Genomic DNA, 130,000 nt, shown 5'->3' with positions numbered 1-130,000 from the left:
GGGCATTATTTACAAGCACACATAATTTACCTATGCTATTTGGCAAAGCAACTTCGAAAAAGAAAGTGAATGAATAAATACTTCATAACTGCTGGTAGAACAGACTGGCTCCTGTAATGAAGAAAAGATTTATGTCACCTTATTTCAGCCCAAATAGCAGCAGCCTCTGCTTGTCTCAGCCCAGTGCTTCTATTTAAATGTTACTTTCATATATTATGTGGCATTAATTTAACTATAGCTCATTAAGGCAGAATGAAATGGTTAAATTAACTTATCAACCCATAATGATGATGAATGAGGTATTAATTCAGATACAAGCTGGGCAATTTGCAAGTTTACGCATTCTGATGGTTCTCAAATAACATTTTGAATAGCGGGTCAGCGCCTCAATCAATTACATAAGCATGTAAAGTCGGTCTCTCGGAAAAAAATCCTTTTTCATGCATATGCATTAAAACATGTTCGCAATTATCCTCGGAAATTGCCTTCATTGGATTAAGCAGCAGCCTTGGACGCGGGTTCTGATCTTTCCTGCGCTTTTATTAAAGCTCTGAGCAGCTCTGGCAATAATAGAGCAGATAGGATGTTTGTTTAAAGAGTGTTTACCAAAGAAAGAGGCAGGCCGTGAGCACGGGCGTTTGATAAACAGAGACCCACCTCCTCGAGAGAGGCTCCCATTAATCGTTCGCCAGCGACTGGAGAGCCGTCTCCATCTAGCCACAACTCCACTTGTGCTTCCCCTAGACGTAATTAATTACGGTTCTTAAAGAGAGTCTTCGGATAAGCATCCTCTGACGGACCGTGAGATGTGATTACGGCCAAGATCTTACCGATTGGCCTCACCCCTTCTCCACACCTCCCTTTTGCCCCCCAAAACACACACCTCCAATCAGGGCAAGTGGATGGAAGGTGTCTCCTGGGCGAGAACGTGTGGGAAGCGCTTCCCACTGGATAGGAGGAGACGGGTTGAGATCTTCAGGGTGGGAATGTGGTCAGGGAATGTGAATGTGCCTGTTTATTGTTGTATTAAACTCTCCCAAACGCTTCTACAGTGCTCTGCACACAGTAAGCGCTCCATAAATAGCTCCATAAATAAATACATATCTGTAATTTAATTCATCTGTATTGATGTCCGTCTCTCCCCCTGTAGAATGTAAGAATGTAAGCTCGTTACAGATATGTACATATCTGTAATTTAATTCATCTGTATTGATGTCCGCCTCCCCCCCCCCCCCCGTAGAATGTAAGCTCGTTATGAGCAGGGAGTGTCACTGTTTATTGTTGTATCGCACTTTTCCAAATGCTTAGTACAGAGAGCAGGGCACACAGTAAGCGCTCAATAAATACGATTGAATGAATGAATAAATGAATGAACTGGCCCTGGTGATCAAAGGAAGGAGCCCGACCCAGCTGTCCGGCCGGGGAAGGTGATCGAAGGAGCTGGCCTCCAAATCCCATGTAAGAGAGGAGATAAAAGAGTCCCCAACTTCACCCGAGCTATGAGTGTCTAACGGGATACTGAATGTGGATAATTTAGGGCGGACAGACCCAACAATAAACAAAAAATAAACAAAAACAAAAGCCTAAACACTCTGCAATGGACGGAACATAGGGGAAGGGACCGAGGCGCTTTCATTTTTTTGGCCTGAATTTTCCAAGCTGTTCACTTTGATTGGCGCCCTATGCATAAGCGCACAACTCTTCACTCTGTGATGCAAACACAGGCCCTGAGGCTTTGGCCGGTCGGGGATCTCGGCATGGATTGTATCTGATCTGGGGGCGACCTACTCCTCTAATAACCCCCAACTCCGTCATCTTGTTCATCCTCCTCACTCTCTGTGCCCTTCTGCGAGCTCTACGGAGATTTTTGTAGGATGCCCGACCCTGAGGATCCACTCACCTTCGAAAAATTTGAAAGATCGTTTCTATCATAGCTGTTCCTTTCCCCAAGGAGAATTGGGGGCCACAATTCCTCCCTTTTCTGGCAATCCACTGCTCTCTCATTCCCTTCGTTAGGGTGAATAACCTGAACAAAAATCCCCTTTCCCTCAGGACAGAGTTGCTTGCTGGGACGAGTTGGGGGTGAGAGGGATAAATTGGGTGGATAGTGGGGTCCGAACCCCATGTAAACCCTCAGGGAGGAGATGGTTGCCAGCTGAAGGCAAGGTCAGAGATTGCGACAGGGAGAGTTTAAATTGCCCCGAGGGAGCGTTCCGCCCTGAAAGACTTCCTGAATTTTGTCCAGATCGAAATCAGCACTTGAACTTTGAATGTTTCCAACGAAGATGAAGCCCTTCAAAGTCACTCAGGGAACGAGCTAGAAATAAACAGGGAATGATCCTTTTAACAGGCCCAAAACGAGCGAAGGCTTCTGCGGGAGAGCGTTTTCAGCAAATGGCAAAGGCAAGCGTTCTAGGGAGTGGGAAGTCTTCACAGAGAGAGAAGAGTCCAGATTAGGTAACCTGGACCTGGCCTCTCTCTTCAAAGACCAGCCAGAGGGGGTGTGGGAGAGAAAGGAAAAGGGGTGTGAAAAGGAGGGGAAAGGGGTAAAATCTGGCGATGGAAAGGGATTAAGGGGGCGGGTCGGGCGGGGAGATAGAGAGGGAGGCGGGAATTAGGAGAAGATTCTATAGGAGGCGGAAGCCCTGATCCAGATAACCTCCCCTCACTCGCCCTAATGAAGTGATCTGAGCCGGGGATCGTAGGCGATTATTTTTAGAAGCCCTTGGAAAGCTCCAAAGGGCTGTGGTGAACATAACGCCTCGGCTTAAAGGAAATCCGCGAGAAACAGCGAGCAGTCACTGGCTGGCGAGAAGCAAGGAGGGGGGAGAGGGAGGAGAAGAAGTAGGGTTGATGGGGAGAAGGAGGAAGAGGAGAGAAGTGGGGAGGTGGAGGGAAAGCGGGGGGTACGGAAGGGCAGATTTGTCACGGCTCAGCTGGGAAGGAGCCAGCTAACCGAGTTTGGATTGGCTTCTGCCCCTCTGAGCCTCCTGGTGGGTCTAAGAGAAGAAGGCGAGGGGAGAATGAAACAAACGAGTTAAAAGATATGTGGTTTTCCAGCGCGTTTGTCAAGGGGTCCTGGGCCCGTTACAAAATTTTGTGGTTTAGCGGACTTGGGGATGAATTTCCAAATTTGAGGGGGCAGTGCGGAAGGAAGTAAACCACAAAGGAAAGCACCGGGACTTTGGCTCCAATAGGAAAATGGCAATGGACCAGTAGGAGAGGGAGGAGAGGAGAGAGAAATAGAAAGAGAGAGTGGGGGGAGAGGGAGAGAAAAAGAAGGAGAGAATGAGGGAGAGAGAGAGAGAAGGAAGGAGAGAGAGACAGAAAAAGAGAGAGTGAGGGAGAGAGGGAGAGAAAAAGAGGGAGAGAAGGGGAAAAGGAGCTACTGCCCAAGGGTAGCAAGGGTAGGGAGGTGAGGGGAGGGCAGGGCCAAGAGCAAATCCTGCTCAGGGTCTCGCTACTCCTGTTACCAGATGTGGAGTTACACTGCCAGAGGGGTGGGTTGCCCTCGGACCCTTGACATGGAGAAGCAGCAAGGGCCTGGAAGTCAGAAGGACCCGGGTTCTGATCCCGACTCTGCCACTCGTCCGCTGTGTGACCTTGGACAAGACATTTAACTTCCCTGTGCCTCAGTTACCTCATCTGTAAAATAGGGAATAAAGACTGTGAGCCCCACTTGGACAGGGAATGTATCCGATCGGATAAACTTGTATCTGCCCCAGCTTTTAGTACAGGGCCTGGCACATAGTTAAGAGCTCTGATGTATACCATTTAAAAAAGGAGGGACAAAAAGTCACCAAGCCCCAAATACCCCAGTAGGGAATCAATGTGTGCTTGTGGCAAGAGTACAGACCTAGGAGTAAGAAGTTCTAATCCCGATCCGCCACTTACCTGCTACGTGACCTTGGTCAAGTCACTTCTACTAAGACTGTGAACCCCATGTAAGACCTGTTTTTTTGATGTCTACCTCAGTGCTTGATAATTAGCAAGCTCTTAACAAGTATTATTATTATTATTTCTGTCCTATTGAATCTCTCTCTTCTCGGCCCCCATTCATTCATTCAATAGTATGCATTGAGGTTCTGCTGTGTGCTGAGTACCGAACTAGACGCTTGGGAGAGTACAATACAGATGGAAGACACTATCCCTGACCTCAAAGAGCTTACAGTGTAGTGGCGGAGACAAATATTAAAATATATTATAGGTAGGAGAAGCAACCTAATATATGGATTAATGAAAGACTCGGTCTCTGAACTCAGTAAGCTTTCAAAGCAATGGGGAGACGGACACGGATTGTAGATACACGCAGTAGGAGAAGGAAGAAAGTGCGTATAGTAACAATTAGCAGCAAGAGAAGGAAAAATGAATAAATAATGGAGTACAGAATGTAAATAGATATACTGAATATACAAGGACATAAGTACATAAAGTGATCCGACCAGCCACAGTAGAAATGAGTTGAGGAATGTTCCTTTGCGGTATTGCGTTTTCAAATAGCCGTTAGGGATGGAGAGAGTTGTGACATGTCGGATTTGAAGGGAAAGGGAACTCCGGGCAGGGAGAAGGGCGGGACAATAGATCGGGGAAGAGAGAACCATGAATGAGCTACACTGCTTAGGTTAGCTTGGGAGGTAGCTCGTGATGAAAGCTAATAAAGAAGGAGAGAATTTGTGGAGAACCTAGAAACTAGTGGTTAGAGTCTTTCATTTGGCGAGGAGGGAAAAGTGTAGTAGCATCAGACGTTTTTGAGGAGAGCAGTGATTAGCTCTGATCGACATTTTAGGAAGGTGATCCTAGCAGCAGAGTGTGGGATAGACTGAAGACGGGAGAGGCTGGAGACTGGCAGTTGAGAGGAAGCAAGGGAGAGGAGGGACCGCAGGACCACTTCGGTGAAGTACGGCGTTTTGGACAAGTTTCCAAGCCCCAAAGAGATGCTGAGGAGAGAACATTGGTCTCCCCGCCTCGCGCCCTTCTCCTACACACTCATGTACACATATATAGACGTAGACACACACACACATTCATATTTACACCTGCGCCCTTCCAGGGCCTCCTACAGGTTGGGAGAGATCCGGGCTACTTCGGGGAAACAAGATAAACTGTTGAGGGACTACAGATGTCCTATCCAATTTCAAATCAAAACAAAACAAAAATCATTATTTCTCTAAAGCAAAACTCTATACCTTGGGACAGGGGTGCCGGCCATTAGATTAGCCCTGCTCGTCCCTGCACCACACTTCCGGACTGCACGCATGCGAAAGGGTTCCCGCAGGTCATTGTCGGATTCCGCGTAATTCTTCTGACAGCTTGAGGTAACTGTGGCAAAGAGAAGTGAAGTGACTTGTCCAAGGTCACACAGCAGACAAGTGGCAGAGGCAGGATTAGGACGCAGGACGCAGACCTGTACTCTAACCATTAGACCATGCCGCTTTACGCTGACTCCCTTGAGCATAAGTACTACTACTAATATTTATTCACTACTAATTCATCCCCTCCTTCCTCCTTTCTTTTTCTCCTCTCCTCTCTCCCTGGGATCCAGGGCAAATGCATTACAAACCTTTAAGGGGCGGGGAGGCTGAAGGGCTCAGTTTTGAGGATCCAGGAGGGAGGGGCGTTCTGGACTCTGTGAGTGTGTGTGTGTGAGCATGTATGTGCGTGTATTGGGGGTGGGAGAGGAGGCTGTGAAAGGATCCAGAGTGAGCATCCTGGGGAGTATCTGAGAGCGTGTTTGCGTGTGAATGAGTGTGCATGTGAGCTTGCTTGTATGTGTTCGTGGTGTGTGTGTGTGTGTGTGTGTCTGTACACGCGCACACGTGTACCAAGAGGCCAACTCTAGGACTATAATGCAGAGGGGGAGGCCGAGGCCTCGAGTGGTGCTTTCCAGAGCAGCGCTGTAAGAGGGCCGGGGAGAGCTGTGGAACGGGCCCGTCCCTCGGAGCCCACCTCGTCCAGCAGGACGGCCACTTGTCCAGCGGTGACAGTGAAGGATCCGGGGCAGCCCCCATCCCACTCGGATTCCGGCCTTAGAGGAAGACAGACAGGCGGGGTTCGGGGTGCAGCTGGATCCCTGGAAAGGCTGAACGGGAAAAGGGAGTGGGACGAGTCCCTACTGTGCCCAAGGAGTAAGGATCAGGAGTCCTGGTTCTGGCGTTCGTTGGGGACCTCGGGCGCCTAAGGGCTAGGAAGGATGGGGACGCGTTATCAGAGGCGTCGGCGTTAGTGCTCCGAGACCAGCATTGAGAGGCGGGGCCAGACTTGGGAGGCGAGGAGGCGTCTGGCTTAATAATAATAATGATGATGATGATGTTATTTGTTACGCGCTTACGATGTGCCAAGCACTGTACTAAGCGCTGGGGTGCATACAAGTAAATTAGGTTGGACACAGTCCTTGTCCTAAGTAGGGCTCCCAATCTCAATCCCCATTTTACAGATGAGGTACTGAGGCACCGAAAAGTGAAGTGACTTGCCCAAGGCTGCACAGCAGACAAATGCAGAGAAGGGATTAGAAGCCATTACCTTCTAACTCCCAGGGCCGTGCTCTACCCATTAAGCCACGCTGCCTGGGTTCCTGGGGAATGATCGTGGGCAAGGTTGGGCAGAACTATTGCCCCATGGGAACCCCACCCCCCACCCCAAGGAAGGTGACAACCTTCGGGACTCCGGAAGAGGCGGCCCTTTTTTTTTCCTGTATTCTTTAACTACCATCCCTGTCCCACATGGGGCTCACAGTCTAAGTAGGATGGAGAATAGGTACTGAATCCTCATTTTATTGTTGAGGAAACTGAGGCCCAGAGAAGCGAAAAGACTTGCCCAAAGTCACATAGCAGGCAAGGAACAGTGAAGGGATTAGAACCCAGGTCCTCTGGCTCCGAGGATCGTGCTCTTACCACTAAACCACGCAGGCAGGGCCGGGCCAAGGGTTTGGTGGGAAGCTGATTATAGTGGGAGGTGGGACGCCCACTCCCGTTGGGATCTCGGGAGATCCCAAGGGTCTCCTGAGTTTCCCATGAGGATTTCTGGGCTGTAGCACACTCCTTGTCCCCGCTTCAAGCTTCTGGGCCTTGACTTGCTCCTCCTGTTTGTCAGCCCAGCTCCATCACAGCCTCTTTCATTAGTGTTCAGTTGAGTTCCGCAGGCACAGATGTCTAAGAGAGGACATGGCACCTCAGTGGTCGAGGAGTGCCTCACCACACTGCCCGTCAGGAGGCTTCGCTGATCACCCAGAAACCTCTCCCAAACCAGCAGTGAACCTAAGTAGATGAAGCACGAACCTGGGAGTCAGAAGGACCTGGGTTCTAATCCCAGTTCTGCCACTTGTCTGTTGTGTGACCTTAGGTAAGTCACTTTACTTCTCTGTCCTTCAGTTACCTTTTCTGTAAAATGGGGATTATGACCATGAGCATCATGTGGGACTAGGACCATGTCCAACCTGATTAGCTTTTAACTATCCCAGAGCTAGTGCCTGGCACATAGAAAAATGGTCTGCACATAAAAAGTATTTATTCATTCAAATACTACTGAATGAATAATAAGCCCTTAACTAATACCGTAAAAACAAAAACCAAACAAAAACCAACCAAAAACTCAACAACTCGGGATAATCAATGGTCTTGGCCTGGATTCTCCCAGCTCTTGAAACATCAGCTCCGCGGCGATTAAGACACATTCGTTCCAGAAAAGCAGCGTGGCTTAGTGGAAAGAGCACGGGCTTGGGAGTCAGATGACGTGGGTTCTAATACCGACTCTGCCACTTGCTTGCTGTGTGACCTTGGGTAAGTCACTTAACTTCTCTGGGTCTCAGTTCCCTCATCTGTAAAATGGGCATTAAGACTGTGAGCCCCCCGTGGGACAACCTGTTTAGCTTGTATCTACCTCTGTGTTTTAGAAAAGTGCTTGGCACATAGTAAGCGCTTAACAAATACCATAATTATCATGGAAGCTTAAGGCAAGTCTTCCGCAGGTTCTGTGTGGATTCCTGACAAGAACACGGGCCTGGCCAGTGAGGAAGCTCGGCTTGTGCTTTGGCCCGTTTCGACGGGATTTCCCTCTCGTGGCTTGGGTGGGAAAGGGGGCGGTGTAAGGAGATGCTATTAGGAGGACGAAAAGAAAACAGTCCCTGTCCTGACTCTTCCCTCCCCCTTTTCTCTGCCTCCCCCTTCTTGTCTCCCCTCTCTTTCATGGGCAAACAAACCAACAGGAAAGTCGCCCTCCGCCCGGGGCTGGAAGGCTGGGGGCGGGGAGGGGGCGTTGCAGGAGTTTCCCTGCGGTTTATATACAGTAGTTTAGGCCCGTTAGGTCCGGTTTCCCGTCTGGCTTTCAATGTACAGTGACAGGAGACAATAAAAAACCACTCCAGGCATCCCGCAAAGCTGCCAGCAGACCAGGACAGGCCCGGAAGAAGGCTAAACCCTGGCGTCCCCCCTCCCCTACCAATTCCCCCCCCCGACACACACACACACACACACACACGCATACTGCAACCCGCGTTAAAGGAAGATTTCAATGATTCAACGCTGCCTGACTAAGATGTGGGGGACGTATTGGAGGATTGGGGGCACTTTCCAGCGGAAAAAAAAAAGCTTTATCAAGAGTTCCCACCCCCGAGCTCCCCCCGCACACTCCCCCACCAGTCGGCATTGCTTGGGGAAAAAGAAAAGCTTCTCAGTCTTTTCCCCCAGGGCCTCTTAAGCGTCCAGAGACGCTGGGAGAATGAGATTCCCCTCGCCCCAGCTCTATTTCAGTGCCCGGGAAGATTGATTGCTCGCCGCGCCCAACAGGACGTTAAAGGCCCCGAGTGGGCTGAGCTCCCGGGGAACGAGTGGGATCTCTATCCCGATCCTGATGCATCCCAAGTTCCCCACCATGCCAAGACGGAGCTTTCCAGCGTTTTGTCCGTTACCCCTTTCCCCACTCTTTTCCGTAAAAGGGTGGGAGGTAGACACCCGGTGTGAGGAATAGACTCCTGTGGGTAACCGGAGAGTGACCGCAGAATCCGAACTGGGAGGGACTGGGGATGTTGACATCATCATCATTATCATTGTCACTAACATCATCATCATCGTCATCATCATCATCCTACTTGTTGAGTGTTCATTTTGTGACAAACATTCTAGTAGGCGCTGGAGAGGATACCAGATAAGCAGAGAGGACAGAATCCCTTTGGGCTCACAGGGAGGGAGAACAGGTATTGAACCCCCATTTTACAGATGAGGAAGCTGAGACACAGAGGGGCACAGGGGAGGGAGTGGGATGGGAAACCTTCCAACAGAAGGGCCTTAGAAGAGACTCCAAGCTCCAGGCTGGAGGAGAAATAGGCCCTTTAGAGATCGATTCCTTCTCCAGTGAGCCCAATCTACTTCAAATGATCATATGAAACGTACAGGTTGAAGACTCCCACCTAGATGAACACTGTTTTTCCCGAGGACCATGATTTGGAAGATAATGTTTTCTGAGCTTTCCTAGGACTAGTCGAGGGGCAATGAGGAGGTCACTAACTTATAGCTAAAGTGGGCTAGAAACACAAAGGAAGCTCCTACTTAACTGTAGTTTTTCTTGACTTTGAAAAGAATACCAAATGACTCCCCTACAATTATTTCCATTCTAATTTCACTTTGTCCTGTTTATTTTGTTCACATGGGAACGCTGCTTTGACTTTCTCCCTAAGTGCTATCCGCCTTCGGGCGATGTTGTAGAGGAGGGTATTTCCTCCCAGACAAATAATTCAACGAGAGGAAGCTGTGCACACATCTGCCTTCTCTTTCTCCCTCCTTCTCCCCATTTCACTCCCCACTCTTTTCTCCTTCTCCTCCATGCTGGAAAGTGCTCGGAGGAACAAAAATTTAGCTTTTCTTTTTTGTCTATTTTGCTCAAGAAACTCAAAAAGGTGGTAAATCAGGAATAAAGGGCCAAAATTAAGAAAGAAAAAACAAATGAAAGAGCAACTCAGAGTGCAGATAGACACTTCAAATGTGCAGGGCAGATTTATGCGGCCTTGTGTTGCTGAGAGAATAGAAAAGAAATCTATTAAGCTTGTCAGAGAAGTTGCCTTAAAATTCACCAGGATGAGTTGGGGTTCACAAGGCTAGAATCAGAGGAACATCAAAGATGAACTTTTTCATTATGTTTCAGATGGTTCCATTCAAACAGATTTCTATTTCTTATATACATTCTTTGCTCTTTGAAAAATATCAGGTCTCAGAGATAAATTGGTGGGATAAAATCTATTGTTATACTATATTGGAAGAATATCAACTTTAAAAATGGTGCTTAAAACACATTGAAGTTTGTTTCAAAAATATGAAAAATAAAATCATATTAAATGATAAAATGGAATCCCCTTGATGGATAATATTCACTCAAAAATCACATTCTGGTTAACATTCTTGAATTTTCTAAAAAACAACTAATTAAATCAAATTATCTCTCTATTTTCCAAGCAATTTTTTATTTAAAAGCAAAGTTAACTCAGAACATTTAATCTCCTTTATTCATATTTCCTTTAAACACAAAGGAAACATGACTTACTGTTTAATTCAATAGGCCACCTCACCTCTAGTTAATTTTATAAGTTCTATTATATTACTCTTAATAGGCTGGGTTCTCCATCTATTTTAAAATATGAACAAATAAATTATATTAGCCATCTGGCATGATCATATCAGCTAATTTCCATTTCATAATGCAATTGTTGTTGAAACACTGACAATCTATCAGCTAAGGTGTTTAGTAAAGAGCTCTCTTTTTCTTGTCTTCTTTAAATGATGATTGAAATGACCAGAAATCCTCAAAGTGAAGCTATAAAAAGCAGTAGTTCTCTGGGCTCTAGCTTCTGTAGCGGCTTTGAATTGAAAGCAGGCTTGGGAATCTCCAGTTTGATTTACTGTGCGGGAATTGAAGCCTTTGAGGTATATAATACATTCGTAAGAGTATAGTTCTGTTTGGTAGCATTTAGTTAAAAGAGGTCAGAATTCAATAAGTAGTAGGAAGCCACTGATTCAGCTTGATTCTTTTAGGAATTAGTAATAGTTGTGAAGTGTGTGTGGTTATCCTCTGGCTGGCCTTTATGTGTTGCAAATATAAAATGTCATCCTTCAGTGATCTTAATCCTTCGTCCATTAAATATACTTACTCATTTGAATGGGAGTATATTTAACTGGTAAACAGATGTTCTCTGCTACACACACAGAATCAGAAAGTGGTGGTTTAAACTGTTAATTAACTTTAGAGTTCTTCCTTCCCCGATCGATAACTTTCTGCAGTCCTGACTCTATTTCTACAAAGTGAGATGGTCTGAGTTCAGAGGGCATACTGTCAACATCAGATTTTGGGTGGCACATTAGGCACCCTTCTTTACTTTTTGGTTGTAGCCTTTATTAAGGTTTTCAAAGGCGCACTGTGATCTTAATCACCTCATGCATTTTCATACCTGATACCTGCATATAAATGCAGTCATATGGAGTGGTTCATCTAAAAGCACATCTCATTTAAGACAATCTGGCTTTAATGGACCTTACAACTTTAATTTCACATTAGGTTTAGTGCACTGTCACTTTTACTGGGCTATGGTTTAAATAGGGCCACCCTCTATATTATTTACTTATGTAGAAAAAGCCATGTTAGAAAGTCCGCAAGTGGACTGAATTCTAACTACCAGATGCATAGTTGGAGTCCAGTTTCTCTTCCTGTATTCACATTGATAAACCAAGGAGCTTGGCTCCAAAGTGGTTTGAAGCAGTGACCTGGATTCCCTGTAAAATCTGTAGCTGTACCTCATTACAGTGAAATGCAAACTATTCTTGATTTTTCCTTTTGTTTCCTATCTCTGGAAACAAAGACATTTTTCATGGTCACCTGTGACATGCATGGATGTATTATCTACATCAGGGTGAACCACATGAATTGTATTTGTTGAGGAACAGAAAACAAGGCATTCTAGCACCTGGGGAAGCTTATCAATTTTGACTTATCCCTCTTATTCCCTTTACTGATGCTACTCTATGTCTATTTCATTAAAGGGCATGTGCCAAAAATGGGCTACCCACTTTGCCGATTTGTACATTCCAAACGCTTAGTACAGTGCTCTGCACATAGTAAGCACTCAATAAATACTATTGAATGAATGAATGAATAGGGAAAAAGTCTTGCTGTTTCCTAAGGGTCCTGATGGGAAGAAGCTCATCAAGTAGGTATTCATGGACAGTGGATGACGAAGATATCTGGTTGATGTGGGTGTTTTCCAAGCACCTTCTCTGTCCAGTCAAAGTCCTTTGGTGGCTGGGGAAATCCTGAATGTGCTGCTTTGGGGAACCTCAAAGGGGTGGTTGTGAATGCAATCCTGCTTTACATTGTCATGTGGATGCTAGGGAAAAGCTGCAGAAAGCTCTGATTTGGCTTGGCAGTTCTGAGATGGGGGAGATCTAGCTGCAGAAGGGGCAAATGGAGAGAGACTGGTCCTAGACCAAAGGCAGAACACCAATGATTTCCCCAGTGCAATTGAGTCCAGGGCCACATCTTTTGGAGGTTCATCTCCAATCTGGGGAGCAGAACAGGGCTAGGTAGTTTTGTGCCTATTGCACAGCCCTGTTTCTAGGCTTAGGAGGCTCTTGAAATTGGAGGGTCCTTGGAGTGATCTCTGTTTTCTTTGGCCCAGAGAACACCTTTGCTTACCCCTGGAGCCCAGCACCTGTCACCTCCACCAGCTCAGCACTGCCTGCTAGCTCTGAATCCCAACAGCTTCAGGAACTACTGCCTTACCCATCCCACATCAGCAGAGAAAGCACACCTTTTGTCCTAGAGGTCACTGCCCATTGCTTGTATAATGGATACAGTACTCTTGAGTTGCCTATTTGGGCACTTGGCTCCAGGATGCCAGGACCACAGGGCAGAGCTCTGTACTGGTTAACACACTCAAGTATCGCCCCTCTACCAACCCTCCCCCCTGAACCAAGGTCTTGGTAATGATATATGGCCAGTTTCTGGGCAGCAGCATCAACCCTCTAGACTGTAAACTCCTTGTTGGCAGGGGAAAGTGTCTGTTAAATGTTCCAAGCACTTAGTAGAGTGATCTACACACAGTAAATGCTCAATAATTACAATTGATTAATTGATTGATAGCATGGTGAGGGAGTCCCTATGTGTGTGTAGAGGAGGAGCAGTTGTTTAGTGAAGATTCTGCAGTCCTTTGCATCTATGAGGTCCCCAATTTTCTAAACAAAATAATCCTTTAACGCTTACTGTCCTCTGGACCTAGGTTAGAGACAAATATAAAATAGGACATTTCATTCATCTTGGACAAGCCCTAGATTGGATTAGTTACTTTTGCTTGGGACCACTGCTCCACTTGCCTGGGCACTAACCAGGGAAAGACTCTCAATAAATACATAGTGAGTATTTCTCCTTCTTGCAGTGAAAGGACACTGTGCTCGATTTGCCTTTATTTGCAATAGGGCATGAATTCACATCTAAGGGAGTGTCATCACCATTATCATCATCAGTGGTATTTATTGAGCACTTACTATGTGCAGAGCACTGTACTAAGCAATTGGGAGAGTTGGTAGACCCATTATCTGCCCACAGTGATCTTACAGTCTAGCCGGGGAGACCAATACTAATATAGATAATATTATGTATTTATGTTAAATAATTTTTATTTATTAAGGGGGTGTCAAACATATATGGTGATTTCTGTGTATTTAAAGCCCCCCTATTTGATGAGCTTCTAGAGAAGAGTTTACACTCATTGTTCTACTTATCTGCCAGTAATTCTTGGAGGGAGGCAGGGGTAAGTTCTATAATAAGCAATTTTTTTTGTTGTTATTTAACATGTGGTTAAATACAATACATACACTATATCAAAGAGAACTATCCCTGCCTTAGAATCTGGTTTACAATCTCAATATGACAGACAAGACACAAATATGGAGGGGTGATGGGAATATCCCTAGAAATTTATCAGTTTCAACATAGGGCAGAGGTCACAGTTATCTGCAGAAATCAGTGGAGGGGAAGGGTAGGATTTTAAAAGACATGATCTCTTCTGTAACTATGACTATAAGGCAGAGGTTTGGTTCAGACCAACCCCGCCACCCCAAAAACCCCCAAAACAAAACAAATACAAAACAATAAACCAAAACTAGTTAAGGAAAAACAGAGACTTGAATCTCAATTCTGTAGATTGTTCTATCCTGACTGAATTATTTGGATAAATGCCCAACTCTCCATCTCACTTTACTTGAGTACACACGGTCTTATCAGATCTACACATAGCAAGCATTTCTTCTAATTTCATATCTCAGAAGCCACATCTAACTATTGCCGCAATTATACCTGAGGGAAGAGGGTGAGTACTGGGTAGCAAGAGGGCTGGACAAGTTTTACAAAGGAAAAAATGCATCTGGGATGGGTTTATGGTTTCAGGGCCCTGATGCAGGATGGAAGGGAAATAGACCCAGGTTTAAAGGAGGAGAGTAAAGAAAAAACATTTTAAATATGCTTCCTGGAGGACTCCAGGCAGTTACAAGAAGACTGACATTGCTGGCCAACTATATAGCAAGGAAAAGGGTGACATTAACCCGATACAAAGATTCTGGAATCAATCTGTTTCCTCAGAACATCTGGGCTTCTCCAGACAGGATTTTTCTGCTTGGAGGCAATGTAGGGACCAGTGGAGGGTTTATTCTATACTTTCTGGAGCAAGCTTTTTCCCTTTACATGCTAAATGGTCAAAAGACAATAAATTCTCATTACAAAGTCAGTTATACCATGGTTTATGTGTGTCCCTTAAATAATAGAGGAATTTCCCACTCCTGAGTGAAGTTGATGGCTGGTAGCTTTCAGGAACAAACATCTCTTTCCACACGGTCCATTTCTAGACTAAAATGAGCCCCTTAGAGGGTCCAGAAAGGTGTTGGAGTGTCAGAAGAGGTGCCTGGAGCTTGTCAGAAGGGGTGCCTGGGGCTTGTTTTCTGACTATGGCAGACCCCTCTCTCCCCAGCTCCACCCACAGCCATCAAACAGGGACTGACTGTCCCTCCACTCCTACAGCTCTGGAGCAGATAGGGCTAAGAATGGCTGAAAGATCAGGGATGCAGGTGGTGATGGGATTTAAAGAAGCAGCGTGGTTCAGTGGAAAGAGCAGGGGCTTGGGAGTCAGAGGTCATGGGTTCTTATCCCGGCTCTGCTGCTTGTCAGCTGTGTGACTTTGGGCAAGTCACTTAATTTCTCTGTGCCTCAGTTACCTCATCTGTAAAATGGCGATTAAGACTGTGAGCCTCATGTGGGACAACCTGATTACCCTGTATACCCCAGCACTTAGAACAGTGTTCTGCACATAGTAAGCGCTTAACAAATACCAACATTATTATTACTATTATTGCACAAGTGGGCTTTATGCTCTGTCTTCCTTTAATGTCATATCTTCCTTATGAGTGGGGAGGTGAACTCTGTCTCCACAAGGGCCATGGGGTTGGGGAATGGGAGAATGCTCACTTTTTTTATAGTAGTTGTGAAGTGCTTATTAAGTGCTGGGGTAGGTACAAATCAATTAGATCGGACACAGTCCCTGTCCCTCATGAGGATCATAGTCTTAAGTGGGAAGGAGAACAGGTATTGAATCCCCATTTTACTGTTGAGGAAACTGAAGCACAGAGAAGTTAAGTGATTTACCCAAGACCACACAGCAAGCAACTGGAAGAGCAATTGTTTGAGCTGGGATTAGAACTCAGGTCCTCTGACTACTAGGCCTGTGCTCTTTCCATTATGCCACACTGCTTCCTTATTGCATCATTATTCTTGGTATTCAAAGTTAATTTACTGATTATGATTACTCTTTCGTGTGCACACACCCTCCTGCCTCTACAGACACCTTCCTTTTCCAACTCTGCTAGGGAGGCAGGGAAGGGTGTTGGGCTACAGTGAGACCCCCCACCAAAAGCTGTAGGAAACAGCTGTTCCCTTTGCTCAGTGACTAAAGAGACCCCTGGAAAATGAATGAAATCATCTATGTGAATGTACTTCAAGCTCCCTGGAGGAAAAGTGTTAGTAATATTAACCATAAATCATTTGTAAATTATTATTTATCTCCCTACTGCCAAGTGCTTTTCTTTGAACTAAATAACCAAAAGCCTGTCATACTGGCTATGTTGTCTGAAGATAAGAGGAACATGCTGAACTTTTCCCTCCAGGATAGTGTTTCCTTTGGCACAGAAAAGCGTGTGAATTACTGCAGCCTGACATAATTCTTAATTCACAAAGTTGTGAGACTAAGGGTGTTATATCAGTACGAATAAGACAATCCACGACATTTATCTAGTGTCTACTGTGGACCCCAGCATTGTCCTGGCAACTGGGCGACTCAGAAGTTCAAAATGTGATTCATTCCCACCCTTGAAGAGCTTACAGGACAGTGGAGAAAATAAGCAGATACAAAAGTAAAATAATATGAGACCAGACATAAATAATAAAGCCTACGGCTCAAAAAAACCCAATGACAAATAAACAGGCATATGCAGTTCATTCATTCAGTCGTATTTATTGAGTGCTGAGCATTGTACTAAGCCCTTGGAAGAGTACAATACGACAGTGAACAGACATTCTCTGCCTACAACGAGCTTACTGAAGAGGAAACTGTGAAGAAAGGACAACGAAAGGCTGGGGCACCAGACTGTGTCCTCTAGACTGTAAGCTTGATGTGGGCAGGGAATGTGCCTGTTTAGTCTTACACTGTACTCTCCCAAGCACTTAGTACAGTGCTTTTCACATAGTAAGCACTCAGTAAATATGATTGATGGCGTGAATGAACGAATGAACGAAAAGAGAAAACTCGGGTGCCCCCTAGTAGTCTGATCCAATTATAGCAGTAGCTGTGGGATCCTGGGGAGAAATGAAGAGCCTGAGCTGTGAGAGGGAGAGGGAGTCAGCTGATAGAGAGCCTTGAAATCAAGGCTCAGTAGCTGCTGTTATAGGATAAGCACTGGGAAACCACTGAAGTGTTTGGAGAGGTTGAATTAACTTTGGTGATATGTGCCTGGAAGCAAGGAGATCAGTAAAGAAGTTGTTTCAGCAACCCAACTGGGAGATGAGAGTTGTGGTAGTAAGAGTGGCGGGGAAAGGAAAAATACCCCTTAAATACTTAGAGGAAGAACTGGCAGCACCCAGAGACAGACTGAATGTATGAAGTAAATGAGACAGAAGAGTCAAAGATAACAGCCAGGTGTGAGTTTGGATAGGGAGCATGGTGGTGTTGTTGACAAGATAGGAAAAGTTAGGAGCAGAGAGACTTAACTGGGAAGATGAGTTCAGTTTTGACCCCCCACTGTCAAAGAGCTGCAGACCACAAACCCATTCACATATGTTTGGATTGCCACTGCTGCAGAAAGGGACATGAATGCACTTCAAGCAGTTGACTGACTTAGTTATAGCATGCTATTCTAGGTTTTGTTTTTGTTTTGTTTTCTGGTACTTGTGTCAAACACTGTTCTAAGCACTTGGAGTAGGTACAAGTCAAATAGGTCAGACACAGTCGTGTCCTGCATGGGGCTCACAGTCTCAAGTAGGAGACAGAATAGGTATTGAATCCCCATTTTACAGTTGAGGTAACTGAAGCAAGGAGCAGTTAAATGACTTGCCCAAGGTCACACAGCAAGCAATTGGCAGAGCTAAACATCTGATTCACTGAGCTCCTTGCAATGTGATGGAAATCTTTGCTTAACTTAGAATAAACATTTTATTGAAATTCACAGCTAAGGTGGCTAACTATTATAAATAATTGCTGCTTTGACTAGCTTTGCTTTTCTTATAGGCTTTGTTGGCTAGTGTGTTCAAGCATACTCTTCCTGCTACTGCCCACTTGCTGTGTTTGAAACCAACTTTCTAGCTGTACCTCACTCTTGAGTCTCCCACCTCCATCCCTTCACTCACAGTCTTCCCCTGGAACTCCCACCCTTCCCACATTTGACAGACCATATATCTTCTTAAGTCCTACCTCCTCTCACAAGCTTTCCCTGATTAATTTTCCAGCATCCTGATCTATATTATCCCTCCAGGAATTCTAACACTACTGAACATATTTTCACCCTCCTTAGCACTCATGTATATATGTGGACTCATTTATTTTGGCACTCGAGTTGAAAATACTTTTATGTTCTTCTTTCCCATTAAAGTGTAAGCTTTTTGAAGGGAGGGAACAGATCCCTTCTTTATTCTGCAGTTCGCGAGCTCCTAATTCAGTGCATTGCACCAAGGTGAGACTTAATACATGCTATTATTACTACTGCTCCTGCTGCTTTTACTACTAATATTACTTCTTCTTCTTTTACTACTAAATCCAGAGTTCTAAATCCAGAGTCAACCGCTAAGACAGTTAAAGGGTAAATACACATTGAAATGTGCTTCTTTTCTCCTAGCTTTATTTAATATATTGAAATGTGCATTTAACCTCTGTCCTCCCTCTTTCTACACCTAGTCTGTAGGGGACTAAGTTAGGTTTGGAGCTAGTCCAACCCAGCCCAAGCAGGTTGGGCCCTATGAAAATTTGTAAGTCATTCTTCTTGTCCCATACTTTTTAGAACATGCCATCCTTTTAAAAAAAACAACAAAAACAAAACAAAAAAAACCCTTAGGGTCTTGTTCTCGGTGGATTTCAGAGGGATGGCCATTGCACAGAGTAGTTTAGTGATCTTGAGGTGTCCTGTACCCTTTCATAGTGTTTTATCAAATACCGATATGTACTCAGGGTCCTTAAAAGAGGAACCAGCTATCTGCTTTTCACTAGCTGGAGAGGGGAGTGGAGTCTTAACAGGGCTTACCCATCAGAGTCTGTATGACCTAAAGGAGTACAATGAAGTGGGTGTGCATCCAATTAGGGTGTGAGTCCAATTATTTAACTGAAATAATTTTTCAGTTAAATTGGCGAAAAGGTGTACGCTCTTTCAGTAGGACATTTTATTGAAGGAAGCAGACATTGGCCTTTTATCCTTTAAAGTCTGGTATTTACAACTGAAGCTGCTGGCTCTCTAATTGCAGCTTACTGAAACAACATACAATCTCATTTAATCTGAATAGTTGCCATATTTACTTTCCTAAGGAGTGCTCAACATTACCTGCCCTGAATTCTAACTCAGGTTGGAAATTAAGGGGTCAGAATGGATGTGATCTGTATACTAACATAACTAAAACAGCAGGAACAACCTCTTATACACCCGTGCTCAAGAGCAGTAACATGAGAGGTGCTCTCCTGCCAGGGATAAGACTGTCGGTCTCTCTGAGCAGGAAAGGGGAATCCTATCCAGTGCTGTAGCCTTGTCTCCCATAAACAATCAAATCCCGTGGTTCAGTTTCTTTACCTTAAAAGCAACAACTCCCCAGTAGAACTACTGCAGTGCCTTGGTGTTCACCACCCAGGAAAAATTTCTGATTTCTATTATCTCCCTCTATATCCTTCGGTATCAGTGGCTTCAGTGACTGAAGTCACAACTACAAAAAAGTGCATCTTCTTTTTGCATCAAAGATTCCACATGGCATTTCCTAATAAGTTCATTATAGAGAGCTCTTTCTCAAACCTCTTCTACTTCTCACCCTTCTAGTTCCCTGCTCCTATAAAACTAATTTTGCATATAAGTCTAATGACTGTGGCTAAATCCTGTTATCTTGACTTCTCTTCACCAATGGCGAATTGACTTTAGATTAGTTTTGAAATGATCATGGTGAGAAAGTTATGAGGCAAAAATGAGCTCATAACTACTTCATGATGACTGGAAATTGATTAGAGCTATGCTTTAGTTCAGTGTTTTGTATACAGTAAGCATTCAATAAATACCTTTGATTGACTGATTGATTGGGGTAGATAGAAGTAAGAGAGAACAAAAATGACATAGATTACAACCAATCATTGGTACTGTAAATGACATTGTTGGGTACCAGTTATACATTTTTAAAAATTCTGTCATTTGTAATACTACTTCACACTCTCCTTCAATTTGAAGGTCTTCTTTCATTTTAGATCTAATTTCATCCGTTTTAAAAAGATCAAGTGATTTCTCATTTTCTTACAATAAATTATCTAAATCAGAAATACACAATCATGGAACCAGTCATGAAGCCTCACCAATCATGAGGCCTCATCTAGTCTAAATAAATTATTCCCACCTCATTATATGCTCATAGGACCACAGTATTCAAGCCCCAGTATTCAATTTATTGGTTACTTGAAATTTTTTCCAATTAATTTTCTATTATTTTTATTTGCTGAATACACTCTCCATTCAAACAAAAAGTTACAGCTTTTCACCAAACATTTCAACTCCCCATATTATATTTTTCCACTTTATCTCAAATATGTAGTCATTAAAAAAACAATTTCCTTTAATAGCATCCTATCTAGTCTGTTATATTTCCTGTGGGCTGGTTGAGACTGAAATTCCTCATTCATTTCTGTTGACTTGAGGAATTAAACATTTGAAAGATGTGATATTTGCCTATAGAAACTATTTATCAGCACTTTTAATGTGAGAAAGGCAGCTAATCTAATTAATTTATCAATTTAATTTCCTTAGGTAAAATACGGCCTAGATCTCTGGAAAAGCAATCTATTGAGAAAATGACTCATTCCCTCTTTTGTGCTTTCTACTACATGAAGAAATAGCATAAACCACTTTTTGCATTTGAAGTAAATGACATTAAAATTTAGGCATTCTTTTAACTTGTCCTGTTGTCACATAGTTGTAAACTTAAATACTTATAAATCTGATTGGCACACAAAATACTTAAAAATCAATAAGATCTCTGCCAGGCATCTTTTAAATTTTAATACAATTGTAATTATCCTTGTTCAACATTGTACCTTTGACTGAGAATCTCTAGGCTGTAATTGATATCCAAGCTGTCTTTCTAATATCTACAGAAGGGAGGTAGCATAGCTTATTGGGAAGATAATGAATGAATAGACTTGGGAGTCAGGATACCTAAATTCCAGATCTGGGTCTACTGCTAACTTCGGCCAGGGATAACTCATTTAACCTTTCTGGGCCTCAGTTTCCCAAGCTGTAAAGTGATGGTAATAAATAGGACTAACTTCATGAAGGTGATGGGTGCTATTACTCCCAAGGGTTCCAGCTGTTGGAATGAAGCCAATATTTCATTGATTAATTGATTGATTTGACTTTTATCCTTATTTATCCCCTATTATCCAGTTATACCTCATACTGTCTAAGCTGTTTCCAGGTGAAACTGGAAAAAGCCCTAAAACCATACCTTTTTGAAGCCAGTCACCCCCAACTCCATCCTACTTGTTCTCTTCTAAAAGCCCAACCTTTTTTTGTCTCTACAATCAAAGCAGAAACATGGCAGCACCCCTGGAATAATTGATATATCTGAAGATGAATGAGATAAATCCAATCCATACTGTGGCAAATTGAGTGCATTAACCTGTAAAATCAATTAATCAATCAGTAGCCTTTGCTGGGCACTTACTGTGTGCAGAGCACTGTACTAAGTGCTTGGGAGACTACAAGGTAATAGAGTTGCTAGACACTGTGCCTGCCCTCAAGGAACTTAAAGTCTAGTGGGGAGCATTAGAGTTTGAAGAGAAGGGATGGTGGGTTCTTAGGCGTGGTACTGATTTAGTAGATGTTATACTGATTAGTCCTTCAAGCTAACCAGACAAAAAAAGCGATGAGACTCAGGATGATGTTGGGGAGGAGATCCTAGCCCCTCTAGACTGTAAACTCATTGTGGGCAGGGAATAAGTCTGTTATATCGTTATATTGTACTCTCCCAAGTGATTAGTACAGTGCTCTGCACACAGGAAGTGCTCAATAAATTCACTTGCCTGATTGAAGCTAAGTGATTTTGTAGAGGCTTATCTAGTTCTGTTCACTTTAGGTTAGCTGAGCTAGCCTGTTGCAGTTGCATCTGTGGGCATCCTTTGGGGCCAGAATCCTGACTAACTCACATAATCATGAGGTTTGAAGGGAAAACCTGGGTTCAGTGTGCATGAAAGCCCTTGGATTATTTATTATTGTGTCTTAGATTTATATTTACCCCTTTTGGCTGAAAACACACAACACTAGAAAGGGAGACTGATGCTGATGACTGAAAATTACCTGGAATTTTTGCTCTGGTTGTCAGGGCAGTTGATGAGAATTTTCCTAGTAAACTTTGGTTTCCAGGTCCCAAAACAGGAGTTTACAGTTTAGAAACAGCTTTTAAGCATGCAAAAAGGGCTGAAAACCTTTATACCACTTTAAAATCAATCAGAAGACCTCAGAGTCATCTGGATGAGAAAAGATTTGGATGAGATTAATCCATACTTTTTAGAAATACTTGCCATCTTTTGCATTACACTGAGGTCTGATTTTCACAGTGATATTTTTTGAAGTATAAAACTTACTATTTTAAAGGAAAGTAATCCAATTACTCTCCTTTTCTTTCAAAACCTTATTGAAGGCACACCTCTTTCAAGAGGTCTTTCCTGACTAAACCCTTTTTTCTTTTCTTCCAACCACTTCTGAATTGCCCTGACTTGCCCACTTTATTCATCGCTCCTCTCAGCCCCACAGCACTTATGTACATATATGTAATTTTATTAATTTTTTTAATGTCTGTCTTCCTCTCTAGACAGTAAGCTTGTTGTGGAGAGGGACTGTGTTATATTGTTATATTGTACTCTCTCAGGTGCTTAATACAGTGCCCTGCACACAGTAAGTGCTCAATAAATATGATTGACTGACTGGCTAATAAAATGGAAGGGCCATACTACATTGTAGTTTTAAGGGCCAACTGGCAAAGTACCAAGTTACAAAAGTTGATTTCAAGTTTCTTTCTGCCCTTTGAGTTGCATCCAAGGAGTAATAATAACAATTATTATGGTATTTGTTGAGTGCTTATGTTATGTGCCAGGAACTGTACTAAGCACTGGAAGGATATCGTTAGGCAGTGTGGCTTAGTAGAAGGAATCCATGTCTGGAAGATGAGAGACCTGAATTCTAGTGTGTGATATTAGGAAAGTCCCATAACTTCTCTTGGGCTCAGTTTTGTCATCTGTAAAATGGGAATGAGATACCTTATTCTCTCTAACTCTTGCATTGTGATCTCCATGGAGAACAGAGTGTGCTAATCTAATTATCTTGTGTCAACCTCAACATTTAGAATAGTGACCAAAGTAAGTAATTAATAATTGCAATTATTACTATTTTTGGTAATCAATCAATCAAGCCATCATATCTATTGAGGGCTTACTGTGTGCAGAGCACTGTACTAAGCACTGGGGTAGACACAAGATAATCTAGTTGGAAAGTTCCTGTCCCACATGGGACTCACTATCTAAGAAGGAGGGAGTAAGATTTAATACCCATTTTACCAATGAGGCACCTGAGGCACAGAGAAGTTAGTGGCTTGTCCAAAGTCACACAGCAGACAATTGGCAGAGCTGGAATTAGAATGCAGGTCCTCTGTCTCCTGGGGTTGTACTCTTTCCCGGAAGCCACTCTGCTTCCTTGTTCTAGCCTCTTTCCAACGCTGTTGGGAATCAGTCAATGAATGGTATTTATTGAGTGCCTACTGTTCGCAGAGCACTGTGTGAAATGCTCAGAAGACTACACTGTGACAGAGTTGGCGGACACATTCCCTGCCACACAAGTTTACAGTCTAGAGACAATGAATTTATAGTCTAGAGGCAAGCTTACAGTCTGGAGGTTGGAAGTTCTCAGGTCTCAAGTTGGAGACTCAGGATGAACAAGTTGCGATTCCTGTACAAAAAGGTGTGGTAGAAAATAATAGCTTTGGTTCCATTACACAAAACCAAGAAGTCAGTTGCCTTTACTGCTCCTTTGGAGTTGACACCCATGCTTATTTGGTAGAGATAAGGGTTACTCCTACCTATATTCTTTTAAAGCCTTATGGGGAGAGGAAGTGAAATGGCAGTTGTTAACATCAAGGAAGAAGTTGAGTTTAGGAAAATACATCTCTGGGCATTTAGGTTCAGACTAGTTAATGCTCAAAGGATGAAAGGTCTACTGTTTGGGTGAACATAATTTGAGCCTATTTACCTCAGCAAAGCCAACTCTGGAAAGGAGAAAATCTATTTAATAACAGTGATAAAACACTTTAAAATAGAAGTAAGAAAACGCTAACCCTAAAATAAGTTCACATTTTGATACAAACAAAAGAAAGCAGGGAATGTGTTATGAATTTTGGAAGCCTACCATATGTCATCTTAACACAACAGGATGCTTTTTTTAATGGCTCTCTTTACATATCCTGTGGTGCTTGGGTTTTGGATGACATGGTATCTTTCTGGTTTAATTGTGCATTTCCTTGCTTCTCTTGGATTCTGTCAGTCACAACTGAAATGTTCTAATGTTTATGCATGTGAATATTCAAAACTATTTGACATTTCATAGTTGTCAGCCTGTACAATATATTAAAATGCATTATCAAACCTGAAAAGAAACCATTCGTATCTAACACAACATTAAATAAGGTTCCTCCAAAAAAAGTACATTAGTTTATAACAGTTTTAAGTTTTAATAATTTGTTTTTCATAGAAAACTTGAAACAAACCATCTTTTAAAATTTAAATGTTCACTAAAATCCAGTGCATTGGGAATCACCTATTACAATTTAAATATCAGATATACTCAAGGCACATTATGTTAGATTTAAAGAAAAAATATGAGTAACATTAAATCCCATAATTTATAATATGAAAAACATATTATATTTACAAAAATATACATTACATTTTAAACATAATATATAAGATTTACAAAAACAAATAAACCTTTAATGGTACAAAATTATTTGGAAAGCTATACTTTAATCTTGAGGAATACAGTTGAGCAGTTTTAAAACATTTGTGATTTTGGAAATGTAAATATTTGAAAATTGAAAAAACCAATGAATGGATCATATCTCACCATCTTGGCAGCAATAATAAATAAGCATATTAAAAAAACCTGTTTGCCATAGACCCATTTTGAATGTGCCATAAGTTTAAAAGTTTTCAGCACTTCCCTGGTGACCACATGATAAGTTGCTATCTGGTTCAACATATTTTCTTCAAAAATGAAAACTGAAAAAGGATTTTACTGGAATAGAGATTTTATTTCCTACTTTCTTAAAAGAAAAAATTATATAACATAATAAAAAAACCCACATGTCTTGCTGCAGGGCAAAAACAGTTATATTCATGTTAATATCCTTCCCTCAAATACCCAAACTACTTTCAAAATCAAATGGATCAAGCTTTCATAAATCCAGTTTCTACTTTAAATGCCTAGTTAAATAAGGATAGTTGGTCTTCCTCTCCTTACTATTCCTCCCTAAAAAAGAGAACATCTGGCACTTCATATTCTTGTCAAAAATAAGGGAAGGCCAATCTAGAGGCACAGGAAGATTAACAACCCAATTCTGTGTGTCATTTCCCCCCTTTTTTTAATGATATTTGTTAAGTGCTTACTATGTGTCAAACAATGTTCTAAGTGCTGGGAAGATACAAGTTAATCAGGTGAGACACGGTCCCTGTCCCAAATGGGGCTCACAGATTAAGTAGGAGGGAGAACAGCTATGGAATCCCCATTTTGCAGTTGAGAAAACTGAGGCAGAGCAGTGAAATTAGTTGCCTAAGGTCACACAGCAGGCAAATGGTGGAGCTTGGATTATAACCCAGGTCCTCTGGTTTCCAGGCCTATGCTTTATTCACTAGGCTGCAGAGCTTCCCAGGACAAGTCATCCTTTCTTTGTCCCGACATTTTCACTTGGCTTTCCACATCTGCCACATCTACCCATCTATAGGAATGGGAGACAGAAATGGTGCAATTAACCCTTCCTACCCCAAATACTGTAGCACTCTGGCTAAAAAAGTTTTCTTTCGATTATGAAGATTCAAGGATGGTGAGATTCAAGTGATCAGGTGTGGCTGCAAAGACAAATGTGCAATTGATCCTCTATTTCTCACTCTGAGCAAGTTTCTAGTGCAGTTTCCAGGCATCAGGGATTCAGGAAAGTTTTGTGGGACCTTCTTGTTGTGGGGAAGAAGGAGGATCTAAATCAGACTCCTGATATGAATGATCCTTAATAATATCAACAATAATAATAATAGTAATAGCAATAACAATGGTATTAGTTAAGTGCAAAGTTATGTGCAAAACAGTGTACTGAACACTTGGTTAGATACAAAATAATTGAGTTTGATATAGTCCCTGTCTCTCAATGGGCTCACAGTCTAAGGGGAATGTGCCAGTTTTTTACTTTTCCATAATTTCAATTCATTTGTGTGGGAGTTCCAAAATCAGTGGAATACTGCCAAGCGAAAAAAGGAGCCTGGGACAACCCAACCCTTTTTAGTTTTCCCAAACCAGGAGTCATCCTGATCTTGACTGGCTCCCTGGAAACTTGTAGTCCTGGCAAGATCTCTCAAGGCCATGGAGATCTAAGCAGCCTTGGAAATAGCATCTCCTCCAAGAGGCCTTCCCTGACTAAACCCTCATTTTCCCTATTTGCCCTCCTTTCTATATTGCCTATGCACTTGAACCTCAAGAGTTTGATATTCACCCCACCCCCAACCCCACAGCACTTGAGTATGCATTCTAATCCTAATTTTCCCTATCTGTAATTTCTTTTAATGTTTGTCTCCCTCTCTAGACTCTAAGTTCCTCTTGGACAGGGATTGGGTCTTCCATCTCTGTTGTATTGTACTCTTCTAAGTGTTTAGTATGTTACCCTTACCACAGTAAGCAACTCATAACTACCACTGGTAGAGAATTGATTGAAATCAGAAATTCCCCAGAGCTGGCCCCTTGCAATAGGGTTTGCTGGAATTGGGGTGTTAGGCAAATTGGAGGGCACCTATAGGCATTATTTATTATTTCAGAATGAATCACCGATTAATACAGTGGGAAAGCATCAAAATAGCGAAGTCATCTTAATTTCAGAATCATGACCAAACCTAACAACTGCTGTGACTTTACCTCTCTCTTGCCTCTTCAACACTTTAGTTCTGACATCAGGAAATTACAAACTGTGATCATTCTCAAGGTAAGTCTTCCCTGGCAGAAAGAAATCCAGATTGCCTGAAGGCAAGACAACAAAAAAAAAGAATTTCACAAACGATAAGTTTCATGAATGTAGTGGGAGAAGAAAGGAAGAGGAAGGGAAAGGCCATACTTTCTTAGCTTTGACAACCACGCTCTCAAGAAAGAAACCTGTAGAATGATGCTTTTCCTTGGTCAAACAGGCCATATGCAATTCTCCAACAGAAGATAGAAAATTATTTCAGGGTTCTCATATTATTTTCTTTGATTGGCTGACTAATGATGTTTTCCATCTATTACTTGCAGAATTATTTAATGTACTGCTAGTATCACATTTTCATCAACTTATTATAGAAGCAGTGAGGCCTTTTGGAAAGTGTATTATGAGAGTGAGAGTCAGAATATCCAGGTTCTAGTTCCAGATTGGCTAATGATCTTGGGCAAGTCATTTACTTTTCTGTGCCTCAATTTTTCTGTAAAATGAAATTTAAAACCTGTTCTCCCTTCCTCTTGGAGTGCGTGCTCCTTGGGGGACAGGGATAATGACTGGTCAGACAAGAATACCTTGTATTTAGCACTAGGCTTGGCATGTAGGAAGAACTTAATAACTACAATTGTTAACAATAGTTTTTCAATCCTTCTTGGCACCCTAGATGCTTGCTACATGTCATTTGACTTCTTAGAGTGAGAATACTATTTTAATTTGTCTTCTTCACATAATTTGGGAAAACCAGTGTTTGAGAAGAAAGCTGTCTATTTTATTTTTTGATCCTCTAGTATCATTTGATTATTAGGATGATCAGAGACAGAGGGAAAACTTTGGAAAGAATAATTTTACTTTATTTCAGTAAAAAAACATTTCTTTTTAAGGTTGTTACTGAAGACTTGTACTATTATTTCGTTTCGTGCTAACTCTTATATAAGGACCTGCTTTTCACACTGCATTTTTTTCTCAGTATTTGTTTTAAGCAATCAGTCTCAAAACCATTTCAAGGAAGAATCTGGTGAAATTCTGCTCTTTGTGATTTTTTTTGGCAGAGAAAAGTAATTTCACATAGTGGTTTTAGTGTTTATTTCTTTTGCAATTCCCTTGTTCTGAGGTCTTAATAAACATTCTTCATACTCCTCTGATAAAGTTTCAGTTTCTTTCAGTGTAGCCTTTTCAGGATAATTTCAGAGTAGCAGTCCCACCCTAATCTTCCTTTTCTGGAGTTCCTTCTATATGACTAGGATATGCCTTTTTAAGACATCAGCTGATTTTTGGAATTTGGGTTGAATCCTAAAAAAAACCCAAAACCCAAATTAGTAAACCAAAACTTTTAAAATATTTTTCATAACATTTTCACTGCCAAAATGGATTTAAGGAGATTATGAATCCACCCAAATTCTACCAGGTCACTTAACTTGTACTTTTACATTATCAGAATAAACAAATCCATGTCAACAGAATTGTTAAATTTTGAAACATGGTAAATGGGAGATTTAGTCATTTCTAAAGCCTCAATTTTTTTTTCTGGGGGATTTTCCTTCTTCCTAGACTAGACTGAGTTTGGAATTTCCTTGGTTATGATTTGCTCATCTTATGCCTCAATACACAGTCATTACCTAAAAATAAAGATTATGATAGTGTTAAATGTGGGATTGTTGCTGGAGTATGAGACCCCCAAATTAAACAGAATTGCTTTCATATTCCCAACAGGTAGTTGTAATGGTTAGTGTTCCTCTATCCATTTACACAGTTTGCAAACACTGAAAGAATGAATACATAGTAACCTTCCCACCACACAGTCTTTTTTTGCAAATCATAAAAATCAAAGCTAAAATGAACCTCAATTCTTTGGAATTTAAGCATGATTTTTTTTTGCAAATTTCAAATAATAGTGAATCCCCAATTACATACCTTTTTAAATCCCTAAAATCCATACTATATACTCCTATTTTTCAATGTATATTATCAATTTGTTCAATTACATTATTAGCCACAATCTATTTAAGAATATTTATGTGGCTTTCATATTCCATTTTTTTTAATAGAGAAAATTCTCCAGGTAGGAGAGCATCACATTTTGTAAAGCCTCTTGAGATTAACCTCTCTTCCTTCCAGTGCTTTCACAGAAGGGAGAACAAGAGGCTGGTATTGAGTTTTCAACTTTTATTCTCCACTGTAGTGACCCTCCTTTATAACATTAAGAAAATAATGCTAGAGGCCAGAGTTCAGTAGAAGATCTAGAGCCGTAACACCATCTAAAACATTTCTACTGTTAGATCAATATTTGAAAATGGAAAACAGGATATTGGAATGTATGTAGAGAGTAATTTACAAATGATGATCCAGTTTGAAAAATTATCTGACACCTGTTTTAGAGGGCAGCGTAATTTGTAAATCTTTCCTGAAAATTTGATTAGTTTACACATACTTATTATTATTTCTATTGGATAAGCAAGTCCCAATCTGATTTTTTGCTCTTCTTTGAGATATACATATGTACACACACATTACACACACACACACACAGTTAGTTAAAACAAAATGTGATGGGTTAAAAGGAATCTGGGAACAGGAAAAGGAACAGACTGCTTAACTGAGGCGTTCCATTATGCAGTGGGGAGACACAAGACTTAATGCAAGCTACAGCACATAAAATTGACTGCTCCTTTACAGAAATACAGCTATACAAGCAGCTTGTGTGACATCTGAGCGCTGGCAATTGAAATATACATTCATAACATTTCTTGCATTTCTGCATGGACCATTTTCGTTTCTAGGAGAATACTATAATAGATATTCACTGAATCAAATGCCCCTGGCATTTATGATTAAGGGCAATTTTGGTACAGGAGAGCTAAAGGGAATAATGTATTCCTATGAGAGGGTAAAAAAGAGAAACTATTTGCCTCTATTACGATCAACCCATCTCCTAAATGACTCTGATTTTTCCTAGATATCTCACAATGGAATTCACAGTCCAGCCTTGATCTTGTAAAGCTATTTTTTTTTAAAAAAGGACTCAACTTAATTTGAGTTTGGGCATTTCAAAGCTGGTATTTGCAAACTCAGAAAAAAGGGCTTTTCATTAATCCATGATTTTGGAAACAGTCACCTCAACCCACAACCACATTCAAATACAAAAATCCTAATGGGACTATTTTCTTACTAAGCCTGTAACAGTTTACATTCACCTAATGGCCTGGGGTTATGAGCAAACTACTCAATTAGAGAATTTAGGCTGGTTGCCCACATATTTTAGAGCAAATTATCCCTTCACAAATGCAGAACCCCCTATATAAAATGCCTAACCAGTATTTCCTGTAAAAAAAAATACTATTCCCTAAATTCCCACCTTAAACCTACTAAGTATTTCTGTTATGCTAGGGCAGAGGTTTTATGGAGAAATATTTGTTTTTGTATCACATACCTTACTGTTGATTCTTTTGCTGGCATGTGCTTTGACCTTTCAGGCAGTTAAGAAATGGTAACATAAAATGCTTCTAAATAATATGATTCTTTGGAAAGGAACTTCCATTTTCCCTCCCGCTACCAATATGTGGAGGACTAAGTTTTGAAGGTGTGGTATCCTGCCAATTCTTTGATAACAGATCTTCTGCTTGTGGGGGCTAACTGAATTTCATGGTTATCCTTAACACTTACTATTTCTTCTTCTGCTCCTTTCATTTAAAAGGGGGTCGGTGCTTCCAATCTATAAACACCCATTAAAAGTTCTCCACCCTTTTATACTAGACTGCTGGTCTTAATTGTCTGCAGATGGGTGGATCATTTCATTCTTATTTCAAAGGTAGAGATTTGCAAAATGTAAACTATACCATTAAGAGTTCCAGATCATGAATCTCAACTTTCATAAAAGAAGCTTGGGCATACTTCTATGAATGGAAGGGGAAAAAAACCTCTTTATAATGGAAGCTTTCTTTCCTTAAAAGAAATCATCTACATCTAAGCATAAAATATGCATCATTAAAAATGCATTAAAAGCAACACTTTATTTCAAGAGAAGAAACACTGTATTGTTTAGAATCCTATAAAGGTATATTCATAATTCATGCAAATATAAACTTGGAGTGAATTAAAATATACATCTGTGGTAGCAAAACAGATTTTTTCCCCATCGAGCCAAAGAAATGACAAATGATCACTTTTGCCTATCATAAACAAAATGATTTCTTTTTGATGGGAAGTAACAATATCCTATTCACATCTTTGCACAAATGCAAAATGGAAAAACATATATTGCTCTTTAGTGGTAGAGAGAACTAGCTAAAGTGCATATCTTGATTGAAATCATAAAATGCTACAATTCAAAATTCTTCTTTTTTTTAAATCAGTGTTCCTCTCATTATTCTTGTTGAGATGTGGCTTATTGTATTCTTTGGCTGGGGTGAAGAAGTTTAAACTTGCTGTTCTTTGGCACTGTGGTGCTCTGGTTTATCTTGCCTAAGGGATTGACATTTTATATCACACTGTACTATTTTCCCCATCCTTCATTCACTAACACCTTCTTCTTTGGTCTTACTTTTCATTAGCCCACCCTCTTCGCAGACCACTCCTAATCCATAAATTAAACAGAAGGGCAACCCAACCGTGTGCTACTTTTATCTCTGGAAATCTAACTAAATTTATTCTGACTTCTGCCTGTCGGAACTCACTATTTCAGACTGCAGCACAACCAACGGGCTGGTTGAATTCCTGAGCTACACACGTTTTAAAAGATTCAGATTCTATTGAAGTTATCTGAATTGAGGTTACTATGAGTAATTTTATTTGCATTGGCCCTGAGCCCCAAAATCTGTATCCAGTAGTCAAATCAAGGTTTGAATAATATTTAACCAAGGGAGGGCCTTTACCTTTTCCTATAAGAAATGCACAATTGATTTCATTTTAACAAGGGGAATAGTGTAGTCCCCTAATCCTAATTTAACATACAGTAGTACAAATTATGGAACAGCATACTCAATAGATATAGGTAGCACTGCTTCTTTTGCTTTAAATCTTGCTCATTGTCAAGGAGAATAACAAGAAGCAGGGCTTATACATCTAAATAAAATCACTAAATAATTTAGGCTTCTGTCCTGTAACAGCAAAAGGCAAATTTATAGGCTTTCAACAAAACTATTCTTTAAAAGCAGCTCTATTATTTGTCATATTTTGCTGAGGGAAATACATTGATGCGCTTACATGTGGATCTTATTATGTGAATTGCTGTATAAGCCTCCTATTTAACATGATCATATGAATTACGAACTGTGATTTTATTCCTCTTATAATCTTTGTAGTTCTTGCCATTACTTTTACACGTCTGTGTCTGGCATTATTCAGCTTTGAAACTATGCCAAAAATATTTATTGTCCCATTTCTGGCATTCTAGTACTACATGGTTCAATTTTATTTCCAGGTTGGGCATAGCTTATTAACAGTTTCAGTCCTTATGATTTTGTTGGAAATAATCACTGGTAATTTCAGTTCTACACTGATTTCTAAACTCTCCATCAAATCTGTCAGAAAAATAACCTTTCAGTAAATTTCTACTTTTCCATATTTTGGACTCTCTCACCATAAGTCAACCAAATAACCTCACCTCACAGGTATGGAGGAACCTCTTTTAATCCTTTCCCCTTCTTTTCCAGCCAGCCTTATCCTTAACCTGCCCTAGACAATCACCTTGGCAGTGTAATGTGGCAGTTGTGCAAGATACTCCATATGTAAGTTGGTGAGGACTGGGGGAGCTGGGAGTGGGGTAGGTGTCTCCCTACCTACCTCCCTACTATCGCTTTAGAGTGCCTCAGAGAGCTGTAGAAGAATCACACCAGTCAATCAATGAATGATATTTAGTGAGCTCTTACTATTAACAGTACTGTACTAAGCACTTGGGAGAGGACAAGAGAGTTGGTAGACATGATCCTTGACCTTGAGGAGCTCATTATCTAGTGGAGGAGAAAATCATTAAAAGAAATTACAGGTAGGGGAAGCAACGGAATATAAAGATACACATATAAATGCTGTGGGGGTGGGATGGGTGAGTATCAAAGTGCTCGGGGGTGGAATATGGACTTAAGTGCATAGATGACGTAGAAGGGAAGGAGACTGGGTGGGGAGATGAGAAGATAGTGATAGGCGACACAGAGGGAAGGAGGATAGAGTAGGGAAATCGCAAAGGTACATGTTCCTGCTTCTGTCCTTCCATCCAACATGCCTCCTTATGAGAATAGACAATATGGCAGTGAAATGACTACAATGCTTTGCCTGAGGAGTTGGAAAGACAGAGGTTACTTTTAGCGGAGGCTTTAGGAGGAGAGGGTATCAAGACATATATCAACAGTGACAATGAGCCCAGCAAGTGGTAAATGTAGCTGTGCATCAAGGATCCATATTTGTGGTGAACACAGTGTGGAGCTGGGTATTGCTTTGGTGTTGGTCTTTTCAGCCACACCTAATCCCCTGGTTAGGTAGGGTCTTAATGTTAGTAGTAGTACTCTTTGAGTAACGTTCTCATGATTTAGAAAGGATGAAAGAATTTCTCAAAATTCTGTCTTTCCTCAGTTGCCAAATTTTTGTTTAATTTGTAGGCTTGGTGAAAGGTGCTGAAGAGACAACAACTCAACTCCAGAAAACACACAAATGATTTAACTTTTTTGCATATGCATATGCTTACATTTCTTGAAGTAGGAAGGAACACTTGGGGATACTGTAACTGATACTGTTAATTCCAGCCAATCAAGCCCAACAAAACTAAAAGATCAAAATCCTTAGACTATGGACAATAGAACTCAATAACTTACAGTTTAATCACTATATTACTGCCATAATACTGTTAATACTCTCTGTAGTCAAAACATATTTTTATTCAATAAATATGTTTTCTAACTTCCTATAATAATCCCCCCCACCCTTCTTAGTTGTGGTTTAATTTAAGGATTGTCCAGTCAGGATTATTTCATTCATTCATTCACTCATTCAATCATATTTATTGAGCACTTACTGTGTGCAGAACATAGTACTATGCCCTAAGTGTTTTAAAGCCAATGTTGAGGAGTTTTTGATTGATGCAGAGGTAGATGGGCAACCTCTGGAGTTTTTTATGGAGTGGGGTGGCATGTCCTGACAGTTTTTGTAGAATAATGTTCCAGACAGCAGATTTAAGTATGGATTGGAGTGGAGAGAGACAGGAGGCTGGGAGGTCAGCAAGGAGGTTGATGCAGTAATCCAGGCGGGATAGGATGAGTAATTGTATTAACATAGCAGCAGTTTGGATGTAGAGGAAAGGGTGGATTTTAGCGATGCTATGAAGGTGGACCCAAAAGGATTTAGTGATGGATTGAATATGTGGGTTGCATGAGAGAGCGGAGTCAAAGATAACGCCAACATTGTGGGCTTGTGAGACAGGAAGGATGGTGGTGCTGTCTACAGTGATGGGAAAGTCTGGGGGAAAACAGGGTTTGGGTGAGTGGCAGCTGGATTCTTGGAGCAGAAATCCTAATAGGGACAAACCATCTATCATCCCTAACTTTTCCCTCTATGATACTACATCACTAGAGCATGGGTAAAAGTTAAAAAAAGTCCCAAGCAAGTACAACAGAGGCACATAAAATAGATTTGCTGAACTACCCACAAATGTCTTTTTAGCAGACTAAAGTGGGATAAGCACTTTCTAAACATGTACTTTAACTGATGAGTGCAGTGGATTAATGAGTTAATTTTTGAGGGGTACTTTGGCTATTCATTTCAGATAGGCCAGTGGAGATGAAGAAGTGGTTTGCAAACCCAAATGTCTCTTTAGTGGTTTTACTGTGACTCCCTCCCTTCCTCCTTAGGAGCTGGATGGATTTCTTTCCCCTTATCTGGATCTCCAGTCTGGCCAGATCACCTTTCTTAATACCAATCAACCTCTTACTCCTTCTCCCTTATCTTCCACTACAATCTCAGCAGTTGCTGACTTTGACTGTAAACAAATCAATGTTGTTCAACCACTGGCCCAGGGAGCCAGATCTTGGGTTCAGGCCACGGCAGATAATAAGAGAAAGAAGAGAGCAATTGGAATAATTGCCTTCCTTGTTCCATAAGTAAAGTAAAAATGGAAATTTGCATCTTCAGGTCATCTGCCTACTATTTCTGAATCAGGCCAATAGTTTATCCAGCTTAGAATTCTGTCTCTGACAGTGACAAAGGGTTGCTTAGATGAACCACATAATAATCACCCTCTTTGATACCCATCGGGTAGCACCCATTTTAGATTTGGCCCAGGAGGTGATGAAAAACTGGTTGTCAGCCTGCCTCAGAACACACACAGTGTCTGGACATCAGTGTGATACTGATACTTCTGATACTGATACTTCTAACCACCCTTTTCCTCTGGGCTGCATTGAGTCCAAGACCCAGGGATGGAAGTAAGCCAGAACCATTTGGAATGGGGCCCTGGCAATAAAAGGAACGTTAATAATGATAACTGTGGTATTTGCTATGGCCTAACAGTAATAGTATTTGGGGTATTTGTTAAGCACTGGGATAAGCACAATGCAATCAGATCAGACACAGTTCTTGTTCCAAACAGGGTTCACAGTCCAAGAGAGAGGGAGAACACGTACTTTGTCTTCATTTTACAGATGATAAAAATGAGGCACAGAGAAGACAATTGACTTTCCTAAATTGACACAGCTGGCAAGTGGCAAGCAGAACTGCGATTAGAACCCAGGTCCACTTTCCTTCCTGTAGACAAACACTGTCCTAAGCGCTGGGGAAGATACAATCAGAACACAGTCCCTGTCCTAATAGGGGCTCACACAAGCTAAGTGATTATGCAATTATTCTGTATGAATTATTTCAAAATGAGGCTCTTTTTTTGGCATTGATCCAAGCCACAGGGACTCTATGGGAACATTGCAACTGGGCTGCCCCTTAACTAAGGTAGTGTGTATACTAAGTAATGAATTTGGAACTGAGACAGTTCTCATTTGAGAATTCAAATCAGACATAGTCTCCCAGCTATGTCGCTTTCTTCCTCTGCTCACCCTGTGCATGTCAATCCACCTGAATTTTCAAAAGAAGAAATATGGCTTATCCCTAAGTTTGCATTTGACAGCCCTAATACGGTTTATCAAATATTTAAAATACTTCACTTTTAATTAATAGTATTTTCATCCAATCTCTGCAATATATTATTTATTCCAAATAATTTCAAATTTAAAAAGTTCTTCAAATATAATTTTCCTCCTTCCCCCTTAAAGCTCACTTCTGGACTAGATTTCTTTTTGTGATGACCTTTCAGCAAAGTTGGGTGTTACTGTTGTCTTACTCTGAGTCAGTCAGACAATCGTATTTACTGAGCATTCACTGGTGCAGAGGACTGTACTTTGGCGAGAACAATAGAACAATATAACACCCCCTTTCCAAAGGATGAAGTTCTGCAGTCCACAGTTGTGGGTACGGCACAGAAAGATCACTGAAGTTCACAGACTATTCTCTCATGAGTGCTTGTGGCTCATGAGGCCTCGCTGGACCTGGATACTCCTTCTCCAGCAGGGCTCATAAGGACTTGCCACCCCCCTTCCAGGGATTGTGGGCAGATTTTTCTGCTTGGGTAACATGTTAGCCTATAGTGTCCTGCTCTCATGCCTTGAGCCCATGGGAATGCCAGGGCTTCCATCTGCTGCCCACCTGGAGACGGGGAGGTAGTGTCGTCTAGTGGAAAGAACACAAGACTGGCTGGGAGTCCACAGACCAAGATTTGAGTGCCAGTTCTGCTTTTGGCAGCCTCTCCACTGGACAGCCAACCTTGCTGCCTCCCTGGAAACCGGTACCTGCTTTCCTCTACACCACTAAAGATACCCCATCCCTGCCTTCCACCACCTCAGGGGAAAAAAAAGAAAAACATCTACAGAATGAGGCCCCCACAAAACCTGGGAAGGCTGGTGACTGCTGTATCGGTTGCTGTGGCAGTAGGTGTGCCTAGGTCGCTGAGCTATGAGTAGCCTGAAATTCTGCTCCTTTAGCCACTGTACTTAACTGATTTTATTTTAATTTTATGTATTTGTATTATTTTTTATCATTCTGGATGTGTCTATCTCTGGTATCTTCTCTCCACTCATATGCCTAGATTGTGAGACCCCTGAGAGACAAGGACCATGTCTAATTTTCATATATATATATATTCTCCCATGGCTTAATATAGTGCTCTTTATGCAGTATAGTATTACTATCACTACTACTCCCACAGGTTTTAGATCCTGAAGCCTTAGGATTGAAGCTCATCTGTCACTCATGGTAGGAGATTCCATCATTATCATCATCTTCGTTTTTATTCTAATGAAAGTGCTTTTTGTAAATAACTTTTAGTTAGATTGTAAAAAAAAAAATAATTTATTGTAAGAATCTTGCAGATTGGGACTGTGTCATTTGCCTCTACTCTTCTCTCTCAAGTACTTAGTAGTATTCAATTGACAGTTGGTGCTCAATATAAACGATTGCATGATTAATAGTAAGAAGAGAAGCACCTTAGTGGACAAAGCATGAGCCTTGGAGTCAAAAGGATTTGGGTTTTAATCCCAGCTCTGCCACTTGTCTGCTGTGTGATCTTGAGCAAGTCACTTAACTTCTCTGACCCTCAGTTACCTCATCTATAAAATGGCAATTAAGACTTTGAGCCCCATGTGAGCTATGGACTATGTCCAAGCTGATTAGTTTGTACCTACTCCAGCTGTAGTACAGTGCCTGGCACATAGCGAGCGTTTAACAAATACCATTAAAAAAAAAGAATGATCACCAAGGCTGCTAATAATAATAATAATGGTATTTGTTAGTTGCTTACTATGTGCCAAGCACTGTTCTAAGTGCTGGGGGAGATACAAGGTGATCATGTTGTCCCATGTGGGGCTCACGGAATTAAGTCCCATTTTACAGATGGGGTAAATGAGACACGGAGAAGTTAGGTGACTTGCCCAAAGTTAGTGGTGGATTTGGGGTTAGAACTCACGTCCTCTGGCTCCCAAATCCGTGCTTTTTCTTAGTTAATAGACCATGGGCCTGGGAGACAGAAGGACATGGCTTCTAATCCCTTCTCCACCACTTAATAATAATGATGGTATTTGTTAAGCGCTTACTATGTGTGAAGCACTGTTCTAGGCGCTGGGGGGGTGGATACAAGGTGATCAAGTTGTCCCAACTGAAAAATAATAATGATGGTATTTGTTAAACACTTACTATGTGCAAAACAGTGTTCTAGATGCTGGGGGATGGGGGGAATACAAGATGATCAGGTCGTCCCACGTGAGGCTCAGAGTCTTAATCCCCATTTTACAGATGAGGTTACTGAGGCCCAGAGAAGTGAAGTGATTTGCCCAAAGTCACCCAGCTGACAAGTGGCGGAACAGGGATTAGAACCCACGTCCCCTGACTCTCAAGCCCGTGCTCTTTCCACTGAGCCACACTGCTTCTCTTGTCAGCTGTCTGACCTTAGGTGAGTCACTTCACTTCTCTGGCCCTCAGTTCCCTCATCAGTAAAATGGGGAATAAGACGGTCAGTCCTTTCATTCAGTAGTATTTATGAGCGCTTAGTATTCATTCATTCATTCATTCATTCATTCATTCATTCGATAGTATTTATTGAGCGCTTACTATGTGCAGAGCACTGTACTAAGCGCTTGGGATGAACAAGTCGGCAACAGATAGAGACAGTCCCTGCCGTTTGACGGGTTTACAGTCTAATCGGGGGAGACGGACAGACAAGAACAATGGCAATAAATAGAGTCATGGGGAAGAACATCTCGTAAAAACAATGGCAACTAAATAGAATCAAGGCGATGTACAATTCATTAACAAAATAAATAGGGTAACGAAAATATATACAGTTGAGGGCAGAGCACTGTATGGGCAGAGCACTGTACTAAGCGCTTGAAATGTACAATTCAGCAACAGAGAAAATCCCTGCCCAACCTCAGGGACAGGGACTGTGTCCAACCCCATTTGCTTATATCCACTTAGTACAGTGCCTGGCACATAGTAAGGGCTTAACAAATGCCACCTCCTCCAAGAGGCCTTCCCAGACTGAGCTTCCCCTTTTCCCTCTGCTCCCTCTCCGCCCTCTGCTCCCTCCCCTTTCCCCCCTTCACCTCCCCTCAGCTAAACCCCCTTTCCCTCTGCTCCTCCCCCTCTCCCTTCCCCTCCCCTCAGCACTGTGCTCCTTTGTATATATTTTTATCACCCTGTTTATTTTGTTAATGAGGTGTACATCCCCTTGATTCTATTTATCGCGATTATGTTGTCTTGTTTTTGTCCTTCTGTCTCCCCCGATTAGACTCTAAGCCCGTCATTGGGCAGAGATGATCTCTATCTGTTGCCGTATTGTATATTCCCAGCACTTAGTACAGTGCTCTGCACATAGTAAGCGCTCAATTAATGCTACTGAGTGAATGGATTATTATTAAATACCATCATTATTATTTTTATTATTTCAACAAAGCCCTCCTGGGATACTTTGGAGGAGTGTGTGATCATGGGAAACCTCTCTCCTCTTTTTAGAGTGGGGCCAGAGGATGCCCCTCCTCGGGCCCTCAACTATCGTCCATTCCGAGAGTTTAGCAGAGTGCTCTGCACATAGTAAGCGCTCAATAAATACTATTGAATGAATGAATGAACTTTGGAGGAGCGTGTGATCGTGGGAAACCTCTCTCCCCTTCTTAGAGTGGGGCCAGAGGATGCCCCTCCTCGGGCCCTCAACCATCGTCCATTCCGAGCGCTTAGCCCAGTGCTCTGCACATAGTAAGCGCTCAATAAATACTACTGAATGAATGGATTATTATTAAATAGCATCATTATTATTTTTATTATTTCAACAAAGCCCTCCTGGGATACTTTGGGGGAGCGTGTGATCGTGGGAAACCTCTCTCCCCTTCTTAGAGTGGGGCCAGAGGATGCCCCTCCTCGGGCCCTCAACCATCGCCCATTCCGAGCGCTCAGCACAGTGCTGTGCACATAGTAAGCGCTCACCAAATACCACCGAAGGAACGAACAAGCAGCTCAACTCCCGGGGCGGGGCCCCGAGCGCGTGGCGAACGCCTGCGCCCAACGGCCCCGCTCGGCCTCCCCCCCTTCCCAAATCCGCCCCTGTCACGTGACGGGGGACGAAGCCCGCGTCGGAGCTGCTGATTGGTCGGAAGGCGGGAGCGCGGTGTTTGATGGGAAGGACTGGCCGGGCCCATTGCGCTGTCACCGGCGGCGGCGGCGGCGGCCCGGGCTCCGCCCGCTCCGTGCAGGTAGGCGCCAGCGCGGGGGGCCGCCCCGACAGGACCGGTCGCCGTCCTCTCCTCCTCCGGGACCCCCGGAGAGCCGCCACCCCCGAGGGACCCGCCATCTATCCGGCCCCAATCGGGCGGGCTGCCTGGAGGAGGAGGACGGGGGGGGGGGTGACCAGGTGCATCCCCTTCCAACGGTTGGTTGTGGGGGGGAGGCTCATAGGAGCTGCCAACTGTCCCTCTCATCTTCGGTTTTGCTCTCGTCGCCCCCGGTGTAGGGCCGGGAGGGTCTCTATTTGTGGCCCGAACTGAAATAATAATACCAGTGTAGGTATTTGTTAAGCGCTTACGTGTGCAGAGCACTATTCCAAGCGCTGGGGGAGATCCAGGGTCCTCAGGTGGTCCCACGTGAGGCTCCCGGTCTTCATCCCCATTTTTACAGGTGAGTTAACTGAGGCACAGAGAATAATAATAATGTTGGTATTTGTTAAGCGCTGACTATGTGCAGAGCACTGTTCCAAGCGCTGGGGGAGATAATGTTGGTATTTGTTAAGCGCTTACTATGTGCAGAGCACTGTTCCAAGCGCTGGGGGAGATAATGTTGGTATTTGTTAAGCGCTTACTATGTGCAGAGCACTCTTCCAAGCGCTGGGGGAGATAATGTTGGTATTTGTTAAGCGCTTACTATGTGCAGAGCACTGTTCCAAGCGCTGGGGGAGATAATGTTGGTATTTGTTAAGCGCTTACTATGTGCAGAGCACTGTTCCAAGCGCTGGGGGAGATAATGTTGGTATTTGTTAAGCGCTTACTATTTGCAGAGCACTGTTCCAAGCGCTGGGGGAGATAATGTTGGTATTTGTTAAGCGCTTACTATTTGCAGAGCACTGTTTCAAGCGCTGGGGGAGATAATGTTGGTATTTGTTAAGCGCTTACTATTTGCAGAGCACTGTTCCAAGCGCTGGGGGAGATAATGTTGGTATTTGTTAAGCGCTTACTATTTGCAGAGCACTGTTCCAAGCGCTGGGGGAGATAATGTTGGTATTTGTTAAGCGCTTACTATTTGCAGAGCACTGTTCCAAGCGCTGGGGGAGATAATGTTGGTATTTGTTAAGCATTTACTATTTGCAGAGCACTGTTCCAAGCGCTGGGGGAGATAATGTTGGTATTTGTTAAGCGTTTACTATTTGCAGAGCACTGTTCCAAGCGCTGGGGGAGATAATGTTGGTATTTGTTAAGCGCTTACTATTTGCAGAGCATTGTTCCAAGCGCTGGGGGAGATACAGGGTCATCAGGTGGTCCCACGTGAAGCTCCCAGTCTTCATCCCCATTTTTACAGGTGAGTTAACTGAGGCACAGAGAATAATAATAATGTTGGTATTTGTTAAGCGTTTACTATTTGCAGAGCACTGTTCCAAGCGCTGGGGGAGATAATGTTGGTATTTGTTAAGCGCTTACTATTTGCAGAGCATTGTTCCAAGCGCTGGGGGAGATACAGGGTCATCAGATGGTCCCACGGGAGGCTCCCAGTCTTCATCCCCATTTTTACAGGTGAGTTAACTGAGGCACAGAGAATAATAATAATGTTGGTATTTGTTAAGCGCTTACTATTTGCGGAGCACTGTTCCAAGCGTGGGGGAGATACAGGGTCATCAGGTGCTCCCACGTGAGGCTCCCAGTCTTCATCCCCATTTTTACAGATGAGTTAATTGAGGCACGGAGAATAATAATAATGTTGGTATTTGTTAAGCGCTTACATGTGCAGAGCACTTTTCCCAGTGCTGGGGTAGATACAGGGTCATCAGGTGGTCCCACGTGAGGCTCACAGTCTTAATCCTCCTACAGATGAGGTTACTGAGGCCTAGAGAAGTGAAGTGACTTGCCCACAGTCACCCAGCTGACATGTGGCAGAGCTGGGATTCGAACCCATGACCTCTGACTCCCAAGCCCGGGCTTGTGCCACCGGGCCTCGCTGCTTCTCAACTGTAGATTCCCAGCGCTTAGTCCAGCGCTCCACACAAAAGCGTGGCTCAATGGAAAGAGCCCGGGCTTGGGAGCCAGAAGTCGTGGGTTCGAATTCCGGCTCCTCCACTTAGCTGGGTGACTGTGGGCAAGTCACTTCACTTCTCCGGGCCTCAGTTCCCTCCTCTGTAAAATGGGGATGAAGATTGTGAGCCCCACGTGGGACCACCTGATCACCTTGTATCTACCCCAGCGCTTAGAACAGGGCTTGGCACATCGTAAGCGCTTAAATGCCATAATTATTATTAGTGTTATAATAAAGCCTTAAATAAATTAAATAATAAATTAAATAATATTAAATATTAGTGTTATATTAAAGCCTTAGGTACTTTATCTGAAAAGCGGGGATTCATGCGTTTATTCAGTCGTATTTATTGATCACTTACTGTGTGCAGACCACTGCCCTAAGCGCTTGGAATGGACACTTCGGCAACAGATAGAGACCATCCCTCCCCCGTCCAATCGGGGGAGAAAGGCGGCAGAGCAAAACAGAATGAAACAAAAACAAGACATTATCATGATAAATAGAATCAAGGGAATGTACAGTGAGCCCCACTTTGGACAACCTGATGATCTTTCATCTTCCCAGCACTTAGAACAGTGCTTGGTCCATAGTAAGCGCTTAAAAAATACCAAAATTATTATTAGTAGTAGTAAATGCTCAATAAATACGAATGAATGAGTGAACAGTGCGGGGCGGAGGTGGGAGTGGCCCCGCAGCAAGCCCTGGTGTGGCGGGGCAGTTGGGTTTTTCCTCCTTGGCGAGTCACTTGGCATCGGCACAGGCATGGCAATGTGGCTCAGTGGAAAGAGCAGGGGCTTGGGAGCTAGAGGCCGTGGGTTCTAATCCCGCCTCCGCCACTTGACAGCTGGGTAACTGTGGGCAAGTGGCTTCACTTCTCTGGGCCTCAGTTACCTCATCTGGAAAATGGGGATTGAGACTGCTCACTTCCCTTCTCTGGGCCTCAGCTACCTCATCTGGAAAATGGGGATTGAGACTGCTCACTTCCCTTCTCTGGGCCTCAGCTACCTCATCTGGAAAATGGGGATTGAGACTGCTCACTTCCCTTCTCTGGGCCTCAGCTACCTCATCTGGAAAATGGGGATTGAGACTGCTCACTTCCCTTCTCTGGGCCTCAGCTACCTCATCTGGAAAATGGAGATTGAGACTGGTCACTTCCCTTCTCTGGGCCTCAGCTAACTCATCTGTAAAATGGGGATTGAGACTGGTCACCTAACTTCTCTGGGCCTCAGTTACCTCATCTGTAAAATGGGGATTGAGACTGCTCACTTCCCTTCTCTGGGCCTTAGCTACCTCATCTGGAAAATGGGGATTGAGACTAGTCGCCTAATTTATCTGGGCCTCAGCTACCTCATCTGGAAAATGGGGATTGAGACTAGTCGCCTAATTTATCTGGGCCTCAGCTACCTCATCTGGAAAATGGGGATTGAGACTGTGAGCCCCATGTGGGACAACAGCCTGATTCCCTTATGAACAGTGCTTGGCACATAGTAAGCGCTTAACAAATGTCATTATTATTATCATTATTACTGTTCAGACTCCCTTTTGTGCACCCAGGGAACTGGAAAGGGGAGGGAGTTGGGGAATGGTTGGGGGTTGGGGTTTCGCTGAAGGCTCCTGGGATTGTGACTGACCACAGCCCTCCCTGAGCACCGGGCGATGGCGTGGATGTGGGCTGGCAGTGGTCTTGGGCCCACCTTTGTCCTGGCCGACCTTCCCGATTGCGCTTTTGACCGTCTTCTCCTGGGAAGGCAACTTACCCTCTGCCCAGCGTGGATAGCGTCTTCAAGGTGGGTGGAGGTTTGGTGGGATTATAAATCAGTTTGGGTCAGGTAGTTGCCACAGGCTCCCATTTTGTGCCCTGCTGCCTCAAGACTTCAAAGTGTCAGGTAATGTCCGATCTCTTATTCCCAGGAAATGTTGATACTCTGTTTCCCAAAACTGTTTTTTTTTGGGGGGGGCAGACAGGTGCCATTTGAAACTATCTGTCAATTATAAAAAAATCACTTGAGTACTGTAATATTAGAGTTGCTGTCAATCTAAGTTGGGTATGTGCCATTCAGTTATATACCTACATTTCTGGAGCAATGAAGGTAATGCTGTTTTAAATTTAGAAACGAGGTGGGTAAATGAAGAAATTTATGTTGGTATCGAATTTTGTCTCGGTGGAAAGTTACAAGCTAAAAGATACTGAACCTTTTTGTGTTACACTAAATTGAGAGGCTATGACAGTACATTTAGACAAGAGTGAGGATTGACACTTGTTGCATAATTGAGAGCTAGGAGTAATGTAATGAATTTAACAAAGCAAAATTAGAAGTGCCTTGTTCAGCACATTGCAATAGTTGGAGTTAGAGGGGAAAAGAACAATTATTATATAAAATATTGATACATTTATGCCAGGTCAGGGATGAAAGGATGTGTGAATGAATATTTCCAAGTAAACTTAACCATAATCTTCAGGTTCCTGATAGAAAAACTCAAGTATGATTCCATATGTATCCATTGGGTTGCACTGATGATGCTGATTCAGTCTCCTCTGTAATATAGTTTGCGTAGAAATACAGAATAAGAAAAGCTCTCTGTTTATTGAATAAGCCAAAAAAAACCCCAACAACAACAAAAAACCAAACCAGCTCTTCTGTCTCATTCCAAGATTCTCAGGAATGTTAAAAGATGCTCTATACTCTGTTTTGATTTTATTGCATTGACTCTGGGAAGAAAAGTACTCCAGATTGGAAAAAAAAAGAAATCTGTATTGTCTCACAATTTTTGATGTAATACTTATAGTATTTCTCCTGCCATCTCTTACTTTTAAAAAAAAATTGACTTAGGTGGCAGCTAATTATTTTGGTTAAGGTTCTAGTCTGATCCCTAAATTATAGATGCCACGCCTGAGGGTGTACAGCAATTTAAACAGAGAAAATGTTCAATTGTTATGATAGTAGTAATAGTATTAATTACTTACTATTTGCACAGGACTATATTAAGCACTGAGGATACAGAGGTAGGAATTATATATGGACCCTGGCCCTCAAGGAGACCACAGTCATAAAGTAGAGAGCAGTCTCTTGCAATTGTTTTTATTATTATTAATAATAATAATAATAATAATGTTAATCACTTACTATGTGCCAAGTATTCATTCATTCAATAGTATTTATTGAGCGCTTACTATGTGCAGAGCGCTTGGAATGAACAAGTCGGCAACAGATAGAGACAGTCCCTGCCGTTTGACGGGCTTACAGTCTAATCGGGGGAGACGGACAGACAAGAACAGTGGCAATAAATAGAGTCAAGGGGAAGAACATCTCGTAAAAACAATGGCAACTAAATAGAATCAAATACTAAATAGAATCAAGTACTGTACTAAGCACTGGGGTAGATACAAACAAATCAGGTTGGATACAGTCCCGTCCCATGTGGGGCTGACAGTCTCAATCCCCATTTTACAGTTGAGAGAACTGAGGCACAGAGAAGTAAAGTGACTTGCAAAGGTCACCCAGCAGACAAGTGGCAGAGTTGGAATTAGAACCCATGACCTTTTGATTCCCAGGCCAGGCCCGTGCTTTATCCATTAAGTCATTAAAACTCATATCACTGCAGAACCAATCACTCAAATGAAGGGGACATATAAGGAGAGTCATACCAGATTTGATAACATGATTTCCAAATCAGGAGAATTTACTAATGCAGAAGAAGGTGCTTTAAAGAAATTGGGGTTCTTTATTTTCCAGGGACAACCTGGAAATAACCTGAAGTGGGTCTTCAGTGTCAGTTTTTTGGAATCCAGGTGTTTATAGGGTAAGGAGGCTAGCAATTGCTGACTGTAGGTGAGGGCTGAAATCCTGTGAATTGTTTTTTTAACAAAAGAAAAAGTGGACATTTTTTGATTTATTTTCAGTAGTAAAAACTGTGATGTTAGTCTCCTGTCAAATGATAGATTGAACCTTGGTCCTGTCACTTCCAGTGTGTTGCAGGAAATGGAGTATATTATTGCCTATACATACCTGAATTCTAATCCTGACTCTGCCTCTTGTTGATAGTGTGACCTTGGATGAGTCACTTCTCTATGCCTCAGTTACCTCATCTGTAAAATGGGTGTTAAGAATGCGAGTCCCATGTAGGACAGTGACTGTGTCCAACCTGAAGCAGCATGGCCTAGTGGCAGGAGCCCGGGTTTGGGAGTCAGGGGACATGGGTTCTAATCCTGGCTCTGCCACTTGTCTGCTGTGTGACCTTGGGTAAGTCACTTAACTTCTCTGTGCCTCAGTTACCTCATCTGTAAAAGGGAGATTAAGACTGTGAGCCCCATATGGGAAAACCTCATTATCTTGTATCTACCCAATTGCTTAGAACAGTGCTTGACACAGAGTAAGTACTTAATAAATACCAAAATTATTAGTATTATATCTACTCTAGTGCTTACTACAGTGACTAGCCCAGAGTAAGTGCTTAATAAATACCATTAAAGAAGTATGTTTATCTTCATTCCCATCGTGCTCAATAAATACCACTGATGATGATATGAGGGGGTTCCATTGGTAACTTTGGGAATTTGGGAATTCCAGACTGAAGAGCCTCATGAAAATTAATAGAACCTATAATTAAGTTTAGCCTTGAGCATTTAGAAATATATAAACCTGTTGGAGAAAAGACAGCATGATTTTGGTATGGCAAAGTCAATCCTCACCAATGCTGAGTGCATGAAGGGGGAGTCAAGAAGCATGTGGGTAGGAGAAAACATTACACGTAATATATTTAGATTTTTCACAAGGTTCCCCAGCCAAAGCTTTTAAAATAGATTGAGCAACTGTGGGACTGGTGGAGATGTTCTGTCATACAGAGAAAACTGACTAAAAGATAGGAAACAGTGTAGGGTGTTCTGTTTTTTTAAAAGTTCCTCTGGGTGGGGAGAAATGTCCCCCAGGGAACTCCTCAAGGCTGAGGCCTGGTTCTCAGTGACTGGCACAAGGAATAGCTTTATTTATTTTCATAAATGGTTTGAAAGGAATGCTCACTAGCAACTCCAAGTTTGTAGGGATAGTAGTAGGGTTTTGGGGAATGCTAGTCTGATACTGGTAAAGCTGAGTGGGCTGAAGTGTGCCAGGTGGCCAGCAGGATGAGAAAGGTTTAAATAAATTCATAGAGGATGAAACAACCCAAACTACACTCCATGATAGGCTTTTAGCACAAAGGAGAGATTTTGGAGTCAGTGTTGACTTTTCCCAGGCCTAATTAGGTGTTGACCCAATATATGATGGCAGTCAAGAAAGATGCCAACAGTGCGGACATCATCAGGAAAAGGGTAATCAGTTTCCAGGGGGATAGTTACCTCTAGACTGGGATCAGGTCTCATACATCTCCTGTGCTTACAGATGGGTAGTACAGTGCTCTGCAGTCAGTAGAAACTCAAGTATTATTGATTGGTAGGAAACAAACCAAAAAGGATAGTTCTATTAACTAGTGCAAAATAATGGTATAGCTTCACCTATAGTATTTGCTGTTCTGGTCACTTTATTTTAGAAAGTACATAATAGAGCAATTGCCATTTTTCTGTGCTGCCAAATTAAAAAAAAAAACCCTAAGATTCCATAACTCTATTTCCTCAAATTTGAGTCATTCTGATCTGTGAGCATAAATAGCCCCAAATTGTTTGTATATGTGCCCAAACATTCCTGGATAGAGGACACTGGGAAAATATTGTTGCCAAATTTAGAAAGGATCTCAGCTGAACAAGCACTGCTCTCTGGCTTGCTTGAGCTTCATTTAGTTTTGTCTGAGTTTGGTGGGTAATTACCACATTAAATTGGATCGAAGAGTATTTTGGCTTTTTATAAAATGTATTTCACTGTAAGGCTCCTCCCCCCACAACCAATGTCTCTTGCCCTATTATCCAGCCTGGAAACGGGTCCTTCCTTGTTGGAACTTCTACTGGGGAAGGGAGGAGTGGTCTAGGGAAGGATAGTGGACTGTCCAAGGGGAAATGGGCCACATTTTGGGGGCAGGATTTGTCACTCTAATAGAGGTAGAGGATGGGTCAAAGGAGGGCAATCATGATGATCAGAGGGCTAGAGCAGTGTCTGAAATAAGTACCTTGAAAATATTAGGATTTTTTTGATTGGAGGAATGAAGCTTTAGAGGTGATGTAACTGAGGTTTAAAAGGGAGTCTCCTGTTGCAAATGATGGATGGGTTTCGATCTTGAGGCTTTGGGACCGGGAACCTGTGTAAAGTTCCAGTCACAGTCTCGTATCCCTGTGAGTAGTATTCTTGTTGGGACATGAAATGCCACAAGGGAGTAGGCAGGCATGGAAGGGGTTTTTTTTATGGGCAGGACTCATTTGCAGCCGAAGTGACTATAACAATATGCTCTGCTGTTTTTAGCACCATACCCAAATAGCATGGCATAGTAGATAGAGCATGGGCTTGGGAGGCAGAAGGTCATGGGTTCTAATCCCAGTCCTGCTGCTTGTCTGCTATGTGAACTTGGTCAAGTTACTTCACTTCTCTGTGCCTCTGTTACCTCATCTGTAAAATGGGGATTGAGACTGTGTCCAACCTGATTTGCTTGTATCCACCCTAGCGCTTAGTACAGTGCCTGGCACATAATAAGCACTGAGCAAAAACTACAATTATTATTATTCTGAGTTGCCTTTTGTAGCAGCTGTCGTCTTCACTGCCCCCATCAGCCTGGATTCCTTTTGGGCCTATCCACTTTGGGAATGGCTTGGGCAGTTCTTTGGCCAGAAGCCTTCACCACTGATGGCATAGTCCCAAAAAGCATTCTCCTACTTGTAGATCCAGGACTAGAATCCAGGTCTCTTGATCCCTGAGCCTAAGCTCCCTCCACTGGACCAATAGCAGAGCATGAAGTGCTCAAATAATCAAAAACTGGGCAAAAATGGAATTATTTCACAGATCCCACCACCCCACGACTAAGGGGCACCCACAGAAGCCTGAAGCTGGCAGGCTCAAACAAATAAAAGGAAATCCTTTTCCACACAGCAGCTGGTTAGCAGATGGCATCTGGGGAGAAAGAATGTCAGTAGATTTAGGGAAGCTGTGGGTAGACTTGTGAACAAGAGGTTCATTATGGGTTATATAAAGGAAAAGTTAGAATTGTTAGCTCCAGAATGATGTAGATTTATGATTGATTATTAGATGGAAATATTTGAGTTGTTAGATGGTACCGTTGGTATTCTGAGGACAGATGTCAAGAATAGCAATCATCACATTGCCCTTCCATGTGTCCTATGATCCCACTGAATGGGCCACTGATCTGACCCCATATAAGTTTGCTTATTTTCTTAGGTTCATGTTTAACCATTAGTTTTCAGTTGAATGTTGATTTTTCCAAACCAACTGGGACCAAAGTTTGTTTGAATAACCACAGAACTGGCTAAAATGGGATTTGGCTACTGGAGATTCAGTTTTGCTGAATTGTTCAGTCTTTTAGATTAACCAAACAAGTCTGCATTCAGATTACTGTGCACTTTAGTTAATAAATGTATGGATTTTGCCAGTCAAAAAAATCTGTCAGTTAATTGAGCATCTCCTGAGTGCTAGGTACTGTTCTTAAGGAATGAGAGAGTACAGCAGAAGCAAGAGTTATTCTCCCTGATCTCAACACCCATAAATGCTAAGGGTGGGTATTGGGGAATTGTTGTGAATTAATGAGTGGAGGTTTCCTGGAGGAGGTGGCATGGGATTTTAGGGGGGTTTTAAAGATGGACTGTTGTGGGCTGGTGGTTTTGGGAGGGGAGTAAGTTTCAGATTGGGCACAGTGGTGATGGTGAAATAAAAAAGAAAAAAAAAGCATAGATGTGTCTGAGCTACACAGAGCAAGTGAAGAACTGAATCACCCAATCAGTGGTAATGATTGTGGGTTTACTGTGTACAAAGCACTGTATTAAGTGCTTGTGGGAGTACAGTAAAACAGAGTTGGTAGACCTGTTCCCTCAGTGTGGCTCAGGAGTCACAGATTGGCCAATCTTGTTAAAGTCCATCTGATTCATGTACAAATCAAAATTAAACCTAAATTTTTAGAGCCTTGGATTACTGGATTATTATTGTTTTAAAGCAGTTTCTATCAGGCAGTGTACTAAGTGTTGGAGAAGTTAAAAGATAAACAATTAAAAGCATGATATTACTATTCTGGTATGTATGAACCAATACTTAGTTTACGCTTATTGAACATGTCTTCAGAATAAGAAGATAAGAAATTCATGTTGAATACTAATTACAAATTAGTATTTAATTCTAAATTGAATTTAGAATTAAAAAATTTTACCTTTAGTTCTAAATTGACGGTAAAAAGAAAACCAGTCCAACTTTCCAAAATTTAGATGCCTAAAGTTGGTTTCCTTTATAACGTAGCAATTTTACATTAGTTATTATTTTAATCCCACTCTCAGCAGGTTGTGGTGTTTCAACAAGCAGGATAGCTCTAATAATATTTATTTTAAAAGTACTTTTCTTTAAACACTTGAAACAGTAGTTATGTAGCAACAAATATTGTAGAATGCCTTGCTATAGAGTATGACAACAATTACTCAAGTCAAATGAATTTTTTTGTAGCAAATTTTAGAACTGAATATGTAAGTTCTAATAACTTTGATTTTTGTCTTTAATTTCACTGTGAACTTTTTATGGTGCTCTCTTCAGGATAACTTTTAGGGGCCTAGGAAAGGATTGGGGAAAAAATCCTTTAATCCATTAGGTTGAGAGCTAAATTGGTCAAGTGTGATCCTGTGTCTAGAGCCAAATTAAGCTATTCATCTGTTCTTTTCTGAACTTTGCCATAATTCAAAATACTCTGATTAGTTTACCATCTTTAAGGGTGGTGTTCTCAATCATGAGTTCATTGCATGCCTCTGACTGTGGTCTAAATTTATATTTCTGTTCACTGAAATTCTTGGATTAATTAAAAGGAATATGGCAAAAGAGTATTGTGGCAATATTTTAGTTTCAAGTATTGTGAATGCTAGATGGCTGTGAGTTTTAAGTTTATTTTGAAAAGCTTTAAGTTGTAAAGATTCAGAACTAGTATTAATTTATGAGTGAGCTCAAGCTTAAAATTTAAGGCACTGTGGTTAAGATAAACTTGTGTTATGATTATGAATTACCCAAAGGTCAGGTAAATAAGTGCGACTTTCACAGATGTTTTAGGAATACCAAATATGTGGTAGCAGTATATTTTCCCATTAATTTTTTTAAAATTTATTTATATTGGGGGTTGTTTTTAAAAAAAAATGTAGTTGGGTATTTTTTTGAAATACCACATGCCAAGAAAGAGAAGGAGATGTAGAATTTGTTGGCATCTGTGCAAGTTAATGTGAAAGATTTAGAAACCACACTCTAAGTGAAGTGTCAATTATTGAGAGAGAGATACACATGAAATATCATCGTAAACATTATGGAATGAACAGTGGGTGAATTTTTAAAAATGTCTAATGATTTACTTCTAGCTGTGAAGTCCATTACGAATTGATGAAAGATATCCAGTGCAGCCTTTCATCTCCCCATATAAAAAATGGGTGGATTATTTTCCAGATGGAGGGTAAGTTTTGATATTTTTTTCCTTTATAACTACTTAGAGCATATAATAGAGGTATCTCTGGAAAATAGGTGTTTTCAAATAAACTTTATTGTGTGAAGAATAGTTTTTGTTTGATATGCTCCGAGATGAATAAATATTGATTCTCAGCCCCAATCTCTATTTTTCTTTTGTGTCCAGACTTCTTTCTCCATTTGATTGATCTTTATTTTATTTGGTTTTGCTCTTCCATTCAGTTCATCTAAGAGCAATAGCTATTTGGCTTGCTTCCGAAGCATTTACTTTATCACTTCAAATGCAGTTCTGTAACATTTGTCAATTTTTTTTTCTTAACAACAGTTTAGGCTCAAGGAGTGTTTTTTTAGTTGTTAAAAAGAACAATTCTTTTATTTTATAAAAAGAATCATGATATTGAAGTATATGTTGAATGTGTCCAATTTTGATTTTTTTCTGGATTTATTACTTTTTATAAAAGAAAATTTCTTCGACTGGATAATCAAGAAACCTAAAAAATGCATTGTGTTACTACGCTTGTCAGGGGTATACAGAAATGTTACTTTGTGAAGGTTATGGTTTTATAATCAGGAGATGCCAAATTGGGATGCATCTTGACCCACTCAACAGTTAACACAGGAGAGAGCAAATAGATTTGGCCAAGCAGGTATTTTTCTTGGAAGTCCCACTGTCAGCAAGTGAAATGTCTGGCCCATTATTGGCTAGTGATTGTGGTGTCCTGCTTGTGGCTCACACCACCTGGCCTCCCAAGTATGACATTACAACACAGTGCCTTGGCCCGCTGCTTATCTACCTCCCAGCTGATCTTTGACCTAAACTGCCACTCGCATTGACTCAGAGATGAGACATTTTTGTGGCAGCTAATATGTTTTGGCTTTTAACACGTATATCCTTAGATTAAAAGCTTTATATCATTGGCAGATATTCTTTTTGATTTCATACAGTCGTTTGGGCTGGGTTTTATTTTCCTCTTTCTTTCAGCATTGATACATTTTATAGCATTGACTGTGTAAACAGATATATCCACGGGAATCCAATTCTACCTCAGTAAAGTGCTGTGAATTCTCTTATTTATCCACTATCCTTTTTATATAAAGTTTTTGAAGAGCACTTTGGGAAATTTAGAAAGAATTTAGCTCACTGTGCTACCTTTCATCTTTCTTCAGGGTGGTAACTGATGGGATTAAACATATCCGATGAGGGCAACTCTAGTGTGTGAATTCTTCTTTCGTTTGCCGCATGTCTGATGAAAGAAATGAAAAGTTATAAATTAGAGAATATTAGTAGAGGTGTTTCAAGTTGGGAAAGTTTTTGCCCAAGGGTTTTAAGAGGTGAATTTAATTTTGAACCTTCAGGGATTGAGCATCTTTTTCCATTTTTCAGAGCTAAAAATAAAATGGGGATGTTCTTTATGTTCTCACAAAAAACTTGTGTACAGGACAATATTCCATATGCAGTTGATAGCAGTTCTTACTTAAATATGATCATTGCATAAAAGGAAGAAAGGTGATGAACATTTTTCAGTATTTGGAACATGTTAAATTGTGGTGTTAACATCCCTTTTCTGATTTAATAGATTTTGCAGTGGAAACCTCTAATAGTTTTTTCTTCTGTGAGCAGGCAAAACCTTCAACTGTGGAAGTTCTAGAAAATATAGATAAGGTATGTCCCTTCACTTTGCTTTAAATCAAATTATTTAAATGTAAGGTAAAACACATTTCTTGGGAAACAAAAAGATGCAGAACCTGATTTAGGAAATTAGCAGTGCATAGGGAGGGAGTATTTGAGAACTGTAATGTTAGAAGATCTCAAAGCAGAGAAATGTTTAACATTGAGTTTAGAATTTTCTGTCAAGATCACTAGGAGCGTAAAAATAAGCATTACAAATGAGGTAAATAATTCTATCAGCTGGGAAATTTTTCATTAGTCCTTTCCATATTTTCCAGAATTACCTGATGACAGACAATAACAACGGCATGAAGAAGTTTGGTGCTAGATGTTCTACTGGCCTTTTGTTTTTCAGCGTGACCTAATTTTTTTCTGGCCCAGTGACTACAGATTCATAGTAATTTACTTGCCTATTTTAGATAAGAAGCTGGACTTGATTTTAGATAGATATTGGCAGGCAACTTCTATAAGAAAAACACAGCTTCTTTTATTACCAAACAAATTAAGCAGGCTTTTAAAAATAGTGTCTCAATTAGAGAAGTTACCTTACAACTTGTATTATTTAGTTCAGTAATATATGGACATTTTCTTTTTTTAGGAAATTCAATCACTGGAAGAGTTTAGAGAAAAAAACCAGAGATTGCAGAAGCTATGGGTTGGAAGGTTGCTTCTGTACTCATCAGTTTTATATCTACTCACCTGTATAATTGTTTATTTGTGGTATCTCCCGGATGAGTTTACTGCAAGGCTCACAATGACACTCCCATTCTTTACATTTCCATTGATGTAAGTAAATATTTATTTTGTCTTTTTTGAATTTCCCTTATCCAGTTGTAATTGCTTAAGTTTCTCACCGACCTTTAACATAAAAAAAATCAAGAGGTTTAAACTTTCTCTAATCACTGATTGACTTTTTGATAGCCAGAGTGTTTTGAAGATCAATTGCGTTGTGGTTTTAAAGCACTCATTAACTTTTAAAAGTAACAATAGGGTTTATGGTTGTTTCTCTGTGATAAATCTGCCCCAACTCCCTAGAGTAAAGAGGCAAAAACCTTAAAAGATGTTCAGAAGCTTGAGTTACTGGAATAATTTGGAAGAGCTAAAAAGGGTGAATATTAGCTTACAATTGGGAGCTTGATACCATTAAAAAATATCCATATTGTTGAAGTATTATGCTAGAGGCTGTATAATGGAACATTTCAATTTGGCTACAGTAACTAAAATATGAGTAGAACTACTTGCTTCCTCCACAAAGTGACTATGAGAGTTTGAAAAACACCACTTATACATTATTTGTTTTGTTCTTTCTTCCCTCTCCCCAATTAGATTGGACCACAGTTCTTAGCCTATTCAAAGCCCTTCTTAAAGTCCACTTCCTTCAAGCATGTTTTTCCAGGTTGATATCCAACATTTGAAATCATTTGAACCTGAGAAGCAGCCTGGTCTAGTGGACAGAGCAAGGGCCTGGGAGTCAGAAGGACCTGAGTTCTAATCCTGGCTCCACCACTTGTCTGCTGTGTGACCTTGGGCAGGTCACTCAACTACTCTGTGCCTGTTACCTCATCTGTAATAGTTATCTGTTAAGATTGAGAGCCCCATTTGCATTTGTGTCCAACCTAATTAGGTGGTTATCTACCCAGTGCTTAGAACACTGCTTGACACATTGTAAGCACTTAATAAATATTATTATTACTTCTTCTACTAATAATCAGTTAACCATATTTAACAGTTTACTTTTACCTGTCTACCACTTTTATATGTTTGCACTTCGTTAATTGTCCAGGCAATGTTTTTTGTTTACTCTCTTTGTAAATGCACTCTATTGGGAGAGACAGATATAAAAATAAGCTCTTTTGTGGGCAAGGAATGTGTCAGTAGTACTTAGTGTAGTGTCTTACACCCAGTGGAGGCACAGTAAATGCTACTACAAGTAAACTTTTACTGGGTGATCTTAGTCTGGGTTATTAATATATGTAGATGGATGAGTTGAAAATTTGTGTCCATACATCATTCTGAAATACTCATTTTTTTCCTCCGCCTTAAATGTGGTTTCTTTATGCTTTCTATTTTGCCCTGGGAAGTTTAAATCTAACAGATTTCTTTTCACCTCTTTTCCCATTTTTGCATTGGTGGCAGTTATGCAGGATGTGGGGTTATGTCTTTTTGTTTTCTGGTTGGAGGTGAAAAGAAGAGAAATAGGATAATTGTTTTAAATCCACCAGTTACTAGAAGAACCGAGGGAAAGCTTACTTTTTTCCTGTGGCTGCGTTTTGTTTTTCCCCACATCTTTTCTTTGGGCAGCTACCTATGTTTTTGGTCCCATTGTTAACCTTGTCGAAGCTCTTTTTTGCTTCAATCAATCACTTGTATCTATTGAGCTCTTTAGTGTTTGCAAAGCCCTGTATTAAGCACTTGGGAGAGTACAATGTAACAGAGTTGGTAGACTCCCTGCCCACAAGGAGCTTACATTATAGAGGAGCCTTTAAAAATAACCTGTGCATTTACTTGCCATTATTAGTTATGGGAATTACCTATTGGGGGCGAGAAATTAAGACGTTATTCTTGGTACCATAGAAGATTATCTTTCTGCAGCTAGGGAAACCATTTTTATCAGTGATGCCCACCAGTTCTCTCCTTCTGTTGCAGTCTAAGCTGCAAAATGGGGAATCCGATTATAGACTGTAAGCTCCAGACTATTAGCACCTTGTGGGCAGGGAACGAGTCTATCAACTCTGTTATAGTGTACTCTTGCAAGTGCTTAGTACAGTGGTCTGCACACAGTAAGTGCTCAATAAATGCAATTAATTGATTGCAGTTTTTGCTCCCCTCAAGCTTCTCATGCCTGTGGCCCCTTGTTCATGTTCTCTTTCCTGCTTAGAGCTTCCTACCCTTTCAGATCTGCTAGACACTCATCTTCAAAGCCTCCTAAAATCCCACTTCCTCTATAACTGTTTCTCACTATCCCAAGTTGGGCCAACTCAACAATTCTCAGTAGCACATATATATTTTCACCCACCTTCAGCATTCATGTATGTAGTGATTCATAGATCATTAGTGTACATTGATTTTCACTTTATTCCATTTTCAATTATTTATTGAGTGATTTAATCTTCCAAATTCTTCCATATACTTTTTCTCCCTCCTGGTTTCTGTAGTTGTAAATAATTTGCTTCTCTCGGCTATTTAATTTTAAGTTCCTTGAGGGCAGGGACTGTGTCTTTTGCTTTCCACTTTCATAGTGCTTTGGCACTGTAGGTTTGATAGTCACTGAAGGACTAACATAAGTCATTCAAAAATAGTAATAAATTCCAGTAGTAGATTGTAGCAAACTAATGATAAATCTAAGATATTCCTGGAATGCTCTATTTTTATTAGTATAGAGAAAACTCATAGAAATAGAAAAATGCTACCAATGACTGAAAACCCCAAAGATATAAGTGAAAAAGCTTTGTGACCAAGTGGAAAGAGCACGGACCAGGAAGTCAGGAGACCTGGTATCTAATTCTGGCCACTTGCCTGCTCTGTGACTTTGAGAAAGTCATTTAACTTATCTGCACCTCAGTTGCCTCATCTGTAAAATGGAGATAAAATATCTCTTCTCCCTCCCTTTTAGACTGTGAGCAGGGACTTTGTCCAGTCAGCTTACATTGTAGCAACCCCAGAACTTAATACAGTGCTTAGCACAGAGTAAGTATTTAACAAATGTCACAATAAAGACAATCCAATGCCGGGATCAGAAACCAAAAAAAAAGGGATATTTGTACAGGAATACAGCTTGTACCTTACGTTTGAAGGCCTTAAACATCTAGAAAGATCTTTGGTGTTTTCTTAAGTTGAGCTGAGATTTAAAGCTTTAAAAACTTGAGTATTTCATGGTCTAAGATTATCACCCCGTCATCTCCACTTTTAGTTAATAGGAGAAGCAGAACTCACCATATTGTCTTCAGTATTCCACTGTTAGAATTTTTTTCCTGCAATTCTGGCTTCCACTGAAAGGTGTTTTGGAGGCAGGGCTCCAGGTGACTAAAAAAGGAGATAACTTTTTTCTGAATTGATACCTCCATGTGAGGATGAGGTAGAAGCCAAAAATTTGGCTGCTACCAATGCAGTAAAACTTTCTGGACATCCAAGAGACTTTAGATTGCAAACCATATGGGTGAATCCTAAAGGAACTCTTTTAGACCTGAGCTTATTTACTCTTTAACCTCTTGATCTTTATCCCTTATTCTCCCTTTATTGCTTTTCCCTTTAAACAGGATCTTTACTGCTTATTCTTCTCTTTTTCTGTTGCCCTTAAAATGCATAATGTAATTTGCCTTCCGGATCACCTAGGTTTTTGGCATGCTTCAAAGTCAGGAAGGATTTTTTTCAGGCCCAGTTTTCCATTTTTATTCAATGTTCAGCTAGCTGAGTGGAAAAATGGACAAGTGCCCAGTGACCTGTGGGCTAGCCTGGAAACTTTCAGAGGGGAGTAGCAGTGACTGGTGCCAACCCTGCCTTTATTCTCACATGTAATTTCACCTCTTCTTTTACCTTCCTGGAACCAGAAACCTTCCCACCAGGAGCCCTGACCCCTAGAATGTCTTCCCAGTCACGTGGTAATATTTACTGAGCACCAACTGTGTGCACAGTGCTAGGGAGAGTACAGAAGAGTTCGTGGACATGATCCCTGCCCTCAACAAAATCGGTAGCATGACGCTCCCTCCCTTCTTGGGTGTATCCAGTTTTTCATTGGTACAGAGGGGGAAGTGCTCTTTGGGACTGAAGTAACATGACCAGAGCAGAGAATATGTTCCTTTGTTGCTCCTGTATCCTGCTAAAAGATACTCGTGTAGCAGAGATTAGTCAAAAACAAAGGATTAAAATTAGGATTCAGTTGACTGAAGTGTTGATTTCAGTGTCATAATGGGATAAAAGTATTTTCATTAGAGGCGAAGCCATGGCAGGAGCTCCTGTAAAGAGGTAGAAGTAGAGATGTCTGTTGTTAGATAGAATTCAAAGTGAAGTTTTACTCTTATTTTGGGGAGAAAGGGATAGTGTTGATATGAAAATCTGTATGTCTGTTCATTTGAGAGTTAAGGGTGTTTACTTTCAGAAATTTGCTTGTCCTTTCATCAGTTTTACACTAGATGTTTTTGTTCTCTTGTTTTGCTCAGCACTCTTCAGTTTTGAATGATTGGTTTCAGTGAAATTCTGGGTCAGTCATATAGTGTTCTTAACTGGCAGAGAAGGTGTTTACCCATTAGACTGGATTATGGGGAGAGGTGAATTCTCCTTCTCTAGAGAACGTTTTGACAAAGAAGAGATTCTCATCTTCTTTGGATGGATTAGATGACATTTGAAGGTCCCTTTTGGCATAGCAGTCAAATTTATTGTAATGGGAAGATTTGATTTTTTTTACTCTTGGATCCAATTCTGTCATTTGATTTTTTTATTTAAGTAATTATTGTTATTTTCTGATTACATTAGATCAATATGTTTCAAACTGGAGAACATGATCCCTTAGGTTGCTAGAGAAGTCTAAGGATGCCATGGAGGTTGGGACTGTAAAATGCTGAATCACTTCTTCCACTACATTTATTCACAACCGCTCCTTTCTTAGGTGCCCCACTGTTGTTGTGCAATTTGGCCTCATTTCCAAATGGACCGTCCTCGTTGACTTCCCTCCTGGGAGAAATAAGTAAAAGATGTTGCTTTTTTCTTGTCACCAGCTTAGAGAACCTACTCGTCTTCTTTTCATTTTGGTGGAGGAATGATGTAGGGAGTAAGGGGGTAGTGGAAGCCCTTGGGAGTGTAGTGGATTGAAAAGGTTTGAGAATGTAGCACTTTTTTTTTTTAAAAAAGAGTCAATGTTGACTATTTGGCACCATTTTTAATTGGCTGTAGAAATGTTGCTCCACAGGAAAACCGAAAAATATCAGGTTGTCCCAGGAAAACTGAAAAATATTTGCCTCTACCAGCTTGCCGTCACTCTTTCAATCTCTTACTTTTATTTAGCAGCCTTATGTTGCTTCCCAAGGGACTAAGCAAATGGCTCTTCCAGACCAGGAATCAAGTGACGGTGTCTATAATTTCTTCAAAGAGCACAGAGATTCTTGTATTCCCAGAAAATTTTCTAAATAACTTCACTTGTGCGGCCTACAGCACACCATTCCAGAAGCACTTTTCATCTGCTTTTGTGAATTTTCTTTTTAAATTTTGAAGGCATTTCAGTGGGTAGTGTTCTTGATTTACTTTAGGCTTTTTAAAATTCAGAAACTAAATCTACATCAGTAAATATTGCATTCTAAAAGTCTTTAAAAACAGCTTCCTGCTAATGTGTATAAATGTTATAAACATGATCTGAAGGCAAAACAGATGAAGCTGCTTTGAAAAACTACTCTAGAAAGCTTGATTCTGAAATAGTTAACTACCAAAGGGAAAGTGTTTCGGATTTTATGGAATGTAATGTAAAGTAGCACATTTGGGTTCTTTGCAGATAATCATGCAATGGAACTATATATGTTCAAATAGCATATTCTCAGTTTAAAATAAAAAAATATTACTGTTAAGTGGCTTTCTCTTCAAGCATTAAAGCAGGCAGCAGGAAAGTAAAACATAGTTTAGTCTTGCAGCAGTTATTTTGGGGACACTGATTGGGAATCCATAGAAGTGACTGTAAACCATAATTCAGTCTTGAAGCTGATATATTAAGGGCACTGGTCAAGTACTGTGTGAGTGGTGTGGGGATTGCTTTGTACCGTAATAGAAAAAGTAGAGATAGGAAGAGAGATTTGGTAGAAATTTGTTTCGGGATCATTTTGGTGGAGGAGAGGAAACAGATGGTATTTGTTAAGTGCTTACTATGTGCCAGGCATTGTACTAAGTGCTGGGGTATTGCACTCCCTCTTCAACGGTAAGGACTCAATAAATATGCTTAATAAATAGTAAATAATAATGGGGTAGATGCAAGATAATCAGGTTGAACACAGTCCATATCCTACATGGGGCTCATAGTCTTAATCCCCATTTTACAGAGGAGGTAACAGGCAAAGAAGTTGAGTGACTTGCCCAAGATCACACAGCAGACAAATGGCAGAGCCAGAATTAGAACCTAGGTCCTCTGATTGCCAGGCTAGTGCTTTTTCTGCAAGGTCATGCTGTTACCTCTTTTTCAAAAATGTTTATTGCCTCTTTGATTATGTACGGGAAGAAGAAATAAGTGCATTTTCCTTTTGAAACTTCATCATTATCACTGTGTTTTTATAGGATGATTATATTCAATGGTGTGTTTTGAAGTTTCCAAGTTGTTAATTTGTCTAACTTGTGTTTTTATGGTTTTTTGCTCCCACAGAATATGGACAATAAGAACAGTACTCATTTTCTTCTTTTCCAAAAGAACAGAAAGAAATAGTAAGTTTGTTTCTCAAACTTAAAAACATCTTTTAACCTCCTGATTACCAAATTTTTAGATCATTGGAAGTGTTTGTCATTTGTATGGAATTGTTCTGGATATGAAATTGAAGTAGAATTTAAGACCTTTTGTTTGGACATTCATTTGTGAAAAAAAACCAAAACTGTAGAAAGCTATATAGGACTTGTTCTATTTTTAACGTCTTTGTTAGAGACTTGTAGTTTTCACTTGGGTTTTCTATTGAAGTACTCAAGTCCAGCTTCTTTAATCAATCAGTGTGGTATTTATTGAGTGCTTACTCTATGTCTAGCACTGGTATAAGACAGAAAAATAGTGAAACTCTTGGCAATAAATGGAAAGTTCTTGTTGTTCTGAGCCTATAAGCCTTTCCTGATAAGAATCTTAAAGAGTGGGTAATGGAATAATCAGTGCTTCACATATGAGAGAGAAGTAAGGAGGTGTACTTTAGAGGAACAGAAAAATACAGAGGGGGAGAGAAAGACATAGCTACTAACTCTCACACATGCCCAGATATACTCAAGCACACCCACAGGAGAAGCGGCATGCCAAGGTGGATAGAGCACAGGCCTGGAACCCAGAGGGTCATGGGTTCTAATCCTGGCTTTTCCACTTGTCTGCAGTGTGACCTTGGGCAACTCACTTTTCTTCTCTGGACCTCAGTTACCTCATCTCTAAATTGAGGATTGAGTCTATGAGCCCCATATGGGACAGGGATTGTGTCCAACCTGATTTGCTTGTTTCCACCCCAGTGCTTGATACAGTGCCTGCCACATAGTAAGCATTTAGCAAATGCAACAATTATTATTATTATTATCCTTGCACCCATCCAGCTCAGGCATTTACTGCTTTGGGCATACCTCCTCCCCTCCTCTTACCCTGCCTTACACACGTTTACAGACACATCTGCACAGAGCAGCAGGATGTGAGAAGGTTAATGAAACTGTAGTCTGGCATAGCTGTTGCCTCTATTGTGATTATTGTTACTGGATGTCCAGAATTCCCAGTCCAGAGGTAGGAAAACAGGCAGCTAATAGCAGTGAGAACCTCCTATGGATGGATGGTGGATTCCACAGGAATGAGTCAGATGAGTGTGTTGGTTGAAGGTGAACTTATCATTTTCATTATATATCATCTCCTCTTCTTAACTTTCCCATCATTGGTATCAACAATGATGATCACCCATCCACCCTCTTCCACAAGGTCATTACCTCAGTGTCATTTTTGATTCATTGCTCTCTCTTACTTCTTACATGTAGTCTGTCTCACATCCTGCCAGTTAATGGATTCACTCCTTCCCTTCTACTCATTTTCCTGCATCCTTACACCCATCGCCCTATTATAAACCCCAGTCGTCTCCCAACTGTACCATTTTAAGAACCCTGTTAAATATTTCCTTGCCTCCAGCCCCTTGCCCCTTTCTAGGTGTCATCTTTCCAGAATGGCAATTGGGGCACATTACTCCCCTCTTGAAAAATTTCCTTTGCTTCTCACATAAAAGAAAACTCTGATCATGAGTTTGGCTCCAGGTAGTGACCATGTTCCATATGTCTCTTGTTGTATCCTGTACCACAGACTGTGCACCCAGGCAATTGATAAAAACAATTGATTGCCTTTTTATCAACTGGCTCTCATACCTATCTGCTGTCAACTCTATTTCTCCACTTATGCCCTGTACAACTTCCTTGAAGACCTCTTAACTGTTCTTCACTTTTGACAATCCTTCTTCACATCACTGCTTATGCCATTTCCTCTGGCTGTAATGTCCCTCCCTTTCCCTGACGCCAAATCACATACCTACCTTCCTTCAAAGCCTTCTAAAAATTCCCTTCCTTCATGACGCATACGCAGGTTAATATATCTTCACAGCCACATCAGCAGTCTTATCTACTTAGCTGTTTATCTGTGTTCTATATCTTCATTGACTTGTGCTGCTTATGCATAACTGCTTTTACACTCTTCTAAACTACTATATTTTTCCATGTTATATTGTTGTTCCCTGTTAGATTGTTAAAGACAATTGTTGAGACTTTTCTGGGTATTCCCCAAGCACCCAGTACAGTGCTTTGTACACACAAGGGACGCTCAGAAATCCCACTGATCATGGAGTGCTGTGACGAGAGAAGGCAATTGAAACTACAGTTGGGTGCAGCAGCTGTTACTGCTGTCAAGTCTTCCATTCATTCATTGTCATTTTTATTAAGTGCTTACTGTGTGCAGAGCACTGTACTAACTGCTTGGGAGAGAACAATATACAGACACATTCCCTGTTTGTTATATTGTTCTCTCCCAAGAGCTTAGTACAGTCCTCCACTGCTGTCTTTCCAAATTTCCTATCTTTTCTGATTCCTAAAGCCTCCTCACCTGGAATTGTGAATAGACAGTGGTAAAGAACATGGTGTTAGCTGCACCTGACTGATTTACTTGATTTCTCCCTCCATTGGTCCTTCAGTTCACACCCTGCTGGAAACATCTGTGTCAACAAATATGTTTCTGGAAATTTGAAGTGTTTGAGAGTTGGTGTTGTGTCTAAAGATGAATGTCAGAAATGGCAAACTCCTCATTGTTTCCCCCAAGCATTCTTTGTTACCTGTGTCAGAGACAGAATACCGGGTTTGTTTGAACAGTTAATCTGGATCATTTTATCAGAAGGACCAAACTGAGTGGGTGCAGATTTAGTTGTGGTATTGTATGGGTGGGGGTAGATATGTCTGAATGAATGGATGAGAAGGATTTGGCTGTTGTGGGTGTGAAGGGGAAGATGGATGGTTGAGTCCATCTTTGTCCCTACAATATAACTCATCTTGCTCCTCTGGGAGTTGGAATTCTGGCTACAGTGGCAGCTGGTAGATGGGCATTGATGGAAATCAGTTGCCCCTTTGGGCCACTTGTGTTATAGTTTTGCTTATCTGGAGGAGATAAGGGATTAAGGTAGAGTATCAGAATGTATGGAGATGGCAATCAGGAGAGCAATATTTGGGCTTTTATGCATATAGAACAAGTCAAGAATTCCTTCACCAATAGAGTCTTGTATAATTAGTCTTTTCTTTGGCAAGATAGTCATAAGCATTCTGGCCAGGACAGGCATTTTTTTTTTAAAGGAATTTTCCACTGGAAAAATTCCCTTCTTTGACCTAATTACATGGGGCAAGTTGTTTTAAACATGAAGCTAATGTTAGCAGAAATTGCCCTGTGCAGTCAAGCCTAATGTTTTGGGAGCTTTGTACCACTAGCTCTGTCTCAGAGTCTGTTCCCCAGAACACTAATGTCACCATATCTGGATGATTGGCAGGTAATGTTTTGGGATTTTTCAGCCCCCCCAGATCTGTTCTCCCATTCTGCTGCCAATTTAAGCATCCAGTGAGCAGAAATAGGGTGCAAGTAGCAGTGAAAAGCTGTAAGCCTCTTTGGATAGTGGCTGTCAGTTGGGTCGACTTCCTGTCCAGTCAGGAGTGATGCCCAAAGATGCAATTTTCCTGGAAAAGTATTCTTTATCCAGAAACTCAATGTATTTCTTTTCAGCTCTTCCATGTTACAGTGCTATTAAAAAGTAAGAGTATCAGATTTCAACAGGTCTGTTAAATTTTATTGAATCCACTATTGTTTTTTCAACTTGCCACACCAAACTCAGTCCTTTTCTGTTATCCATTAATTTAATAACTGCATAACGCTGTAGCCACAGACTTTCTGCCTAAATCCAACTTAAGCATCCACCCCCATATGTTGATTTTTTTTTTTTGCTTTATTTATAAGCTGATTGTAGATTTAAATTTTGACTCTCCCCAAATACAGTGCTGCTTGAATTGAAGGTATATAATTTTAGTAAAACAGGAAAGCAGTTTGCACTTGACAGTATGTAAGTATGTTACATTTTGTATCCACCAGTCCCAGAATTCCGTATTTGACAATAGAAAGGGAAAAACTGAATTATGGGTCTCATTCTATTGAGACCCAAACACCCAATGCATAAGTTACTTTGTGGGTGTAAATTAGGCACTTTGGGAAGAGCATCAGATCCTTTAGGATTCTAAGGGACCTTTTAATGTAATATTGTGTGAATAATGCACAGACACCAGTGCACTAACTAAATTATATTCCAATGAATGAAAGAATTCATGTGTCCCCCTGAGTGCCTAACTTACTGCTAGGGAGTAACTGAAGATCCTGGAAGTTTGGGTCCATGCATTCTTTTGGCAAATCAGAGAACTAAAATACAATTAGAGATGGCACTTTTAGAATTATTTTAACTATGTTATTCATCATGAATGTCTGGATAAACTTATATTAAAATAAGAGCAGGTAAATGTGGAATATGTGACTTTTTTTTAAAAGGATAGTATTCCTTTACCTAGCCTCAATTTTTTTTCTCACATTCTTTAGGGAATAAGATTATGTCCTTGGTCATGCATTACATTTTCTCTCTTCTAAAGATTTTTAGTCTTGGGTTTTATGTTAACTGATCTTTTAAAAAGAAAATATAACCTGTTAAGTACTGTCATTGTAGTTTTGAAGAATAAAATAAAAAAATTGGAACTTGAGGTTGAGGTGATTATCTGACTCACTTGAAATTGGAAAAATATATATTTTATAAATTTTCTATTTTTGGAAATATTCCAGTGGGGCAAATTTGAAAAATTGCTTCTTATCAAATTTAAAAAAAAGAGCTTAAAGGAAAAAATACAAAGATAAAAATACTAAATAGGAAGAAATGGGAAATGTGTAGGCTTGTTAGAATAAGCTGAGATTCTTACATATAGAAATTGTAAGTTTGGGAGAATCCTTAATTATGAATGAAAGACTAGAAAGGGTGCTTGTTACAACTATTCAGTTTGCATCATAAAGAATATTTTGACATTTTTCAACATATTCTTTTAAAATCAAACATTTTAATCCATCTTGTGTTTTTTAGATGAAGCCCTAGAAGATCTAAAATCTCAGAAGAAGAAAATAGTAAGTAAACTTTATGCATATAAGGCTACACAATAAGGCTATTTAAAACTGTGATATGTAAGATTGTTACTATTTGTGATAACGGAAACAAAATAAGGATGTTGTGGGTGAAGGGTTCTAGGAAATATATATGACCATCTGATTTCAAGGGATTGGTTAACCTCTGGTTTGTTGAAGGTTAGAAGTGGATAGTTGGTGAAAAGAGTGGGGAATTAATAAGGGTGATGTAGATTCAAAGTACCAAAAAGATGGGGAAAGATTAGATGGGAAGCTCCATTGCCTACTGGAAAGACCATGGGCCTGGGAGTCAGAAGACCTGGGTTCTAATTTCCAGCTCCACCACTTCTCTTCTGGGTGATCTTGGGCAAGTTACTTGAGTTATGTATGCCGTAGTTGCCTCATCTACAAAGTGGGGATTAAGACTGGGAGCTCCATGTCAAACATGAACTGTGTCCAACCAGATTAGTTGGTATCTATCTACCCCAGAGCTTAGTACAGTGCCTGGCGCATAGTAAGTACAGAACAAAAACCTTAAAAAAACAAAAAATGAAACTGAAACAAAAACAAAACAGACAGGAAGGAGCACAGAGAAACTTAACACTGATCACATTTGATTTATGTAGGTTAATAGATGTTTTAAACCATTCTTATAACACAGTAGCGTAACAATGTTGTTGTTATTTTTGCCAAAGATGGTCATAGAACACGTGCAGCCAGAATCGGATTGGAAGCAAGTTCCTTTCCCTACTGCCCCCACCCCAGTGGTGGGATTTTGAGAGGGGCAAAAGCATTCAGTCAGTAGGAGATGCATAGCTGCATATGAGGACCAGCTGAATGGTTGGGGATTCTGGGATGTTTATGGGGAGGAGGGAGAATGGAAGAGAGGTGAGGAAAAAAGACTGAGGGAAGGGAAAGTAAACTGGGGGGAGGGGAAATGGCATAGGTTAAAGGAGGAATAGAGGAGAGGTGGAGTACTAGGGAAGTGAACCTAGCTCGCATATAACAGCTAGGTGGGGGCAGAGGTGGTGGAAGATTTAGGCAAGAGGGAGAGAAAAAGGGAGAAGAGGATGGGAAGGAAGTTAAGATTGTACTCTTTTTCTTTTGTTGTTTCCTTTTTCTTAACTCTCTAGCACATGCACATATAGATATGCACCTCCCTTCCCCACTGTTCTTACCCTTTATTGTTTTTATTTGCCAATTCCCTGTTTTGCCTTTCTCTCTTCCTCTTTCTTTTTTTCCCTTCTATGCTCTTCCACAGGAATGAAGGACAGGAACGTTTCAGACTAGTTGGATTATGGAAACTCCAGTCAGCATGTCTGATTAGAGAAAAACAAATCATGGATTCCCCTGCACTTCTCCCTTTTACTCACTGCTAGGTCCTAGAAAATTCCTCTTTGTAAGCAAACATTCAGGGTGCTATGGACGGGTAAAATTTCAGTGCACTCTATAGGAGCTTGCCAGAACCAAGACAGAATTGGGGTTATAGCTGAGCTTTTTAAAGTTGCCAGTGTTACTTGTTTCTTCCATATGCATTATTAAGGTCACATCTTCTCTAAGAAGTCTTCCCCAATTAAGTCATCTTTATCCCAGCTCACTCTCCCTCCTGCATCATATCAATTACCATTTCTTGCTATTTCATAAGGGGTTTCTAGCATCATCAGTCAGTCAATCAGTGGTATTTACTGAGCGCTTCTTGTGTGTAGTGCCTGAATTAAGCACTTGGGAGAGTACAGTATAACAGTGTTAGCCCACAACAAGCTCACAGTCTGGTGGGATTGGGATTCTGCTTTATTTTCAAGCCACAGTTTGATTTTTTTTTCCAACTCAAATTATTTGAATTCTTGTTTCTTTCTGTGATAGTTTGCTTTAAAAACACACAGACTCCACTCTTTGCCCAAAAAACAACAACAAAAAAACAAAACCCTTCTAAGATATCATGAAATCACTGTATGGGAACCAACTAAAGTCACTATTCAGTTCCAAACAGCTATTAATTTCTTACAAAAAAAAGGGGAGATCAGGTTTTGGTAAACTTTCTCCTGCCTTTCCTCCAAGATAGCTTGCTCTTGTACACTCTGACTGTAGACAGAACTTAAATAAATTGAAATTCGGTGCAAACAGAGTTATTTACTCATGGAGCTTCCTCATCCCCTACCAGTTGAGTCTCCAACTGCAGAAATAATTTTTCAAATTTTACAAGTTTTTGATGAACCCAGTTTTATGCCTTGATTCATAACATAGGCCTCGTTGCTAATCCGAATTTGTTTATTTCATTTATTATTTGAGCGGTAGTTGACCTCTCCAGAAAACTTAAATATTTAATTTGTCACTTGTTTTCTATAATTCTCTTTTTTATTGTTTTATGAAGCTAAGTGAACATAAATTATTTTTAAAGTATTTGGCGTGCTACATGAACATAAATTATTTTTAAAGTATTTTGTATTTACTGCCTTTTCTTCCACCTTGTAATAACCTTGAAGCATTGAGGTGAAAGACAATACACTGTATTAGTTGACTTTAGGTAATCAGGCTTTTGGGAAAAATATTGGAAACCTGCCAACAATTAATATTATTCAGTTAACTTTAATAGCATTACTATGATAATTCTGGAATTCTGAAATTTTAATTCTATAGTTTTAACTCTAGTTTATCACCACACAGTTTCTAAAGTAAGTTTTGAAATGGCATTAGCATACCCATAGCTTCATATGGTATAACTTCATATTTAAATTGTAAAGAAGACGATTGCCAGCACTTCTGTCAACATTACTGTATTTTATTAAAATATTTATTACATTTCTCTAGCAGGACTATAAATGGAGTTCAACAACTCATACTCATCTAATATTTGGAGATAGTGAAAAATGAAGGTTGATGACCAGGCATTCCTAGGTGTAATTAGCAAATATAACAACTAGGAGGAAGAGAAATACTGAGATAAGACCTGAAACAAAAACCTCTAAGAACAGGAGATACATTCAAAAAGCAGTGGGCATGTGACCACTGATATGTTTGTTTGAGCTATTCAACATTGGTTGAGTTCTGATTATGAAAAGTGAAGTCACACTTTCAGTTAATTAGAAACCATACTGTACATGAACAAATTTATAAGACAGGCTCTGTTAATCTTTACTATTACTAATAATAGTATTTGTTAACGATGTTATTTATTAAGCACTTACTGGGGTAGATACAAGATAATAAGATCAGACAGAGTTCCTATATCAAACTAGGTTTACAGTCTAGGAGGGAGGGATAAAAGGTATTTCATCCCAGTTTTAAAGATAAAGAAACAGAGATCCTGTGCAGTTAAGGGACTTAGTCTAGTATCATACAGCAGGCAAGTGGCGGATCCAGACTAGAACCCGGGTCTCCTGCCTTTGAGTCTTGTGTTCTTCTGTATGACATGTAGTGGGCAATAAACAGCATTAAATGGACAGATTGCTGGTTACAGGACAAGGGTGTTTTCCACTTGGTGTATATGCTAACTATCCCAATTACTTGATCTACTTTAATATCTTTCTCCCATGAAAGCAATTCAGTGAAATCAGTTAATTGTATCAATTGAGTGCTTACTGCTTGCGGAGCACTGTATTAAGCACTTGGGAGAGTACACTATAACAGAGTTTGTAGACATGATTAGAAGGGGAGACAGACATTAAAATAAATTTCGGTTATGTTCGTAAGTGCTGTGGAATTGAGTGGAGTGAATAAAGGGTACAAATCCAAGGGCGATTCAGAAGGGATAGAAAGTAGGGGAAATGAGGTCTTAGTTGGGGGAAGGCATCTTGGAGATGTGGCTTTGAATAAGGCTTTGTAGGTGGGAAGGCCGATGGTTTGTCAGATATGAAGGGGAAGGGAGTTCCAGGCCAGAGGCAGAACACGGGCAGGGGTCGATGGTACGATAGATGAAACTGAGTTACAGTGAGTAGGTTGGTGTTAGAGGAACAAATTGAGCGTGCTGGGTTGTAGTAAGATAGCGAGGTAAGATGGAGGGGGGTGGTCAGGGAGATTGAGTGCTTTAAAGTCAGTGGTAAGGAGTTTCTTTTTGATATGAGGGTGGATGGGTAACCATGGGAAATTCTTGAGGAGCAGGTTCGTACAGAGAGGGTCTCTAGATTGTAAACTCATTATGAAGAGGGAATGTATCTGCAAATTCTGTTGTACTCTGCCAAGCGCTTAGTACAGTGCTTTGCATATAGTAAGCACCCAGTAGATACCATTGATTTGATTGAGCAGGAAACATGGAAAGAACTGTTTTAGAAAAATGATCCAGGCTTCACAGTGAAGTATGAACTGGATTTGGGAGAGAAAGGAGGGAGAGAGGTCAGCAAAGAGGCTAATGCAGTAGTCAAGGCAGGATAGGATAAGTGCTTGGATCAACATGGTAGTGGTTTGGTTGCAAAAGAAAGGGCGGATTTTAGCATTGTTATGTAGGTTGAACTGATACATTGAAAATATAGGCTGATTGGGAGAGATGAGTTGAGGGTAATGCCAAGGTTACAGGCTTTTGAGGCAGGATGTGGCCATGCCTCTGGTGATGGGAAAATTGGGGGTTTTGGGCAAACAAGAGGTTTGGTTGGGAAAGTGAGGAGTTCAGTTTTGGGCATTTAAGTTTCCTGTGTCAGTGGGGTATCCAATAGCCTGAAATTTGTCATATCTGTGAAACATTTTTCAAGCCTCTTCAACTCTGAAGGGAAAACTAGGGTTGTGTGTGATTCTGCATTCTATTTATATGCTATTGTACGCCTTCTTCCCAGGCCGCTTTCCTTTTCCATTGGTAATGGCAGAAACCAAAGAGTGCTGGAGAGAATAGCAAATTGAACCTTGTTCCCACAAAAAGAAGGTGGAACAATCATATTTGAATAGAGAAGCAGCGTGGCATAATGGATAGAGCACGGGCCTGGGAGTCACAAGGTCATAGGTTCTAATCCCAGCTCGGCCACTTGTCTGCTGTGTGACCTAGGGCAAGTCACTTCACTTCTCTGTGGTTCGGTTATCTCATCTGTAAAAAGGGGATTGAGACTGACCCCCATGTGGAACGAGGACTTTATCCAACCTGATTTGCTTCTATCCACTCCAGCATTTAGTATAGTGCCTGGCACATGGCGCTTAAAACATACCATTATTATTATTATTTGCTCCTTCTTGCAGTTTTCATACTCCCTGCATAAAGATGCTCACCCCAGCTATCACCAGAGTAGCAGAAGCATTGGAAGTGCTGGGAGAAAACATGCTGCCAGGCAAGATCTTGAGCCTATTTATCCTTCTGCATTCCCTTCTTCACCACCACAAGCCTGCTGCAAGTACCATATCTACAGTAACCTCTGTGCAGCTGTGAAGAAAACCCTTACTTTTGCCTGCCTTTGCATCCTTTATTTTTTTTAAATGGTATTTGTTAGGCATTTACTACATGCCAGGTACCACACTAAGTGCTGAGGTAAAATCAACATAATTAGGTTGGACACAGTCCATGTTCCACATGGGGTTCACAGTCAGTCTCCCTTTTACAGATGAGGTAACTGAGGCACAGAGAAGTTAACTAACTTGTCTAAGGTCATAGACAATTAACTTTAGCAATTATTTGACTCCTTTTGTTAATCTAGTCTGTTTCAAACTGGGGCAGGCTGTATGCCAGGCTGGATTGAGATGGTTATGCATTCTTAATAGATTGTTTTGGGATCCCAACTCCTTCATTACTATTTTATCAATGAAGACAGCTCTTTCCATAGACAAAAATAATAGGGGACTTAGTATCTCTTTGAATGTCAAGAAGGGCAACCATCACACTTTTCCTTAAGGCATCCTGTTATAACTGCTAGAGACAGAATCCTGGATTTATTGGGCTATTTGTCTGATCCAGTCTTGACATTGCTTATATTCACTTGCTTTTATGTTCCTAAGCTAGCTGTGTTACTGATTCTGTAAAGATACTTACAAATGCATATATCTTATCAGCACTTGTGCCTTTTGATCAGTTTTGGGATGACTGTTGGATTTAAAAAAAATAATTGAAGTGCAGAGAATTTGTTTTGCCAAAAGGCTTATTCTTTTTGCCTATGGGTGAGAGGGATCTCTTCAGAAAAATAGAGAAGTTGAAGGGACCTATTTGTTTATCCCCTACAACCCTGCTCCAGCTTCCAGATAGACTGGATTTCAAAGGAGAACAAAACTTAGAAAACAGCTACTCTATAATCACTGTATAGCTCTTTAATCAAAATCTAGGAATTTATTTAACCAGATGTCATTCAAGTGCACCAGACATTGTACTAAGTGCTGAGGTAGATAAAAGATAGGTTGGAAACAGTATGTGTCCCACATGGAGTTTACAGTTCTAATCTCCATTTAATAAATGAGGTACTGAGGTGCAGAGAAGTTAAGTGACATTCTCAGGGTTACACAGTAGAGAAGTGGTGGAGATGGGATTAGAACCCAGGCCCTTTGACTCCCAGGCTTGTGCTTTACCTTCTAGGCCACATTGCTTGATTGTCATTCCCAGGAAATGATTTCAGATTCCCTGTCATCTCTTACAGGATTGATGAATTCTCTTTTGCTTTCATGGTAAATGGATGCTCTGGTTTTTTCTGTATTGGGTACATGTGGGGTTGGCAGTTTTTGAAGTATTGGGAAAGAATATTAAAATGCCCTGTATATGTCTGGTGGGTAGTTGTTAAAACTCATACATCAAACTCCAAATAATTCACAGTTCTTTCTTCACCTCACTCTTCTCCATACATTTTTGTTTTTGGGATTTCTCCACTTAATAGGAAGCTGTCTGTCATTCAGCCCGGCCATAGAGTTAGATGTCCTGAGTATGTGATCTAAGGACTGTAGTAATAAAGACTTAATTTTTTTTAAAGTTAATGATATTTAAGTGCTTACTATGTGCTAGACACTGTACTAAGTGCTGCAGTAGATGTGATCATTAGGTTGGACACAGTCCCTGTCCCATATGGGGCTCATAGGCTTAATCCCCATTTTACAGATGAGGTAACTGAAGATCTAGAGAACTGAAGTGACTTGCCCAAGATCACACAGCAGACAAGTGGCAGAGTTAGGGTTAGAACCCAGGTCCTTCTGACTCCCAGACCCAGACTCTATCCACTAGGCGATGCTACTTCTCTTCCTTATTGTTTCTCTTTGGGAATTCTACGCACTTTAAAAACCCACTGAGCAACTGGAAAATAGTACTTCTGTGACTATTCCATAGGAATAGTTCCTGCCTATGCCCTGTAGATTTTATCTCTGACCATTCAGGAGCCCAATCACCAAGAGTTTGCAGAGCCTATAGACACAGGATATTTGGACTGTCTTCCACAAGTTACTAAGGAGAAGCAGGGAGCAAACTGAAGTGAGAAGTCAACCTTTAGATTTAATCCAGTGATTTAGGCAGTCTGGTAAATCTGTTGTGGTCCTTATTGTTTTCTTTGCCTAAACCCTTTCAGTGATATTTGAAGGGGGTCATTCATTGCACACCACATGTAGTATTTTTTTTTTAATTCTACTTCTCTCCCCAGTGAATTTCTTTGAAAGCAAAGAAGATGGTTTAGGAAATTATCCAGGCAATTCAAACAAAAATGGGTGTTTGATTTTAAGATAATCACTTAGTCTTGCACTTCCTGCTGCCTGTGGAGACTTAGCCACAGTTAGTTTGAGTTAGTTTGATTTAGTGGACTACGCATACAAACAACAGATCAGGAGCACAGTATCTTCTGCCATTGATTTTGTGCTGCCAGAGTCTCTCTATTTTTTTCCTGTTCCTGGCGATCCTTTGTTACTCTTGAGATACCTCTCTTCTGTTCTTTTAATTGCCTTGCAGCCTTTCCTCCTCCATTTCTGTCCCTCCTGGACTCTACTTGTCACTGTATCTTTGTTCCCGTTTTGGCTTTCCCTTTTCTCTCTTCTTTTTTCATCTCTTCTTTTGCCCAATTACTCATTAGGGCTTTAAGCCATAACATAACTGGCAATTTATTTACCTAAGTTTTTTAGTCGAGTGAACCACATCATCTCTGGCTCCATGTCCTGCATTGGTTGTTCATGCTATTCACTTTAAAATGTCAGCCTTTTTGCTCAAGGCCTCTCTAAACATATTCTCTAATATCCGTGATAATTTATAGCCTACAAAATTTTACCCTGTTCCCCCTAAATGACAGACCTTGGTCTTTGTTAATAGTGACCCAAGGACAAACTTAAAAACATTGAAAGGAGAAAATGTGTATCATGCTTGAGTTTGCTTTCACCAAAAAAATGAAAAGCAATTTCAAAATACTTATTTTAATCCTTCTGCATCCATACATGGAACTCTGGAGTGCCATTAACCGATCCCATTATGCAGTGTGTCTACATCTTTTTCTGCTCTTCCAGAATTTCTCTTGAGATTGTATAAGCAGTTCATAGCAATTAACCCATAGTTAAACCCAGTACTCTGCCTCTCCCAGCCTCAGCTACTTTCACTGCATGGAAGGTGGGGAAGGAAAGCATAGCTTTCGCCACTTCATCTTGAGAAAGGAGGTTTGTTTACCGTATTTGCTAAATCAATCAAATGGTGAGTTTTTAGGATCCCTTTGGGAGTCCCTATGGCATATTGGTGTGTCAGGAATTCCTGGCTGGGAAATACTGATCTTTGTGGCTGGCAGAGCAACTTTAGGAAGGAGAGACTACCTACCTACTACCTGCCCTTAACAAACCAATATTAACTTAAATTCTTGGGCATGCTGTGTGCAATGGCCAGGGCCCAGGGCAGGGGTGTAGGGAGAGGGGAGGGGACTCCAGGAAGCAGACTGAGTAGAAAGCTGGCTGATCTGGGGTGGTGTAGAGAGGAGACTTAGTGGCTCTTGGCAGGATGGTGGGAAGGCTCTCTTCTTAGCTGCCCCCGAAACGGGGAGAGAGGCTCTAGCGTCTTTTTCCCCCCGCCAATATATTGTGTGCCAATGAATATATGGGGTACTGGTCGAACTCTATCCTCCTCACCCAATATTAGGATTTAGGGCTGATCAGGAATGAATCCGGGGCCAGCTCTACAAACCAAGGGGGTCTTCGGGGTACTCCTAATAGTTTTTGTTTTGTTTTTTACATTTAAAAAATGGTATTTAATAATAATGTTGGTATTTGTTAAGCGCTTACTATGTGCAGAGCACTGTTCTAAGCACTGGGGTAGATACAGGGTAATCAGGTTGTCCCACGTGAGGCTCACAGTCTTAATCCCCGTTTTACAGATGAGGGAACTGAGGCACAGAGAAGTTAAGTGACTTGCCCACAGTCATACAGCTGACAGGTGGCAGAGCCTGGATTCGAACCCATGACCATAATAATAATTATGGTATTTGTCAAGTGCTTACTATGTGCCAGGCACTGTACTAAGCACTGGGGTATCTACAAGCAAATAGGGTAGGACATCCCACGTGGAGCTCACAGTCTTAATCCTCATTTTCCAAAAGAGGGAACTGAGGCACAGAGAAGTAAAGTGACATGCCCAGGGTCACACAGTAAGCAAGCGGCAGGGCCGCGATTAGAATCTGTGACCTTCTGACTCCCAGGCCCATGCTCTAGCCACTACGCCTTGCTGCTCACAGTCTTAATTCCCATTTTCCAGAAGAGGGAACAGAGGCACCGAGAAATGAAGTGACTTGCCCCAGGTCACCCAGCAGACAAGTGGCAGAGCCATCCAGGAGTAATACCCATGTCCTTCTGTCTCCCTGACCCATGCTCTATCCACTTGGCCACACTGCTTTTCTGAGTTGCCAAACCGGGTCAACCAGTGGTTCTGCTAGTCCAATATACTACCTCCAGCAATGACACTGAAGTACAATCGAAGGAACAGAATGATGGTTGTCCTTTGAGATATCTATTGTTTTGTGTCAAATCATTGTTTCAGAAGTAAATCAGAGTAGAGGGAGAAGATGATTCGAAAACAAGGGCAACAGTACTCCTAGGTTATTAGGCACCACAAAGACCTCTGCCTCTAAAGCTTGTTTAAGCAGTCTGCATTATGTTTCCGCATCAGAAATACCATAGCAGTTCATTAGCATTTTACAGGTAATTAATTTGTAATTGCTTAAAGGCCACTATTTCCAGGGGAAATAGGGTATTCATGTACTTTAAATTATTGCATTTAGTTCTCTCTCCAATTCTGTTGAACTCATGGTATTTCTGATGCAGAAAAACAATACAGACTTGCTTAAAGACATGTCTGTGCAGAGGCTTCTCAAGTTATAGCCAATTAATGGCTGTGTTATTGCATCATGATCTTTTATTCTTCCATTGGGTTCTGTCCAAGTTGTGCACTAAATGTTGAGTTCTAGCTGGAATGACTGTGCCTTCTAATATCCTTGCTTTTCTTATTAGTAAATACAGTAGGATCCTGTTACCTAGAAATTGATCTCTACCTTTCTTTAACTTTCAAATATTCCTTTATCATCCCTAACTTTTCTTTTTAGTAATTACCTATCATAGACCTCTCACCCGTGAATTTAGCTAAATCTTCATAAGTCCATTTGTATTTTCTTCCTGCGTGACTTCCTGTGGTAATGAATTTCAAATGTGTCCAGCTGTAGTATGAAGAGAACTTTCCTTTTTTTGGTGCAGAGATCTTGAATCTACTCCCTTCAAACTTCTGTGGAGGATAGTAGTCCTTATATTGTAGGATGGAATGAATGCCTCTTTTGTGATGTAGAGAGTTGCAAACCAGTCCCTTCTTGACTTCTCATTTTTCCTCACTGAAGAACCCTAATCTTTTTATTCTGGCCTTTTATGGAAATTGCTTCATCTCTTTGATCATTTTAGATGTCTTTCTCTGAAACCTTTTTCTTCCTCTGTCATGTGCCTCTATCAGCTAATCCATAGTATATATTGAGCTCGTACTCAGTAAAGAACATTGTATTAAGCGCTTAGGAGAGTAAAATAGTTATTACGATCCCTTCCTTCAAGGATCTTAGAACCTAGAGGGACAAGCAGACACAAAAATAAATTGCAGCAGAACAACAATTAGTAGTATTTACTGAGCACCTACTGTGTGCAGGGCACTGTACCAAGAGCTTGGGAGAGTTAAAAAAAAAAAAAAAAAAAAAAAAGGAGACACAGACCTTGCCCTCCAGGATTTTACAACGCAGTGTGGGAGGCAGACTCATATTAATTTAAAGGTAGGAGGAAAAAAGATAAATAGATGGATGACTAAGTGCTTAAATAGTAGAGTACATAAGTCAGTATGCATAGATACATCGTGGGTGGTTATTAGTGGATAAGTACAGAGGTGACTCAAAAGTACTGAGGTGGTAATTACAAGGGACAGTCTGTGTGTGTTCAGTGAGATTGGGTCTGTGAGTCCTGCATAGGCCTTTCCACCCACAAATGCATCAGTAGGTGAATTTTAGCATTATTAGTGTTGACTTTGAGTATTCAAGGACAGTTATGTACATTCCCAGCTTCTTCAGAATGCAACAATTGCAATTACATGCAGTTCTAGCTACATTTCCCAGTTCATCTCTTCATAAGCACGGCCTCACTGGGAAATATTTGTCTTAGCTTCCTCCAGATGGTTGAAATCATCTAGGCTGTGGTTGGTAGTCCCTATAAGTTAACTGTTGGGGGCTTGGAGGCGGAGTGAAGGCTCCTGTGTTTTCCATTGCTGCTCACTCCAGACTGGTTTCCCGCCCCACAAAGGGTACTATTTAGGCTATTTATTTAAGCTTTTGTTTGAGATACTTGCTCAATATAGATGCATTCTAAAAATAATTGACCTTTTGAATAAGTGGGAAATTTAATGACTGCTCATTGGTCAGATGGAAAGTGTCCAGTTAAGTGTCCATGTTTTGTAAGTGGTGTTTGTTTGCCATTTGTCACCTATGAATATATCTGTACCCTAGGCTTTTCCGGTTCAAGTTAAAGAACTTTTAAAGTGACACTTTGAATTAATCCCATGTATTGTTATGAAATGACTCGAGTTCATTGTAAATAAAATACTGTAATAATGAAGTGCTTTAATTACAATTCCTAAAGAATGTATATGATTTAGTTAATTTTGTATTTAAATTTTACTGTGTTCATTTTCCCCACTAAAGTTGCTTCAGTCTGATGGCAAACATGGAGCTTTAGCCTTTAAAATCATTTGAGCAATTTCCATGGCTGTTCTCCCTGTTAGTGAGTTTTCACAGCATTTGCTACAGGCTAATTGCTTCTGCTAATAAATAATCTAAAATCGATGCTGACAGCACTTAATTGGCACAGAGACTTTATTCTGTAAAGCACTTGGCTAACGACCTTCTTTAAATTAATAGCATTAAGTGCTATGAGGAAATAAATCTGAGGAATTGCCTGTCATTTGCTTGTCATGTCTAATAACTTCCAATAATGATGGCTGATAGATTTTTGCACATTCCATTATTGAAGTTGTGCATGTAATTATTCTCCTCATTATATGTAAACAATTAGCAATATTTGGTGCTTCCTTGCAATAAAGCTGTTAAATGCAACTAGCACATTAGAGGTTAGAAACAGTTTTTAAAAACTAGATTTCATTTTCTTTGTAGGAAATCTTTAATAATGTTTGGATACATTATGGAGTACATTTAATAAGGCTTTTCACTGTCACAAATTTTAAGTAAAACTTATAAAAAGAAGATTTTTTAAATGTAATGTGTGTGCTTAAAATTTTTTAATGTGATAACTTTTGGAAATATTTGTTAACAGCTTGAAGAAGTAATGGAAAAGGAGACTTATAAGACCGCTAAGTTAATACTTGAAAGGTTTGATCCAGACTCCAAGAAGGCAAAGGTAGTATTCTGGTATCACTACCAATTTATTATAGAAATGTACCATGTAGCAAAATACTGTTGTAACATTCCTATAATTGACAGGAGCTTGAATTGCCATCTGCTGGAGCAGCTGCAACAACAAGACCTGGACAAGGTAAATAACTTTGTAGAAACTGCTGCTGCTGTTGAGAAGATCGGTATTTATTCAAGTGAGTTCAACAGTGTCGTGGCGATGTGTGAAAAATCTCTGTAGAGTGTTTTAAAAGAAAAATTGGTCTTTTTTGGGGGAGCTAGAGGTAGCTCAAAATAAATGTGCCTTTGTGCGAACATAGTTCAACAGGTGAGGATACGGCTATTAAGTTAACCGGGGTTGTTTAATGGTTGGGATTGAGATGAAATGGAATGTGGTTATCCTCAGCAGTGTTCAAGTTTTGCTCTGTATAGCAATCTCTTCTTTTAGAAGTGGTTTGAATAGATTTTTTTTATTGTATCGATTTTACTTTGCTTTACATTTTTTCTTGGGCTAACAAATTGTTCCAAAGATAACTGCTTTGTTGTGCCATGACTGTGAAAGAGGAGATTACAGTACTTTAAGCCATATCCAAATGGTTGATAAATAATTTTTTTTTTAATCAACTCCTAAACTTATAAAGAAAATTCAGTTTTAAAGAGCACACTGCCATGCCAGCTAATAAAATGAACTTTGTTTCTGTCATATCACAGTACTAAGTAAACTTGAAAAATTGCCAATTATAAGCATGTGGTGTTATATTAGATGTACTTAATAGATTGGCATATGAGAGAATGATTTGAGCTTGAAATAGCCCTACTTAAAACTTTCACTTGTGTATTAAAGCATACTGCTTGAGAGCATGGGCACTTAAAAACCTTTCATCACCGGGCTGCAATGCAGTCTCTTTTAAAGCCACTGAAAGTTGCTATCATATTGACTTCTTTGAAAAGTTTGAGGTCTAGTTATGGGCTATTTAAGAGCAAGACCTTTCACCAGAATACGATTTTGTAAATGGAAATTGCTGTCAGGGAGACTTGAGGATTGAATCACAGTAGTCAATTTCTTTGGATTGCTATGGCTAGGTGGGATCGTTCTGGAGGACTGATGTCTGATAATTTCATAAAATTCAAGAATCATATTTGTTGAAAAACCAAGTTCAACACACAAAAAATAGTTTACCCATTTGCCTACAATGCACATATACATTGTTTGCTGCAATGAGGAGGCTTGGTTTGTTACATTCCATTTTAATTTGTTTGACATGTAGCCTGATGCTATAAATCAAAGGATGCCTACTATAAATATATCAGGAGATCATTTGTCCAGAAATGTTTGTTTAAAATACATGGAGAGACTCGTTTCCAGGACAAACACCAGATGAGTCACATAACTTAAGGTGTTGGCTCTAATATGGTTTTCTTTGCATAGGACTATGGTAGGACAGTTTGTTTCCTAAATCACTTGTGTCCTCATTGCCTTTAATTAGTTCCCTTTATAGGTTCTTAGCTACAAATGACTGACCTTAAGTGAAATACATCACATTTACTAGAGATAAATGCTTATTAACGGAAACAATACCCTACATGGGGAAGATGGATAAATGACATAAAATGTCAGTTTTAGGACATTGAAGAGGTCATGACTTAATTTCTGAAATGTTTGTCATGGTATGAAATGCATGTAATTGTTACACAATCAGCTGTTCCTTTTAGACTTGTTTCCCTTTCCTTCCTGCTTAGCAAAAAATACAAAATCCAGCAGACTTCTTTTTCCTTTTACTGACATGACTTTTTCTAAGATATGTTTAAGTGCTATAAATCCAAATTATTTTCAGGGGCCCAAACGATCATCTCCTGAAGTCTCTTTTTTTCTAAAAAAAAAAAAAAAAACCCTAAAATGTTTCACTTAGAATGTTCTGTATCAAGGTTAATATAGGCAGTGCTGATCCCTGTTTCTGGTTTGATTAATTCTTAGTTATTGCTGCTTGTTCCTCACTTGTATTTCTTCTAGGAACTCAGGAAAAACTGTAATTTAATTCTAGTTAGATGGGATGTAACTGAATTCCTTCTTTTGGTGCTTTCTGTATAATCTTATTTGTTCTGCTTGCTTCTCACTTCACTCTGATCAGTAGTGTAATAGCTGTTTGAATTTTTCTCCCTGTGTTCTCCCTGTGTTCAAATTTCTGTATTCTTCTCATGGTGCATGATCTTCATTTTATATTTATTGAATGTCATAAGGTGCATCCACTTATGTATCGGCTCTCCTGTATTCAAAATTCTTAGCTGGATTTATGCTTGTCTGTGATATTTCAAAATTATTTACTTATTTACTACTTATTTGCTTTTCCTTTCACTCTTTTTAAATTCAGCTTGCTTTCAGAATTTCTAAAAATATCAAAAAAGGCAAAGGATGAACATATCTGCGTGTGAATGATTGCATTACATGTGGTCCTTACATAAATCTGTTAACATTTACAATATACTGAATTATTTGCATGACTGATGAAGTTCTTTGCTCTGCAGTGTGTGTGTGTGGGGGGAGGGTGTATGGCAGGAGTATCAGGCAACAAACTATTGCTTTATAGTTTATGCACACTTTTATAGTTAACTACAATATCTAGTGCAGCTGTGATTGTTAATAAATGTTGACAATTATTATAACTGTTGGCTCTTATGATTTAATGAAAGACCAATTATCAGTGGGTCTTCCATTTCCTGACTGCCTATTTCAATTTAAATGATTTTTCTTTAGCTAAGGATGAAACTTGGACAATTCTAATGTATAGCCGTATCTCCATGTTTTGTCATATCTATTTTGATATTACTTTTCTTGGCATCAGAACTGTTATATGAATCAGTTGCATCAGTTATAATGACTGTCGTTGGAAAGAATAAAGTGGGATCAACTACTCTAACTCGTTTTCATTTAAGGAAGTGTCATAATCCTTTCTGTTTAGAAGAGCAGTATATTTCCTCATCTTAGCTAGTGGGTTTGAAAGTATTACCCAATGGGCACTTAATAAATTGTTTTTCATTGTTATTCCCATTAGCACTTTGTCTGAGAGATACCCGTCAGGATGAGGTCTGATTTGGAATACCTAATAATATAAAAAATGTCATACAGGATTATATCAGTGACCCTCCATAGAGTACTTGATCTCCTACCATGGTACTAAGGAATAGTATTATATACCCATCTGTAATTTTATTTATTTGTATTGATATCAGTCTCCCTCCCGCCCATCCCCCTCAAGACTCTAAGCTCATTGTCAGCAGGGAATGTGAACCTACTCTCCCAAGCACTTAGTACAGTGCTCTGCACACAGTAAGCACTCAATAAATGCGATTGAATGAACGAACAAACTAAACCCATCTTACCTCAGAATCCTCTCACCCCTAATTTCCCCATTAAAGTGGTCAGTTCCTCCTACCCTATCCAGTCCATCACCAAATCCTGTTGGTTTTTTCCTCTCTAACCATTCCTGGATCTGCTCTTTCTTCTCTATCCAAATGGTTACCACACTGTTTCAGGTATTTGTCATATGTCAGCTTGAACGAGAATCAGCTTCCTGATGGATCTCCTTGCTTCCACCCTTGCCTCGCTCTAGTCCATACTTCATTGTGCTGCCCAGATCATTTTTCTAATACTTGCTTGCATTTCTCCAGAGTTCAAAAACCTCCAGTGACTTCCTGTCTGCATCTTGGCTTTAAGGCATCCAATCAACTCTCTCGTTCCTTCTTACCCACTTTCTTCTCCCACTGCACCCCAGCTCATACTATGCATTTGTCTCAAACTCACTTATTCACTATGCCTCATTCACTCTTCTGCCACCGACCCTTTGTCCACTCCCTTCTCACTGGCTGGAATTTTTTTATTGATTGATTGAAATCTGACAAACCACCTCTCATCTTCAAAGCCCACCTGAAATTTTTACTCTCTTCAGGTTGTAGACCCCAAATGTCACCGCAGCACTTCTGCACCACATGAATATTTGCAAACTCACAGACTATTATATGTAACATACCCTCTTAAGCACAAACTTGTGTACATATTCCTTTTTCCTTCGTCGTCCTGTTTTTTGTTATTGTTGTGTATGTCTCCCACTCTAGAATGTAGCCTCCTTAGTGGCAGGGACCTTGTCTACTATGTATTGTACTCTTTCAACTGATTAATACAGGGAATGCTTTCACCAGGAGTCATTCCATAAATATTATTGATTGGTGTATTTACCTTCTTGACCTCTCTTTTCCTTGTTAGGATGTTCCTTCTAATATTTTTAACTTTTCTCCTTTAATGACAGTTAGGGACCTTTCACCTAGGAATTTTTAAAACTCTTCTTGAGCTGTCCAAGTCTCCTTTTCCATTTAATGATGGTAATCTTTCCCTCTAACTTTCACAACTTTTTCCTGTAGTAACCTATGAACTATTGATGTTTTCTGTCTGAACTGCTTATTGGGGTAATGGATTCTGTACATTTACTACCTGCTGGGTGAACAAGTCTCTATTGGTTTTGAATCTAACATTTTCAAGCTTCCAAGGGAGCCCCATAATCACGTGTTTGGTGAATAACAGTTCAGTATTTGGTCTGCTCACGCCTTTTATGGTTTTGTAGACTTCAGGCAAGTGTCCTCTAAAATCATCCAATTCAGAAAGATAAAGGCTTACTTTTTCAGTCTATCCTTATATAGACTCTAATCATTTTAGGTGCTCATATTTGGCATCTTTAGTGTCTGTTTGTGGGTGTATATAGTATGAAGAAGATGATGTCATTTATTGAATACTTTTGCACCCTTCTCAATACTTATACCCTCACAGCCCCATGCATATTGTTTATGTACTCTCCTAAAAAGGATTGATTTATTCACCTCTCCATTTTTTTCTCTCTCTCCTCCTACCAATCATGTATTCACTGTCTGTTTTTTCCAATGGAGTTTACACTCCTGCTCTTTGAAGGCAGGAATTAGGTCTTTTTCCATTATTATGCTCTCTAAAGCACTTAGTATGGTGCTCTGCACACACTATGGGTAGACTGTGGAATCACAGCTATATTCATAAATAGCACTCTTGCCAGTGTTACAACTTTGAATATGAAAGATGAGGATATATATATCCATCATTCAGTAGTATTTATTGATTGCTTAAGGCATGCAGAGCACTGTACTAAGTGCTTGGAAAGTACAGTTAAGCAATAAAGAGAGACAGTCCCTACCCACGTCAGACTTACAATGTAGAAGAAAATAAAATAATAATGCCTGTATTTCTATGTGGTGCTTTTATTACCAAAGCACTTACATTATTTAGTTATTTGCTCCTCTGTGAGATAGGGTTCAGGTATTATTACCCCCAATTTACAGCTGGGAAAGTTGAGGCATGGTGAGGTTAAGTGACTTGCACAAGATCACACAGGGAATGGGTGTCAGAGCTGGGACTTGAACCCGAGACCTCTGACTTTCTGGCCCGCGGATCTTCCATTGCGCCCCGCTGCCTCTCCTATATATATATCTCCCTTTAGATCTCCAGAATGCTTGTGGCTGCTGCAGTGGCCTGTATTATACCATAGACCCATGGGAACTTCCACCAGTTGCCTATGACCCCTGAGGATGGGCCTTGGATTTAGAGGCTACCACCTCTCTTCTTGCCTTTTATAGAAGTACTGGAAGATGGAAATGGACCAGATTGAAAGGTAGATTGGGGGACTACACAGGGTTGGGATACCAACTTTCATTTCTCCAGCCCTCCTTCCACTATTTCTTTCTGCTATTGGAGAGGCCAGACATGGTTGAAGAGGGGAGATGAAGAAAGTGGATACATTCACAAGGGGTGGTTACAAATATTGCCGCTTGTTAACCTAATCCTCATAGATCATAGCAGAAAACAACCCCAACCTTTCACCTCATTCAGTAGTATTTATTGAGCTCTGACTATATGCAGAGCACTGTACTGAGCGCTTAGCACTGTACCTCATTTTCATTATCACATTTCCTTTTGCCTCCAAGTTATCTCTTCTTGAATGTTTCACTGACACCTCAAACTCAGCATGTCTGAAATTGACCCTCTCATCTTTCCCTCTAATTCTGCTACTCCTTGTAATTTTCCAGTCTCTGCTGATGAGCACCACCACCATCCAGCTTTGGAAGTGCCCTCCTAGGTCTCGTAGTCTTCTAAAGTGATAGCACTCTTGCTACCAGACCAGCCTCTCCAGTGCTATAGCGAACATACATGCTAAGTAAAATGGGGAGATTACCTAGTGCTATTCTAGTATAACCGATTAAAAAAAAAATAAATTAGCACTAGATTGCACCAAAACCATTCATTTGCTAAACATCTTAAATTTTGTCCAGTTTGTTTTCCTTCCATAAGTGTCGTATCCCTATCAACCTTTCTAATTGTTTCTGACCACTTAATCAATGGATTAAGGTCATTTTAAATTCTAATCCTATTTAAGGTGTCATCCTGAAATCTAAAGAGTAGGCTTTATATTCCGTTATCCAGGTTGTGGATGAAAATGTTAAAATAGCTAGAAGCTCAGAATTCACCTAGTGGAACACTACTTAAATTTCCACATGTTGACATTTAATCATTGAAAACAACTCTTTCTCTAGTAAAATACTTCACAGTAGTGGTCTAATACATAAAATGTTGAGTGTTGCCTAGCTGGCCATTTTGATGATCACTTGATACTCTTTGAGATAGCCAATGGAAGCTAACCACAGGGCTGAAGAGAATGGGCTTGGAGAGAACCTGTAATAAAAATATTTATTAATATTGATCATAGACTTATTTTTACAGTACTACATGTCTGATACTATTGAAACTGTGTTCTCTTCCCTGATTTCTCAGGTCATAGCTGCCCCTAGGTTAGATATTTTTGTTGCTTAGAATCACTGTTTGGTCTCTTTCTAATGGTGGTTTTAGAATGTCAGACATGTTGTTGCTTGGTAAAGGTTAGATAGCAGTAATATTCATTCATTCAATAGTATTTATTGAGTGCTTACTATGTGCAGAGCACTGTACTAAGCTCTTGGAATCCCTCACCTTTCAGTGGAAGTGAGTGATGTTTAGAGTGATATTAACTTCAGGTTCTGTATTTTTGAAAGAGATTCTGAATAGTCCCTGAAGAAACAGAAAATATATTAATTTGTTTATTGGTGCCTTATTACAGTTTAGGAAATGTTTTTTAAATATCTGGGAGAGAAATTAAATCTGTGAATTGTATTTTTGACAATCAGAAAGTTGTGTAGAAAAGGAGGCAGTTTGTGAAGTGTCCCTTTAGCAATAATTTAAAGGATCAAATCCTCATACCGCCAAGTGGATCTGAAATTCTCTATGCGGGTTGGCAGAAAAGTTGCAGGGCATAAAATTGGTTCATTTTATTTGCTCACGTAGATGGTCTGTTTTTTTCCCCCTCTGCCTCTCCCCTCTCCCATTTAGTTAAACCCGGAAACTTGAATATCCCATAACCTTTAGCCCACATGGAAATTCAGAATGTCAAGTATGAACTGCCACATTTTTTCTCGTAGAAATTTTAAAGAAGAACTTCTTGTCTTTCACACTGATCCCTGACAAAATGTCATTCATTAATGGCAAGTTGTATGTCTTTGTCCCTAAGGGGAAACAGACTCAAATAGGTGGGGAGAGGTAGAAGCAACTGTGATCTCTCATAGCCTGTTTTAAAATGTTAAATTCATTTTCTGGAAATTGTACTCTCCCAAGCATTTAGTACAGTGTTCTGCACATGATAAACCCTCAAAAAAAACCATTGATGAGGATGATGATGGTGGAAACTAACTGAAGGAAAAATCCCTGTGAAGAACTCAGTACAGGGGAAAGTTCCCAAGAATTAATTTAATATCTAGGCTACTGAAGAGGCGCATCCTTACCCCTCAGAGTTTGGTGCCACCTAAAGACTATAAAAAGTAGTTGCTCCATCAGGTGGTAGTTTGTCATGGCCCACTTTCAGAAGTTATCTTTTCTATTTGAAATAATTAAAAAAAAGTATGAATTGATCAACCAAGTGCTCTAATTTGGAGAAGTAAGATTGGTCAAAGAGACAAGTTTTGATTTGTAATTTCTGGTTTTTAATGTAATTACAGTTTGATACCCCCTCCCCCTCAAAAAGAACTTAGGTTATAAAAATTCCTGGGTCATCAGAAAAATAGCCAAATAGTAGATGTTAAATAATGGCCAGACTCAAAATACAATACTTCTATTTAAGAGTGGTCCATAATGGGCTGTTAGGGGAAAATGTTATTATTTGGTACATCCCTCTAAGAGTCCTGCTTTCATTGCCGAAGATAGAATCCTGGGTTGTGTAAATCACTGATCTGACCCAGGAATGGCATGTTATGTTCTGATTATGAGTATCAGGTATTTCATTCAGAGAGTATGTAGCGAATCAGAATATGTAAATGGGAAACTGTTTTAGGTTATAAGAAGGGCTTTTTTTTTTTTCCCCACTCACGGGAATTAAGTTCAGTATATCTGGGAAGAGGATTAAAAAACAGTAGGTGTTGAGAAAATCTCAACAGACAATAGCAGAAGAGCAAACACCTAAACTGTGGAAACATAAGTTGAAAAAGGTTTTAAGAGTGCTGCCCTATAATAGCTAGAGCTACTGTGCCTCTCAGGATCATATTTAACCCAGTCCACATCCACCTTCAAACTTGTGGCCAGCAGTTCTGGAACTTCCTATTGTTGGGGAAATTTAAAAAACCTTGGAAGAGGTTTGCTTAATTTGTGGTGTATGCATGATGTGAAAATGTTAGATCAGTTTTAATTGTATGATCCAAGTTAATTTCACAGAATTTTTATTAAGATTTATTATTATGTTTAGTTAATCCTTGAGATATCGCATAACCAACAACACTGTTATGAGATTGTAGTGATGGTCAATATCTTGCAATACTGAGCATTAAATGCGTTATATATACGTGTTCCTGTTAGAAATTCGTCAGCGGACTACAGCTCAAAGAAACCTCCCTCCGTCTTCACCGGCAAGCCCTAACCAGGGAACACCTCCTCCTCCTCCTCCTCCTCCTCCAGTTCCAGGATCTCCTGCTCCACAAAGGGACACATCAGCCCCTGGTGGACCCCCAGACAGAGCTATTGCCACGGCATTACAGTCAAATGTGTTCCCGAGGCGTCCTGGATCCTCTGCTACTTCAATGTCTGGAATGGGTAAACAGTGCACTTAATGTTATTTACAGTTTATATTGTTTTCTCTGGTTACCAATAAAACAGGCCATTTTCAGACAGTATGGAAATGGCATTTCATTTGGAAATAGAGCAGTTATCTGATTAAGCAGGAGTTCCATATTCAATTAGCCATAACTCTTTACAGCTGGCACCTTGTGATACTGAAACCTATTGCCTGAGCTCATTTAACAGTTATGGCTTCTTTGTTTAAATGGCAATAAAACTTTGGAGTATTCTGTAGTCAACAGTATAGCATACCTTTTTATGTGCTGGGTTTAAGAAAGCTCCAGATTTCTATAAATCAGGTATAAAAGAAAACACTTTCAGAATACATTCATGCCTTTTGCTAAACTCTGCACATATTTTTTAACATGCATCTTGACACTTACTTAAAATCCTATTCCAGCTGGGAAATTCATATAGTATATATACTCCTGTGTACCCAACCACTGGATATTTTTCTTTTGCCATTGGTAGTGCTGATTTTATAAGATAGTGGAATTTTGGGAAACTTTCAGTAAAGCAGCCCTGTCAACTCTCATTACAGTATTTAAGCAATTATTTTATCCATCTGCAGGAGAGATGGTTATCTCTGACATGGGAGCTCCTTAGGAGGCTTCTCTTGTAGAGGTTCTGTTGCCAAGCTTCACCATCCTGCATTTGCTTTTGGATGGGAAGTAGTTATGGAACCCTTTCCTTCCCCCTTATTATTGAATTATTGAATTTAGAGTGGTACCTTCATTCTGTTTTTAGAATGCTTGTGCTATGATGCCGACTACTTTGGTTAATGGTTATGGATTCAAGGTGGAAGTAAATGACCAAAGTTCTAGGTAATGCCTCTAGAAATCATGAAGCCATGTAGTCATTTGGTGAGGGTAGAACCTTTATTGCATTTATGTTCTAACTTCATGGACATCTTTATTAACAGCATTCTTTTCATTTCCTTCATTCCCAATGGTCAGTCTCTTGGATATTTAAAAAAAAAATAGCAGAGAGGGAAAAGTTCAATATGAAATTCCTGAACAATTGCTTAAGTACTCCTTTCCCCATCTCTCTGTTTTGTATCGTCGGTCATCCTGTTTCTCCTCTTCTTCCTGATTTCTTTTTGTCTATGTCCCTTTTGCCCTCTTCCTCCTGGTTCCTTGGAGGCTATTTTTAGCCTCTTGTGCCATAAGTCACTTAATAATCCTACCCCCATCCCCCTACTTCTGGACTGCCCTAGCTCCTCGTGCTGGACCACAGTTCTGACAGCAGCTGTTTCGCTTCTCACTCTTCTAGGATGTCTCTATGCACAAGTACGGCTCAACAGTCTTACAGATATTTTGTTCACAGATACCTTGAGGGTAATTATATGTAATAAAAGTTTGTGTGGCATATAAAAATCTTACTCTCAAGGATATATTTTGCAAAATATAAGGTAAACTATCTTGAGAAACAGATTTTAAATGGCAGCTTCTTGATCACCAGAGTGCCAACTAGCTAACTGTCTTTAAGTAACAGTGAGATGAAAACTAAACTTGAGGGATTTACTGCTTTTGAGGAAGAGCAAAAGATGTTTCTCTAACACTTTGGCACCCTTAAGCGACACAGGAACTGGTCCCTTTATCCCCACATAGCCTGCGTGATCAGGGAGGTGTGCACTTAATAGCCTTAGCACATGCCTCTCAGTACTCCCAGGTTTCAGAGTACCCATACCATAGGTGGATTCTGGCACTCCCTGGGGGAGTATTTTGTGCTGTGTTTTCCCTGGGATCAGCAGGTCATTTTGGAGAATCCAGCTCACTTAGAAAGAGGGTCTTGAATAGTTTCACTCAACCAATTCTCTTATACAGAAGAGATATAGACATATGTAGAATGTCCACGTTACATGGAGAGAGAGTGAATCCCTATTCAGGACACAGTGAGGCTCAGGGCCTTTATGCAGTGACCTCATCCTTCAGCGGGGGGACAAAAAACGCCTTGGCCTATGCCACTGACAGTATGACAGGAAGCAAGTCCTGAGGGCTTGCAGTCCCAATAATTTTGTGGCATTACAGAGTCAGCTGTTGCTCTTATTCTGAAACTTCCCCACGTGTTTGCTAGAAACAGAGAAGCTGTTGCTGAAGGCTGCGAAGTGGATTGAGGTCTCCTTAGTCCTTTTGCCAGCTGAAATATCCCCCATTCTCCTTGGGTTGGATATTATGGATGGCCTGTTTGTGGAGGCAAAGTATTCTCCACATGAAAAAAAGTGAGGGTGAAGTGTGACAGTTATTCAGCTTAGCCTCTATGTAGAGGTAGGAGGATGACCTGCTTCTGAGCTTGGTAGCACAGGTAGAAACTCAGTCCTGGGGACCCCCTCCTTGAGAAAAAACTAATCTACCTTCGTACCAAGTACCTTAGTACTTAGCTACTGGCTTCACCTTCACCTGGAATATGGCCAATTAAAAGGGGAGGCCTGGGGAGAGAAGAGGGGGCTAACTAATGGAGGAGAAACCCCCTGAACATTTTAAAGGAGTTGGAACTGAGCAATCCTTGGAATAGGATGAAGGAGGAAAGGGTGTCCAGGTTAGGGTCTAGAGTTGAGGAATGTACCTCAGAGTTGGAGAAGGCGATTGGGTGCATCGGAGTTGGGGAAAGCAATTAGTGGATCAGTGGCAGTTGACCCTGGCATCCAAAAACCCCGAGGGAAGGAACCAAAAGAGGTGAACCTGAAACCTGAGGTTCTCCAAGAGAGGAGGAGTGTGTGCCCCAAGATGCTCGCAGGAACATTAAAGAGTGTCCTGGAGAGGGTAATGCATTATAGGGAAAGGAAAAGGTGTTGGGTTTTTTGGGGAGGGGCGGGGGGTGAGGGAATCAAAGTTCTTTTATCTTTGTTACCTAATGGGCTCATTAATAAGCCTTTCTGTTTTTCTGTTAAAAATCCAATTAAAGCTGCGATCTCCATATCTGCATTTGGAAAGGGGTCTTGAGTGCCTCCAAGGATGCTACAGGGACAGGTTTGCCTGGGAAGCTGAAGGAAACGATTCCTCCAAGCTTTCTGCCACCAGCCTTTGACTGGAGTCCGTTAGTGATCAGTGATATTTATTGAGGGCTTAGTGTGGACTGTATGCTGTATTAGGCACTTGGGAAAGAGCAGTACACTAGAATTGATAGACATGTTCCATGGCCACACGGAGTTTAAAGTTTGTTCAGGGTACTTATCTAAAAGTCAAGGCATAGTAGGTGTGGCCCAAGGGGTAGAGGATAGGACTTTGTGGCAGAAGTCTCCAATTCTTGCCCATTTAAGGCAGGGAAATAAAGGAGAATTTTAGGATCATTTTGACACTGCTGAGCAGCTGAGTCTTAGTGTCAGCTCTAAGACACTCAAATTTGCTCTCTCTCTTCTACCTTGCCTTGCTTGTCCTGTATTACAACCCGCCCTACACCCTTTGTTCCTCTAATGCCAACCTACTCCCTGGGCATTGATCTCATCTTTCCCACTGCCGACCTCTTGCCCAAATTCTCCCTCTGGCCTGGAGCTCCCTCCCTCTTCATATTTAGCAGTCTACTGCTCTTCTCACCTTCAAAACACTCTTGGGGACTCATTTCCTCCAGGAGGCCTTCCCCAGCTGAGGTCTTATTTCCCCTTCCCGCCCTTCCCTCTGCATCAACTATGCTCTTGGCAGTGTAACCTTAAGCAGTTGGATACTCACCCCAGCTCCACAGCAGTTATGTACATATCCTTATACTCCTTTATTTTCCCCTCTTTTTAATTTGTTTCATTGTTTGTCTCCCCTTGTAGATGGTAAGCTCCTTCTGGGCAGAGATCATATTTATCAATTCTATTTTATTGCACTTCTCCAAGCACTTAGTACAGTGCTTGGACTTAGTAAGTGCTCTGGAAATATCATTGATTGATTGACTGAGCAGCCCTCCTACAGTGATCCCAGATGCTATTTCAGTTGCGAGAAGGGCTGAGGAGACCCTAGTCCACTGTAAGCTGTTGCCAGTTTCCCTTTGAATCAGTCATACACCTATTTTCAAGGGAAACTATAGAAGGGAGTAGAGTAAATGTTTTCTCATTTCAGCTTCCTAAATGCCTCAAGTCGCATGCTGTTCTGCAAATGAAAGGGAAAATTGCATGAATATGACTTTTGGGTTGAATTCCATCTACGTAGGGAAGAGGTAATTGTAAAGGAAGAAAAGTTATATAAATATATTCAGTGTTGTAGACTATACGAGCAGAGCTACAGCAGGAATATCGATTGGATTTCAGGGTTATGGAAAATTTTAACCACAACATTGCATTTAAAGTCCTTAAAAGTTTCCATAAGAAGAGTTATGGCTGTATCCAAGTTTATGCATTGCCGGCTGCAGTTACGAATGGGCTTAATGATCTCTAATAAAGTAAAGAAGATTAATAATTCATTTTTTTCATTATACTAAATTTGGTGGAGAAAAATCAATTTAACTTGTATTACCACAGAGCTCCCATATGTTTGAAAATTAATAACCAGCAGGTAGTTGAGAGTTTGCCAAGCTTTGCAAAAATGACCAGTCTTCATACAATGATTGCTTTTGATGTTTATATTAATTACTGTTGTCTATAACAGCATGAATCCTAAGATAAATGGTATGAGAGTTATTAGTGGGCGAAATAATTAGAGATAGTCTTGTGAAGTGTGTCTACATGTTTCATTCGTTAAAGTTTTTTTTTTTAAACTTGAAGCATGTAGAAGCAACATACAGCAAAGCTCAAGCTGCCTTAAATGCTTTGAATGTTAACGCTTGAGTTTTGTAAACGTTGGAAATCCCCTGCATCATCGGTATCCTCTTCGATAATGAATGAGGACATGTAATAGTTTCACTTAATTCTAAGTCACCAAGGGTATTATCCAATAATGATGATCGAAGGAATTTATAAGACTTTGCATAAGTAAATAAGCTTATCCATTGAAGACTCAAAACAGTTTGCTTTATCTGCTTGGGGCCTGTTCCAGAATCTAAATTTCACTCATTGTTGTCAGGTGAAATAACAAGATTTTTTTCCCTCTTTAGCTCATAGTGTCTACTCTATCTTCCTTTATAACAAAATTTTGACACTCTTCTTTTCTCTTTCATCTTCCTTCAAACAAAAAAGTGGAAGGGAGGAGGAAGGATGGGAAAAGGAAAGCTGTATGTGAAGAGTTGAACTTCCATAATGTGTTGAAAATATCTAAATTACTTCTCAACAATTTAAATTGTCTGCATTCCTATGAAATTTTAAATGATTCAAAATAGGCCTTATTCTGATATTTGAGTGCAGAGGCCCAGCCTGTTTATTTTTAAAATCTTGTTTTTATCCTGCAGCAACATACAGTGAAGTAGAATGTGCTTAGACCCATTGATAGTTACTCCATACCCTTGTGCTCAAAATGAAATTCACTGCATTTCTTTTGCTCAAGGCACTAAGTAATTGGTAGGCCATGTTTTTCAGTCAGAGCAGAATCACACACTTGCTCATATGTGTGTCACTGGATGCTATCGTTATGAAGGCGGCACCTGTGTTTAAGAATTATTTGGTATTGGACTGTGGAGAGAGGGATGAATCTAACCAAGTTGGATGATATTTATTGAAAGTGATAAAATATTAAAGAAACATGTTTTTTAAATCAGCTCCTAAACTTATTTTAAGTAACTACAGCCCGTCTCTTAGAATTCTTATCTCTCAAAGTTAGGTGTGATAGCAGGGACTGAGAGGACTCTCCAGCTTCCTCCAGTTGGCAATAGTTGGGGCAAGCAGTAAGACAGGAAGATAGGACTACTGCAGAAGCCCCCAGGGCAAAGCATCTGCCCTCTGTCATGGGATTTTTGTCCAGCTACTAAGGGATTCAAACTTTTTTAATATGATTTATTTGGCCCATCAACTGATTGACAAATGTACATTTCCATCACGGCAGTCTCTATATGGCTCATAGCCAGTTGCAAGCACAGTCAGCCACCCCTACAATCTGCTGCCCTCAGAGTCAGCGTTCTTGGGGTTGCGGGGTATGGAAGTTGCGGCCTCAGTCTGTGGCTCATCAGATAATAATATGTCCATCTCCCCTTTTAGGCTGTAAATTTGTGGTGGACAGGGGATATATCTACCCACTCTGTTGTATTGTACTCTCTCAATTGCATAGTACAATGCTCTGCATACAATAAGCACTCAAATACCACTGATGAGGATGATGACGACGATGATACTTTCCTTGTGTCAAACACTATATTAAGTGCTGGGTAGATACAAGAAAATTGATTGAAACACCACATGGGACTCACAGTCTAAGTAGGAAGGAGAACAGATATTTAGTCCTAATTTTACAGACGGTGAAGCTGAGCCATTGAAAAATTAAATGACTTGCCCAAAGTCGTAGAACAGACAAGTGGCAGAGCTGGGATTAGAATCCAAGTCCTCTGTCTCCCAAGCTCGTGCTCTTTCCGTTAGGCTATTTTGTGGGTGGGTAGTCACTTCAGTTTTAAAACCCTTTTCTCACCTTTCCCTTCTGCTCTTATGCTACTTGTCATGCAGGCCAATTCCCAGAAGATTTATTATACAAAGTTGTAAGTGGCCCTTTGACCAAAATAATTGCCCACCCCTAAAGTTAGCTGTTTAGTTTGGTTCGAGAAAAATCTGCCAGCCTACAAAACTTTATCAGTCTTTAATTTTCTTCATAGCTTATAACAGCTACAACATTTGTGGTAAGTTGTCTCTTTCATTTTAATTGAAATTCTAACCTGCCCATAAGCACATGTCTGTCTCTCACATGCTAGACATGTGGACCAACATTGATTTCCTTAATTAGTTTAAGAGAAAAGTGAACTAGGTGTTTTGGGGAACCAAATCTTATATGTTAACTATGGATGTATTTATATCTAGGCCATAACTCATCTGTTAATGGCTTTGCTTTCGTTAAGGGGGCAGTATGTGAATATCAACCTCTGTTTTGGAGGGAAGGTCATAGCTATTACCTCAAGGCTCAGTGATTTGTGTAAATCTCAGGATTAAACACACACACACACACACACACACACACAAAATTCAGAAAAATGGTCCTACATCAGAAACAGCAATGATCTTCTACTATGCCATAAATCAAGCAGTACAGTATTTTCATTTAAATAGTAATCTAAATCTGAGGGAGAAAATTGACTAAAATTTGATGCAAAGAAAAATACTACTTGTTAACTCTGTATACACAGACTTTGTAGATGTGCTCCTGAGAACCTCTTTAAGTGTGGATGTTTTGGGTCATCGTCAGAGTTTCCTCAACCAAAATATTCTTATTTCAGTTTCTGTTGCAAAAAGGGATAGATTTTTATTCTTTTTCTTTGAAAATGGAAATGGTAAGGGGTTACAAAAGGTTAGAATTGCACTATTAAAAAGGAAGAAAAAAGCCTGTCAGCTCTTTAAATTGCTGTTCTTTCATTAGCACTTCAGACTTTATTGAATGTTCCTAATTTGTCTTAAACCACTTGTATAACTTTTTTAAAATATGAAATTTAAGTGGTGCCAAGGTGAAAACTGCAGCTATATCAGAGACTGAGACTTTCATAAAAAAATTGTTAGCTTAATTTCATATTTGAGTTAAATCACTTGATCAAGGTCCTTTCAGGAATATTCATTCAATCGTATTTATTGAGCGCTTACTGTGTGCAGAGCACTGTACTAAGCGCTTAGTATAGCACTTATAGTATAGGAATGGTATAGTATACTATATACTCTATATACACATACTATATAAGAATATAATAGTATAGTATAGGAATAGGCATTTATCTAGTAGAAATATGGTGCTGTGCACCTAATCATGTTTCACTGCTTTCTTCCTTTACCTCTTTCCTTTGCCATTTCTCTTTTTCCCTCCCTTTCCTCCTGTTCCTACCTCTCCTTCTTTCTTACTCCTATTCCTTCTTCTTTCTTTGTTACAGTTTGACCTCTGTTTTTTTTTAATCTGGTCACTTTCATGGATCAGCTAAAGTTCATTAGCGATAGAAAGTTATTCAAGATGTGCCCCTAAAGTGCAATTCAAGCACACACAGTCAGTACTAGGCTAGATTTATAGTCACCTTTAGCTGGCAGGACAAAAAGAAAGTGGCCAAAAAGAGGGGGGTAACCAGAGAGAATGAGAGGGAATGGGAGGACAGGGAAGAGAGGGGCAGAAAATGTAGAGGAGGGGTAAAAGGAAAAATGAGGATAGAGGAAGAAAGAGGAAAAGCAAGCAGAGGAGTCAGAGGACCTAGGTTCTAACCATGGCTCCACCATCTGCCTGCTGTGTGACCTTGGGGAAGTCACTTCACTTCTCTGGTTCTCAGTTTCCTTAACTGAAGTATGGGGATTCAATACCTGTTTTCCATCCTACTTAGACTGTGAGCTTTATGTGGGATAGGGACCATATCTGGCTTTATCAACTTGTTTCAACCCCAGCACTTAAAGCAGAACTTGGCACATAGAAAGTGCTTAACAAATAACATTTAAAAAAAAAGGTGGATGAAAGAGAGGAGGTCAGGTGAAGGGGGCTTACCTTCTCTCTGCAGCCATTGTCACAACCAGTCTTGCCATACATACCTGTCCAGCCCCAAGAATTTTATCTGGGCAGGTGGCCAGGTGGCCACTCCTGTCTCTCTACTGTGATAGAACTGACCAATCTAGGAAATTGATTGGAGTTTCTGGTGAGGCTGGATGATATTTTTGGCCATACTTGAAGCTTCCATCAGTGGTCCAGGAGGGCCAGTTCAGTCATATCAATCCTGGTAGTGGATTTAACAATTTTGGGGCACCGCAGGAGGACCTGCAAAGTGTGGCTGCTCTGCTCATTTTGTAACCTCTGCTCATTTCACCGGGAACTCACTGTGGTCCTGTACTCCCTTACTCCTTCCCATCTTTCCAAATTATAAACAGTAAGAGGATTGACAGTGTCAATCTTAAATTTTATTTGATTGTACTGGTTCTTTTTAGGAAAACTGCCTCAGATGACTAAGATAATGGGGTATTTCAAAATCGAGTAAAATTGGAGACTTTCTCTGATTTTTCTTATCAATCTCTTGTGTCTTAGAATATTCTAAGTCCTCAAGGAGAAAATTGGCACAGGAGTCTTCAAGACAGACTCATTTTCTCTTTACAAAACATGAGTCACCTCCTTTTATCTCAACTTTAAGACATTATATTTTTTGGTTCCAAGATTGAAGCTACTATGAGTGTAAAATGAAGGAAAGATTATTGGTTTCCAGTTTGCCATCTGTGTAAGTAGAGTTAGGAATTTATCTTATTTAAGAGTGTGGGGCAAAGAGGGTGGGAAGATAAATAAGTCTCTCAGCTTCCTCATTAATTTTGTTGGCAACATTTTATTAACGCATTAAGGGCTAAGGCTCTTACCTCTTGACAGTGCAAGTGTGTGCGGATTACTGTTTTTTTAATATTTATGTGACCTTTATTCAACCAACAGTTTAGAAAATAAAATAGATTGGAAAAGTAGTTTGCTGGGTCCTGGCTTTTAGAATTCTTCCTCCTTATGACCTTATGAAAAGAAATGTAAGCTTTCCTTCTGTAAATAGTCGGGAGGGAGAGGGAAATAAAAGAAATGTGTTTCTTCTCCATCCAGGAAAGCCCAGTTGGAGTGGGTGGGGGATAAAAGGAAAATGGGTTTAAAGTTTTAAGAGAGAGAGTAAAAGGATGGACAGTGGCCAGGAGAAGGGAGGGTTGAGCATAGGGGAAGTTACTTGTACAAATGAGCTACAATGTTGCCATCTTCAAATTGCTGTTTGGAAATTTGGTCTTGGCAAATACCTTTGAGAATGCTTTTAATTTTAGGTTAGAGGAACTTCACCGTAATGCAAAATAATATCACATATTTTTTGTCATGTACTATTCTAAAAATGTGATTCAAAATCATTACAAAGTAAAAATTGTACTGAATTAAATGAGCTATTATATAAATGGTTTTTAAAAAGCCAGGATGCAGTCTTAAGGGTAAGATTTTTTTTTTTTAAAAAAAGGAAATAGGAAAAATTTATAGACTTAAATTTGCTTAAATTTCCTTGCCCTCATCTCTTCCTTCTCTTCTGTCTCACCTAATCCAGAAGTAACTTTAAAGATTCTGCCCCTTTTCCCCATACCAACCACGTAATCATTTCTGCTTGCCAAATACCAGCCAGCTTTAACTTCCTTTAAGAAACAGTCAAATCCCAGTTCCAAGTTCAGGCCATAATGTTAAATTGAATAACTGGAATGTTTTGGGAGAATAAAGTTCAGAATCTAGGGTGAAGGGAGAGGTGAGGTGAGATCAGGAAGAAAGAGTGATTCCTAGAACATGGAAATGAGAGAATCTCCATTCTGGGAGGTTTGGGACAAAACTGTACCTCCAACCATCTCCCAGAGTTTCCCTTAATTTTATAGCTGGAACAGGCAGGGACAGATGAGTCGAGGGGCCAGGGAACACCCCCCAAGATGAGCCTCTTCTCTCTGGATGCCCAGGTGTCAGTCTCCGTACCTAAATCCCATTGCTTCCTTTCCAGACTTGAGGGGTTTCTATAAGAAAATATTTGAATATTGTAAAGCTATGGGATAAAACTAATTTTTAAAATTTGCACTGCGTCATTTTTCCAGTATGGTTGCAAGCTTAAATACTATTTCCTAGGTACATATAGATTTTATATTTTATAATGTACAAAGTAAATTAGAATGAGGATGGACAATTGATCTGTCAAAGAAAATGCCAAATTGTGTTATATTTTAAATTTCTAAGAGCATTCTTATTTGAACAGAGAAAATGCAATCTTGAGGTGGTAGTATAGGGGAATTGAAGTTCTAAATACTTTGGCCTAGGGATTTTATGTATTCTTCAGTCTCCAATTGCTACTGTTGGAAGGTTGCAATTCCTCTTTTTTCTGCTTAGGGCAATATCTCTTTGATGATTTCTTTAGGACCAGGGAAAGCAGAACATAAATCTTGTAAGTAGGTTGGGAATGAGCCAGGTGCCATGAACAGCAGCTGTTGGCTAGAGCTCCCAAAGAAGTGAGGGAAACCCAATCTGAAGTGACCTCTTATGACCTGCTAGTCCAGATTCAGAATGCAATTCCTCCTGATGGAGAGATCCCCAGGAATGAGCAACAAGAGAAGCTGTTGGCAGAGGAGTGCTCTTTGCTCCTTTCCCCACTGCTGATGGGATGACAGCTAGGCACATTTCAAGTAATAAGTAACTCTTCTATTCTGAAAAGATAAGCATTTTCTGGAGATATCTTTCCCATTCCCATCATTTTTTTAAAAAAACTAAGGGACAAAGAAAATTTTTTGAAATTAAAAAAGCAAAGTAGAAAATATATATTTAAATTTAATGTTAATAACCTTGCTGATCTATTAAGATTAACCTGAAAAAAATTTAAAGGGTGAGTTTTTTCCAGTGGCTTAAGAGAGTGTCATTACTTGTATGGAACAGTCTTTCCAGTTGGATTAAGTGTTTGAATTTGTAGACAATTTTATAGTGGAATGACTTTATTTTATACTGTGTTCAATTGTTTGGCAGGTGTTCATCCTCCAGGTCCTCCTCTAGCAAGACCCATTCTTCCTCGAGAAAGAGGTGCCTTGGATAGAGTTGTGGAGTACTTAGTTGGTGATGGACCACAGAACAGGTAATATTAATAATGATTGCAAGTAAATGGATAAAATGAACAAGAGCGCTTAGAATTGGTGTTAGCTTTGTTTTTGCAGTGGAAGAGTTTGTTCTAGAAATCTGTAGCTCTGGTTTGCTGTTTTCAATATCATTCTAGTGTGTGCAGCATTTTGGAGTCCAGGAAAAAAACAACTCACAGATCCTATTGTTTTTCACTCTGAATGTGGTTAGCTTAGCACATTTTAATCTGTTTTGTGACGAATGTGTCAGCTGTAATGGAAGGTTGCATTGGATTTGTTTTGATTTTTATGGTTAATTAGAAAAGATGAAAGGATGAGCTATTTAAATTTCAAAGTCAACAGTTGAACAGGAATAGTGACAGCCTTAAAAGGCATTACAGATATAGTTCTACCAAGGCCAGCCTTTAACACTTTTATTAATGAGTGATTATGAAATAGAAGGAATTCTTGCTCTCTCTGGTGTAGATGACAGCTAAGCGATGAGGAGTTGTAGAGTGGCACCAGAATTCATGATGATCTTGTGAGTTGGATTAAGTGGACAGAAACAAGCAGAGTAATTTTTTGATAGGAGAAGTGCATGGATGCTCACTCAGAGAAAAGTTGCTTAAGTACAAGGTGGAGATTTTAAGCTATACATAGGACTCACTATCTATATCCCTTATTGTCAAAGAAGAGTGAAAAAATAAAGGTTGACCAGGGGACTGTGTCCTTAATCTTATGTGAAATTAACAAGTATAGCAGGAGAGCCTGAGGTATTGAGAGAAGGTAGCAAATAAACTAAAAACCAAACGGAAAGGCAGTGAGCATCCAAGTCACAATTTTGTGTGAAGAATTAAGCCAGTATTTGGTGACTCCTGACTATATGAGTAAAAGGCAGGAAGAATTCTTGGCTTCAGTTTGATTACAGGGTGAGCACTGAAATCATTGTGGACTATTACTTAAAAAAAAAATTCAGATATCTTCCTGGAATGAATAATTAAATGTGGGATGTAGAAACTAATTTTCAGATATTCTCAGTACTGGTCAGATTCTTCCTAGAGTAGGCTTCACAACTTGAGAGAGAGAGAAGATTTAGAAGGCTCAAAAGAGAGTCAAATTAAAGTAGGACCTGTAAGGAAACTGCGATTAATGGGTTTGAAAAAAGAAGACTGGGGAGGACCTAATAAAAGTCTACTCTATGTGCAATATTTAGTCAAGAATAAGCTAATGAACATAAGAGTTTAAAGATTAGAATCACTTACCGAAGGATGCCATGGAATTTCCTTTTTTGATGCCTTTAAAAAAAAAATATGCCATCCAGGTAGAGGAGTTTAGGCATTTTGATGTTGGCATCTTTTCTCTGTGTCCTTTATAGTTCCTTGAAGCAATGCCATATCGAATTAAACTGAATGCTTCAGGATACTTTTTAAAATGATTTGCTTTTCATTGTTTTCAATTTTTCCTTTTCTGAATTTGCCAAACTTGGTAAATTTTTTCCTCCAAACTCTGACAAGATATTTTTCTCACTTCAAAATAAATCGCGTAAATTGATTGCCAGGTGTTTGGAGTGGTATGTGAAATTTAGACTTGTTCTGATATGTAGCTCTATTAGAGATAAAGATATATATTAAAGGTAAAATATCTGTTAAGACACTATGATAGTCTCTTCATTAGTTTTGTTTACATTTATGATGGAGATTGTCTTTGTTCTTTCTTCCTTAGATATGCCCTTATATGCCAACAATGTTTCTCTCACAATGGCATGGCTTTAAAGGAAGAGTTTGAATACATTGGTAAGAAGTATTTTAAGCATTTATTATACTTCTAACTGTTTGTTTTTAATGTCGAGTGCGGTGCAATCTTGTAATGTAATGCCAATGTTACTATAGTACCTCACAAATCCAGAAAGTCAATTTTTTTAATATAATATTTGTTAAGCACTTACTACATGCCAGGAACTGTACTAAGTGCTGGGGTAGATACAGGCAAATCAGGTTGGACATAGTCCATGTCCCACATGGGGCTTTCAGTCTTAATAATCCCCATTAACTGAGACTCAGAGAAGTGACTTGCCCAAGTTCACACAGCCGACAAGCGGTGGAGCTCGAATTACAACCCATGTCCTTCTAACTCCTCGGTAGGCCAAACTGCATCACCTTCACAGTTGCAGGCAGATTGTACCCTCCGGTTTCCTTCATTGGAGGAAAGAAGTGTTAGGATTATTTCGGAAACTCAGCTGGGAAGAGAACTCAAGTGTGCTGTTAGAGCAGAGCACTTGTTCACAAAACAGTTGCCTCTCAATTAAGACATACTGTGTTTTCCACCGGAACTTGTTTGATTCCACTCCTTGAGAGCAGCATATGTACACAACAAGGCCCTCTAGAGTTACTGACCCTCAAAATTGCTTAACCTTTATAGAAATGTGTTTTCGCTTGACAAGATTTGGTTCATTGTTAGTATATGTTCTATATTAAATCTGGAAATTAATGCCCTTTGTATCTTAAATTCATATGATACTCATTATGGTTTGTAACAGTTATTTCAAATCAGTGCTCTGAACAATCTCCAATTAAAATGTTCTCCATACTATCGAAAATATCTGTGACTCAGTAATGATTGACTATTTGCAATCTCTGAATTGTAAATTGTTTGATTTATTCTGTGAATCTGATTTGTTCTGCCTTTTTGTAATTTTTTTCCCCCAGCTTTTCGCTGTGCCTACTGTTTTTTTCTGAATCCTGCAAGAAAAACTAGACCTCAAGCTCCCAGACTCCCAGACTTCAGTTTTGAGAAGAAGTCATCCATAGAAGGACCAAGTTCAATTGGTTCTTTGCAGCTAGAAGACTTGACCCCATCGGGCGCTCCGCTCTCTGATGGTATAAACATTGTCTTCCAAATTCTGTACAGTACTTAACTTCTCTTGAAAGTAGGGATTTTGTATTATCTTGTAGAGAGGATCATTTTTGCGGACTAGTAAGCCTTGAAATTTAAGAATGAGATAAATCCTACACCACTTTTTGGAAATAACATTCTCAGCATAACCATCGATCAGTGTTATTTAAGTGCTTACTATGTGCAGCACACTGCAGTAAGCGTTTGGGAGAGCATAAAAGTATTTATTGCTGCTCTAGTTTGAATTCTTTTTAATTTTAATGATATTCTCATTACTATGCTCCTAGAAGCATTTATTAAGTGCCTATCTGCGTGATGCTCTGCTGGACAATGTGTTAAGTGATTTAAACAGGTGCCATTCCTGTCTCTTAGTAACTTAAAATCTAAGTCAGGAAGAAGTGACAGGTAGAGACATAAAAGATATAAGATACTGAAAAAAATCCTGAACAGATATTTCACCTAATAACTTAGCATCACAAGTGCTTGAGACCTAGATAAAAATTTTTGAAAACCTGGAATAGGTGAGACTGAAGATTTGACAGAGACCTAGCCAAGATTGTTGCGAAGACTTATACACAAAAACTAATAATGTCACCTTTGCCAAGATAGAGATCTGTTAATTGATATAAGGCTGTATGTATTTATACTGGAAAAATGGCAGATCACTAGAAAAAGAATTTCAGGGGTTCTTTTACATTTCAGCTACTCATTCCATTACTTCTTCAGAATGTCAAAAGGAAAAAGACTTTTCATACAGTACTTTTTTTCAAGAAGGCACTAGAGTGACTCTTAAACTACTCTTGCCACGAAAAAATATCTTGAATGTTGTGAAGGCAGAGGTTTGCTAAAGGAGTGTGAATGTATTGCTGCTATGGAAGAGAGTTAACCCCGGGAAGAGTTAACTTTAGGGATGTTGAGTGGGCTTGCATTTCTGCTTATCAACCAGGTGTGCTCTTAAAAAGTCTTCCAAGTTCAAATTCATTCAGCGACAAAAGTATGAATACAATGGAAATGAAATTTACTGATTCTTCATCCTTGATTTTGCAACATCAATTCCAAACAAGAGCAATCTGTGTCCTAACTGCTAGAAAATTGCTAAAAGCTGCATGCTGTCATAGGCAAATTTTGTCATGCTAAAGATTCCCCTTGGAACTCTACTGAACAGCAAATAAGAGAGTAATCATATGACGATGCCGAGAAGAAAAACATATGTCCAAGCAATGAGTAGCCATGCCTAAGAACTTTGGAATGGGTACTTAAAAGCCTGATGAATTGGGATAAAATTTTTATAATATATCCCATGTCCTATTTCTTCTCCTAAGGATAGTTATCAAATACCTAGCTGTTCATTTCTTTTTCACCTAATCCAGGAGGAGCAATGTCCCAGGTGTTCATTTGTGTGTCAGAAATCTCTGGAATAAAGTCTAAGTGGTTTAAACTCAACCCTAGCAAGGTAATGTTAGTAAGAGGAATTTTGAGTCCATAGCTAAGAACCCAGTAACCTAAGGATTTAAAGGAGCCCCATTTACTTCTTTACGGAATCCTTGAAATGCCCATTGACCATGAAAATCTTTTTTTTTTTTCACCTCTTCCTCTTTGGCTTTCCAGAAGATGAAGTCTTTTCCTCGTGGCTTGGAATCTGGTCACTGCGATATTTTTAATTTGTCAAATCCAGGCTACGATATGTTACACAGTACCCAAGAGTGCCACAGAAGGGCTCTTAAAGGCTACAGCTGGTTTAAACTGCCTCAGAGGACCAAATAGTTAGGAATGACCATTAGAAAAGACATCACCTCAATCATCCACTCCATATTCTGGCTGCCTAACAGAGGATGGAGTCTTGACTCTCGTCTTTCAGATACTGAATGAGACAGATCAAACATGTCTGAAAAGGCCAGGGAGGGGCTTTCTCTTTACTAGACTTTGAGTAGAAATAATACATCTGGCAACACCCAATATATCATGGTAGACACTAAGCAAATTCATTAGACGGGGAAAATAGCCTTCTATAGCCGTCTCCTCTAGTTTCCATCTGGAAAATTACCAGAAGAAGGATTTTTTTTTTTCAGTCAGTGACCTAAGGCTGGGGAATTCTCTTTTTTTTTTTGAGTCCTAATGTTAGGACATTCATGATATATTTTCCTTTAATTTTTGGCATTTTTTTTGGCATCTTGGCATAACTCCACCTTCCCTCCACATTACCTGCCACATTCTTCTCCCTATTGCTTTTCTTTGGAACCACGATAGGAAATATTTTGATCGGGTTGAGGTTTTTCTGCTCCAGTTCATTTGAGAGCCCCTCTGCTCCGAAGAAATGAAGTTAGATTATATCATGATTTCATTTCCCTTCTTGTGGAGAAGTAGGTCTATGGGTCAATGTCTTATTTGGGATTCCTTGCCCAATTACTTGTGAGATGTTTCACTGTTTGCATCTCATGTTAAAGTGTCATGGTGATTAATATTGAAGAAATGTGTGTGATATTAATGTGAATAACCTGTGTTATTTGATAGCATTTAGAGTGTGTTTTTTCAGGGCTCATGATACACTCTAAACTCTTCAGTCTCTCTTATTTAAACTGCCTTTCGTCAGGTTCCGGCCAAGAAGTGTTGTGTCAGAAAAACTGGTCCTTTTAGTAATCAGACTTTGGTTGCTTGTTCCTTCCAGAGAACATTCAATAGCTGGTGCACACTGCACTTTATTCGATGTAGTTATCTCTATTCTTACTTAACAGCTTTTTTAAATAGTCTGTTAGTATGTCACTTGTTCAGGTACCACGAATTGTGGTTAACATGTCTCTGTTCAGTTGAATATTTCCTATTCTCATTGGACTTCACTTTGTAGAAAAGTGCTCAATACCTATCAAAGTAAATCATACACATTTCTGAACACCAAATTAAGATTTATTTTCTTGTAACTGTAGACTTTGAAGCATATTTTTGATTAAAAAGTCAAGTCCTCACGTCCCCCTCACTAATTGCTAATGTTACTATCTTTTCGAGCAGATAGGAGGAAATTAAAAAGTCCAATATTTGGGCTACAGAAAACTTGAGTATACAAGTTTTTTAAAAAGGTTATGAAAATACTTTTGAGTTTTGACTATAATCACTGTCACCATATAAAATCTCAAACCTTTATGTTTTATATACAATTATAGGTTACTTAATTATTCTTCTATCCATAAACTGCTTAGGTCCTACTTCGTAGCCCTCCTCTGAATTTAAGTGTGACTTTTTGGGTTTAGGTGATTGGTTAATAAAATCTCTCACTGGAAATTGACTGAAAAGGAGATGCAAATGCTAAGAGTATTTGTGTATTGAATTCTAGTTTCTTTGTCCATAAATGGTTAAATTCGATTAAACTGTATTCATTAGGTCATTGGGTTGAGTTGGGATGAATTGCCTGCCTTTGTTCCTTTAGTCAGTTATGCCATTTTCCTTGAGGCAGGAAAATCTAGTAAAACTGCCTTGTTTAAAACTCAGGAGTTCAAAGACAAATTGTCAATTTTAATTTAACAGAGTTCCTTTGGAGAAGTTTTATGGTCTTGCAAATACAGCGGGCGCCTGGGGTTCTAGCAAGAGGATGCAACTTTTTATGTTTTAAAAAAGGGAAAAGATTAGAACCTCATTGTAATATAAGATACAGAAGTCCAGTACCCTGAAGATATGCAAGCTTCTCAAGGGTTTTATGAAAGTAGAAGCATAGTGTGGGTGAATAATGGCCATTTTCTTCTTTGCAGACTCTTATACCAAGTGCAATAAGAAAGCTTCATTTTGACAAATTAGCTTTTAATTTTTATCCAGGCCCATTTCCTTTTAAATCTCAGCCTTTCCTCTGTCTTTCAACATTAAGACCCCAAAGGTAAGATGGTGCTCTGTGCCACTTTGAACTTGGCAAAGGTCTATCAGTTGGTAAAATGTTGATAGTGTAAATTCCGTCTCAGAAGAGAGATTCCTATGGTTGTCCTGTTCAAACTCTGCCTGGTTGGGACTTCCACTTTTGCCTAATAACCACCTTATAATTATTTGACAGTAGTAAAAGCTACCTTTTCAGTAATGTTGGAAGAAGGTCAACGTTGGGAACTGGTTTTTATGTATAGTTCTGTTAGTAGCACAGAGCTGCATTTTTATTGGCAGAACGATCCAGACCATCGCTGATATTTTTTTTTAAAGGTAATATGTATTCTTAGAATTGGCTAAATGGGTGACACTGGAGTAATTCAGTTACCAAGGCTCTCCCTTAAAGTGGTGTGATTCAGGGAAGAATAGGTCTGTCTGTTTATAATAAAAAAAAATTCCTGCTGTCAGAAATACTCCTGTACTCCAGAATGTTGGCATCTTTTCAAGATGTAATTTGCATCCTCAGTTGCATTGAACCACAACTTCACTGGGCAAGTTTAATGCTTTTTATGAAGTAGCCAAGCCATACTTCCTGTGAGCTGCTTTCAAAGAACCATGTTAATGTGTACTTTAAAATTTTATTATAGAATTCTTGATTCAGTTAATAATAAACTAGTGGATAATCCTTTGGGAGATCCAGAAAACCTAGAACAATGCAAAGTTGCTCTGCTAGCTTCTTAAAAAACAAAGTTGGCACTGAAGTATTGCAAGTGGACTCCATTTAGGGCAGCAGCTGAGACTTGCCTAGAGAGTCACACCAGATGCCAGTCTGGTAGACTGTCAGGATCATCGCATTTTACTGTCCGGCAGAGTATCCGAGGCAAGGAAAGTGCCTATTAATAGTTTCTTTGTTAGTCTTTTGAATGATTTAAGGTCCTGTCTCTGCCTTCTCTCCTCCTGATCTCCCTCTGCCCATGCTCTTAAATACAGTATCAACTGGCAGGCTTTTAATTTCTTTCATTCAGTTGTATTTATTGAGCGCTTACTTGGTGCAGAGCACTGTACTAAGCACTTGGAATGTACAATTTGGCAACAGATAGAGACAATCCCTGCCCAATCACAGGCTCACAGTCTAAATGGGGGAGACAGACAACAAAGCAAAACAGAACAAAACAAAACAAGTAGTCTGGAATTTCTTACTACCATCCGAATTTGGCAGCAGCTAGTTCACTAAATGCCGTTTATAATGGCATTTTGTGTTGCTCTGGACATATTGTTTTTAACCATCCCCCATTTTCTGCCTTTAATTACACTCATAAAATCAGAATCTGTGTAGTTTTAAAAAATGAGACATTGCTATGTGAAGCTTGCTCTGTTCTTGTTTGCGATCTAATAGCTTGGGAGTTTCTGAATGCAGTGTCTTCCCACAGCTTTAACATGATCTGGTCAGACCCATACCATTTCACTTGTTTCAGTCCAGTATGGAGATTGCCTGTCATAGAAAATTTTGACAGACTGCATGGGGCTATGATCTGTCCAGTAGATTTGTTTCACTGGTGACTTGAGTGTTGCGTTGAGCTACTGTTTTTCATTTCTCATGGCTTTATTGGTTTATTGAATATTGTTTTATTTTCTAAACTCTAACAAATTGTATGCTCTTGGCAAGGAAGTAATTTTTTTTTCAAATATAGAATTGTGGAAAGTGAGATCTTTTAGGGTTTTGTTATGTGTGAGTTTTGGCTACTTCAGTATTTAATTTCAGCTCTAAAGGAATATTTTGCCCTGTTACAGAAAAGATTTGTAAATGGCCACAGGATTCTAGATGGATCTCCTTTCTGCTCCTTCTCTCCCCCTCCCTGCCCCCCAAACCTCAGTCATCAGAGCTTTATTATTATATTTTTAAATTTTTGAACATATGGTTTTTCACTCCACCTAGTGTATGGCATTTATTATAAATCCCATATTAAGACACAAACAAATCAGAATTAGTCTTTATTTCTCCTCTCTAAGATGGTGGTCCTCCCCATAAGGCCTTCTTTGCTACCAGGTGGGGCCAGCCTAGGCCCTGTGACCCCTAAGATCCCAGGGAGAAGGCAGGGTTTGCATCTGGGCAAGTGACTGGTTCAGTTGGGAACAACTACAGAGGTTTAAAAATTCATAAAGTAGCACCAAAGTAGGAGGAGTTGGCATAGAAGTGAGGGGGTGGATGCATTCCAGTGTGCTGGTAAATGGGGAAACAGTTTGGGGTGGTGGAGAGGGAAGCAAAGCTTAAGGAAATGTGTCTTCCAACTCTCTTATGTTGTGTGCTCCCAAGTGTTTAGTATCTTCCAACTCTCTTATGTTGTGTGCTCCCAAGTGTTTAGTACAGTGCTCTGCACATGGTAAGCACTCAGTAAATACGATCGATTGGAGAGGAACAGAGAGCATGAAAGGCCATGGGGCTGGGAGGAAGTGGAGCTGCATGCTCGATTGCCAGCAGAATCACTAGGGAGTGGCAGCACTGTCATCTTCCCTCCGAGGAAGCCTTATTCTCGGTAGTAAACAGAGCTGTTGCCATAAAGGAGGCTGATGTCGTAAAGTCTGACCCAATGTGGTAAACCTCAAACAGAGGGTTAATTTAGAAATGTGGAAGTGTTGTTTCTGGGAACTCGGTAATAAATAGAGGACTGCCTCTACCGAAATTTGCCCTGGGACTACCCAGATAGCATATGGCTCAAATGTCAAAGACTGGATAACATCCTATAAAACTAGATAATGGACTCATTTTGGGTCTAAATCAAATATTTGCAAAGTTCCATTTCAGTAAGTAGTGATTTCTCCCATTGGGAAGATTTCGTTTCTCATCCATACCAACACAAACACATTGTAAATTGATGACAAGTGTTTAAGACTTCAGGGATTATTATTGTAAATTTCAAAACTCCTATTTTTTTGGCATGTAGTTTGCTCTTCTTTTGCTTTATTGGATTCATGAATATTTGGGTTTTGTTGAAATGTTAAAATTTTCATTTTTCAGATTCATTAGAAGAACAAGATTCACCTGTTAGCGACCCAGATCCAACAGATGAGAGAGCCTCAGGAACAGAGCAGACAAACTTAGATGAAGAAGTGGCAGGTTCAAAAGAACAAGAAGAAAAAATAGCGGAAGAGGCTGAGAATGAGGAAACCACACAGGTTGAAGCTAAGTCCACAGCTACTAATGTTGATTCTGCTGCTGCTGCTGCTGCTGCTGCTTCCGAATTGAGTGGAGAGACTTTCAGGGCAACGGATTAAATGTCTCAAGTGCCTTCAGTTAGATTCTGGTAGCTCTGTTAATGCCATTTATTGCTTTTCCGGAGGTGGTTTTTAAACAAATGCATTTTATATCATTGGAGATCAGACTGCCTTGCTAGTTCAATATGTCAAAGCTGGGCATTACAAACTAAATGGGTGCCCCCGTAAGTGATTGAACGCCCTATACAAGATACAGTCAGCGACGAAACACTACTCAGCTTTAGCGTAGACATTACTGCCTGTTTCAAAACAGACCTGATTGGAAGTTTTGTTTTTCAATACACGTGATCCTGGAAGAAATATCCATTTTGGGGGTAACACAACTGCTGTGAGATGAGGAAGTTTCCTGGTGGAGTTTTGGTTTAAAGATGAAAATCTTTTAGGATTTTTAATGCTTTAACATTAAGACGTGGATGGGGTTTAATTCTGTTGGTATTTTCAAGATAGGCATTTGCCTATTAGCAGTAAGATATTTATATTACAACTGTAACTATGTAGTCATTGTTGCATAACTATTTTAAATTAGAATTCAGAAAAGCAGCCAAAAAATGTAGTGTTTTATTTTTTTGACATCATTTACTTTGCTGGAGGGCCAAAGGCACATATGTATATAACTAGGTTGTGTTTACATAAAATAAAATAGGACATCTCTCTGCACTTGATTCTTTTTGAATGTTTAGCATTATTTATACTTGTACAGTAATATGTAAGTGAATTTGTGCCTTCGTGTGTTTTTTTTGTTTGTTTGTTAAAATAAAACTTGTCTAGCAGCAACTTCGTGGTGTTTGACCAACAGTATATGAAACTATTAAGGATACCAGCCTGTGGACTTTTTGGGAAGCAGTTTTGAACCTATTCTCATGAATCGACCTTGTATTTCTCTGTCATCCTCCACCTCCCCTTACACACACACACACACACATACACACAAATTGGAAAGCAGCACATTCTCTTCCAAATTGGGGGTTGATGACACCCCCTCTTCATGGCACCTTCCCCCCCCCCCCCGCCCCAATTTGAGGTGGCATGTCAGCTTCCAGTGTGATGCCAGAGGTTCTTGCATTTTCCATGATAGAAATTAGGTTTGACTTCCAGGACTGCCTATGCCACTCTTTCTGAGTGCTCACCATTCTCCTGTCATTACCTTCTTTTTGTTTAGGTCACCAAAGGGAATCCAGGGGTTGAGAGGAGGCATGGGCAGCTTTAAAATGGTACAAAACCTAGGAATTACAGGTATGAAGACATTTTTTGAGTGCTAGACCAAATCTGCTCCTACCTCAGTGTTATCTGAGTGCTTATTATATACATAGCAATGTACTAAGTGCTTGGGAGAGCACAATACAATAGAATTGGTAGATGTAATTCCTGCCCACAAGGAGCTTATAGTCTAGAATGGGAGACAGACCTTAAAATAAGTTAGAGGTAGGGGAAATGACATAGTGAATGTATATATGAGTGCTGTGGGACTAGAGGTGGGTATCAAAGTTCTTAAGGAGTATACACCCAAGAGTCTAGGTGACATGGAGGAAGTGGGGAAATGAGGGGTTAACTAGGGAAGGCCTCTTGGAGGAGATATGATTTTTAGTAGGGCTGTGGAGATGAGAATGGTGGTTTGTTGGATATGAAGAGGGAGACGGAGGACATGAGTAAAGGCAGTGAAACAGATGACTACCACGTACAGTGCATAGGTTGATGTTACAGGAGTGAAGTATGGAGGCTGGGTTGTAGGAAGAGATTGGTAAGGTAGGAGGGAGGGGACAGATTGAATGCCCTAACGTTGATGATATAGAGTTTCTGTTTGCAGAATTCGCAGGGCATTAGAGGTTTTTGAGGAGCGGGCTGATGTGGATTGAATGCTTTTGTAGAAGAATGATCTGGGCAGCAGAGCCAAGTATGGACCGGAGAGGCGAGAGAGAGGAGAGAGGGAGGCCAGCAAGGAGGCTGATGAGGTAGTTAAGATGGGCTATTATAAGTGCTTGGATCAGCGTGGTAGGAGTTGAATGAACGGGGAGAGGCGGATTCCAGAGAAGTTTTGTGAAGGTAGAACAGACAGATTTTGATGATTGAATATGGGTTGAATGAGAGAAACAAGCGGAGCGTCATGCCCAGGTTAAGGGCTTGTGAGACAAGGAGGATGGTGGTGGTGTCTACCATTATAAGGAAGTCTGAGGGAAAAAGGTTTGGGTGAGAAAATGAGGAGTTCCTGTTTTGGTCATGTTAAATTTGAAGTATTGTTGGGACATCGAAGTACGAAAAGGATAAGGATAAGTGCTTGGATTAACATGGTAGAGGTTTGGTTAGAGACAAAAGGATGGATTTTAGCAATATGAAGGTCTAACCCACAGGAATTATTAATAAATTGAATACATGAATTAGAGTGAGAAATCAAGGATAATGTCAAGGTTATGGGTTTGTGAGACAGGAAGGGTGGTGATACTGTCTACAGTCATAGGAAATTCAAGGGGAGGACAGAGTTTGGGAGGGAAGATGAGTTCTGTTTTGAAGTGTGAAGTTTGAGGTGACGGTAGGACATCCAAGTAGAGATGTCTTGAAGGCAGGAGAAAATGCGAGACCCGGAGTGGCTAAGCCTCAGGAACTGAAGAGCCTCAAACCAAAAACGTAATTTGGCTGAGAGCCTTAGGATTTTGATGTGGGGAGGGAGAGGTGACTGATAGGTGGAGAGCAGGTAACCCCATTGGGAGCAAGGATAATGAGTGGCAGTGAATGGACTGGCTATGGCTTTTATTTAATACCATTAAATATAAAGGTATTTGTTATGCGCTTACTATGTGACAGGCACTATACTAAGTGCTGGGATAGTTACAAACTAGCCAGATCGGACATAGTCATTGTCTAGTCATAGTCATAGTCATTGGGGTTCCCAGTCTTAATTCCCATTTTGTAGATGAGGCAACTGAGACCCAGAGAGGTTAAGTGACTTGCCCAAGATCATACAGCAGACAAGTGGCAGAGCTGGGATTAGAACCCAGGTCCTTTTGACTCCCGGGCCTATGCTCTATCCACTAGGTTACACTGCTTCTTTTCTGGCCTGAACCCATTGTGGCCCAGTGTCCAGTGTCTGTGGCACTGCCAGTAGCATGAAAGCAGTAGCATACTGCAATTGCAGAACACTGCAGGCGGCTGCCTCTATAGCAAGATAATAAATACTACACCATCTGTGCATGAGCCACACTGCAAGCCAAGAGGAGCCATGTGTGGCTCTTTTTTTGTTTTTTTTCATGATATTTGTTAATAATAATGTTGGTATTTGTTAAGCGCTTACTAGGCACCAGACACCGTACTAAGTGCTGAAGTAGATACAAGGTTATCAGGTTGGACACAGTCCATGTCTCACATGGGGCTCACAGTCTTAATTCCCTTTTTAGAGATGAGGTAACTGAGGCACAGAGAAGTCAAATGACTTGCCCAAAGTCACACAGAAGACAAATGGTGGAGCCGGGATTAGAACCCAGGTCTTTCTGGCTGCGAGCCTGTGCTCTATCTACTAGTTCACAGTGCTTCTCAAGATGCCACATGGCCATCCCTGACTGATCTGTTAGTAAGAAGTTGGTGTAGGAAACTTGTAAGTTTTCACTTTAAAGCTAAATTTGTACTTTCTGTAAGTATTTAGAAGATAAGACTCACTCTGGAAACTCAATGCCTATTTTAGTTCAAAATTGTAACAATATTAATGTTTTACTATATATATATATGTATATGAGAGGCAGCGTAACCTAATGGAAAGAGCACAGGCCTAAGAGTCAGAGAACTTAGGTTCTAATCCTAGCTCCCCCAGTTGTCTGCTGTGTGACCTTGGGCAAGTCACTTAACTCCTCTGTGCCTCAGTTCCCTCATCTGCAAAATAGCGATTCAATACCTGTTCTCCCTCCTACTTAGACTGCGAGCCCCATGGGGGCCCTGATTATCTTGTATCTAACCAGTGCTTAGTACAGTATTTAGCATTTGGTAAATGCTTAAAATGTACCACAATTTAAAAGTTTTTATCATTATTATTATTATTTCAGTAACAGCTTTAAAATGTAATGAACTTAACTCAGATGTTTAATACTTTGTGATTCACACCTTTTTATTTCAAAACTTGCTTAGGTATCAGTGTTGTAACATAGCCACAAGGTCTCATGTAAGTTGGTAGGGAGCTTGTATCTAACCCTTTTATGAGAGGGAATCTGAAGAACGGGAATGTGAAGTGGCTTAGTCACTTAGGCCAAATTCGAGGAAGCTAAGAATAGAGCCTGAATTCTATTCCTGGAATCTTGTTTACCTTGGTCCAATTTTTTTGTGCCATTGCAATCAGAGGGTTTGTTGGAAAGAGTGAAGGTTAACTTGCTATGATCAAGTGAAGGTTAAATGTTGAGAAACAATGACTACATAGCATGAATCATTCAGTCTTATCCCTTTAGGGATTGAGAAGTGCATTAATAACAGATAAGAGTCATTCCATCAAAGCAAAGCACTCATAACAATTGGTCAAGGGTTGTATGTCTGAAGTCCCACCTCCCTTCAACTCTTCCCATTCCCCCAAGATAAAGGGCTTAAAGTTTTCTAATATGAGTTTATATTTAATCAGGATAAGAGGTATTGGAGTATTGCATTACGGCACATTTACAAATCAGTGGGTGAGTTGTAGAATATATTAAATGTTTAGAATGTGTCAAGCCCGATGCTACTCTTACAAGTTCAATAATTTTGGCCAATACCCTGTCCTGCAAAGGGTTCATGGTCTAGGTGGGGGGAGACAGCTACATAAAGCAGGAGATGAAATGATTTTGAAGAAATTCAAGAATCAAAGATTTAAGTACGTCTTGAGTCAGAAATCCAGATAACTTCCTGAATCATTGGCAGTTATTTTGAAAAGTTCCAAATAACTGCTGCTGTCTTGGATAATTAAAATAAGTTGCCATCTGGAAAGGAAGTTCAATGCATTGTAAAGATAATAGAAATGATATTCAGATATACGATTTATGATCAGAGGGTCAAGAAGCAAGGATTTATACAAGTCCAAGCAGAGCTTGTTATGGTTTTATGGACATCTTGGCACTTTATGAGTGAAAATCACAATGTAATAATCTGTTCCTCTTTTACATATTTTGTGTGTACTACTTCTGCATCTACCATGTAATTCAAATAGAAAAATCAAGGCCTTTCACAAAAATTGCTATTTTCCCAAATCATGGCAAATACCCCCAGAAAATTAGTTTGAGGACAGAAACTTGATGTTGTAGCCCCGTCAGGTTTGATGTTCTCTTGAAGTTCAGTTTTGATTTCTTATACTTTTATTGGCCAAAAAAAAGGAAGATTGTGTGCTGTGTCCTGGAGGCATACTTGTATTTGCCCTGAGATGAAACTGCATGTTAGGAATGGTTCCTGCAGATGTTTTTATTCCAATCTAAATCACTGGGATGCGAAAATAGAGATCTTCTGCTTTGGAGTTAGTTTCCACATAAAGCAGGGCATGTGGCTCACCTTTAGGGTTAATTATCATCCATCCTTTGGGCCAAATATGAGTTCTTCCTGACATATTTCTGCAGCCCTGGATTCCCTTCCTGAGGCCTCTGCATCACCACTTAAAACAACCAAACCAATCGAGAGAGCTCTCTCTGTGTTTGATCAAGTTAGGGTTTCACACATGGAAAAAAAGACCCTGGTCCTGAGGGAAACGAAAATGGGAATTTTCTCCCCCTTTGGAGGAGGAGACACCAGAAAATAGCAGCTGGTCAGGGTTCAGTAGATTCTGATAAGACCCATTTATCCACCCAAGAAACAATTGTGAAGAGTGTTGGCACAAATGGCCAGCTCTGCTCACGAATCAGGACAGCCCGAGACTGCTAAGTTGGATGTTTGAACCGGAGTGATGGAGGTGCAGGAATGAGACGCAAAATCCTTGAATTTAGTTGAATTTGAGACTGCTGCTTTGCTTTTACTACCTGATGGAACATCAGCAGAAGGTTCTACTGCCTTCAGAAGATATGTTAACACTTCAATTTGGGCATTATGGATTTGTTGTTTCCGAACGGTGATTTATGCCCCTATTTCTGCATTATTGTCCACAAGGTGTGGCCTGGTGTCACAAGTCTATGTGATATAAGTTTTTATACTTTCATTTTCATTAGTATGGTTATTTTAGCTTGTGATGAAGGTCCTGGATCTCATTGATAAGCTAGGACAGTTCAAGATTCATAGTACTGACATCTAACCTTGCTACTCTGACTTGTTGACCCATCCGGCTTCCGAAACATGGGTTCGTTTTGTCGTTGTTTTTAACTCGAGGTAGTCCTCCATCCATTTTCACACCGATTGTGGGCAGTTTAAAGGTTGGTCGGAATCGAATATTGCTCTTTCAAATTTGATAATGTATGAGTACAGAACTGTGACCTTTGATACATAGTAATACATCACCATGACATGAGCAGTAAGTGCTACAATTACCTTTTCTCCACTTGAGATTGTGTTTTAGCTCTCATCTCGAGAGCAATTATTGCAACAACAAAAAAGGATGCCTTTAACATTATTTTACACATCCTGGAAACTTATCACCGGATCTATCTCTTTAGCGATGTGCTCATTTAAGCAGGTATTTTTCCCAGGAATTGATTTTAGAATGAATGTCTTTGCATTCAGATGTAGTCCCCTCACTGTGGACTGTAGTTCTTGTTCTGATATGGTTGAGAGGTGGTCTTTTTCAGGCTTAGGTTATTTTCCAGTACGATTATGTACTATTTCTTTTAAAACCCTTGTTAAAATGCCCATCTGACCTTCAGATGTATTTGTGACCAGGAGCCTGGCCCCATTTTAAGACAGTTTTAGTGCCTACTAAAATGTGTTGTATCCGTGATTCCTTGGGAGTCAAAGGACCTTAGTTATAATCTCCACTCTGTCTTTGCTTGCTGTGTACCCTTGGGCAAGTCACCTCAATTCTCTGTGCCTCAGTTTCCTCATTTGTAAAATGGTGATTTGTTACCTTATAACCCTCCTTTTTAGACTGTGAGCCCTATGTGGGACGGTGACTATGTCTAGCCTGATTATCTTAGTACAGGGCTCTGCATGCACATAGTAAGCTCTCAAAAAATGCCATTGATTATCTTGTATCTACCTCAGTTCTTTTTACAGTTGCTCAGAGTAAGAACTTAACACATAGCACCATTATTATTTTTATGGGCAGCACTTGAGGATTCTCTCTACAATTTTTTCATAGATGCTGTCTCACCTTCTAATATGATACACTTTTCATTCTGGCTAGGAGGGTCCTAGCAGGAGGGGGAAGCATGCCTTTTTGGCTACAGTTTTGAAGAGAGAATGGTCTTTATTGTTCTATTCCAGATGTTTAATCCTATCCCGTGAATGGTCCTCTGCACCAATCTATATTCCAATCTAAATCACCGCCCTGCGCATGACACGCGTTCGAGAAACGGAGAGAGATGCCGGCCGAGACCACGTCGATCGATCCGTCAACAGTAGCCGCCGGTCGCCATCCCGCGCCAGACGGCGTATCGCGGTTCGCTCTCCGAACGCTTCGGCTCCTTCGCCGCTGTTCTGAACGATGTCTGGCTCAGGAGGGCAGCTGGGGACCCAGAGTGTAATACGGGATCACTGCCATCCCAAGCTTCCTAGAAGCTGGATTGTGGTCCACTTTCAGAGCTTAGAATTTTAGTGGACAGTTCTCTACACCGTGGCATGGTGGGAGATGTTCTGGGGCATTCTGAAGTGGTTCTCCCCAGGACCAAGCCCTCAGCGACCCCACTGCCAACTGGGTGAGGTGGGGAGGGCAGGCTGGTGAAGGGCCATGCTGGCACTGATGTTTTCACAAAATGAAGGTGCCCCATCAGCTGATCCTGCCCCTAACCCTCTCCATGCTTCCCATAGTCACAATTGTTCCTGCCTAAACTTTCCAGTCTTTTTCTCTGGACTGTCTCCTCCAAACCTGTGGTATTTTGTAAAGAGCTCACTTTGTGCAGAGCATTGTATTCAGCTCTTGGGAGAGTACAATACAACAGAAATAGCAGACATGTTCCCTGCCACTGATAGACTGATGAGCTAAGATTTGAGATGATAGAAGACAGTCTGATGCATTCTGCTAGCCACTCTGTGGTTAAAGAGGGTGTTTGGGAAACCTAAGTTGATATGATTTTCCTTGGAGTTGGGACCAGAATCACCTTGGCAAGAAGGCAGCATCTGTGCCAGCAGCTGGTTGAGTTAGCTCCTCAGCCAGATCTTGTCCAAGAAACTCTGGGAAGCCTGTAACATCAAAGGTAATAATAATTATAGTACTTGTTAAGTGCCAACTATATGCCAAGCACTGTTCTAAGCAGTGGGGTAGATACAAGTTAATGAGGTTGGACAAAGTCCCTATCCCACATGGGGCATCTACTTTTATCTGCATTTTACAGATGAGGTAACTGAGGCCCAGAGAAGTGACTTACCCAAGGTCACACAGACAGGTGGCGTAGTCGGGTTTAGAAGCCAGGTCCTTCTGACTCCCAAGCCCGTGCTCTATCTGCTAAGCTATGCCAGCGGCTGGCACCCATCATGTGGCCAGAGCTGCACATGGCTCTGTGGATCCCGACATCAAAGGATTGATTTTGTAGCTGTCTAGATCATGGCTGAAATGTGACCACCCTAGATTCCCATTCAGAAAGCAGTGTGGGCTAGTGGATAGAGCACAGGCCAGGGAGTCAGGAGGACATGGGTTCTAATGCCAGTTCCACCACGTGTCTGCTGTGTGACTTTGGGCAAATCATTTCACTTCTCTGTGCCTCAGTTATCTCATCTGTAAAGTGGGGGTTCAATATCTGTTCACCTTCCTACTTAGACTGTGAGCCTTGTATGGGCAAGGACTGTCTGATCCGATTATCTTGTATCTTCCCTGGCTCTTAGAACAGTGCTCGACACATAGTAAGCACTTAACAAAACCACAACTATTACTATTATTATTATAATTTAACTCCTCAGTGCTTCAGTTTTCTCATCAGTAAAATAGGGATAAAATAGCTGCTCTTCTACCCTCTTTCACTTGAGTCCCATGTGGACTCTGGGCCCCATCTGATTATCCTGTAGTTGCTCCAATGCTTTGCCAAATACCAAATACCACAGCTATAATTTTCATTTCTACTCAGGGAATGAACAATACTTATGTGAGAATTGTATGTCATCCTATTGTGTGTCTCTGAGTGTGGCTGTGAACTGGTTTTTGTAAAGGGTGTTTGTGTGCCTTTGACTTAGATGTGGCAGGTAGTGAGGCTAATGCAAATTAGGCAGATACAGTGGAAACTTGGTAGGTTAATGATTTTCCATAATTCTTTGCACGACCAAGATGACCTTCAAACGAAGACAATGATCTGGATTGCTTAAAGACCCAGCCAATGGACGGTTGCCCAGCACAGCTGAATTCGTGCTACACAAAGTCTCTCACAGGCAGGTCAGGTCAGGACTTTCGGGCTTAGAGGTCTCTTCTTCTGAATGCCTCTATCACCAGCCCCAGGAGGAGGGCTTTAGTACTTTATTGTCTGGTGCTGACGGAGCACTTCCAGCCAGCCTGGCCTGGGGTAGAGGAAAGGGGAGACGAAGTGGAATTCCCCACTGTGCTCTAATTCTGCTTGTAAACTGGGACACTCCCTGGATCAAGCCTGGGTCAGTGCCAGACCCCCAAATCGAAGTTTCTGGGTTTGATTCCGATACAGAACAAGTGGAATGGCAGGGAATTCTGCTTCCGACTTCCCTCCCCCTCACATTCTCCATTGTAGCCTTATCCTTCCCTGGTCCTGTGACCAGGACAGCCAAATGCCGGTGTGCCAAGAGTTTCCAAATGCCCCAGATATGCAGGTATCAACATCGCTTGCCGACCTGGCCTCTCCCCAAGAGCCACAATCACCTCTCAATTATTCAGTGGCTGATTATCCAATTTCTAGATCAGCCGGTCCCTTTGCTTCTCCATCACCTTGTGCAGCCTGACTTCAGTCCATTTCACTCCCATTAGCTCTTCTCCTCTCCTTCCCCTAGTTCCTCCAAGAGCCAGAAGAGAACATGCAAGCAGATGTGGGAACTTTGTTATGATTAACTGCAATTTCTGTTTTACCTGAGGATTTGGGATTTTCCTGTCTAGATCCCCATCCCCACTATCAGCTCAATGAGAATTGGCTTCATATTGCTAAAAATACGATCCCCACCATTCCCTCTTCCTGCTCTTTTAAAAAAATGGTATTTGTAGAGGATACAGCCCAGGCCTGGGAGTCAGAGGACCTTAATCCTGGCTCCACCACTTGTCTGCTGGGTGATTTTGAGCAAGTCACTTCATTTGTCTGTGCCTCTGTTACCTCACTTGTAAAATGGGGATTAAGACTGTGAGCCCAAGGGGGACAGGGCTGTGTCCAACCTCATGTGCTTTATATCCTCCCCAGTGCTTAGTATAGTGTCTGGCACATAGTAAGTGTGTAATAAATGCTATTATTATTATTATTATTATTATGTGCCAGGCACTGTACTAAGCTCCGGGGTAGATTCAAGCTAACTAGGTTGGACAAAGTCCATGTCCCATGTGGGGCTTACAGTCTTAGACTCCATTTTACAAATGAGTTAAGAGCTACAGAGAAGTTAAGTAACTTGACCAAGGTCACACAGCAGGCATGTGGTGGAGCCAGGATTGAAACCTAGGCCACAATGCTTCCTGCCTGGTCAGTGGCAATTCTCAAGACTGATCTATATATAAATGTTTAAAAGACTCCATGATTTACTGGGAAGCCTTTAAATAATCAAACACTGGCGATACAAAAAGAGTGTCCGGCAGTAAGGTTCCCTCAGTTAAAAGGTTAATATTTTTAACAGCTGAAGAGGCTGCCCTCTCTGACACATCACAGTGCGAAGAATTTATTACATAAGCACGATCTCATCAGGTATGCAGGGCAAATCGCCTCATTAAGAATAGACTGTGAAGGAGATACACTACTGTTTAACTAGGGTCAGAGGGGAGAGGAGGTAAGAGAAGGGCAGTTAAATGGAAGGTGGCCACCTGACTTTGAGGTGTTTTCCATATTTCGTCCCCATGAAAAATCAACTCAACCCCACTTAGGAGTTGCAAGAGAGAGACTTGGTTAGAAGATCTAGAGTTTAAGGATACTAAGAAATTTCCTCAAGTGGGAATATGAGAAGCAACATGGCTTGGTGGATAGAACATGGGCCTGGGAGTCAGAAGGACCTGGGTTCTATTTTTGGCTCTGCCACTTGTCTGCTCTGTGACCTTGGCCAAGTCACTTAACTTCTCTGGGACTCATTTATCTCATCTGTAAAATGGGGATTAAAACTGGAAACCCCATGTGGGTCAGGGACTGTGCCTGACCTGATTACTGTGTATCTACCCCATTGCTTAGAACAGTGCTTGGCACATAATAAGCTCTTAAAGTACCATTGTTATTATTATCAACATTATTATTATTATAATACCTGCCTTGCTGAGAAAAGGCCCTGTTTTTATATATTTGTACCTTGCTGATGGTGGGCAAGGGGGAAGTCCAGAAGGGACTCAGTCCATGACACCCTGGGCTAGATGAAGAAAATTGGAGGGAGAAGAGATCTTAAAGGAACAGTGTGATCTAGTGGAAAGATCATGGGCCCGGGAGTCAGAGGACCAGGGTCCTAATCCTGGCTCCAGCACTTACATGCTGGATGGCCTTGGATAAGTCACTGAACTTCACTGTGCCTCAGGTACCTCATCTATAAAATGGGGATTAAAGTTGTGAGCCCCATGTGGGACACTTACTAGGTCCAACCAAATTAGTTTGTAGCTACCCCAGTGCTTAGTACAGTGCCTGGCACATAGCAAGCACTTACCATATACCGTTGAAAAAAAAAAAGGCAAGCTGTACCCAGTACCCTCAAGGAAATTCTCAGAAGTTCCTAGTTCTTGTTTTCTGGGCATTGGGAAGCCCAACATTATTTAAAAAAGTCCCTTTTCTCCTTCCTTTTCCTCTTCTTTCCCAGACTCACCCAGTCAAGCTTGCATCCAAGAGCCTATGGTTTCAGAGGTAGGGAGCAACAGGGAATGCACTTGGTAATGATGGAATCTTCCATTACGAAAGACGAATGAACCTCAGAGATTTCTTCTCCGCTTTGAATCCAGTTTGATGGCAGTTAGGGTTTAAAGATATCTGCTACTGTATTCATTCAAACACCTGATGGACTATTTTGTTTTAGAAAACAGCAGGGTTGGGTGGTGTTTGAAGGCTAATGGCTTCTGTTTCTGGGTTGAGCGTAAAGGAGCCTCCCTGAAGCCCAATCCAAAGTCAGAAAGGTGGCCCAGATAAACTGATTCCCCAAAGCCTCCCCGCCTCCAAATTATCCATCTCACTCAACTCTGCTCCAGAAGTTCTGGGTTGCAAAGGATTCTGCAGCCATCAGCATGATTTACTTGGAGGTGTTTTATATTTGGACAAGTAGCAGTTTCCTTACTGTCCCAAGTAACGTTCCGGGCTAGAAAAACATATCTTTATTTAATTCATCTTGCCTGTGCATCTTCTGGAGTAGGGGGGTACTGAAAGATTCTTTGGTACTTATGTACAAGATTGCAAACAAACATCCACTCATCACCTCTATCCCACACTCTGAAAAAAGTTTTGTATTCGTATTTATAGCTGGAAAAAGAATTAGCAAGAGACAAATGCTGGCCTTTAGAGGCAGCTCATATGCTCATGTTCAATGGATGGGGTCAGTCCTTTAAAAACTGCTGCAAAAGCAAATAGAATATTGTCTTGCCTTTCCAGTCTATAGAGATCTGACATAAGTTCTAAATGCAGTATGAAGTACTCTGTAGCATTAGGAAGATTTTTTTTTTCTGCTCTGTCACTTGGGGCATGAACAGAAATAATATTTGTTCTACTACTCCAGCCTGAATTGCCTTGTATCTGAAGCCCCGTGACCACACTATTGGGTCAGGGAGACCCTCCTGTTCAGTTTAGTTTTGTTTTATCGGGGTGGGGGGAGGGAGGGTGTCTTTTTCCTGGAAATCCCAAATACTGTATTATCAAGAGTGCTAAGGCAGTTTTACTTCAGCGTTTCTTTCTTTGGAAAACAAGCCTCCCCTTATGCAGAGTGTGTGTGTTCTTGAGTGTTTTCAATTATACCTCACGTGAAGTCCTAAGTGGTCTTCAAGAGCTCGGTGCAGTGCACACCAGTAACAGTGAAATTCCCATGAAAATTGAGTTGATCCTCAAATTATTGTTCAAATGATAAGACAGTAGGAACTTAAGTGTATATTAATGCTAATGGGAATGGCTCAGCTAAAGCTCATAAGGGCCGGTTGAGAACACTTGGCATGCTACAAAAAAAGCATTATGCTCATCTCCAAGATGCATGATTTGTTTTATCCCTAAAACATTTGAGGTTTTAAAGTTTCTTACCCAATGCTTTATGAATAGAAGTGTAATGATGTTGAAAACCAGAATACTGTTCTTCACTGTGAATTGTGATAGGAAAGAGAAACCATAGCAGAATAGGATCCATCTGAAGCTATTTTATTAATATTTTTTGAAAATCCAATTTAATTTTATATCACTTGCCTCATTAACTCAAAAATGCCGAAAATGAAACTATACCTGACCAAGGTAGGATTAGACTTAGTGAAATGTCTTTGCATGGGACTGGGTTTTTATCATTTGGGCTTCTCTCAGGCATCTGAAAATGAAAGCGCTATCACAGTCGGACCAGTTAGTTTAAATGTTTTGCCAAGTTTGTCTGATTTCTCCACTAAGAACCTACCTCCTGACTTAAATGCATACTGATCTTTATTTATGCTTTGAAAATAGGGCAGATAAAAAGCATAAGTGTTCCTGATGCTGCGTTTTGTCATATGTAGCTAAAAAGATTGAAATCCTGAAAAACAATTTTCTGAAGAAATGGAATAGTTTGCCCTCCTGAACCCATGGGGAGATTTTTTTAGCCCTTCCGTTTGCTCAGAATATGAAACAGTGAAACGGTAAAGTGAAACAGACAGGCATGTCACATTTCTATCTGGATCGTTGGGAATGAAGCTTTAAAAACACTTTCCTAGTTTTGGGGTGTTTTTTTTTTAAGAAATAAATGGTACAAAACCCATCTACAAGCCCCATCCCTCCTGATCTAAATCAGGTTTACTTTTTATTTCAGGGAAACTTAAAAAAAATTGTCTTGCAAAACTAAAGTTGGTTTACTTTCTAACTATTTAAACAAAGATCTGCCCAATAAAGTACTCAGTTTGAGCTTGTTGTGGGCAGGGAACCTGTCTACCAACTCTGTTATATTGTATTCTCCCAAGTGCTTAGTACAGTGCTGGCCCACAGTAAATGTTCAGTAAATGTGATTCATTAATTGATTGAGGGCACCCAAGTGCATTCCTTGGGGAGGGTGGGGGAGTGGGCGGGCTTTGCCTACCTGGGATTTGAAGTGACATCAGGGAAACACACTGTCTGACACTGCAGGCTGGGGAAAGGCAGGCTTTGCTGAGGGTCGAGGGAGGAGAGGGAGGACAGAGTCTAAGAAAAAACACACCAAATAACAAAAGAGCAATCCGCAAAAGGACAGTTTTCAGACATTTCAACTGCAAGTTTTCAAGGAACCAATTTTCCTTTTTCCACTTGGAGAGAAAACCCGTTGGTGCTTTGTCATAGCTGGTCCTTCCAAATGACAAGGGCTGCATTTGGATTTCTGAAACTGATGAAGCAAGTAATTAAACCTGGATTAAGGCCGCATCAAAGCAAGAAGGATTTTTTTTGTAAGTTAATGTGATTCAGAACACCTACCCATATATAGTATTGGTAGTAACATTGCTATCTCTTATCTATTTCCTAAAAGTAGTTACTAATTTCTAATCTCCCCTGTTTATATTCCCGCTACTCCCTGATCTCCACTTCACCACTTTAAACACTTTAGCACTCACAATCTCTTTGATTATTTTTGTACATTTCTGATATAACCTATTAATCACTGACTCACATATCACCTTTTCTTCTCCCTTCTAACAGCAATTTATTTTACTGTCTGTCTCCTCTGCTAGATTCTAAAATCCTTTAAAGACAGGGATCATGTCTACTAATTCTACTGGACTCTCCCAAGCATTTAGTTCAGTGCTCTATATGCCATAGGTGCTCAGGAAATAGTATTGATTAGTCGATTCATTGATCCATGAAAAGTATTGGTTTATCTCGTTCTTCACAAACCTGGACAAGATTGGTTTTACCTAATTGTTTTTAAAAGACATTCATAAAATCATGAAACCTTATTTTTGAGTAATGGGTAACAGAATTAAAAGCATCCCTTAAGAAGTGAAATTCTGTAGAAAGAATGCTTTGCTGTTGAATGCCTCTCATTCGAGCTTTTCCAAGCAGTTGGATGAATGAATGATGTTAAAGAGATTTTGGGCATGGAGTTATAATCCCCCACCACGTCTTCTGGGGCTGGGGTCACTCAGGCCCTAATTTTCTAGGCTGAGAGCCAAGGACGAGGCTGAGTTTTGAGCTGGAGCCAGGATGTAGCTGTTACAAACACAGCCAGAGGGCTAATCTGACGCTTGCTTTTTGGCACCAGTAATTAGATCAACTTTACCTCTGGGCTGTGATGTAAATTACTGCCTTACCGAGGGGTTGGAAAGACATTCCAGGCTGAAAACTTGAGAATGGATCAGGTCTTCCCATTTTTCAATGCCAACCAGACCCTCTTCACCCTGTCCCTCTGTCTGCTTCCAATTTTCTGGAATCCTAGAGCTGGAAAAAGCGGAGAGGTTATTTTTTACCTCCCCCTGCCTCCAGGCTGAGGAATGACTTAACCTCATCTCCCTTCACAACCTATTCCACTGAATAGGCAAGAAGTTATTTCTTGGGCCCAGTTCTCTAAGGGTCAATACAGTCTATGACAGAGAATTGTATTTAGGACATGGAATTTTTTGGGTTTTCTCCTATTTCAACTTCTGATTCATTTTTTAGACATTTGGATTAAACCCCCTAACCCCATATTCATTCGTATTGTTTCTCTCTCTTTCTCTTTCTCTCTGCCCCCATGAAATCCCCTGTGATTTCATCACTTGTTGCCACTCACCCTGTCTGCTGCTCACTCCCAATTCCTTCCACCTGCTTCTTCCACCAGGACAATCTTGAACCCTTCCCCATTCTTCCCCTGCCTTCTTCACTTCTTCACTGTTATGCAGTATAGAATCTCCCTCTTTTTCTCTTCCTTCCCATCCCCACTTAAAAATCGCCTCTGAGGGAGAATCCCAGGAAGGGTAGCTCTCACATTCTGTCCCCTCTTCATTCCCAGACCTTCCCCCTCTTCATTTTACCTCAAGTAAGTAATGCTGGCCCTGCTCCCTCCCCCAGCTCTCTTTGTATGGAACCTCTGGATTGGGAAATCATTTAAGAAAGAAAAAAAAACCTAATATAAAACCCTCAAGATTTTACATTCACACCCAATTTCACCCCAAGTTAAAAAAAAAACAAACAACCCAATATTTATCCCCCAGATTTTGTCAAACCTAAAAAGTCCCTGTTCAAAATATTGCTCAATCCCTGCATAGCATTTTCCTGTTAAAATATATTCTTTTATGGTATGTGTTAAGCACTTACTTTGTTCCATAAGTGCTGGGGTAGATAGGTGCTATTTGGGTTGGATACAGTTCATGTCCCAAATGGAGGCTTGTAATCTTAATCCACATTTTGCAGATGCAGTAAGTAATACAGAGAAATTAAGTGACTTGCCCAAGGTCACACAGGACACAATTGGCAGAGCTGGAATTAGAACTATTGGAGGAGATGGATGTGCCATTAATAAGGCTTTAAAAGTGGGGAGAGTAATTGTCTGTAGGATAGGAAAAGGGAGGGCGTTCCAGGCCAGAGACAGGATGTGGGCAAGAGGTAGCCAGAGCTTTAAAGATGAAAAAACCGTGAAATTTTCTTCTCATGTAATTGGTGAGTGAGTAATAGTATTTTTCTTGATTTGTTTAAAAAACTCAAGAGCATACATGCATCTACACAACCCCCTTACTCCCAAAAGAGAAGCAGCGTGGCTCAGGGGAAAGAGTATGGGCTTTGGAGTCAGAGGTCATGAGTTCAAATCCCAGCTCTGCCACTTGTCAGCTGTGTGACTGTGGGCAAGTCACTTAAATTCTCTGGGCCTCAGTTACCTCATCTGTAAAATGGGGATTAAGACTGTGAGCCCCATGTGGGACAACCTGATTTCCCCCTTGTCTCCCCCAGCGCTTAGAACAGTGCTCTGCACATAGTAAGCGCTTAACAAATACCAACATTATTATTATTATTATTAAAATGTATGCAACTTAATTCATTTCAATTTCCATTACATTTTAAATGTTTTTATTTGCAAATAATTATATGGGTTAACTTTCTTTGAATCTGGCAGCATATAAGGCCCAAGGGCATGTGTTCATGAAAGTGTCTTATAGCTACTCATGGAACTCTATGCAAGTAGCTGCTGAAATCAAAGGATTAATAAAATAGGTATGGTATGTTTCTACTTCCATAATAATTATCCCATTCTTTGTACTTTTAAAATGCTGTGGAAATGTAATTTGAGATGTTACTACTCATCAGAGTAATGGTATCTGGTTAAATGAAAGACAGCAGGTCTGGAAACCAGAGGATCTGGGTTTGAGTCTAAACTCTGCCATCTGCTTGCTGGGTGACCACTAGCAAGTCACCTAACCTTTCTATGCATCGGATTCCTCATCTGTGAAATGGGGATTATAATGCCTGCCTTTCTACCTACCTTACAGAGTTGTTATAAGGGTGAAAATGAGATAAGTAATGTGAGAGTGCTTTGGGAACAAAATCAAATCAAGGTATTATTTATTGAGTATCCACTTGCATTACAGTACATTAGGTGCTTGGGAGAAGCAGCATAGCTTAGTGGAAAGAGCGTGGGCCTGGAGTCAGAGAACCCGGGTTCTAATCCTGGCTCTGCCACTTGCTTGCTGTGTGACTTTGGCCAAGCAGGGGATTCATTAATTCAGTTGTATTTATTGAGCGCTTACTGTGTGCAGAGCACTATATTAAGCACTTAGAAAGTACAATTCAGCAATAAAGAGACAATCCCTGACCACATTGGGCTAACAGTCTAGAAGCACTGTTCTAAGCACTGGGAGAATACACAGTGGGAATTAGACATGGTCCCTGTTTCTCGCAGGCCTTGTTGAGCATTTACTGTGTACTAAACCTGAGGGAAAGAACACTATAATAGAGTTAATTGACATGGTCCCTGCCCTCAAGGAGCTTTTGGTCTGCAGCGGCGAGGCAAATGTCTTGCTATTTACCCGCTGAAGCCAAGTCTGATGAAGAATTAGAAAAATCATAGTAGAAGACATCAGCCTGGTGGACAGTATTTAGAAGTGGGATGATAGTCCTGGTGCAAAATAATAATTAAGGTATTTGTTCAGTACTTACTGTATGCCAAGCACTGTTCTAAGCTCTGGAGTAGATTCAAGGTTCTAAGTCTGAACATAGTCCCTGTCCCACATGGGGCTCACAGTCTAGGTAGGAAGGAGTACAATTTAATCCCCATTTTTACAGATGAGGAAACTGAGGCCCAGAGAAGGTAAGTAACTTGCCCAAGGTCAAATGACAGACAAGTGGCAAAGCCAGGATTAGAACCCAGGTTCTCAGGCTCCCAGGCCTGGCCTTTTTTCGCTAAGCAACACTGCTTCTCTGAGAAATTTTGAGAAGAGTGTCACAAAGAGAAAGATATGAAAATTGTGTCAGTTACAGTGGACAACCAACTCAACTGTGCAACAAGGGACAATTTCACATGATGTGGCAGGGATTGTCCATCGAGCACACCTGCCCCAATGATAAAAATGTCCCATTTAAACTGATAGACAGAGGCTCTTAAATCTTAGGTTCAAAGACACTGATTGGAAATCACAGAGAACATCCAGTTTGATCACAGACAATATCATAATCATCATAAAAGTTTTGGCATTTAAGTGCTTACTATGTGCCAAGCACTGAACTAAGCGCTGGGATACATACAAGATAATCAGGTCCCACATGGTGCTCACAGTCTAAGTAGGAGGGAGAACAAGTATTGAATCCTCATTTTGCAGTTGGGGGAACTAAGGCAGAGGGAAGTTAAGCGACTTGTCCAAGGTTATACAGCAGGTACATGGTGAGCCAAGATTAGAACCCAGATCTTCTGACTCCCAGGCCGGTGCTCTTGTCACTAAGCCACTTACAAAGCAGAGAGGTTGAGAACAACAAAAGGGCTAAAGATCGTCTATTATGCCCAGATGTTCCGAGCTGGAGGTTGTAGTTTATTTTTCACTGCAACAGAGGCAGTGGGCCATTACAGAGATACTCAACTCCAACACTTCCACTGGGGGACGAAAATGAAGCCCATTCTAGGCTTGGACCAAGGTTTATTGCAGTAGTTTACTTTTACCTCAGCTGAACCTGCTTTCTGAACCAGAAAGTTTACTAAATGCTTGAGTATCCTTAATTGGAAAGAATAATTTCTAAGAGTTAATGCATTTATCCAAATTCAACTCTCCATTGAATAAGACACGCACCCTTGATTGGCAAAACGGTCAGCACAAGGGTCTACTCTAGGCAACACCAAAATTCTGATTCCGTTCTTGGTGTAGAGCTAAGGGGGATCCTTTGAGGTGCTCCCCAGAGTTGGAATTAGGAGCCAGATGGACCCTTACTTCCTTGGAGCCCTAAAATAAAAGCTGGAGGCAAAGCACCTCTTGAACCATGTAATCCATGTAATCAGCCTTCCCTGCATTCCTAGTTTCAAAGAACAAAAGTAAAGGAAAATTGTTCATGGGATCTGGGTTCTAATACTGACTGCACCTCTGGTGTGACCTTGGGTGAGTCACTTGTCTTTGCCTTGAAGTTAACTGACTTGCCCATCTGTGAAATGGAAATAAAATGTTTCTTCAACTATAAAATTGGGATAAAATACCCATTCTTTCTTTCTCTTAGATTGCGAGCCCCATGTGGGTCAGGAACTGTGTCAGATCTGCTTATACTGAACATACCCCACCACTTAGGGCAGTCCTTGCACTTAATAAGCACTTAGCAGATACCATGGTTGTTGTTGTTATTATCATTATTATTATCAACAACTACTGTTCATGTTTAGCCAGTATGCCTGAATATAATAGCAGATAGGGCAGTTTTCCACCTGTTGGAATTGCAGAAATAATAGAGTGCATCACAGTCGAACATTTTCAGCTCAACCCCAGCCTGGTACCTATTTTGGCTTCTTCCTGGTCCCACCAATCTGACACCTATGGACATAGGATTCTAGTCTTTCACTGTTCCGAATACCCTTTAAGCAGTTGATATTCACCCCACCCTAAGCCCCATAGCACTTATGTATATATTCCTAATTTAATGTCTGCCTCCCCCGTAGACCTTAAGCTTACTGTGGGCAGTGAATGTGTCTACCAACTCTGTTATATTGTACTCTCCCAAGTACTTACTACAGTGCTCTGCACACAGTAAGCATTCAATAAATACCGCTGATGGATTGATTAATCCTCTTGCTCTTCATCCTCCTTTTCT

At 40.4% G+C, this 130,000-nt stretch overlaps 1 protein-coding gene across 2 annotated transcripts; it reads left to right on the top strand.

Annotated features, from left to right (window-relative positions):
* The first annotated feature begins 40,210 nt into the window (after positions 1 to 40,210).
* LNPK (lunapark, ER junction formation factor) lies at positions 40,211 to 110,222 on the top strand. 2 transcript variants are annotated; one of them, XM_007671270.4, is made up of 13 exons: positions 40,211 to 40,283; positions 51,773 to 51,864; positions 53,497 to 53,538; positions 54,143 to 54,330; positions 60,878 to 60,936; positions 65,865 to 65,905; positions 78,590 to 78,673; positions 78,757 to 78,808; positions 87,611 to 87,844; positions 99,361 to 99,466; positions 101,169 to 101,239; positions 102,152 to 102,322; positions 109,192 to 110,222. In XM_007671270.4, exons 2-13 carry the CDS (start codon positions 51,838 to 51,840, stop codon positions 109,446 to 109,448), a joined length of 1,332 nt encoding a protein of 443 aa, XP_007669460.1. In that variant the 5' UTR covers positions 40,211 to 40,283; positions 51,773 to 51,837; the 3' UTR covers positions 109,449 to 110,222. The 2 variants fall into 2 exon arrangements, with proteins under 2 accessions (XP_007669460.1, XP_007669463.1); XM_007671273.4 differs by lacking the exon at positions 87,611 to 87,844.
* The last annotated feature ends 19,778 nt before the right edge of the window (positions 110,223 to 130,000 follow it).

Source organism: Ornithorhynchus anatinus, chromosome 9 (assembly GCF_004115215.2).
Source record: "Ornithorhynchus anatinus isolate Pmale09 chromosome 9, mOrnAna1.pri.v4, whole genome shotgun sequence".
In the NCBI taxonomy this organism is placed as follows: Eukaryota; Metazoa; Chordata; class Mammalia; order Monotremata; family Ornithorhynchidae; genus Ornithorhynchus; species Ornithorhynchus anatinus.
Note: the sequence above shows the minus strand (reverse complement) of the source record. Positions and strands in the feature narration are given on the sequence as shown.

What these genes read in the sequence shown, in the direction of transcription:
- LNPK (XM_007671270.4), top strand. Translation starts at nt 51,838, where the DNA reads ATGGGTGGATTATTTTCCAGATGGAGG. An exon ending in CAAAAGAACAGAAAGAAATA is followed by an intron (nt 60,937 to 65,864) that starts GTAAGTTTGTTT and finishes TGTGTTTTTTAG; the next exon opens with ATGAAGCCCTAGAAGATCTA. An exon ending in AATCTCAGAAGAAGAAAATA is followed by an intron (nt 65,906 to 78,589) that starts GTAAGTAAACTT and finishes ATTTGTTAACAG; the next exon opens with CTTGAAGAAGTAATGGAAAA.